At 42.9% G+C, this 129,758-nt stretch overlaps 1 protein-coding gene across 6 annotated transcripts; it reads left to right on the top strand.

The window, feature by feature from the left end:
- The first annotated feature begins 4,399 nt into the window (after positions 1 to 4,399).
- KCTD1 (potassium channel tetramerization domain containing 1) lies at positions 4,400 to 105,081 on the top strand. 6 transcript variants are annotated; one of them, XM_086889814.1, is made up of 5 exons: positions 4,400 to 4,436; positions 72,271 to 72,449; positions 98,896 to 99,040; positions 101,340 to 101,645; positions 104,095 to 105,081. In XM_086889814.1, exons 2-5 carry the CDS (start codon positions 72,286 to 72,288, stop codon positions 104,251 to 104,253), a joined length of 774 nt encoding a protein of 257 aa, XP_086745940.1. In that variant the 5' UTR covers positions 4,400 to 4,436; positions 72,271 to 72,285; the 3' UTR covers positions 104,254 to 105,081. The 6 variants fall into 6 exon arrangements, with proteins under 6 accessions (XP_086745940.1, XP_086745917.1, XP_086745912.1 ...); XM_086889791.1 differs by lacking the exon at positions 4,400 to 4,436 and adding an exon at positions 37,627 to 37,756; XM_086889786.1 differs by lacking the exon at positions 4,400 to 4,436 and adding an exon at positions 38,397 to 40,329.
- The last annotated feature ends 24,677 nt before the right edge of the window (positions 105,082 to 129,758 follow it).

The raw sequence follows: 129,758 nt of genomic DNA on the forward strand, positions 1-129,758 counted from the left end.
TAGAAGTGCTGAAGGCTTCCGAAGACACTCACAGAACAGCCCTCAAAACCTGAAGAAAGGCTTTCTGTGAAACTACTCTGTGATCCCCTGATTACCCATCCAGGCTGTAAGATTATCCATAGCTTCATGGAGGCTCCCAGGAGAGTTTTGTACACTCTTTCTGTAACAATTTATGTTTCTGGAGAGCAGAGTTCACCCTGGGAGTTTTCATACCAGTGATAAAGTTACAGAAAATGAGCTTCATGTTCCATTTTAGTGGGACACCTTAAAACAGTGACTCAAAAAGTCTGGTGTTACTCTCCGAAGCAGACAATTGAAGGAGCTTGCAGTACAAGAGATTTTGGTGCTGGGTTGCAGGGAGAGACATCACCCCCTCTTTACAGTGACTGGCAGGCAGAACTATCATATCTGGCCACGGCATGGGGCCAGAGCTAAGGGATCCAAAAGGAAATCCACCACTCCTTCTGTTTCTGTATGGATTTGCATTGCCCAACACAGGGACAACCACATAATCAGGAAGTGGAGTGGGATGTAGAAGCAGTTTCGTTCAACCTCTTTTTTAAATAGCAGCAAAAGGACAAAAGTGCAAGCAGTACACAAGGACTATGTAGAAATAAAGCAGAAGCACTTGTTGCTGCTCAAGCTCAGCTCCCTTCCTACAGAGGATTTAATGCCCTATTATTCTCACAAATGAAGAAGGGATGATGTTGCTTAGGCTACTTCACTGTTCGGTAGAGTTCCCACAGTTCTATCCATTTCACAGCTAAATAACAAAATCTATTTCTTCAAATAATGCATCAAATTGTTGCTGGTAATAAAGAAAAAGATACATTCTTTTTAAGACTCCTTGGGGAAAACAAATCTGGAAAAACTATGTTTATAAATCTCCCCCATTCAAATGTAATGTAAAATCCTTCCTATTTTTCTCAAAGTTAAAAAAGAGCCACTGACAAAACATCTAGTGAAGGCAACTGTTGCTAGCTTTATATTTCCACATTAAGCTGCTCTTCTCGGTATTTTTGAAACAAAACTGCAGCACACATGAAGTCCATGGAGGGAACTTTTAAAAGAAGGTCAAGCTGACAAGAGGGCCTTCCTGAGAAGAGCCAATGTACTTGTTTCCAGACAGGATTATAGCTAAATCAGAAATAATGCCCTTTAGCAAGTGGACACATATGATCTGCAGCCGTTGGAAAACCTGCCTGTTCAAAAGCTGCAATTTTCCAAACTGTTAACATTGACAATGATATGGAAAAACTACTGTAGTTTTCCAGAGGCTAATTATGAACAGGTGATGATTTGAGGAAAAATTCAGAAGTCAAATATTGAGCTCAGTTTGAGCTCATTAAGGTTGCTATTCAGCATCAGTAAAATATTCATAATGCACAAACATGTTGTAGTTTATATAAACCTCTTTAAAAAAAGATAACTCCAAGTAAAATGGAACAGAATTTGTTTTAATGTGCTCTCCTTTGTATGCAAATTACCTCCCAGCAGTTAATAAAGGTAAACACTGCTATCTTATTTAGATACACATGGCAGCCTGTATGGGTTACATTAGCAGTGTCAAAATACATCCCTTGATCAGAGTTTGGCCTCATCAACAGTAAACTCAGGCCTGAGTTTAGACTCAGTGAAGGCTGAGGATACTGCAAACTGTGAGAAGAAAGATTAACCGGAGCCAGGGTCTCTCTCCTCTTCTGGGGACTTACTATGGAAATGTTTAATTTGCATGTGAAAAGAGATGCAGACAGTACTTCAGTGGAGCAGTTAATACCGACTTCTTTGAGTAAATCTCCATTTTATTCGTGTGCCTTTATATTTTGGATCCCCACGTAGAGGGAAGAACCAGGCTGCATCTTCATATGAGAGCGGCCAAACTGAGGCAGGAGTATCTACCCAAAAGGGCTTGCAGCTGCCCCTGTGGGCATTTAGCCTGTCCCACTTCAGCCCACGATTTTCTGTCTTGGAGAAGAAAGTTTTACCAAATGAGCCTCCTTAAGGTAAAAAATAATATGATTTTTTACTTCATGAGAAAATATACCTTTTCTTATCTAGTGCTGACATCATTTGATAAACTCTTTGCTGCAGGTAAAATAACTGTACAAGAATATTTTTCATATTTTTAAAGGATGCTATATTCCTATTTTTCTTCAGCTTTCACCAAAATAGCCATTTTCTAGCTTGAAATTAAAGTTTGTTCCTTTACTGATTATTTTTTCTCTGTGTTATGCAGGTCGCTAATGAGTGGCAGGCTGCTGGCATGGCTTTATTTATTTATTAGAAAGAGAAGAGCAGTGAAGCATTAAAAAGTCACATACACAGCCCACAACAATTTTTTTGTGTTGACACATTGCAATACAGAAATAAAGTTAGTTCATGACACAGGTGTACTGGACTTTGTGTAAGGTTTTATTTCATCTGGATGGAAAAGTGAAATTTTACTGTGAATTGACAAGCCATGAGAACCTTTAAATTGTTGAAGCAGCTTCAAGTACTTTAAAATGACTGTGCTCAAGCTGCATAACATTAGTAAGGGTTGCAATGATTCTGTTTCATACAAACCCAGTTGGGGAAGGCGGAAATGGCTGAGGGGAGTTTTTCCTCTTGTGTGCTCCTAGTTTTTGGAAGAATATTAAAAATAGAATTTGAAGATGAAGCCACGTTTCTTGGGGCAAGTAAGTGTGTGATTACTCTAGTTTTTCCCTTTAATTTTTGTCAGCCATTCCTGGTTAATTAACCTATTTGTTCTCGTTGAAACAGAATGACAAAGCATTCGCAAATGCTTCAAGATTCCCACATGAGAAGTCCTACCATGTTATTAGGCTTATCACTTAAAGAAAAGAGGAAAACCAAAAAGAATGCATTGGCTTGGGTGTGTTTTTAAGCAAGAGAATTAGTCATTCCTCAGGCTGCAGCAGCTGCCGTAGGAGAAAAGGCGGTTGTCATATTTTTCATTACTTTCTCTAAAATACTAGAAACATACCATAAAAAGCTAATTGCAGATATTCTCCGGACAAGTCTGGTTCTATTCAGGGGCTTTACTGGGCAGTTTTGGCCTCGTAGCCTGGTCTTTCTCCTAAGAAATGTCAGCAAAGTCCCTGAATTAATGGACTGTGAAGTGCTTAGAAACATACCGTTTCAGGAAAGTATACAGCGAGGATGTGACACTAATGGGAGGTGACCCGTGGGTTTGTGACAAAATAGTCCACTCTAACAAGAACAACAACAAATTAATACAGCTTCTACGCACAGTAGCTTTGAACAAAGCAGTATGAAGTGGAGTGGGAGGCGAAGAAAGGTAGAATAAGGGAAAAGTGACCAATAATAAGATTTGTAAATTATTTGTCTATTCACGGTTTCGTTATCTTCAGGAGAAGGCAGCTGCAAACTGCAGGGTAAAGAAAATTAAAAAGGCAAGGCTCCATTGTAATTGGGTAATTGGAGAAGGAAAGTTAGTAGCATTTGGAGAGATGTCACATGAACCTAAGTGGTAAATTCCTGGATTTACTTAGACGGATTTGTTTTCTTTTAATTTTGGTGCTTTAAAAAAGAAATATATAGATAGAAACATAAATAAAAATTTTAAAAATGCAGTGCAACTCCTTCAATCTTTTTGCAATTCTGCATGGTTGAACATTTGAAATGAGTTTGTGTATCACCCCCAGGCATTGATTCAGACTTGATTGGGGCAAAGCAGACTCCATGTGCTTATTTTTATACACGTCATTTGGGAAGTTATATAGCCAAGGGAACAGAAAATGTGTTGCTCCACTGCCAAATTATCCCATATCCCTCGAACAAAACGGGAGGTGATCCTAATCAACAAGTTGTGCGACCTTAGCGCAATGGCAATGTCAGGTCAACTCGGGAAAGTGAAGAGACAGATCTAAATACAAATAAAAAGAAAGAGGGAGACAGAAAGAAAGAAAGAAACAACCAACAATCCTTATAATTATCATCATCTGCTGCTTTTCCCTCTTCTGGCAAAGAAACACTCCATCCATTTGCAGAAATCGCCCGCGGAAACGTTACATCAAAACTAATCACAACGATTAAAATCAGCTTTTCTGTGCAAGAGGAGAGTAAAAAGCAAGTTGTAGGCTGGAATGAGACTGTTTTTTCCATCAAAAAAATCCGAAAAAAATACACGCGATATATATATATATATATCTTTCTATATGCACGTTTTGAAGGAGATCAATTTTATGCCCGTGTGATCAGTTAATTTAATTTAACTTTTATTTCGGAGATTGATTCAGACTGGAGGTAGAGACATGAGCTAATTGTATCCTGATCCTTGCCTTGAGGGGTTTCAAAGCCCTGGAGCAACTATTCTCTGTATTTTGCTCTGTCTACCTTAGCCAAGCTATTGCATTTCTCTCTGGTGTAGCGAGGAGAGCAGACCGCTGCCGGGAGAGAGAAATATCGGAAGTGTGAGTTGGGGAGGGGGGGAGGGGGGGGGGGGGAGAAAGGGGAGAAAAAAAGGGGGGACGAAGGAAAAAAAAAAAAAAAAAGAAAAAAAAAAAAAAAAAAGAGAGAGAGAAGGGGTGGGGGGTTAAAAAAAAAAAAAAAAAAAAAAAAAAAAAAAAAAAAAACAGGGAGACTTTGGCGGCTCCGGCGTTCCAGGTAAGGGCTCTGCCCGGGATTGTTGTTGTTTGCAGCGGAGGGTGCGGAGGGACTCGGGCGCCTCTCGCTTCCACGCATGTGCCGGGCGCTCGCAGCCCGCGCGCGGCCGCCCGGCCCGCCGCGCTCCCCCGCGCAACCCGCGCAGCGCCGCGGGGAGGCGGGCGGGGAGCGGCGAGCGGGGGAAGGAAGGAGGGAAGGAGGGAAGGAAGGAGGGAAGGAGGGAAGGAAGGAGGGAAGGAAGGAAGGAAGGAGGGAAGGAAGGAGGGAAGGAGGGAAGGAAGGAGGGAAGGAAGGAAGGAAGGAGGGAAGGAAGGAGGGAAGGAGGGAGGGGGCCGCGCGGCGGGCGCCTCCTTTCCCCGCCGCCGCGATGGGGGGACTCGGGCGGCGGCGTGTGCGGGGCGGGCGGGGGGGGATGTGTTCAATTTAAACGCGTTTCCGCGCTGGGGGTGCGCGCCCGGCATTGTTCTCCGGCGGGCTGCAGGAGGGGGCCGCCATTGTGTGCGTGTCCGTGCGAGAGCGGGAGGCACCTTCCCCCATGCCCGCGCCCCCTCCGGAGCGCCCCGCGGCGCCCTTTGTTGCCGGGGCGGCGAAGGGAAGCGCGGCCCCGCCGTTCTCCCCCCGCGCCGGGACCGCGGGTGCCCCCCGGCACCGGCCTCCGACGCCGGCCCGGATGAGGGAGCCGGGTCCGCCGGCTGAAAAAAAAAAAAAAAAAGAAAAATTAAAAATTTAAAAAAAAAAAAATTAAGAAAAAAAAAAAAAGGTAAAGAAAAAGGAAGAAGAAAGCAAGCCGCCCGCCGCCTGTTTCCAATCAGCGCGGTACAAGTTTATGTGAGCGTGCCCCGCGGGCACCGAGCGTGCTCGGACTGCTCGGGAGAATTAAAGATGGGCGAAGCGCTTCCCTCTCCTGAGCGGCGGGGGCTGCGGGGAGCGCGGCTCCTCCCCGGCCGGCGGGGAGCGGAGCGGAGCGGAGCGGAGCGGAGGGGCAGCAGCGCCCGGTGCCCGCAGGCAGCGCCCGGTGCCCGCAGGCAGCGCCCGGTGCCCGCAGGCAGCGCCCGGTGCCCGCAGGCAGCGCCCGGTGCCCGCAGGCAGCGCCCGGTGCGCGGGGGGAGCCGTGCGGCTGCTGCCTCCCGCAATTGTTGTTCCCGGTCACGAGCCCGGAGGAAAGGCTGCGCCTGGAACGCAACTTTCCAGCTTCAGCTGCCCCCGGGCGCCGGGGGCCGTGGAAGGGGTCTGGGCACTGCGGGCTTGGGGACTGGAGAAACTCCGGGGTGACCTGGGGAAGTTGGTTCCTTGCGCACGCCGAGTCCGGCGGGTTAAAAAAAACCAAAAAAACCAAAAAAATACCAAAAACAAGCCAACAAAAAGACAAGAAAAGAAAGAGAAAAACAAAACGAAAAGGAGAAAAAAAGTGTTCAGGTTAATCGTTGCGGGTGGGGCTCGGCAGCGCCCGCGAAGGATGCTCGGCCCGCGGAAGGATGCTCGGCCCGCGGAAGGATGCAGGCCCCGCGGGTCGGAGGCGCTTGGCGAAACTTCCCTTTGCCTATTCAAAATGACTGCGGTGATTTTGGTGTATTAATTGCGCCCGAAGCACGACACAAAATGTTCTAGCACACGCTAGAGGTCCCTCTCAGAGCTGTCAGACGTCAGGGTGTTTTCAGGTTGGGTTGCTCTTCGTTATTTATTTTTCCCCGCTTTAACTCTTTGAACAAAACCGGCTGTCCCTTCAAATGCCAGCGCAGCGTGCGCTGTTCAAATAAGGGTGAAGAAAGATTTGTGGCTTTGCGGTTTGTGCCCTGGCTCTTTGGGCATCACTTAATAAACTGCGCTCTTAAAAAAAAAAAAAAAAAAAAAAAAAGAATGTAAACTGTATTAATTTCATGCAGTGATTTATGAGTTTTATTTGAAATAGCCTCACCGTTTGTTGTTGGGGCCAATTCCAAATTTTGTGCTCGGTTTTCTCATGTGAATCTTGCCGTGGAAGTAAACAGCGTAAAACTTGAATAAGGATACCAGGCTATGGCTTGTGGTTTTTAAAAGAGAAACATGCAAGCAAGCAAAAAGCCAAGTATTAACGTTATAAAGAGTCAATAAAGATGATGGAGGTGACTAAAAATCATTGATCCTGAGAAATTTCCATATCCAGACCGTGTTAGAGCACTAATTATTCCCCCCAATCTTCATGTATTACAACAATATTATCACCATTTTACGGATGGAGAAACTGAGAAATAAAAAGAAGGTCACTGACTTGCCTGAAGCCATATAGCAAATAAAAGATAGATCTGGAATCAGCTAGGACAGATTTAGATCTCTTGCTGATTTGCACTTCTGTAACCATTGATTTCAGTGGAATTCTTCTGGATTTAAGTCAAGTTTGGATCTTATGTGTTCCTCTGCCCCTTAGAAACACTACTTCATGTAAATTCTATTTTGACCATGAGTGAATTAGATGCAAGACTTTAGGGGGAGTATTGGTGTACGTCCACTTTTTGAAAGACAGATTACTGTGAAACTTTAGGACTCAGTTGGCTTTTGATTATTCTTATTTTTTTCCCCATTACAATTTAATTTGTCACCTCAGCGTAGTTCCTTAGTTGGGTTTTGATATTGTGAGGGTTTTTTTTCCATGATTTCCTCATGTCTAGTGCAGGTTTTTTTTTTACTGGATTCTGAGAAGCGTTTCTTACTAGATATCTCTGATTGGAACCTTTGGTTTTATGTTGGCACACCCTTAGAGCACCCTAAGATTTTGCATGAGGAAAACTTCCATGCATTGCAGATCTCACTCGGGCAGAAATGAAAAATTGCATGAACATCATATGCAAAATCTGCCAGGCTTTCCCCTGTGTAGCAGAAAAGCTGCATGTAGAAGACTTGCTCACATAGGCACTTTATTGGATTATGGTAAGTTTATGTATGGAGGAAATGCGATGTGAAAGGAAATATTCAGTGATCATAACAAATGTTTGTACATTATTCAAAGTGGGGTCTCTCACAATTAACAAAATACCAAATCTGCCAGTCATAGTCAGATAGCATTTCACATGAGCCTAGCTGGGAAGGAGTGATATTTTCTGCTTTCTGTATTCCAACTACTTTAGAAATATTTTCAGGATACCATAAAGCAGACACAGACGTACAGATTGTGGTTGTGGTGCTTTACTCTTCATTTATTAATGTGTGCTGGTATATACAAACTGCCACCACTAAAGCACAATATAAAGTTCCTGCTTTCATGTCATCAGGTGAATTTAGTAAGATGCTGGCACTTCAGGGAGCTGATAGTCCCTTAGTGTTGCTGACATCGCTGCAGTAGGGTCTGACCTGACATCCTCATGCGTGGGGAAGCAGGCGTAGAATCCGGGTGTAATTAAGACTATTCCACTCCCTTCCCTCCCCCCCTCCAATTTGAGCTTATGTGTCTGAAATAAGAAGCATTTAGTTGGGAATTAGCTCCACAGAGTGCATGTGGTTTGTTAAAACCCTTGTGCTGGTTCCTGGCTGAGCAGAGTTTTCAATGCCAGAGCTTTAGCCTCCTTTCTCATGTTCTGTGCAGTAAACTACTGTGCCTCACTTCAGTATGTGTTCAACTCTTCTCTTGTACCAGAGGAGAAATAATGTTGATCAGAAGCAAATTTTAATGGAGATGCCTGCTGTTACTTATTTTGGATCCTTTTACGCTGTTGCAGCGGAGCCAAGTTGGATCTCCTTCCAGGAAATAAATTTAGTTAGTTGTTGGGTTTTTTTCTGACAGAAACATAATTCTTACTCTAAATGGAATCTTTTCTGTTGTTCTGTGTTGCATTTATGTTTTCTTTTTACAGCCTGGGTAAAATTCATATCTGGTATAATGCCATTGACTTCTGTGTTGTTTCACAAAGCATTAATTTGTTTTTCTGTGTTAAAAAACAGTTTTCTGTTGTCCTGCTTTCCAAAGAATACTTTTTTTTTTTTAAGAAAGAAGTTTGATTTTAGAAGGAGACAAAAATAAAATGTACATCTTCATTTTTATTTTGCCACCTTTACTACTTGTGCAGGCAGATACTTCTTCTCTTCTTTCTCTACTTCTTTGGTAAATTAAGTTGAATATGTATGTTTAGGGAAAGTCTATAGGCAGGAGAAGGGAGTAGCTACTATCTTCCTAGCTGATAACACCTTAAAAAAAAATGTCTTGAAGTGAAAGCATTAGCACTTTCCATATTGATGATGTATGCTGTAGCTTTAATAATCTTGGGTTCTCTAATGTATATTTCAATCATGCTTTTAATCCAGAAATCAGATGAACAACATCCCATATCCAAATGAGCCAAAGCTGATGCTGTAGAAAGTTCAGCTGTAATCCCGTGTTTATGAAGGGAATGGCTCACCTGATAACCTCTCCCTGATAGCTGCTCATCTGGCTGCTGGCCCCACTGGCGATGGAAGTCGGGGTTTGATGTGGTTGGCAGGTTTGTGCAGACGCGGCTGTGCAGGTGGTTTGTACAGGGCTGAAGTCTGCGGTGAGGGATACAAAGTTTAGGAGTGCTTGCTTGGGCAAAGGACAGCTCATCCTGACAAATTATTTAATGGCTTTTACTCAACTAGTCTTCCTTGCCCAGTGCACTCATGGATAAGGAACAGCCTTTTAAAAAAATCCCCAAAACTAAAAAAAGCACCTCTGAACAGCAGGGTTGCTCGAAGATGATAGGAAAAAAGAGTTGTCTCACACAGGTTAATGGCTCTTTCTGCTTCTCATTCTCAAACTAGACCTTTACTGTGGTTGTTCCCCCTCAGCCAGCATTTATGACTCAGTTCTGCCTCAAACCTCAGGTTCAGTGTAGGCATCTATGGGATTTTCCTTATTTCCCCTAGTGTAATTCAGGATGATTTGCAAGACAGAGTCACAGGCATGTGCATCTCACTTTGACTCTGTGATTGTGGTTGCCTCTATCTAACAGGCTGCTGGAGAGGGAACAAAACTTTCTCCTACTGCTGTAGTAGGCTTTGTCAGACCTCATCTGCCTGCCTTTAGTTCTCACAGATGTTATCAGAAGCCACATCGTGATTGGATCAGACAGAAATGATGAGGTTGTCTGAGGCAAAATATCTCCAGAAGACATGAGGAAATGTTAATATTTCTGCGTAAGTCATGGGTGAAACTTAATCTGTAGCATGGTGTGCATCTCTGAGCATTCATCTTTGAGGAAGGTGAGCTTCAGCTGGAACCACAGCTAGAATGAAGACTGGGAAATGGACAGTCTGTCTTTTGAAAGGAGATTAGAAGAGGCTTCAGCAATGTGTGTGCTCTGCAAAGTGATATGAGAATTCCCTATGAAGTCACACAGGTAGTGAGTGAATCCCAGAAAGGAGAGAAGTAGCTATTCAAGCTAAATGACAATAAATGTGGATGTAAACTGGGCCTGTTTAGGCAGTAGTTTCCCAGAACACTTTTGAATACAGCATTGAAAGTGAGACCTTAGATTTGGTAATACTCTGTTTTGTGCATGCCTTTAAAACCTGGGCTACTTGGAGAATATTTCCAAAAAGGTATCTCAGTGACCTTAGTTGTGGCCAATAGGCTATGATTGACTAAGTTTTTTTCATGCACATTTCTGTCAGTGGACAAAATAGTTAGATTTTCTAAAGAACATACACATTTATACATGTGTGTGTGTGTGTGTGTGTGTGCATATATATGCATATATGTATCAACAATCAATTTCCAAAAAACACTATTTATTTTGAATGTTCCTTAGACAGAAATTTGAAAAACACCAACTTACATAAACATTTTTAAAACCACTGAATTTTTCACAGAAAAAAGGATCAATATCTGTTTTTATAATCAGTGAAAATTTTGCATAAGTTTTGTCAATGGGAGGAATTCATGATTTGCTCTTCACATAGGATCCTTAGTTTATTTTCATCCCAGCTGCAAAACTATTTTTCTGTAGTTCTTCAGTTTTTCCAAGCTAGACCTTTAATGTTTGCAGTTTTCTTGTGGTTTATTTAGTGGCATTCACTTTATTTTCAACACATTCTATAAGGAGAGGGGAGATTTAGCAAAGAAACATAAGGAAAAAGCAAAAAGCCCTTTTTTATTTTCCTTTTTCTTATTTTTCCTTTTTTTATTTTCCTTTTTTTCTTTTCCTTTTCCTCACTTTCTTACAAAAAAACTTAAAAACATCCTCTCGATCATCCAGTCACCCAGACAACTTTCACCGCACTGATTTGCTTGCATGCCCGGTCTATAAATCCTGGTGGGGCAGGATTATCTCCCCTCCTTCAGCAGAGCAGTGCAGGTATCCAACAATTAATAATACCTCCTGCTATCAGGTATCCAACAATTAATAATATCTCCTGCTATCAGGTATCCAACAATTAATAATACCTCCTGCTCTCAGTGTTGCCAGGAGAGAAGAGAGGAGAGGAGCGGCTGGCATTGAGTATAACTCCGAGTAACTGATGGAAACCAAAGAGTCCAGGGGCTGCCGAAGAAGCTGTAAGTTTACTTCCTAAAGAGCATTTTGCCTTAAAAGAGGTTTATTTCCCTCTCTGAGGTGACCCTGGCAGCGGCATTAGGTGGAAGAGATGCTTAGCGCAGCTTACAGAGGGAGTACAGGTCCAGCAGCATGATCTCAGAGCTGTCAGGGGAAGCAGGGAGCAGCGCCCACTTCTCCAGGATCTAGGGAATGGAATGAAATGGGGGTCTCTAGCTAAAATACCGATGCAGGTCTCACCGAGATGTACTGCTTTCTAAACAAGACAAGACTCACCTAGAGGTTTAGTTAAGTTGCCCTAAGAGAGATTGATGGGCCATCCATTCAGCACAGGGACCGGTGCTGAATAATTCACAGATCGTTATCATTTCTGTAGCCCATTATGTACCCATTACACCAAATCTTTTCTAAACACTAAGGAGAGATAACCCATGAGCTAAGGACCACTGACACAAGATAAACAGACACTCCTGGCTTGCCGGTAACAGGCAGGTTTGACACCATTTATCTGTAGCAGCTGTTCTGCTCTAAGTGGGATGGCAGGAAAGGGGTTTGACAGGCTTAACATCTGTATGGGAGAGGGCCTGTAGTGATGTCAGGGCGGCTGTCCCGGCTGGTGGCTGGCTGTAGGTGAAGGCATGAAGACCATTATGGGGAAAAAATGAGAAAAAGGCTGACTAAATCGTCAGAGGACAATTTACACCCTGATTATCAAACTCTGGGGGCTCACAGATGCAGGGAAGTTGGGGAGAGCCTTGAAGACTGGTGAAAGTCCAATGGAGGAATTCAAAGAGAGTCAAAAGGGAGAGCTGGGGCAGGTAGGACTCCATTCTGTATGAACAAGCAAAAGGCCAATGGGTTTATTCTAGGCATTCAAGAGATGGTCACTGATGAGATCCAGGTGGAATTACATGGATCTGCAGCTTGGCTCTGGAGAAGGGGGAGAAGCAGTGGAGTTCAAGATGGCTGCAGATATGAGCTAAGAGACAAAATGAGAAAGTGCAACCTTCCATATCCTCCAGCTTTTCCTTACAGTGGCCTCTGTGGTACAAAAATAGCCTGGGATTCCTGGAGGCAAAATGAGGACATGATTTTTGCTATTAGCAGAAAACTGAATTTCTAGGGCTGGTAATGCTGTTTCAAGGAAGAGACTTCCTGAGAAACCAGTAGTCAGGAGCATTCCTGTTTGGGAAGAACTCTGGTCAGGAATAAAACAGTTAGTTTTTTCTCAGGAAGAGAGGTGGTTCTTTCAGGGAAAACAGTGGCTTTGAAGAAGCGTTTTCTTTAACTCAAAAATCTGTATTTATTACTGGCTGCGTACAGTTTTCCTTTTTTTCCTTAGTCTTCCTCAAGTATTTACATCAATGTCCTGCAACTGAGAGTACCACAGGTTGCTGAGAGATAAGCTGTAGAGTGATATCCTTATTCATTTATAAGCTAATGCCTTTTTAAATTCCATTAGGTGCCCTCCTGTTTTATGAAGGGCATCTGATTTCTCCTTCACACCATTCCTTATTTTACATACCTCAATTCCATCATCTTTTACTGTTTTCCTTTCTAAATGAAATAGTTCTGGTTTTAATCTTTTTGTTTAGAAATACCCCCACATGTCTCTAATCTTTTTTGTTGCCTTTGGCTATCTAGTGCAGCTATCTATCACTCCCATCTTGCTTCTCACTGGATCTTTTAAAGCTAGTTCCAAAGTCATCAGCGTGAAAGAGACTGAAGGATGGTCTTGTGGTTAAAGTATATTACTGAGACTCTAAAGTTCTTCTTCCAGATCTCCTGCCCTATGACCTCAGACTAATCACTTGGCTGCAGAGTTTCACAGTTTCCTTTTCAGTTCCAGGAAATACAATGGGGAAATCTCAAGCAAAATATATTAAGTGTTTCTCCATGTCTAGATGGAAATTATTCTAGATGCATAGCCATATTAAATGTAGTGGTTTTGATTGTTTTTCCACAAGGCATGTGTGTTGAAATTTGTAACTTCTCCCTAACTCTTTGATTGTATGGTGCTTGACTGTTTCTTATTTGTTACAGTCCTCTGATATTAGGTTCCAAACATATTCAATTAAGTAATTTCTTTTTTGTTATTTTATGGTGAGCTTCATATGGAAAGTATGAGTTACTAACAATTTGGACCAAACAGACATCTGCCTTTCATGTATCCTTGGGGATTTGGAAAGTCAGCTCAGTCCTGATGGCAGTGAAAAACAGGATAAAATTCTGACATTTTACGTGTTGGACACAGCCTGTTCCTGGGAGACACAAGGTACCCCTAACTCCCACTCATACTTCCCACGTGTGGGATCTAGACCAAGGTATTGCTGGCTTTCCTCCAGTCTACACAAACTAATTATCCACAACCTGTCAAGGCTCTTGCAAGGAGCATAAGACTGGCCCATCTGGTTCCCTCCTCTGACGTTTTCAGCAGAGCCTGGCTGTTACATATTTCTAGCACCTCTATCAGTCTCCAAAAGCCCACGTCAGGTCTGGGGCACCTTACTGCCTGGGTGTGTCATTTGGTGCCTCATTTCTGGCACACAGGAGCCAAGAGTACTCTGGAAGAGTGTACACTGCTGTCACAGCCCCACACTCCAAGGAATCTCCCAAGCACACACCTTCCCAAGTGCCATCACTTGCTGCAAAAAGGTCATGTGTCAGGCAGTGGGAGGAGAGATCTATGAGGTGTCTGAACTATAAACCCTTTCTTTTTAAATCTTCTTGTGCCACGAAAGATGCTGGAAAAATGCACTTTGATAGGATGCTATTCCAGCTGAATGACAAAAGCAAGCTGCTTAGATATTTGTAGCATAAAACTAAGGAAAACTACTTTAAACTGTACTTTACTTGTACTTTAAACTGGCTTGTTTTTTGTTTTGGGGTTTTTTTCTGCTTGTTTTCCCCCTAGCCCCACAGCTCGTTTTTTGGGGTTTTTTTTTTTGCCTTGATGTCTCTCTTTCCCTTTGTAAATAGATAGTCAGATCCTGCTTTCATGAATCTTCCAGACGGCATTGTCTGCTCCTTCCACTGGAGCTCAAATCTCTGTACATATTCCTGTGCAAGCCCCAGGAAATTTGGTGCTCTTCTGGTCCCTGTGAAAAGAGGCCAGTCCTGGCAGACTCCAGATAACCCCATTCAGGTCAATAGGCTTGTTTGTTTGATTAAGGATAACACACAAGGATGCTCAGGGGTGTTGGGACATCAAGAATGTTTGCAGCTTTAAAAAAGAAAAAGGGTAGTTTGGATTTTGGTGGGGTTTGGAGTGCTTTGTCTCACTTATGCCTTATAGCTGGCATTTTGTCATAGCCTTCTGCTCACTAGCATTCCCACGACACATGAACATGCTCAAAGAAATTTCCTGTGAGAAGTCAGTGGACCTCATTACATTTTCAAAATTTAGAGCTGTGATCCTCTTTGCCCCTCTACATGGGCAGCTGGCCCTGCCAGATTCTGATTGCTTATGTGAACATTTGATAAATCTCACGGTGGACTACATTTGCTCTTTCACCCAAGCAGTCATCACACACATTTTCCTAACACTTTAAAATTACGCCTGCCAAACATTTTCTGATGTAAAGTTAAAAGCCATCTATTACTGAAGTGATTTTTCAGCCCTTGTGGGCATGTTTTTCTTTCTTTTTTTCTTTTTTCTTTTCTTTTTTTTTCTTGTGTAGTTCAGATAGTTTCAAGCTCTTTTAAACAGGCTGCCAAGGGTCAGTTTAAAAAAAAAAAAAAAATTATTCTTTTATTTTTTCCTAAAAAGTACAGTGGCTATTATTTTCTTTTATACAACACCTTTCAAAGCTGAATTCCAGTGAATGTAACGTTGCCTTACTGCCATGGCCATAGAGAACTTCATATGAAGCTGGGGATTGCTGCTTCCTCTCTGTAAAGGTGGCAGTCCTGCACTTCGATCAGGAAGGAGACTTTTCCCATTGATTTCAGGTAGCCACAGCCAAACAGGCCCCACCCCACTGTGCTGAAGTCGATGATGCTCTCTCTGGAGTGGCCTCCACCGTGTGCCTTGGCATTTATGCCCTGCTGAGACACCCAAACTGGCCATGTGGCTTGAAGGGTGCACAGCTCCCTCCTGGCTGCCATGCTCACTCACAAGGAAGGGAACTGGGATGGAACTGGATCAGTCATCCAGACTTGGAACACTCCCAGGTCCCTCAGTCTAAGCTGGACCTGTGTGGATTTGGTGGCATCTTTGCAGTCCAGTGATCTGGTGTCATTCATAGCCAGGCTCTGCATGCAAACCATTTGTTCATCTTCAGAGCTTTGCTTGACCCTTCCCTAATTTTTACTTCCTGTACAGATCATATTCCTCCTGTCAGTGTGTGAGCAGAAGGCAAAATCTCATTTTTTTTTCCTCCCTGATCCTCTTTCCTCCCCTTCTCAGTGCTCTGGGCATTTTCCTTTAAATGCCTCTATTTTTCCTCTGGGTTCCAGAGCTGTGCATGGCTTTTGAAACTGATTAAAGCAGTTTGTCCTACCATGGCAGAGAGATGCTAAAACAAAGCATGTGTGTCTCTTGGTCTTATACCAGGATTTTATTTTATTTTTTTTTTTTTACTCTTTTTTTCCCAGTTTCTTGTTTAGCAAATATGGTTAAACAGGATCATGGTATAAAAAAACCCAAAGCAGCTCTTACCTTTCTGGAGAGAACCAGCCTGATAAGAAGCCCAGCTTTTTTCCAAAGCCCTGCTACTACCCTTAAACTCACTGAAGCCTGCTCCAGCATCAAATGGTCTGACCAATATGAATTTATCATTTCCTTTCAAAGTGCCTTGGCAGGACCTTTATTTGAAATTGTATTTGTTGCTTGTTTGTGTCACAACCACACTTCATGCAGTTTTCTAGAAGAGTAGAGGCTTGGGTCTGGGCCAGTCCTAAATAAAGAAGCTAATACACAATTACCTTCCCACCCTGGTGAAACACAAGAAATACAAAACATCATATAAAGACTCCTGGGGTGTAGATAGAGGCGTGATAACAATGTAACACTTAAACTGCTCTGCAATTAAAATATATCCTTTAAATTTCTTGTTTTTGGAGGGAGGAGAGGGTTGGAAAGGAGTGCGGAGAACGAGTCAGAAGTGAAGGCATTACAGTCTTTACCCTCAACATGGAACTACTTAAGCATACCATAATTGCATCACAGAAGGTATGCATACCCCGAAACCAAAAAGGAAGCAGGAAGGCTAGAAAAAACAAACACAGCATGATGAACCAAACAGGTAACCTTCAGGAAAAGGAAATGTAGCCCTGGCTAACCCAAAAGACAGGAACGTAAACTGGCAAGAGAAAATGAAAGACAAAGAGGATATTTCAAATGCAAAGAGACACATTTCTACAAACAAATGAGAAATTTAAATATCTAAAACAGAATTAGTGAATTTGCTGGATCAAAGGGGCAGTTAAAAATGACAAGATACAATTATAGAGGCTACATAATATCCTCCCATCAGTCTTTACCAATTGAAAATACAGTCAGTCTCTAGATATTCTATTTAATTACTGTAGATGGGTGCCTGTCAAACACTGAGGTATCAGAAGAGAAACTGCAGGATTGACATGCTAAAGTAACAAACCTCCCAGAGCAGATGGCATCAATCAAGACTGATAGCTGTTAACAAAATCATGCAAGTTTCCCTTAAAAATAGGCTATTCTGCTATACCAAAGCAATGGAACGTTGCATGTATTTTATTTTAAAATCAAGATCATCTCAACCAAATGGAAATGAAAGAAATGTTGAAATATAACTTAGCAAACTAAAAAAATATGCTTAATGCTAAGCATGGCTGATCCAGCAACAGTGAAACTTGCCTTTTATAACTTCCTAAAAAAATCTTGGAGATCTCAGTGATTAGGCAGAACCATTTAATATAAATTTTTAAGGAAATTTCAGAAAGTCTTTGATAATTTATCTCAGAAGATGTTGTTAAGAAAATCTAGTAATCATGAAGTGAGATGAGAAATTCTGCCCTAGATTTGTTTTACAAAACAAAACAGGTGTTGCAGGAATGAAGAATGAGAGGTCGGCAAGGAAGGCAGTAGAATCCTTTGATGAATTATCACAACAATAAGGTGGGACATATAAACGTGACAACATTGGGGAAATTCTCTGACCCCTTGGTCACCCAGGGCAAGACAATTCTGAAAAACTTGGGGACCCAAATAAACTGAGATGAGGAGGACGGTGACATTAATTTTATTGCTTTGCCAACACGGAAAATGCCAAATACGAGAGGAAATATTTTGTGTTCTCTGAAAACACTCTCAGGTTATGAAAAACCTTTTAAACCCTCTTATTTTCTTTGCCATGTAAGAGCAGAGCAGCAGTGGAAGGGGCAGACTGTGGTGCTCGGTTGCCTGAAGGCAAAACTGGAGATGCTTCAGGCAGCACCAGAACCTGGAGGGCAGTGAGAGGGGGCTCCCCTAAGGCAGCCAGACTCCCCATCAGACTGAACTGGTCTGGTCACCCTGTTGAACAAGGGTTAAACACAGAACAGACCCAAAATGCACCAAAAGAGCTGGTCTGTTAAGAGAGGAGACAGAGCATATCATAAAAGTAAATTATATAATTAATACAACTGGGAAAATAAATCAGTCTTTCATTTTGCTCTGCCATAATATTAGGATTTTTCTGTGTGTGTGTAGCAGTGTTAGTTTGTAAAAAAACTGGTTTTCTAAATTATTTTCTAAATTTTTGGTAAGAACTGGCTGCAGCGTCATTCCTGCCTATTTCCATGTTTATTTCCCTGCCTTTGCATACTGAACCAGCCTGGGAAATGATCTCACAAAGATCAGAAATGCAAAAGGAAACATAAAGCCAGAAAGTCTAAAGCTGATAAAAGGAATTATATTTGGATACTAAATGGAAACTCCCTGGTGCAGGTTGAACTAGATGACCTTTAATGGTCCCTTCCAACCCAAACTATTCTATTATTATTTGAAGATTCTATAACTGACAGCAAATATCATTCAGCTCAGCATGGGCTGGTACAGTGAAGTTCACCTGGGATTAGTCTTTGGGAGTGAGACAGAAGAATGTACAAAAATGGGACTTAGTGCCTTACAACAAAGCTGTGGTCCAGTCTTAAGGAGAACTGTACTGGAGACTTCATGGTTTTTTTCTATAAAAATGACCAAATTTTGTAATCCAAAGGTTCCTTTCACTGCTCTTGTGCATTTTCCTTCTCTTGCTCCTGCAATGATCATGTTCCACTGCAAAAAGTGTTCAGTTTGTTATGAGTTATTTGAAATTTTGTCAGTCTTGGAGTGGGCAAGAAAGAAATGGAGAGATGCTTGAATAAAGAGAAATCCTCTTTTACAGAAATGAATAAGATATGATTAAAGCAGTGAATAACTTCCTTTCATCTCACACCAAATACAGTATTTGTGGGATGTCAGGATTATGAATTTCTTGTGAATGACTGAAGTTCAAAATACTCCTATCTGTAATTTTGCAGCTAGTGGCACTTCAGGGTCCAGGAGTCACCAGAGGAAATTACAGAGAAGAAAATAATTTAGAAAAGAAACTTAAAGTTTATTATGACACAAATCACAGCAGAGAAACGGAGGATGAATTTAGTTCCAACATACAGTACATGCTTTAGTCTGCAAGCTAAGAAATAATCATATGAAACCTCTCTGCCTAACCTGATTTACAAATAAAATCCATTTAATTCCTCCACCTTTCCCTGACAAAGAGTAACATTACAGGTAAAATGGTAGATACCTTCAGGGTGATATCACCAACACTGAATTTTTTATTATCTAAAACAAAACAAAACAAAACAAAACAAAACAAAACAAAACAAAACAAAACAAAAAAAAGGAGATTGCATTTTGTTCTTCTTAATCAGTGTCCCCAGTGGATGCTTCTGATCTTCTCTAACAGTATTTTAGAAAAAACTTCATTTGAAAGCCCAGGATCTGACTTTTGTCTTTTTATAACAGGACTGATAATCTTAGGTGCAAAATTGCTAAGCTCTGAGAGTGCTGAGATTCCAGGCTTTAGAGGCCACCAGAAAATACAAAGCATTCAATATCCAATGCCTTCCCACAAACTCTCTTACAGAGACTCCTAGGCTTACACCTCTTGCTGTGTGTACATGACAAGGGGAAGGAGGAAAGAGAAAAGCCCCATCTCACAGTTTTCCATTCACAAGCACAGACTGTGTAACCTCCATAGCTCAGTGCACATCTTAAAATATATTCTGGGATTAATGAATGTGGCATTCATATCTGCCAGTCACAAAATAGCAATTTGCAAGCTGCTTCGAGCATCACTGCCTGTGCCAGTGTTTTGTGCAGGGGTTCAGAACCTCACAGGATTAGGCACGCTGGACAAAAATGACTGTATTTAGCTGTGCATAGGGAGTTTCCCTGTTTGCTTATCTAGGACATTTGCAAATAGATGTTCTACTGAAGGCATTTTCAAGTGTTATCAATAACTTCTTCAGTCCATAAACTGATTACAGAGCAGGGTAAAAGTGATTGCTAAATAGAAAGCACAACCCAGTGCAGACTGGCAAAGAGAACAGCAGGAGTCACTGTTCTGAGGCAAAGAAATGAACACCAAGATCTGTCCCGAAGTTAAAACAGAGCTGGTGGAACATTCCCTAGTCACTCACAGGGAAGGACACGGCTGCTCGGTGCATTTGTGAATGGTGGGGAGATTATGAGCAGGCAGTTAAACAAGGAGAAGTATTCTGTGCTTTGTTCTGAGTGAAATGAGAGAAACGAGTTCCCAAAAGACACAAAGAGTCAGCCATAGAAGTTGTGGGTTTGTTTTCACTGCGCTCAGATCCTTTATTTCTCTATGAGCAGATGACAGCAAAGGTTAATTTAAAATTATGATTATTTGAATAGAATAACCACAACTTAATATAATGGTATTGTAATTATATTTGCCACCTATCCTGTTGCATTTTTTATCAGATTTCAAGGTATATAAAAAAGAGGTGTTTTACTTTGGATGCATTTTCCAGAGAGGGGAACTGCTGCACAGAAGATGGAGTGACCTATCCAAATTCAGCCAGGAGGCAATTGGCTGAGTCAGGAATTGAAACCAGAGTGCCAGCCCAATGAGGAAGGCATACTAAAACAAATGGAACCAAGTAGAAATGGGAGCAATGTTGCCACATTTCAGCAGTGAGAAGTGCCTTATTTACCATTTCTTTAGAATATTAGCACACACTTTTTTCTTTTTTTTTTAGTTTTTTTAAAAAATGAGTATTTAATTAATTACTGAACTGGCTCTGCCATTCCTCTACAGGATGAAAACAAACATTTAAACAAGTCTCTCCTGCCAACCCCACCCAACACCTACTCAGTTACAACAGATGGATGAGTGCCACAGACCAGATGTCAAAATGATCCCAAATTTGACACTGCACAAGAAACTGTAGCATGCTGCAGAAAAGAACGGCTCCCACAGTAATATTATTTAAATGCCAGGTTGCACTGATCCCTGTTAGAAGTGATGTGCACAGAACCCAGACAGCAAAGGCTGTAGTTGCTGCCACAGGCTCCTGAAATCTTTCCGTCTCTTTTAGTAGTCTTGCCTAAATTTTGTTGTCTTCTAAAAGTGGGAGGGTTTGCTGGAAAAGGATATAGAAATAGCTGGCTGTAGTCCAAGAGGGATGAGACGAGTATCTTCTCTCCTTGGAACAGCTTTGGTTACACCTGCTTTTGTAGTGCCTAGTAAATAGGGCTGCTTCAGATGCTCCTTGCTGTCCTTGGACGTCAGACTTGAAGGATAGGCGATCTCTCTTCTTAGACACTGTCTTCTCCCAAAGATGGAGAGATTCAGATGTGCTGTGGACAGGGATGTATGTACATGAAGGAGGTATAAAGCTTTGACATTTACATAGGTGCCAGCTTCCTTCAAATGGTTTATGGAATGTTGTGTCCATTGACTACTTTAAGCCTGAAGCAGTGTAGCCTTCTGGGCAAACCTGAGGGCCTTGAGGTTGGATGGATGGCCCAGAGTTACTGAGCTTACCAAGGAAATAGGTTACCCTCCATGTCTGTAGCATGGTATGATGACTTGAGCCAGGAGAGCTCCCCTGGAACTGTGGAGCATCTGTAGTTGGTACAGAAGAGTTCAGATGAACTTCAGACATGCCTTTGCAAGCCTAGTTTGACTTCTCCCAGGGCAACAGCTCTTGCAAACAAAAACTTGTACAGTGGGACTGGCATACTCATCCCAGTCCTGCCATAGTCTCAGCAGTTCAGACAGGAAATGTATACAAAACAGTTGTCCAACAAGAAAAGGTCTCTCAAAAATGAAGCTTTTTTTTTGCTGGAATTTTTTCAATTTTGATTATTAAATCGTGAAGGTCAAAGCCTTCTTGGTTAAACTGAGTAGACAAATGATCTAGAAGGACCAAAAGTGTGCTGATTTGAGCAACTACATAGGAGAGCTGTAACACCTGGAACCTGTATGAGACAGAGGTCCACCCTTCAGACCTGAGAATGGTTTTCCTTTTGTCCTAATGGGGATTTGAAACTTCAAAACTACCATTTCCCAGATATGTACTTGTTACTGTCATACTGGAAGAAGTATTTTGGATACAGGAAAGGGAGTCTGTCACTAAAGGACACAAAATGATTCACACCGCCACTCTCAGCGTCAGAACGAAAACCAGTGACTTTATTTTCTATAAATTTTCTATAAATACTAAAATACTCCAGTATTTATAGATTCTTGTCAATGACCAAGGATTAGATAATTAATATACCACCTTCCCAAGCACACTGGTCATAAGAAACATCCATCAAAAGATGTTTCTTAGAAGGAATGTAATAAACAACTTATGTTTACAGGACTTTCATGAGAAAGTAACTAAAATTATGAAAACATTATCAGAAGGCTAAATTTTCAGGGCAACAGTCCAGGGAGATAATGGATGACACTGTTTTACTAGTTTTAATCTTGAATCTTTGAGTGCCTCTTTTTCAGAGTATTTAGCATTTTGCAGCATTCTGCCCCAGTTGCATGTAATGAGCACTTAGCTCTTTCACAAATGAGATCTCAAGTCATTGCAGTCAGACACCCACAGCAAGAAAAAAAGAGGGTTTTTGTGCCCACTCTGTTTGGTTTAAGTGACTAGTCCAGTACCCTATCACAGAAACTTTGCAGCAGAGCCAGGGATATAATCAAAGGATGTATCTTCAGCTCCAGGCAAATCTGAGACAAACTGTCGGACTACAGATGCCTATTCAATGAGTCGCATCCATCCTGGGCACTGAATGAGGCAAGGCCCTGTAGAAAAAGGAGAATGTGATTAGATCATTAAGTGCAAAAGAAAATGTAGGAGAAGCAACATAGCTATGCGGCTTTAAGCTAATTAGTGGGGGAACAGATTTATTTTAGCTGTGGCTGTATGGAGGTCTCTAGTGTTGGGTAACTTGAATTAATGTCACACTTACACTTTTCTGAGCAAACTTACCATATTCTCTTTGGTGCCCACAAACTCTCAGCAACATAAGAGAATCAGGATCCCTTTTCAGATCAAAGCTTAATCATGTTTCTGCTGCCTTATCACGTTCTCTTTATTTTCAGCACATGCGTGGGATCACACAAGGCAGGCATGGCCTGAAATACCAAGGTACTACATGTAAAATGATGGCTGATTCTTGGCAGCAGTCAGGAATTCAACATGTTTTTAATATTCTCTGAGACCTTTGCTTTCCAACACTATGTAATCTTAAAAAATAGAATCTATTCCAAAATTCTCCCAGTGTCTCTGTGTATCCCTATGTTTTTGAGAAACCCTGATATGTCCATGAGGCACAAGGAGTTAATCCATGTTAATCATTAACTGACTCCAGAACAATAACATATGAGTGCAAGTTCTTTGTGGATATTTGACCTCATTGCAGTGTTCCTATTGGAGCAGTGACCTCACCATTTTTGCTTGTGTCACATCAACACCATCTAGCACTGTAGCACTGGAGCTACCAGAGGGCTACTGAAGAGGGTAATACCAGAGGGTATACATGGTTATTTAATTCTGTGTGCTTTAGTAGGGGTTTGTTATGCCACATAATTTTGCAAGACGAAATTTTGCAGCTCTGATTCCCAAGATGGAAAGCAGTCTCCGTGATCTATCCAAGACTAAAGAGGTGATGCCCACTTGTATCCTCACATCAATGCAACTGTGCTAACAGTGATGAGACTCTATGAGTACAATTGTTGGGCAAAATAAAATTAAAATTTCCCCATTAATAAGTCACATTAGTAAAATTGTCAGCAGACAAGTCCTGATATAGTAAAGGAAGCCTAGTAATAGAGGACAAGAAGGGACATGGGAGATCTTTTAGAGTTCTGTAGTGATTATTCTGTACTAGTTGGTTAGCAGATCACTGAAACTTCTTGGAATAAATATTTTCTTTGCGACAATTATGTTTGATAAAGTGTTGGAGAGAACAAGGAAGAGTAAAGAAGAGCACCACATATCAACTCTCTAGGTAATGATGATACAAGATGAAAGAGGAGTCAGAGAGGAAAAGATGGTCTGAAAAAGAAAGGAGGAAGAAAAGACAATGGGAATGTGAGGCATAAGAGAGCAATTGAGAGAGTGACTTGACAGCTGAGAAGTGCCAAATATGTGTCTCTGCGCTGCTCTGAAGCCCCAGGTAAGGGTGCAAATCAGAGTTTGAAATGTTTTCCATCAATGCACTTTCCCACCCCATAGTCGGTCGCCAGAGCCGGTTATCTACCCATAATCATCCAACAGCCCTTCAGGAGCCCTGCTAAAGGCAAAGGGAAGGAGCATCTGAGGCCATGGGTTCTGTGGCTCAGAAGACTGTTTTCCCTTCATTTAAGGATTAATGTTTTTCACAGTTCCAAGGATGACTGCTCAAATGTTCTTAATTGTGTGTGTGCTTGCCTGATGGGAAATGTGCAAGAGCATTTGGGGACTGTGGCATTGGTACATGGCAAATGGCAATTAACAGAACAAACTCTGCCTCTGGCAGATTAACCTTGCCCAGAATTCTAGAGGGGTTTTTGTATTGGTGGTGGTGTTAGGGGGTTTATTTTGAAGTGAATTTATTTGATGAAATAAGGGAAATTTAGTTTATAATTTCAAAAGTTTTGTGAGGATAGAGTCCTTCTTCCCTGACACGTGCACTTATTTTTCAGTTCTGCTTTCCCACTTCTGTTTGCCTAGGCATTGGCCTGCATCCTTTCATGTGTATTGCCTCTGATGTCTGACTCATTATGGCAACAGAAATGTTGATGCCAGACCCAGAAGCAGTACTTAAAAACCTGCTATTCTCTCTCTTTCAAGCTCAAAGCTAACCCAGTTTGTGGCAAATGAATGAAATGCAACCATTTGGCACCTTGTCCACGCATCAGTTTGGAAACATAGGACCTTTCTCCTCTGCTTTTCTGTGTCTTTTTCTATTTGACCAGGCTGCCATAAAGACCAGTAACTCTAGGGTGTGGAGTTTAACGATTGGAAAAGAAATAACTGGTTTATTGCATTCTCTCTTGCATTGCCAAGCCTCTCCTCTCACCTCTTAGTATGTTTCCCATTGTCTCACATCCAGGATTAAAGAGATTCCTGGATTTAAAAGGAGAAAACCAATCATCCTTATCCTTTATGTTTGGGATGGAGGATACTTAGCCTTTATGTTTGAAGTGGAGGATAAACGGATAAGGCAGTAAGAGTAGGGAAAGGTAGAACAGGACATGAAAATTATTGCAGTCTGAAAACTCAAACACAGAAGTTAAGTGTCTACTCCCAAATACACTGTTTAAAAAATAATCCAGGCTTCATCTCTTTCTTCATGCTTTGTTTTGGAACATCATGTGGTCATGAATACTAGAGATTAGCAAGTGCTGGGCACTGTTTCACCCAAACACCAGCAAGGACACGTGGCTGAAAGCACAGAGATTCCCCCACACATGGCTAGGGACAACAGTCCTGGCAGGACTGCAGTGCTTGGTGCCACCTTGAGTAGAGCATCACAATGGTTGGGCACCATGTGCCAAAGTGAGGAGCTGGAACCTCCTGAAGAGGCAGGCAGGGTTATAGGAAAATGAAGAAACTTGGAAAAAGAGGGGTAGAATCACCCTGTCTTTCCCACAGCTATTAGTGCTGTTTGTTCAGCTGTTTGTGTGGCCCCATAGGAACAAGAAAGCAGCCAGGGATTCTCCCAAAGAAGTGTGGGAAGTCGTCTATCATGAGATGTTATCACAGCTCAGAGAGGAAGGGGTTTTTCTTTTCTCCTGCTTTGAAGCTGACAGCCATGAAGTTTGTTTTTTTTTTCTCCTGGTTTCCTCCTGGTTTCCACAGGATTGTGAAGAAGAGATAAAGCAGAAGGAGGAGATTGTAGAAGGCATGTTCAGTGTAGCTTCACATACCAGTTCAGTGTATTTTCTGCACCCCTTTTCCCTGTCTTTCATCTTCCCAATCTCTCCTAGCAGAAACGTAGGAAACAGTTAAAGCAGATGGGTGTGTAATTCTGTCTGTTCCCAAAGGAAAAACAGGTGGTGAAGGGACATGGGAGAAAGCAGATGATTTGGAGAGAGTGGAGGATGAATCAGGAAGGGAAGCACTGTCCAAGCTGGGACTGATGTGTAGCATTTCAGTTACCTGGGTGTGATGCATAAGGAAGAGGGGAAAAACTGAGGAGTTCATCTTAGAAGAATAAGAAAGAAGAGTCCCAGGCCAAGAATAATTATCATCTAGATTTACCAGTTTAAGGCTGGACTGTTGACAGTGGCATCAAAATTATATTTCTAGTTTCTTCCAACTGGAGTGAGCAAAGAGAAACTATCATATTTTGAGAATTGTGAAAATGGCAAATGAGAGAACTCTTGGTGTGCCTTAAAATGCCACTTTTTGCTCCCTTTCAGTCGCCTTTGGGGTGAAGTGGTCCTGTCTGATGAAGGTAACTGCAAGATATGTGCTGCTTGGCACCACTGTCTGGACTCTTTACCAGGTGTCCCAGGAGAAAACTCCTCTTGCACAGCAAATTTACTTAGGATTTGCCTGTGACTGCGGAAGTTTTTGTTGAGAGAAGGTTGTTGGAGGTTTTGAACAGAGCTGACCTCAGGCTCTAGCAGCACAGAATCTGCTGAGGGCAGCAGATTGCCTTGAGGAACAAATCGTCTCTGGTCCCAAGTCTACGTCATCTGTGCCAGAGCCCTAGAGAATGAGACTTGCTCCTGCTGCTGCCTTCACCAAGGCAGAGTCACTGCTGGGAGGGAAAAGAGGCAAATCCCACCTCTTGTCAGCTGTGGGATGAAGGAAATCTAGTTCTACAGCATCCTTTTATGTCTCCTTTAGATCTGTCCCCTGTCTTTTCTGTGTCAAATGTGCTCCTGCCCTAAATCCTGTCCACCACTGCCTTCCACTAGGACAACAGAGTTCAAATTTAGTTGTGCTGCTGGGAATAATTCACCTGTTTTGGACATAGAGCTCATGAATATGCCTGCATATGCCGAAGGAACATAAATGGATCAGGGCTACAGGAATGCTCCTACAGTGACTCTTTCTATCCACTGTGTCTGCTGATGGGAAAAACTGCAGGCTACCAGACCACATCTTCCTCTGTGAAATGCTCCTCTAAGCAAAATTTAGAATTGTAGACAGTTTGACAATAGGATAGCTTTAGGGCTCTAAAGGTTTGGCTAATTGCCCACAAACTTAGAGGGCACATAGGGATTGTTAGAGGAAAGTACAACCTGAGTGGGAGTAATTTCAGAACTATTTCATATCCTTTTGTAGTACAACTCCATCCCCCCACCTTTTCCTGTTGTTCACTGTTGCTCCATCTTATGTGGCTTGGTTAACTCAGCCCAGCCTTGCTATCCCAGTATCAAATCCTCACTGATACAGCAGTGGCAGTGGTTCAAAAGGAGCAAGACAGGATGCTAATGGAGGAGAAAGCCATCTGTTTGGTTTGGATTCATCTAGGGTTTGGTTGGGGTTTTTTGGCGGGGTGGGGGAGGTCTTTACACAAGAGGAATGTCCATGGTAAAATTTTACTTCTCTCTGTTATGACTTTGCAAGTTACCATGGGTCAGACTAGCTGTCATGAATCCAAGAAGAGCTCCTCTCAACACTGCTAATTTTGCTGATGTGATTTTCTAGAGCTCCTGCTCCCTCCTAGAAAATCTCCATGACCCTGAGCTCTGTATCAACATTAAGGTCTCACATGTGTCATTAGGGTACAGCAGCACTCTTGGCATCCTTGCAGTCTACTGAGAATGTCCTTTAAAAATATAATAGTTAGTTGAATGATGGCTGATTTCAGTGAGCAAGTGGACTTTCTGTATCTTCCATGAGGAAATGAAGCCAAATATGTGATTCAGATTATTCTACCGGAAAGTTTTTAGCTCTTGTGCCCAGATTACTAATATTTTCCCCCAAGGTGTATGCATTTTGCAGTGAGCACAAACAGAGTGGCATGGATCACCAGAAGCTCTCAGATGACTGCAAACAGCTGAGGCTGAATTCTCCTTTCCCCTGTCTCTTTGATAAGCCTTATTCTGTTGGCAGATTCAACAGAGTCAACCCAGGCAGTGTCAGCCCAGAACAGAAGGATGTTCTTCATGGCTGGATGCAAAAGGACAGGTGCAACTAGTGGTCTTAGATTCTCTTTTCTTGATTTTGGAGTGTTTCTTGAAGTACTTTGCGGGATTAGGTAATAGGTGTTTTATAGTAATAGGTAATTTCCACATGATAAAAGTTTTTTTATCATGTTTTTAACATGATAAAGGTCTTCATTATCCAGCCAAGTGTCTTCAAACTGGTTATGCCAATGCAATAAAATCCTTTCCCACTTCTGTGTACTATTTTGTGATTTGGCAACATTTTACACACACTTAAGAGATATACTCTTTTAGCACTGTGTCAAACAATTGTGTGATCAAAGCCAGAAGTTTTATTAACTGTTTTTGATTGTTTCCTTATTTACATTAGTCGGTTTTCAGCTGAAGTGGTTTTTTTGCTTCGGTTTATTTTTTTATTCCAGCTGAAGTTGTAGAACATTCACAACATTTTCTGTTTGTTTCATGTCCTTTCTGCAAAGCAGAAGAAATTGAGAGGAACGATTTTCTCTCTGAGGTTAAAATGAAGGATAAATCTTTCATACAAGCAAGTGATAGCTTGCCTACTGCCTATTAAAATAATCATTTATGCATAGGACTTTGAGAAACTACTACTGTAGGGCCAATATTTGCCACCTTTCATTAAAAAATGTATTATTACTGACATTGTATTATACTGTGTGGAGGAGACTTGCCTAATACAAGTACCACAGTGCTTATGTTCAAATTATGCTGGAAAATGTTGCTTTATTTTTCTGAAGCTTTCAAATAGTGAAAACATTTCTTATTTCTTTATTTCAAAATTGTTCTATTGACCGGCAGGTAAAATGCTAAAAGCTTTCAGATATTGCTCCACTAATTTACCCAAAAATACTGAAAAAGCGTTGGACTTAAGTACATTTGTTGTCTTATCAGCAGTCACCCAGCTCTAGGGAAAGCTTAAGAGATGGAGCAGTCCTTCAGAGAGCATGAACAAAGCCAGAATTCAGCAGCCTACACCTCAGGTGGGCTTTTGAGCAGCACAGAGAAGGGAGGTAGTGGCATTTGCCCATGGCACAAGGATGAAGCTTCATGGAAGCTCAGTTTGTGGGCAGAAAGTATAAAGAAATGAAGGCCTGGAAAAAATCCCCAACATGGAAGTGGTTTGGAGCTTCTGTGTGTTTCTGGTAGTCCTGCAGTGGGCTGGAATTCTCAACATGACTTCCTAGAATAGTACCAGGCTTCTTTGACTTCACAGAGCTTAAGAGCCAGGCAGACAGGTACCCCTGCAAGGGTCAAACTTGTTCTGTTGAGCCAAAAGGCCTCTGGGTTTGTATCCTCCACACAACAAAATTTCAGCAAGCCCAGTAAGTGAGAATGATTATAAAAGTCCTGGGTGGACAGGCTAGCCCATGAGCAGCCCACCATGTGGTTCTGGCATGATACAGCATCAGAATAATTTCCCTGTATGATTTTGGATGCAATCAAAGCCAGGAAGCAAAGTAGGCAGGTTCAAAGAGATTTCCTGTCTGTGGATGCTAATTCGTGCTGGTGACCTCAGTAGGACATCAGGATTGTTCTAGTTTATTCAGCTGCGTGTGGGGTTCTCTCTACCCTTCCCTAATTAGCCCAGGCACTAGTGGCCAAACTGGAATTCAGTAGCCAAAAGCCTGTCCCTCACTATTTGGGATCTGACAAACTCATTTGAAGCAATGGGTTAACAAAATGAATCCACGACTTCCTTCAAAATACAGTGCCTGTCCCAAAAAAACGTTGAAAATTTTTCCAGATTCTTTGATCCATTTAGCTTTAAAAACAAAGCTCCTATAATTCTGCCTCTACACTTTAGACATGACTGACATTTCTAAGTACTTAAACTCCACTACTTTCTGATTGAATTAAACTAGTTCTCAGAGACTACTGTGAAACATTTTAGTGTAAGCCAAGCCCAATAGATCGTGCTGGACCAAAGAAAAGCTTAAAAATTTGGGAACTCCAGTGAAAATAGAAGAACTAATATGATTAAAAGCTCTGTCTGGAGTTGTGGAGAACAATCCAAGGGTAACTGCTGAAAATACAGTGAAATAGTAGGAGATTTTGGTAAAGACCCAGAAAATCACATCTAGCTAGTCTTAGGGAAAAGAAAAATGTGGTACAGAAAACGTAAACCATAGAAAGAATGTATTTCCCTTCACTCTACTACCAGTGTGCCAGAAAGACCAAAGGTCAGCTGTTCAGAGGAACACTGTGTTCACTAACTCTAATTTAATTATCTACATAAGCAGACATGTTTGTAAATGGCTAAGGATCAAGCAGCTCCCATGGAAACTGTATCAGGTGCAAGCCTGTTTAAAAAGTACAGCTGGCTTAAATACCTATACAAACATTTTTGAGTGCAGAGACGTCCTGATAATCAGAACAGAAAGGTTATTGGTTCTGAGAACTCAAAGAAATCTGGGTATGAATTTCTTGAAGTAGTTCTTTGTGATTCTTTGACTCCTCTAAACATATTGCCAAAGAGGTAGCAAAAATGGCTTGTGTAGGATTTGGATGGTGATTTTTTGATTAAGAAATACATGAGGCAAAAAAGTCAGTAACTTAGAGACTTATCCAGAAAACCAATTCAAGTCATCAGTTCAGTTCTCAGAGGCAATTTTATCTGGGAAATCCCAGGAGTTCCAACCACCAGCATTCAGAATAAAATCTTAATCATATCATACAGTGATTTCTTCTTCCTAAAATTACAAAACTGTGGCTCGCCACCTGATTTCCAAGTATTTACAGAGCAGAAATTCAAGGTTTCAAAGTTGTCTGCCAAAGACTAATTTTAAACCTCTCGGTTCCAGCATATGGAGGAGGAAACTCCAACCAAGTATCATGAAGCTCTGAGATTTGGCAACCCTGTTATCAAGATGCTACTGTCGAGGCCAAATCAATAGGAATGGCCTTGAAAGAAAAACCCTATTATCTCTCACCAGCTCTTCAAACTATCCATCCCCTAAGAAACTCTGAATTGGAATAGGATGCTGGGCTGTTTGGAAAGAGATTAAATTGTTCACAGCTGCTTGGGAATTAACAAATTTCCTCCTCTTTACGGTGGAACACAGCGTATTTCTGAGCCAGGTGGAGGATACCGTGTAAGGTTCTTGTAGGACCTGGAGTTGGCACAAAAAGCAACATTTTCAAGTCTGCACATATATCTGAGTTACCAGGGCTCAATAATAATTTTCTGGCAGATTAGTCCTGCCCTACAGCAGGTTTCTATGATCACTAAAGCCAAAATGAAAGCAATGGGTCTGGATTTCACAGTTTATATCCTTCCACACTGAAGCTTTGATTTTAAACACTTGCTTTATTTTTTTTTTTTTCCTTTTGACACCGATCAGCAAGAACAAGTATGACAACTCACAGGTAAACACAGAGTAAACTGAAGGAACAGCTCCATAATAGACCAAGTGACACACTCACAACTTGAAGGAAATTATTCAGAATAACTCGATAAACCTTTGCCAAGATTGCTAATGGAGAGATCAAGCACTACAAATTGCAAATGTGACCTTGTTTTGTCCAAGGCAAAGGAAGACTTTGTAATTTTTCTCTTGCTTGTTTTAACAATGCTCATTTCTACTAAAAGCAGGGTCTTAACTGGCAAATAGCTACCTGCTTGTAGTTGTATAATTCAGTTCATGAATGTGCAAAATCTTTGCTCTAGGATTTTTTAGATTATTTTAATTTATTTGATGATACCTTTTGTTCTGTAAAAAGAAATTGAGTTTTAGCCTTGATCTTCAAATAAGAAAACTTTGATTCAAGCCCAGCTTAACCTTTCATGCATAGAAAAAGCAAGGCTATTCAAAGCACAGTACAATTCAGAGATGGACAAAAAAGCTTTGCAGTTAAGCATTCTCAATAATTGCAGAAGTGGTTTGTTGGGTTTTTTTAATGCCAAACTCTTAAAAAATATTAATGCTTACCAGACGCTAGAAGGTATTTTTCATCTGTTTTATTATCTGATGCTGAAGAAAGAGAGGTATATCCAATACATCCAGTCTTTTTCACTAACTTTATCAATTTCCTTTATATTTTCTCTGAATCATTTCAGGTTTTCTGCTTTTCCAGGCTTTACTTTCTATAACTTAAAATACAGCAAAATGCAGGTGCAAACTGCAAAGAGAGCTGAAAGGTCCTTTTTGGCCTCTGGCTTTAAACCTCAAATGAAAGGCCTGACAGTATCCTGAGGCTTTTACCCCAGTTTCACCTGAAGACAGATACAGTGGGAACATTTAGTTAATGCAAGTGGTTTTACATAAGGGACTTTGCTTACTTTTTAATATTCTGCCACGTGTTCTACCATTTTTTTCTTGGTATTAGTTAAATTACACTGATAAAGGAGGTGATGGAGTCTGGCAGTAAACATTGCTATACTTCTTTTATCCCAGTACTCTTTTTTCATATGACCTATGAATTTATTCTCTTCTACTCGAATGCTGCTTTACAAGTTAGTGTAACTTAAAATTCAACAGCAGCAGAAAGGTGGGTCTGGGTGACAGCATGAGCAGGGCTCTGACACTGTTTAACAGTGTGTTTACACCCTCTGTGGGCTTCCTTTGAACTCACACAATTCTAGAGTTGCTTAAATTGGGTTTGTGTCAACCCAGCTGAGATAACTCAATTGAGAAAAGAAAATCCAAGAAGACAGACCATTGGTACTGGGGTTTTTGCTACATAAATACCTGAAAGGGAATTTCCAAATTCACGATGACACAGACATAATACTGGTGGAAAAGGGGAATAATCAGTTTATTTCAGTCACTAAATCAAAACAAAAGTATATTGGCAGTGAATTCATGGTATAAAGAGGCTTTACAGCCACTAGTCGGCGGTCAAAAGAAGATTCCCTTTTCCATGCTGGGCTGGAGGCCAGCTGTGGTCTTGTCCCTTGAGGACCCCATGCTCTGAGAAAAGCCTGGTATGAATAAGTTGCATGAGGTGTAAAGCTCTACCTCTTGCCCTGCGTGGGATTCAGTGCTTAGCACACCTCACGGCAACACAGAAACTTTGGGTCGTGCAATGGGGATGGTAAAAGGAACCGAGATAAAATCCATATAAGATAATCCATATGAAAAAAGGAACCGAGATAATACCCATAACCAGAAACAGGTTGGAAAGTGCACTTCTTCATGATATTACATTCTTGTTTGGATTCAGTTTTTTGGGTTTTTTTTTTTCCTTGTTTCTTAAAGAAATGTTCAAGGAGTTTTCTTACCCAGACCTTGTTATCATATAACCAGTTGTCCCTCCCTGCATTTCTAGACCTCATCCAGCCTAGTGTGACTTCCAGCCTGAACTCGTAGTTCAAAATAAACTTTTACTGGAAGATTATGATCAGAAAATAGGATTTCAAGAGCTCCATATCCAATACAGCATAAAGTTATGCTCTATTACATAGTACTTAAAACAGAGTATGAAGTGAAATCTTGTACTTAGACCTATACCACCTATAAGCTTTGGGGTTTCACAGGGACCTCTCTCTTTGGAGCTCCCTTTCTTGAGTTACTGGCTTGGTCCTTCTAAATTTCCCTCACCTTCATGTAGTATGTATGGAGTCAGTTGAGAAGAAATAGAACCTAACCAATTTCCAGCCTGGATAGAAAGAGCTCTTTCTCCCTCTATGGAGAGTAAACTTTGTGCCACTAACACACCGGGCTGCTCATTGTCAGTGGTTCACAGAAATGAACAGACAACCACTAGAGCAACTTTAACCAGGTACCGCTGTGCCGCACAGACCGGCCAATTTGTTCTGAGTGCCCTCAACACCAGAGAAGCAAAGATAAACACAAACTGAAATGCAGCTAAATAAAAGCATTAATATATCTCCTGGCAACTTACCTGCAGCACATTTTAAAAGACCCTTAAAACCTTTATGCAGCACAATGCAATTTATTACCTGCCTCTCTCCAAGCTGTCTGACAACATAGCTCTTCTATATTTTTGGAAGCAAAAATGCTCCAGCTGCTTGACACTGAAAATAAAGGTGATTTGCAAAGTCTTGCCTTTTAATTTGCCAAGCACTGGATGTGTTCTTTCTTACAAAGCTGATGACTCGCGTTTTCTCTGGTTTATTTTGAAAACAAAGCAATCAGGAAACAAATCATGGCCTCAGCAACAAAAATATTGCTTTAGAAAAAAAAAAAAAAAAGCAAAAAAAAGCAGAAAAAAAAAAAAAAGCAAGCAGTGAGTAACAGAAAAATATACCTGTGGGGAAAAAAAAGAAATAAAATAGAAGCATACTGGGAAAACAGGCTTTTGGTTGGCACCAGGGAGCTTCGCAAGGGGGCTGGCTTGATTCTTCCTTCACGTTTCACAAGGTTTGGGTGGTAGCTGGTGCTTTGATATGTGCAAGTATTACTAACATTTCATAATATGACAATCTAAGAGGTGAAATAGCTTTTGTATTTTAAAATCCATTAAGAACAGCTGCAACTTAGTGCTGATGGATACATCCTCACTTTACTAAATCAATGTCTCCTTTGTTGAGTTATATGTAGCTGTTTCATTGCCACGCAGATGGGAGATGCTAAAAAAATAAAATAAAAAGAAAAAAGAATTGAAATAAAGGCGATTTAAAATCTGTGATAGCACACTACATGTTAGCATTAGCTGTCCCTAGTATGAAAAAGTAATGAAACAAGTAGAAATACCATATACAAAAATAACACAGTAAAATAAAAACAGAATTAGCATTTGAAGTGACAGTTCTGAAATGCTAAAAAAGCTTATCTCAAAACTGCATGTTTCTGGGTGGGAGAAGGATTTCTAGGACATGCTTTTTCCCTAAGTGAATTTTCCAAGAGTCCCAAGTGTTATTTGCCTTCTAGTTCTGTAGTGTCAATATGGATTTCTCATACCGATTTCCACATAGCCTGCCTCTACAGTGAAAACATCTTGTGTTTAGAAAACATATTAAGACATTAAAAAAAAAAAAAATGTTTATTGTATTTAAACTAACAGTAAAAGTGTACATGGAGGGAAAGTTATTTCACTTGAAATAATGCCAGGTGGCCAGCATTAGGGTTGACCCACAACTTTGTTTGAAGTGCTGTGTTTTAAATAACCTTTTCTAGATGCCTAGACAGGATCCTAAGAAGCAAAGAGACCCAATGTTTTTTCTTTGCCTCTTGTTTTTTGGGGGTATTACAGTTTAGTTCCTCGTGAAGCCTCGTGATGAAACACCTATCAAGGCTCACCAAAGCATGAAGGTTTAGGTGGCTGTAAATGAAATAACCACTTACAGCAGCTACGGAAGAAGTAGATTGTATTAGTCTGAAGGAGAATTGGGCTGTGGAAAGCTTTAGCACAATACCTGATTGTCAAAGAACACAGCTCTAGCAAGCTCTCTGCTTGCCAGAAGCAAGGCCAGGGGCAAGAGTAGCTTAAAAAAGAAGTGAAGAAAGACCTGAAACTATTTGCCAATGTCGTAACAAGCACTACCTTTATTGTAAACCACCTGACTCATGGAGAAGGTTGTTTTGGTTTTTAAACTGGCATGCTCATTCTGTGGCGTATGAACTGATCTCCAAGTATTCATAAGGATAATCCTCAGTGAGGCCAGTCCATTATTAGTGTTCTGTGGGTATCACGTCTTCTTTACTGACAGCAGCAATAAAATGTGTTCTCCAAGTACGGACAGGACATATTTGAGAATCAGCCTCAAACCTTGAGTCCTAGGGGAGAATGCAGAATGCTGTCTATGCCTGCACAGAGCTCTCAGCAGGATAAACCTCTGATTAGTGATGTGGAGGGTGGAGTGGATGTAAGTTTAATGTTATATGCCAGCTCACATTAGACAACCTTGTGCAACTCTGTCAGTTTTGGAATGCAGTTCGATTACCTTATCTAACTGGAGAGCTTGAACAATAGGATTTAAACTTCTGGAATACAAATGACTTAAGGTTAATGCTATTTTTAGGAACATAGACAAATAGTAAGTTAACATACATGTATATGATTAACTTTCCTATATGCATATCGGCTATACAGGTATATAACTTATGCATGTGTCTTCCCAGTTATGGGCACCTGCAGCACTCTGAACACCTCACTTGCTACTCTCTGAATTCCCCCTGGCTGCTGAGGTGCTTCCACTTGATATGTGTAATATGGATGCTCCGTATACATTTTTCCCCTCCAACCTCACTGCAAGTTCTTTATGTCCTTTATACTTACTATTCGTATACTGGGCTGCATATTCATCTGCAAGTCTGTCAACATAGTTCACCTCCTGTAATCAGAAAATGGTGATTAAATGAACATCCAAGTACAGAAGCTGTCAACCTGGTGTTCATCTTTTTTTTAAAGTTAAAAAAAAAAAATATATTCAATTACCTTTTGCACTCATATGGCTCTGAAAAGGTCTTTTTAAAAAAGTGGCTTCAACGATCTTAAGACAGACTCAAAGGTCAATGCCTATCATGTAATTTTCAGCATTTACGGGAACAATAAAGAAAAATAATCTCTGTAAAAAAAGTTCATGCTGCAAGCCCTGCAGTTCTCTGTCTTCTAGAGTGGGTTGTAATAGCTCTTAAAAGGAGTTTGTCTGGGACATTTAGCTTTTAACCACAACAAGGTATTGTTTCTTTTAGCTATCTGTTTCAGCACCTGGTCCCTCTCATGGGAAGGTCTTTGAGACTTTGTTTCAGGATTAGGTTACAGATAAAGTACCACAGGGGAAAGAAAACCCTTATTTATGTACTCTTACGTGCATAGGGAAAAAAAAAAACAACAGAATTTTATATATGTGCCATCGACCTAAGAGGGAACATAATCCGCTCTCAAACTACAGTGAGCACAACTTCTGTAGTGCGTGCAACAACTTTGACCTTCGTGTAATTACTCCAGGCTTACATCAATATAACAGTGCCGGGTTTCTCTTCAATTATTTCCCGGGAGTGGCAGCCTCTCTTCCCGCAGTGCTTATTTATTTCGAATTGGCCTAATTTGCTCAACAATTTGCACATCCCTTCTTTGGCATCCCACGTTTTCCCGGACGGCCAGAGCTGGAGCTGTCCGGGCCGCCCCGTCCGTGGTCGTCGGTCTCTGCCCCACGGGAGCGGCCACGGGGCTCGGCACTGCCCAGCACCGGCGGGCACCGAGCCCCCCCAGAGGGAAGCACCACGGCTGGGGCCCGGCGCTGAGCAATTCTTACGGATGAGTAAGCGGCAAATGTGGTAAACTCAGGCCAAGAGCTCTGCAATTAGGGCTATAATTTCAGGTGTAGCCAGCAGTCGTAATGAATATTTATTTCATCGTACCGAATAAAAGAAATGGCCCGGCCAAATAGCACGAGGAGCGAGTTCTGTGGGGCAGTTTGGTTTGGACAGTGGGTCCGGCAGGGTACCCACCTCATCCCCTCCCGTCCCGAGTGGGACAGGCTCCCTCTCCCCGCGGTGCGCGGCCGTGGGCTTATGCCCTCGCTCCTGCCCGAGCCCAGCCCGGCCAAGGAGCCGTCCCGGGCAGGCAGGGTAAGGAAGGCAGCGTGCAGCCAGCCGCCTTCCCGGGGCAGCGCCGGGCGGGGACGGAGCGCCCCGCGGGCGCGCACGGGGCGGGGGGCGCGGGCCGGCGGGGGCAGGGCTGAGCCGGGGCTCCGCGCCCCCCGCCCGCGCTGCGCCGCTCCGGGGCTCCCCTCTGCCAATAGGGCAAAGCGGCCTTGTAGGGTCCGGCGGCTCCGCACCCCGGCTGCGGGAGTCCCCTCGGGTTTTTGCTCCGTCGCTGAGGAGGGCGGCGGAGGAAGAACGCGGGCGCGATGGGAGGCAGCGGCGGCACGGGGGGGCCGAGGCCCCTCCGGCTGCCCTGAGGTCTGCAGCCCCAGCGAGCAAGAGGGCGGCCCGGAGCGCCCGTCAGCCCCCGAGTCCTTATTGCTCCCTCTCCGCAGCCAGCCTCGCCGGGGCTCCCGCAAGCCGAGCGAGCGCCGCGGCTTCCAAGTGGCTGTTCCCGGGCGGACTCCGAGCCGCACGGATGCAATGCCCCGAGCGCCCGTCTCCTCCCGAGCCCCTCGACCGAAATCCGGGCTCCCGACTAAAGGTGCGGGGTCGGCGGCGGGCGATGTCGCGGCAGTACGGCAGGAGGGGAACGGGGCCGGCTCCTCCGCCCGCTTCCCGGCAGCATCCTATCGAGGTCTGAGCCGTGCTGCGGACAAGCACGGGCTGCTGAGTCTTTTGTGTGCGTGTGTTTGGGTTTTGTTTGGGTTTTTTTTTTGTTTGGTTTTTCTTTTCTTTTCTTCGCTTTGCGGTTTTTTTTTTTTCCTTTCCTTTCTGATCTGTGTTTAAGTTACTGTGGAACGAGGAGGTGCGAGGCGTCGTAGCAGCTCGGTGGCGGTCCTTCCCTACCGAAAGAGCCGCTCCATACGCGGAGCGCTTTCTTTTTCGGATATGGGGAGGTGGGACGGGCTCCGGGGGTGGCGGGGGAATCCTCCGGGCCGGGGCGCACCTGCCCGGCGGTTCCCCCCCGCGCCCGGCGCCCTTCAGCGCTGCTCGACGGGACGGGCCCGAGGTGAGCGGCGGGCGCGGTAAGTACGGCTCCTTTTCCCCGCGGTGCCCCCTCGGCGCGACTCAGCCTCCTCCCCATCCATCCGAACCTCTCCCGCCCCTTCCCCGCCGCCGCCAGTGGGAGCGCGGCCCCTTTAAGAGCCCGGCTTTGCCTCCCGGTAGCTGAAGGTCATTAAAACACAAAAGCGCTCCAGCGCTGCGGTCCAATATAGCGCATGCGCCCTGCCCGAGGACTGGCAGGGAGACGGCAATATGGCGAGAATGCCTGGCAGCGGCGGCGGCGGCGGAGAGTGGAGCGGCGGCGGCGGAGGGGGCGGCGGACGCGGCGGAGGCGGCGGGAACAATGCGGGGGACCGGCCGTCCGGCCGCGGCGTCGCCCCCCGCCCGCACCGCTACTGCAGCGCCGGCGAGGAGGAGGAGGGCGAGGAGGAGGATGAGATCCAGGAGGTGCAGATAACGGGGGACGAGGAGGAGGAGGACGGAGCCGATGGGGGGCTGCTGCTGGACGAGGAGGAGGAGGAAGAGGAGATGGGTCTGGAGTGGGACGGCGAGGAGGAGCCGGAGCCGCTGCCGCCCGCCCCGGGCCGTACGCCGGGCGGCGGCAGCGGCGGCGTCGGGGCTGCCCCGGGGGGCGCCGCGGCGGCTGCCCCGGGGGGCGGCGGCGGCGGCGGCCCCGGGGGGGCGGCGGAGGACGCGGAGCTGGAGGCGGCCCTGCTGCTGCAGCGGCCGGAGCGGGCGCGGCTGAGCGAGAACACGCGGCTGGCCACCCGCTACGCCGTGCGCATCTTCCGCGAGTACCTGAGCGAGAAGGCGCAGAGCCCCGACTTCGAGACCATGGACAAGGGGGCGCTCTGCCGGGTCCTGCGCTCCTTCTACGCCGAGGCGCGCTCCAAGAGCGGGCAGCTCTACTCCAAGTCCTCCCTCATCAGCATCCGCAGCTCCCTCAACCGCTACCTCAACGAGCCGCCCTACTGCCGCACCCTCGACCTCACCAAGGACCCCGAGCTCCGCGCCGCCAACCTCACCCTGGCCGCCGTCATCCGCAAGCTGGAGGAGCAGGGCGCCGGGCCGGTGGTGCAGAAGCAGGCCATCACCCGCGCCGACCTCCGCAAGCTCTACACTTGCAGCGTCTTCAGCACCCAGAGCCCCTTCGGGCTCCTCAACAAGGTCTGGTTTGAGACCTGCATGTACTTCTGCACCCGGGGCCGGGAGAACCAGCGGGAGCTGGAGGAGGACTCCTTTGGGCTGGCCGTGGATGAGGACGGACGCAAGTTCGTCTACTTCAAGGCACTGGGGCCCTACCACAAGTCGCGCTCGTCCTCCTGGAGCAAGAAGCGGGCGGAGAGCAGTGACGAGGAGAACCTGCCTCGCATGTATGAGACTGGCACAGAGTTCTGCCCCTACGCCAGCTTTGTCAAGTACCTCTCCAAGCGCAACCCCCTCTGCAAGGCCTTCTTCCAGCGCCCGCGGGACCACTGCAGCGAGGGTGACATCACCTGGTACGAGAACAAGGCCATCGGGAAGAACCTCCTGGGTACCCGCATGCAGATGCTCTCCAAGGCGGCCAAGCTCTCCAAGACCTACACCAACCACTGCATTGGTGCCGTCTCCATTGCCACCCTCAACAGTATCGCTGGCATTGGCACCAAGCTGGGAGGACTGCAGCCACCCCACCACCACCACCACCACCCCCCTCCCCACCACCACCACCTCCTCCACCACCCCGCTGGCGGGGGCTGCTACACCCCTGCCGCCCTCAATGGTGGGCCTCGGCCGCGGCCACCCGCTGCCAACCCCTATGTGCTGCCCAAAGACGGTGACGCCGCGCCAGTGAAAGCAGAAGCGGCCGCGGTGGCCCCGGCCAAGCGGGCGCTCTACGAGGCAGTGTTCCCAGCAGGGGCTGCGGCCGGCGGCGATGCCTGTGGGCCCTCTGCCTCCCCCAAAAGACTCTGCCGCCGCCCCGCCGAGCCCCTGGATGCCGCTGCGCCAGCCGTGGTGGTGGTCTCAGTGAAACATGACCCCTTGCCTCACCTCCTCCCCGAAGCAAATGGGCACAGAAGCACCACCTCACCCACAGTAGTTTCACCTGCTATTGTTTCCCCCACACAGGTAACCGGAAAAAGAAAAAGGAAAAAAAAAAAAAAAACAAAAAAAAAGTGGCAACCCCTCACCCTGCCCCACATAGTCTGCACTGCCCCCCTCCTTTCTTCCCCCAAGGCTGGGCACTGAGGCACACTGCCAGCATTGGGGTGGCTCTTGGGGTCACGCTCACTCTTCAGGCACCCAAAGAGCCCAGACGCGAGTTATCCAACTTACTTGTCCCCACAATCTCTTCGTTCCTTGCCACTGGTCCGGTGGCCACTCACTGTGTGCCTGGGTGTTGGATTTGAATGGTGCCTGTGTTCTGCCACGTTCCCCCTTGGCAGCACCGACAGCTCAGCCCTATGGGCTCCCCTTTTCCTCCTTTTTATTTATTTCCCCCCTCTTTTATTTCTCTTTTTGCAGGAGATGTGACTTATGAAAGTCGGGCCAGAATAGTAGATAGGGGCATCAGGTATCATTAGTATGTGTGGTGTTCTTGATGTGCTAATGAACTATTTGAATAACCTCAAATGCAGGAAACAGCCGGGAGAATACTCAATTACACACTAGTAATGAGGGTGTAATTTTAAACTTCAGAAGTTAACAAGAGGGTTAATATGGCAATTGCATTCATCTTGTATTTGTTTATTTAAAATAGCTCTGTTTCCTGGCAGTCATCCTTTTTTTTTTTTTTTTTTTTTTTAAGGCAAATTGTCTTTAGTTGCATTAGTTACCATAGTGGTGAAATATACAGTAAGAGCACAATTAAACGGGTTTAGGTGCAGCTTAGCTGTGGAATGAGCCCAAACTCATTAGATGTGTTTCTTTAAGGTAAAACGGTGTTGTCGAAAACGCTGCTGAGCTGTGCCTTAATGTGTGCCTTGCGGAGCCCCCTCTGCTGTGTGCCAGCACGTGCTGCTGCCTGCTCCCCATCCCCTCCAACAGCACTTTCCTCTCGGGTGTTTGAGCGCCGGAGCTAAATTACTTCAATTAAACACTCACTGCACCTCTGCAATTGGCTGGAAGTTTGGAAGTCGTTCTAACTAAATCTGTAAAGCGCATGCAGTTACGTTGTGCCCCATAAAATACCGCGTTTCAGGCAAGAACTTTTACTGCTGGCTGCCCTACATGATTACAAAACCCCTCTGACATTCTTGTGTCAAGTAATAACAGGGATCGCAGCCGTCTGCCAGAGAGCGCGGCGCTGGGCGAGCACAGGTATATGACATGCCTGAGCTGTTTCCCGAGTGGAAATACCAGTTCTGGACAGACTGACCCTTTCAAACAGTTTGCCAACTAATCAAGCAGCCTGAAGGCTAATTGGGGTGGGGAGGGGGAGGGCAGGGCTCCCGGTGAATGCCTGCATAAGCATCTATGTTCTTTAAGATACCTGTGACTTCTCCTTTCTTCCAGGGAGGCTTTTTTTTGACCACTTGAGTGGAGTACTGTAGCTTGATCTCCTGCTGTGTGTATCTGGTGTCTCTGAATGGCTTAGAGGCTTGATTATGTGCAGATAATGTTTTTGTTCTAGCTCATTATTTCAGGTAAAAGCTAATGCTCCTCGCTGTATTTAACCCTAGATTCTTCCCCTTGCTTTTAATGATCTTGAAAGTAATTTTGAAACTTCGGATATAGTTTAGTTTTTTAGAAGGAGCACCGCACTGTGTGTCTGGTAAGGGGAAGAGGGAACTGGGCAGAGCAGTCAGTGGTCACAGGGCGTGTGTGTCTTTAACCTGTTAAATGAGGTGTCCTGGTACTTTCAGTTGTCAGACTAGAGAACTCGGATCTCTACCCTGGCCCACAAATCCCTTCACACTTGCATAAAGCTTAGGCGAGGAGAAATCCAGCTGCTGTCGTGTTTGTTGTAAAGCCGTGCTTCCTACAGGAAGCCTTTGGAGCTGTAATTCTCATTAACAGCAGGCTGTGGGGAGAAAGGGAGAAATAGCTGAAATAGAGTACACAGGCATCTGCTGTTTTTCTAAGTGTATCAAGAAAGAAGATGAGCAATCAGCAAGAGTACCAAAACTAGAGAGTGTGGGGTTTTGTCAGTGATTATATGGAAATGTTTACCTCCATTCACAATTTCATGAGTTAAACAAGGTGTCCAGTAACTTTTGTACCTGAATCTTGTCTTTGCTGCAAACTTCATTCATTTAAGTCTTTAACAGAAAAAAAAAAAAAAAAAAAAAAAAATAATTCTCCCTTTTTTATCACCAATTTTTCTTGTGTCAGTTTTAAGTTATGCACTTCTGGGATGTGACAAAATGAAAAAATACTGGCTGTGGAATGGATTTCCTTGGGAGAATGTTAATGCTAAACTTTTTCTCTCTAGCTACCTTTTATGATACTTACACTAATCGAGGTCCAGAGCATTTCCTGGGGAAATTAATGACTGGATGAGGTTAATGGCCCAAGGCATTGCCTTAAGCCATTGACTCTCCCAACCGGTCATTAATCTTCAGGAAATGCCCTGACCCTCAATCGTTATTGCTTAATTATAAACAAAGAGTTTCTAGGCCTTTTTACTGAATATATCTCATCAAGTACCATGACACTAAATTCCACTGTTGACAAATATTTCTGATTCCTTGAAAACATGAAGGTCATAAGTTTGTGGTTTATTGGTTGTCTTTGTAATTAGTCTTCCAGGGGTCTGCTGAACTCATGGATTTGTGCAATACTCCAGTGAAAAAGTGGTGGCATAATGTGTGGGTTTCTTAGCATCTTTATACTGTGCTTTTTTTTTTTTTTTTTTTAATAGTATTAAGTAAAGTGTGGAAGATGAAAGTACTAAATGGGGTGTCTTCAATTTGCATTGACTATCTGAGCAAGAATGTTAATTTTATGCTTTTGTGTTGTAGCTCCCATTTTTTGTTTTAGCCTCAAGTTGTCTTTTCAACACAGGCTTTATAGGAGCCTTTTCCAGAGCTCAGGAATGGTACATTAATGTTTGTCTTGATCCAACTATTGCTTTAGGTTTTAGCCTTAAGAGCAGCATTTATAGGGTATTTTAAGCATACAGCACTGCCATCATGGCACAACTTTCTTTTCAGTCCTTATTTGCTCTGAAGTGTAGCAATTTTCCTGCCACTGACAGCAGTACTTCAGTTCAAGTTGATGACAGAGAGATGTAATTTGGCTGTTGTTCATCTCCCATGTTGCTGAAAGATGAACAATAGCGAAAGCTTAAACTTTTGATTCTACAATGTGGTGGTAGCTTTTTGGTTTTATAGACTGGGTACATGCTGAACTTGCTACAGTAGTAATAGCCAAAAATAGGTGTAGGAAGACAGTTTGGCCTCTGCCATGGGGGAGGAGGGTTGCCTGTCACTTGCAAATGCTTTGGTTATGTTTGTTCTGTAACTCTGTTGGGTTTCTCTGGGCTGTTTGTGAAGAATTTATTAGCTATTAAGATATCTACCAAAAGCTTGGTCGTTAAAACCTGAGTCATGTGCATTTGTCATAGCTGTTTTGGGGAATCCTGAAATGCCATTTTTGTTCTTGGTTTTTGCCCTTCTGCTTTAAATTCAGAGTTTTTTTGCTGTCTTTTGATCCGGCACATGTTTTTTCATTGCTTTACGTTCTCTTTGAAAGAGTTACTTTGGCCCAAACCAGAAATCTACTTCTGGCTGCAGGTTTTGCAAAAGAAGGCAGAGCAATAGCACGTGAGGAATACAAGTAGGCAGTAGGCACAACCGAGAGCAAATCAAAGGTAGCTAACAAGTCTAGTCCTTTTTAGTCTTGGATTTTGGAGGAGGTGGATAAGAATCTGTCTGCTTGATCTTTGATCTGGGAACATCCTGCACGTTCCTTAAATGGCCACAAAAAAAACTTGTGTTTTGTACAAGTATCTCTAGTACTCTGACCAGAATGGTTGCTAGGTGCTTTCCCAGTAAGCAGGGCAGGAGAACTCATCAGGCAGCTTCAGAGAATGATGCTTAGGATAGTGGTGTAAAGATGCTAGGCTTTATTTCTACCAGGGTAATAGATGGAGCAATATCCCTATCTTAAGGGCCTGAAGTACAGTGGCTATTAAGACTGATGACTGCTAAATACCTTGTTAGTTCTTGTGACAGTGCTACTGTTGTTCAGGTTTCAGAGGTTAGTGCTGGCTGCCCTACTGCATAGTTAGTGCTCTTTTCTTTGACTGCTGGATTATCCCAGGTTGCAAGAAAATCCACAATTTGCTAAGTGTCTTTTTTAAGAGAAGCACTGAGGTTAAAATCGTAGAAGGTAAGGGTTAAAGGAACTTTAATCTATAGTTTAAGAAACAGTATCTACTGTAGAGGCTACTGTTTGTTACTTTGTTACTTATGGAATTTTAAATGATGAAGCTGTTTCCTCATCAAAATTGCCCTCAAATCCTTGGAGGGCAGGGGGGATAAGGTAGTAATGGTGTCAAGTATGGACCCCAAAGCTTTCTTACCTATGTCCATAATGAAATGCAGGAATCCTGGCTATTGCTCTTTTGGGTGGAAATCAGTGTCGTTTGTAACTGAGTGCTTCTAAAGATTGCTGAAGAGAGATAGGGTTTTTCTTTTTAAGAAAGTAGGGTATCCCAGGCTACATTCCTTATAATGAACATGAAGCTTGGTAGACGTGTGAGGGTTTCCCAAGATGAGTACGAGAAGCAGAATAGAGATTAGGCTTAGTGATCTCATATACAGCTTTGGGGGCAGTGCATGCACTGAAAGGAGTGAACTGGTTTTTCTTTCCTAGACTGAGGTTGGTCCATGTTGAATCAGCTGTTAGGGAGGGAGTTGATTTAAGGTGACTTGGGAGAGTATTTCAGAGCAGATCCAAGAGTGGTGTTTTGATACATGCATTTAGAATGGTGGCTATGGAGCAAAAGGTCCAATACTGTCTTTGTAGGTCCTCTTGGTTGCATTGGCATGATGTGTTGGAAATATTAAAATGTGGAACTATTTCAGCTGGTGATTTATACTATCACCTAATTATTAAATATATTTTTCCTTTTTAGAAGTCAAACTCATTTTATTTAATTGCGTCACATGAGCTACTGAGAGAACTTGCTGTGTCCAGCCTTCAGTGATGGCAAAGAATGCAAGAGGTGACCAGTTCCTTGTAGCTCAAATGAATATGACCTTTGTAATACAATCAGGAGAAAAAAACATCACTGAAGTGCTGCTGTATTTTGACACTCTTACATCCTATAGAATCAGAAATGACTGTGTTAGTACTCTATGCACATCAAAGATAAAATGCACGAGCTTAAAGGCAGCAGAGAGCTGTTTCTTTTTTTTTAATAAAAAAAGTATTCTGTGATTATCCTGTAAAAGATTTCCCATTGCCCACTGCTCTGTTTCTAGAGAGCAAGAGATCAGAAACTGCTCAGTCTAATTGGTGATACTGTATGACAGAGAGCTGCCTTATTTCATGTGTGGTGTAGAAATAAATGAGTGCTTAAACCCTTTGAAACACACCACTACTGCAAAAGCCATAGGCTGTAATTAAATTGAATGTGGGGTTGTATTGTCTTGTGCCCATGGCTATAAACTTGATAACAGGCCACGGTACCCCCACTATTGTGTTCGAAGCTGGAACCTAATTAGAGATGTTGTAGATTTTCAGTCACTTTCGAAGCCTTTCTGTTCATCTTTTTCTCTGTGTCCTTTCTTATTATTTTGCTTTTCTGTTTCTGAAGCAACAAATGCACCCTTCTTTTCAGAAGGAAATTGTTAAGGGCATGTAGCCAAATATGTATGTGCAAGATAAATTTTTTATCATATTTTGGATTCAAGGGACAAGTGTTGGTAACTGCATTTTATCTGATGTGGAAGAGATTTATTAGTGTTGAGACAGTAAAAATATATAATCATGTTTCCAGGGAACGCTTTCATACTCTTCCAGGCATTAGAATGGGAAATAAGGAAGGGATTGGAACTTCTCATAATACCTTGATCTAAAAGTAACATTGGAAGATGTATAATTGTATTCTGTTCTGGTTGTTTTTTGGGGATTATCAACAAGGAAAAATGGCTTTTCTGGGCTTTTAGAAATTTACATGCTTTGCACTCATCCAGTTTTAGTTGATCTGAAAACCTTCAAACTTGCTAAGGACTTAATCCCCCATGAGAACAAGTACCTTTGATGTGTTCTTAATGCAACTTTTAGTTTCAAAAGGAATCAAAATTGTAGTGCACAAATGTATTATAAATATTTCCAATAAATTCTTGGTTATTTGATAAGCTTACCTATTGTATGCACCTGTACACTTCTGTAGCTAGGACAGATGATTTTAATGAAATAGAAATTGAATGGCATTTTAAAGCCCCATTCACTTTACCAATGTATGGATTTTTATTTTTAATTTTTTTCACTGTATGTTTAGGACACATCTGCTCCATATAGCACAGTTCTGAGCTAGCACCTCCTTGGGACTTATGATTTACTTCAAACCCTAGCCTGAGTGTTCTGATGTGGTTTGCATGTTCTTGTTCATGTAGTCTGTATATAATGCATTATTGTGTGGCTTCTGGAAAGAGGCAATCACTTCTCTTCAAACAGTGTCACCAGCTGCAGGAAGCCAATCCTTCCCCAAGGTTAGGGGTAGGAGATGAGGACTGAGTGGAGCTTTCTAGTGGAGGTAGCTCGTGGTGAAAGGAAGGTTGTTTGGTAAATGCTGTTCATGTAACACAGGCTGGAGCATTTGTCTGTGTAAAGGGAAGAGAGCAGAAAACTTCACAAAAGGCAAGGTGTGAAGCTGAATTTTGGCTTTCTTTTCCAAAGGAGTTTTGGCTTTCCTTTTCTTGTTTTCTCATCAAAAAAGTCTTTTGGAGTTGCTTGGCTGATTTCTGAGCTGAACTTACCTCTTCCACAGTGCTTTACTTCCCACACTCCTCTGAAAAGTGCCCAGGGAGCAGATCTGGTGATGCTGTTGTTTGTTTTAGTTTGATTTTTAATATCAGGAGTGAGAGGAAGAGGAGCCTGTGTAGTTGAGACTCTTGTGCTTGGTAGCTCTAATGAAGTAGCCACAGCTCTCAGGCTCCCCTGCAAATTGGCACCTGTGTACTCTGTTACTACTTCTGTGTCAGCCTGTCAGAAATGTAATGCATAAATGAAGGACTTCTCTAAAACACCTTTATTTTAAGCCTTTTGTGTGTGTGTGTGTCTGCTTATGTTTATTCAAAATTAAAGATTTCTGGAAAAATTTCAAGAGTGATTTCTCAACACCTTTAGCTGAATCCTGAGCTTTCACTCACCACAGTGATATTTTTAGCTGCTTCTTTTGCTGCTGTTGATTTTTCTCTGTGTGGTTCTATTTGGCTCCAGAAGTGGAGAGGGAAGCTGGTCTGCAGTAAGGGCAGCATACTGTGTCTGATGCCTTGGCTTTGAGTCATTCAAGTCCAGTGTAGTCATACTGAGCTCTTACTCTGATGTAGGGTGAGCTTGATCCCACCTTGCTGGTGTGAGCTCTTGTTTCATGGGTGAGGTGTCTGCAGTGCACATGAAGGGACAGCATTGAAACTCTTGGGCTCAGTAGCACCAGTGGTTAATTACTGAGCATGCTCTGGCTGGAAGCTCCCCTGGAGAAATAGCAGCAGAAACGTGTGGTGTGTCTGGCCAGTGTGGAGGGTGGGAACATGGGTGTGTGGGTTTAGCATGAAAGAGAAAGAGAGGGGAAATCTGCTCACATTGCCCTTCTCACTTCATTTCTACTTGGGGTGGCTTGAGATTCTTTTTGACCTTTTGCCTGAAATGTAGGGAAGAGGAGAAGCAAGGAAGGTGAAGTGGACTTAAATTCCTTCCTTTCCTTCCTTTCCTTCCTTTCCTTCCTTTCCTTCCTTTCCTTCCTTTCCTTCCTTTCCTTCCTTTCCTTCCTTTCCTTCCTTTCCTTCCTTTCCTTCCTTTCCTTCCTTTCCTTCCTTTCCTTCCTTTCCTTCCTTTCCTTCCTTTCCTTCCTTTCCTTCCTTTCCTTCCTTTCCTTCCTTTCCTTCCTTTCCTTCCTTTCCTTCCTTTCCTTCCTTTCCTTCCTTTCCTTCCTTTCCTTCCTTTCCTTCCTTTCCTTCCTTTCCTTCCTTTCCTTCCTTTCCTTCCTTTCCTTCCTTTCCTTCCTTTCCTTCCTTTCCTTCCTTTCCTTCCTTTCCTTCCTTTCCTTCCTTTCCTTCCTTTCCTTCCTTTCCTTCCTTTCCTTCCTTTCCTTCCTTTCCTTCCTTTCCTTGTCATCTGAAGTGCTGTAATTAACCCATCTAATTTTGATGCCAAATTGGGAGGACCTAGCTGAGAGCTGGGTTGACAAGTTGGAAAGTGTAAATGGGAGCACAGATGTCCGAACAGAATCCTATGGCTGTAGTACAAACTGTGTTTGAAATTCAGATAAAGATGGAGCTTGCTTCAACTGATTGCCTTTTTGAGGGTTTCCCTGTGTTTCAAATGATTTTATAACTAGCAGCACTGGCTAGTCACAAAAAAAGCTTGCTTGCTATTCCTCCTTATCTCAGATAAAACACTGATACTGGCTGTTTGTGGTGATGCTTTTCATAGGCTTTTATCAAGTTGATCAGTACTAGTTTCCATCTTGGGTTTAGAAAATGTTGTGCCTTTCTTCTTGTCATGATACAGTAGTTTCTGGAAGCTCTCCCTGGACTGTTGCAAGACCAGGTTCACATTTTGCTCAAGTTTTTAAAATGCTTTTCAAGGGCTGGGGGAAATAATAAGATGCTCTAAGCTTGTGCAGTTTGGCTAATCAGGTGCAGTTCAGAAAGAACTGTTGAGGTTTTCAGTTTATTTTCTCTTGTCCCTTAATTTAGTAATGCTGAAGTATGTATCTTGCTGATTATCTCTCTGAAACTACAGTTTCTTGAGAAAAAAAACCAAAAACACTTTCTCTGAAAACACACACTGATCAGTGACTGACAGACATGGGAATGGAAAAATAATTGTTCTTCAAGGAAGAACAGATAAGGCAAAGCTATGTGGTCCATGAAACCATGTGAGGAAAAACTTACCTAGAACTGACTGTTTGTGGGATTTTCCTCAGCACAAACACTTGAAAAAGTTGTATTCCTTAACAAGGATGGCAATGCAAAATTCCTCAGCCTTTGAATCTGCTTTTTCCCCCCCCAAGTACCATTTGAAAATAAAATTGGCAGAATAGGACTAATGTTTCTGTGTCAGCCCCAAACTTCTGCAAAATTGCCTTTCTGAAGCTGCTGCCAATCCAAAGCAGTATGTGTAACACAATTACCATTTGATTTTTGAAAAGCAGAAACAACTTTAATGTCCTTTAAAAACTTTGTAGTTTTGCCTTCATTTTTGGGGTATTTAACACTCTTCCAAAGCAACCTTATTACTGGTTTTATCTCTTAAAAGTCTTTGTATGTTACCTTTTTTTCAGGAGACTTAGTTGTTACTTTTGAGATGCACTTGAATACAATTTTTGATTTTTGTTTCCAGTGAATGTACTCTAGATACAAACTGTTCTGCTCAGGTTTAGGACTTGGAAAGTATCAAAAGTAAGGAATTAAAAATAAAAAGCCAAGGAAAATGAGGTTTATTCTAACTAAGAAGTACAGTTGTGTCTAAATGGGCATTGCATGTAGGATGTACAATGGTTCAGTACTAAATATAATATTAGTTGAGTTGTATGGATGTGTGGAAGTAGCACTACACTACTGTGTAACTGGCAAAATTATCCCTATGGTACAGAGGAGGATAACTCAAGACTTCAGAGTTTACTGTGGTAATTCATGAAGGAAAGATCTTTCCTTCTTTTGCTAAGGTAGAATTTTAACCACTCAGTTTTTCTCTGTACATTATATTCACTTCCTAACTGCTGGTGGATATAATCGGGTTCATGAATGTAATAGTAGGCTAGATTTGCAGTACAGGATAATGATATGGTAGTAACTGTGATTGTCATGTAAAACATTCTGAAGCTTGTGTATGTTGTTTTAATTGTGGAGAGATACAAAGGCATCAGGTCAAATCTGTGTCTTTCCAGGAAAAAAATATAATATACGAGAATTTTTATTTTTTTTTAATATAGATTTCATAAGGCCCATGTCCAAATTTTTGCTAAAACAGTAAAACATACTCCTTCTCCTCCTGCTTGGAAACTCAGCTAATTATTCTAATTTATTAAGGCATTTTTATTTCTGTAAAGTCCTGGACTGGTTTGACCGGACACATCTTTTGCTACAGGGTTATGATGTTACCAGAGTTAGTTGCTGTGCAATGCTCCGGTGTTGTGGTGTTCTGGCATTGTTCTGCGTGGGTTACCAGCAGCAGAGCTGCCAGAGCTACCCGGCTACCCTGACCCTCACAGCAGCTGCCCCTTACCTGGCACAGGGAGGTGGCAGTGCCCTCTCTGGCCCCATCCCTCCTGCAGGATGGGCTCTAGCCACAGGAGCAGTGGCCATGCAGCCCTGCCTGCGCCTCAGGGTTCTCAGGCTCTCCTCCCAAAAAGGGAGATAATGCAATAAGGAAAAATTAAGGCATCTTCCCCTCCACCCCAATCTTCATGAAATCAAAAAGCTCCAGAAAAGCCCCACCCTGAAAAGCTTTCATTGACTTTAGCATTAATGACAGTGGTCTGAAATAGATGTTACTTACTTTATCTGGGACTGGATTTTTAGGAGAGCAAAGAAGCAGATGTGAGCTTTCCAACTATCTAGAGGCCAAAAAGGGTTAGATAACTGAGTTAGCAGGATTTTGAAGGTAGAGCATGATTATTTTGTGAGAAGAAAGAGATGGAAGTATTAAGTTGAAACGGAAAATAAGAAGCAGGGTGAGAATACCTTACCAACTATCTTGTTGCAGCATATCAGTTCAGGAACTAGATTAATTTCTGTATACCAGTGTGCTTCTGCTGGATGAGCTTGATGGAGTCAAGAATCAAAGAATAATGTCTTGGAGAGGGGCTAAAATTGGAGGAAGAAATTAGAGGGGGCAATTCTTCTTTCCTAATGCTAAATAACAAACCTAGTAGGTGCACTGAAACAAAATCAGATCAAGAAAAAGATAAACCCAGAGGGATGGCAAAGAAGGACTATGCATTTTTTCTTTAAAACAGAAAAATTATAGGAAAATATAAAACAGTTAAGGGGCAGGGAGTAAAGTCTGGGTTGCCTTTGACTTTAGAGTGTGTTAAAAATAAAAGTGAGTGGGACTTAAATGAAATGCATTGTATTATTTCCTCTTAGGGGAACTAAAATCTAAAGGGTTTTCTTCCTTAACCTTCAAAAATGTGAAATTTAAAACAGTGGTTTCCTGTAGAGTTTTGTGTTGGAGTAAGCATTGGTTCTTGGGTATGTATTCTGAAAGAAATCTGCTGTCAGCATGGTGGTAAAATGGCCTGTAAGCATTGTGTTTGGTTTTATGCCTAATGGACAATAAAGTAGTTTCCTAAAGCTACTTGAAGTACTCCTTGTAAACTGAAGTGTCCGGATCAATTTCTCATTCTCATCTTATTAATGCTCACTGAGGAAGTTGGGAAAACATGTTTTTGATCAGAGAGCTGTAGAGGCTAGTCATGCACTCTCTTAATCCTTAAACTACTTCATAAAATTCCTAAGAACCCTGGTGGGTTCCTGCTTTCAAAGACAGCTTCATCCCACCTGGATGCCAAACAGAGAGAGCAGCTCCGCTGTACGGTGGGAGGGCACGCAGGAAGTGTACGAGGTCGAGAGGAGACAGTCGGAGTGTCTTGTTTTTCCCATGTTTATCTGACTCACAGTTTCCTAGTGGAATACTGGGATTGTTGAATTATTTGCATGAATAGCTGTCTGCATCCAAAATGACTTGTGCATGCTAGTCTATTCTGTGTATGTTAATGCCTGAGTTTCTCTTGTGTAGTCAGTTCATGTTACGTGACAACCTTAAATGCCTCGGTGGTGTGCTTGATCAAAACACTTTTTTTTGTTTTTCCCCTAAGGAAACACATGGTGTCACAGCTCTGAGAAGTCAGGAATTTCTTGTTGGTAGGTAGATGGCTGGGTGCTAGCTTTCAGCAACCCATTCTTGAGAAGAAGTCAAGCTGCTATCGTACTGTATTCCACATTTTTCATAAATGTATTTTAAACTTTTATGGTCTCTTCTATCAAGTTTCTGGCTATGCATCTGCGTGAGTAGGAGGCTCAAATCAATATTTACAGGGTCTGCTTTCATGCTTTATATATGCAGCTATATCAAAATACATGGTTATGCATTTTATAAGAAACTTACTCAAGAGAAGTGTTCCTCTGATCAGCAATATCTGCTTTTTTAACAGTGATAGAAGGATGTTTTTAAGCATGGTTGTATAAGGGATGTGCTTTGGAGAAACTGTCAAATATGCTGGCCTTTGTTGTGACTTGAAAATTGTGTTTAACTGTGGAGGAAAGTGGCCACCACAACATCAAGCTTCCCTGGAGCAACAAGTGTGCTGCCTGCGTGCCAGTGGGACAGTGCCACCAAAGTTGTGTTTCGAGATGTAGGAGATGACAATGTTGGAGATGCTGTACCAGTTAATGGAAGGCTGTAAGCAGGATACAGGATACATGGCAGAGATGTTATTCTAGCTGCACTAGTGAAAGACTCAAAAAAAAAAAAACAGGGTGGGGAAAAAGGTCCCCATCTGTAAAAATGGAAAGCGTGTTAGCTGTTCCTAAAGTACATTTTTTGGTGACTTGTGAGAAAATTAGCAGTCTCAGTCTGGGCCTTAGTGGGCAAGTATCCTTGCAGTGGAGGCTACTGAACTCATGCTGGTTGTCCCTGCTGTTGGCAGCCTGGATGGTGAAGAGCTGCTCTTGCCCCAGAGGTGAGCTCCTGACCAGCAGGACAGGGTGACAGCCACAAGAGAAAGCTTGCTCTGCCAGTGGCACACTTGCTGCCTGGATGGTCTGCTAGGCTGTTGATGTGATGTTACCTCAAAGCAGCAGACTCCTGTACCAATTTAAGTGGAAAAACAAGACTAATGGCCAAATTTCTGCACTCTGTGTCTTGTACTAATCATGAAAAATAGCAGTTTGCAGTTTGCTTCTCCATCCTCCTGGCTTCCCCATTTTTTTCATATAACTCACTGACTTTCACTTATGGCTTCTTGTCTCTAATAATTTCTTAATGAAGCAGACAATTATATTTTATTTTATTTTATTTTATCCTGTGTGAGCTGCTATTCATCATTTATTCTTGTTTGCCTCCACTCCATTTCCACTCCAGGCAAAAATTATTTCCAGTGAAGAAGGGCTGGATGTGTGTCATTCCAGCACTACTGTAAATGACCCTACAGATTTGCCTGCATACCCCATTTTCTCACCTAAAATGCATGCAAGGAAGGTCATATGGGGCCTGTCCCCATCCCCACATCATTTTCCAAGAGTGGATGCGTGTAGAAAAGAACAGAAATGGACAGATAGATCATGCTTTTCGTGTGGGTGTTATAAAGATGCTTGCCACTTCTCTCTCTGAGGTTTGACATGTCAGAAGCAAATTAATCATTAAAAAGCAGATGTTAACAGTCACATTGGGCCTGTGGGATGTATGGACCCCCTTATATTTCCCTCTCAAACTGTTTTGATGGGAACGTTGATTACAGACAAGGTAAACTTGTTTGTACTTCATTCATTAATAACAAACTATAAACTGCCCTGCCTCCCCTCCCCACAGGCAAGGCACTTGAGGAGATGCCAGGCAATTAAAGTACTTAAGACAGTAATTACAGTCAAATATACAACAAAAATAAAATCACTGCACATGATTTTTTTTATGCTTGGTTTTGTTCTGCGCTTTTATTAAACCGCAATTCTTGCCTCACGATTGAAGAGGAATCTCTCAACTGGTAATACCAAAGTGTTTGACAAGCTTTCTTTGGTTCATCTGGGTATTTAGTAAACTCTTTGATGGTCTTTGGAATTCCTACTGAATTCATCACAGCTCAGATTCCTGCTTTTTAGATGTATCTTGCTATATAGAGCTGGTGTACCTCTGAGCCTCAGCACTGATCGGTAGGGAGGTGATACCAATGCTATCTTGAAGTTCTTCCTTTCTTACTTTTCTTGCTGGTTTTCTTACTCTACAAGGAGTAGCATCTCTAATTATCGTGATTATCGGGAAGACTGAATTAGGCTGATGTGTCCTGTTGGCTTCAGATATTTGAATTGAACCTAATGCATTTTAAACTCCAGAAATTAGTGTCCACAAGTTTGATTTATTGAGTTAGCATCCTGCAGTAGAAAGCTGTGTGTATGTCAGCTCAGTATTTTTAAGTGAAATTCTAAGGGACTTCAATATTCCAGATAAAGTACATTTTAAAAAGACAGAAACTTAGCTGTAATGAGATCCAGCTGGTGTGCATAAACCTTTCACATTGCATTACATAGTTAAGTTGGTAAGTAATGTATGGGGAAAAGTTCTGGTGGCTTACTCTTTTGTACTGGAGTTTTACGAGGCTGTATAAATGCTGTAAGTATTTAATGGGGGAAATGCAGGATTAAAAGCAAGCAGCTGATGATGGATGGTACAGAAATGTCATAGAGCAAATGTGTAGTGGTATCCTTTCAATAAATATTAAATGACTGAACCTTGACGGTGTTCACCTACGTTAAAATAGCTCCCATAAGAACAGTTTCCAATTGATTGGTTTGATTATTGTGACTATTTCAGAAGTAGGTTGTTTTATGCTGGATGACATCAGGGTGTAGATTCTCTCTGAGTAATGTTTTGACTGGTCTTTTTATTTGGTAAAATCTACATCGCTGTGGTGTTCAAAGCAGAGGACAGGCTCATGGGCTCCTTACCATAACTTAACAACCTGTTCTCCTTTTAACAAACTGTAATTACAGAAACATAAACTACATCTTCATTTACTTCAACAGTAAGAGCATGGGAGAAGAATGTGGGAAGGCATTCTTTGTGCCGCCATCAATTTACTTGCCTACCCTGCAGTTGTTTCATAAACATCCTAGAAAGCTCCTGAAAATACCGAATGTGGAATGTGCCAAAAGTGGTTAAAATGCAAAACTTTGTCCTCTGAGAGACAAGCCCTGGCAAATCTTAGCTTGGTATTACTGCCCTCGGCTGCCCTCCTCCTTTGTGGAAGGCTTTTGCTCCCTTGTGGAGTCAGCAAAAGGAACCATGTGCCTGCTCTTTTACAGCTGCAACAAACCTTGGTCAAGGGATCAGTATTTTTTGGGTGCTGTCATTGTCACAGGTAAATTGAGTTGCCACATTTAGTCTGTGAACTAGAACAGAGGAGTTAGGGGCATGTTTTGCCAGCTCTCCTATGGGGGTGGCAGCCCTGGGGAGAGGAGTGGTTAAAAAAGAGTTGTCCGAAATTGCACAGCTATTTGCTGCATGATGATGTCTGAGCCCTCAGCTATCCTCATTTAAAGGGAATGGCCAGGGAGGTATCATAACATATTTAAAGCTTAGGTAGCTGCTCTTACGAAGAGTATAATTTACAATAATTGCCACTTTTAATAATGAACTGATCTATTTGAGATGGCTCAATGCCCACTAAACAGTTAAAATGACAACCTAATTTTAAGTTGCTGTTACCAATGTAGGTATATTGACCTCGAGCTGTTCAGAGGGATATTGTGGGGTGATTTTTCCATAGCAAAGATATATTATGCTTAGGCACCCTTCTACAAAAGGAAAGCTGAATTTCGAACTAGAAATAAATCTCCACTTTCTCAAGACTTATTCAATGAAAGGTGAAAGGAACATTTAGAGCATGAGTGAATAATAAAAATCTTCTGGTTATGTGGTTTTGTAAGTTCTCATAAATCAGTCAGCAAGTTCCCAGTCACGACAACCACGTCCCATACTCTGACATTGCAGCCACCGCAAAACTCAAGAGAGGGATGTAATCAACCCCTAATAAAAGTGGTGAGCCAAACGAGCAGCATTAAAAAAACCAAGGTGCTGTCTTGCAGATTTCTCACTTAATTTTTTGCAGGCTATCAGTACGCCGACAGACTCTTTAAAATCTTCCTCCCTTTCTTCTGTGGGTCTCTACCTTGCCTCTTTCTGCTTGGTAAAGAAGCAAGCAAAAATCAAGTATGGGACTTTGTGCAGGGAAAATGGGCTGAAGACCTTTAATAGCTTATACATAAGGATTTGACATGGCTTAGTGTTTTATGATCCTTGTTTTTAAGGAATTGCTCATGTAAAATATGGAAAAGAAATAGGTTAAAAGTCAAAGCAGTGATAATGAGTGCCCCTCTGTTTTTCTCACTGCTCTGGGGGCTGAGGTCCCCACTGCTCCTGCTGAAGCCAGCATGAGGAATGGGGCTGCACTGATGGGCATCAGCCCTGACTCAGGATTTCCAGCAAGTGTGAGCTCTAGGCAGGCTGCACCATGTCACCCAAATGTCCTGGGTTAAAAAATGAGGATAAGAAGCATTGCTGCTCAGCAGCCATGGATCAGTTGGCGGGGCTGTGCTTCTTGCCAGCTTCTCACTTGTGTGCAGGACCTGTCAATAGCCAGTGGACCTGCCAAAGCATTGGGAGCAGTGGCTGAAGGTGCTGCTAGGGATGACCGAGTACCCAACACCTTGTGTGCTTCTCCTGTGTGACTTGGCCTCACTGGAAGTGAGACGTGAGCTTGCTTCAACCTCAGAATGGCTGATTCCAGTGCTCTGCCAGCCTCTAGCCAAAAGCTGGCCTGAACCGACCCTGCTTGGCTTGAGATCTGGTGGGATCACAGTGCTGTGGGAATAAGAGGCACTTTGTTCTCCATCACAGATACACTGTGATTAAACTTGGTGGTCAGGAGGCCAGATTTACTGCTGTGCTCTCCCCATTTTGTGTTGCACAACAGCACAAGCACCCAGAGAGCGAGCAAATTTGATCCGTGTTTCCTAAGGATTGTGAAATTCTCCTTCTGTACAAATTTGCTAGCTAAATTTAAAGCATGATTTATTAAAAGTGTCTTTCCTCTTAGAGTAAATGTGATTGCCCTTTCTGTAGGGCTGCAAGATAAATGTTCTTAGTCTTCAAGGGAACTTTTTTGGCTTGCTATCCTTAACACGGTTTTGGCTCATCTTCCCTGCTGCACGCTTTACTAACTTAAAGCTATTTAACTGAGATGCAAAAGGAAAATATTGTTTCTTCAGCATTTGGACTTGATGATGGTATACAAGAAATGCAGAGTAAGGGAGACATTTGTTTTGCACTGTTCAGAGGCTTTTTAAAATCCTCCAAAGTCTGCTGTGGTTCTTAATTTTGGTCAGTTTAGTCTGACTGCCATTGCAAGTAGACTTTCTCTTGCTAATCTGCTGCCTGAAACACTCTTTGTTCAGGAAAGCAAGTCTCTTTCTGTTGTAATCAGGGCTAGGAATTCAGCTGCAGGGTCACTCTTTGTGCTGTAGAGTTCACTGACCATGTTTTGCTTCTGGCAGTCCTAGCTTTGGCCCCTTTACACAGATCAATGCCAGGCTAACCCCATTTATTGCTACTACTGAATCAAAACTCTGCTTCTCCTATTTAATTTAGCTCAAAATAGATGTAATGCAAACAAGCGTCAGCATGGAAAAAGAGCCAGAAGAAGGGGGAGAATAAAAAGCCATACTCAGGGTTTTTTTAAATTAAATATACACTAAATGGTGCCAGGCTGCAGGTGGGAAGAATTATTTGGCATTGTATCGTTAGACCCTTTATAAAAATCAATCATCGTCATTGATTCTAATTTGCATATGAGTGTTAGAGTTTGTGCGCTTGTCTTCTGTTCCTTTTTTGTGTTTAAAACCATTTTTAATGTAACTACTAGTGCTTAAGCTCAGCCATGCATTCACGTTTCTCCTGGGCTTCTTGGTCCTCGATGAACCCTCTGGCTTGCTTCACTGTGCCCTTACGAGGTGAACCTCCATCCTTATTACTGGATTCCACAGTGTCAGCATCCTAGAAACTTCCAGACGTGCTTCTGGTCAAGCGAGGCTGCTGTTGGCAGGAGTGTGATTCTCGGTGAAGCTACTTGATGCTGAGCACTTTGTAAGACTCATCACTGTGAGATGGCTTAAGAGGCTTTGTTGAAGCAAGCATGTGGCAGGCAAGACTCCTGTGGCTATGGAACCCTCTGAGTCTAATAGAATTTTTTTTCTGTGTCTGTGGCACACCTCAGTGTGAGAAAGTGTTGGGCACCTCAGGACTTACTTGAATTTTAGATGACAAGGCCTCCATAGCACGGTTGACATCCAGCTATCTTTCCTGGCCAGGGCTGGAGTTAGGAATTCCACTTGCCACACCTCATTCCATGCTGCTTTTCAAACATGTGGAATAAGGCACACACATACCCTCACCCACTGTTGATTTCTGGATTGAAGTTCTGTTCGTTGTGCAAGGCAGTGTGGGTGGAAATCATGAGGTCTGTTTTTCCTGCTGAAAAACAAAATCTATCCATTCATCCTTCCACTGCCTCATTTCCCCACAGATAAACCTCTCCCCAAAGCTATTCCCTTTTTGTTATTTAAGAGGGTGTTCATCAAAAATCGAGTGTTTAACTGACTGTATTTGTAATGGGATGGAAGATAGCTGAGACAATCTACAACTTTTGGATTGTTACTGAAGTTAAGTTCTCTTATGCTTTACTGGGTGATCACTGCAAGACTCCTGAAACCCCTCCTGTTTGTTTCAATTGCTCCTTTATTTCTGACATTACAAATCCTCTGTTCTTGAAGCCAGGCTTCTGAAGTATTTTTTTGGGGGGAAAAGACCTATCAACTGAAATGTTTGACATTTTGGGGGAATTTATGTTTGGTTTTGTTTTTTCCCCCTGCTCTTAGCAATTTAATGCTGTGTCCTTCTTCTATCTGCTCTTTCCTTTTTCTTGCAAGGGTTTGTTGTTTCCAAAGGCGATAGTTTGGTTTTCCACTCCTGACATGCGCTCCTGTCTTTGTTGCACCCTGTCCTTGCCCTTTTCAGGAATGCTAGTGCTTCAGCCTCTGCTTTCCTCTTTTCCCACACCAGGGAGAGGGCTGATAGTTTCTTCCACTGCTCCTGAGTGGGAGGCAAGCATGAAGTGAGACTCAAGCTGTAAGGCCTTCCTGATGTTTCTCTCAAATCTACCTGGTTCTGGATAAAATCCTTTGCAGTTATCTCCCATGCTTTATCTGAGGTTGGTTTTTTAAAGGCTCTGGATGGGTTGCCATATACAATTGTCCCTTTACTTGTCAACTTTTCCTCTTGTGAATGTTTCCTCCATTTTTCAGTTCCCTATTGAATGTGGTGGGTTTCTTACATATGGTTTAAAAAATTTATTTCATCATTGTTGATGGTTTTCTGCACCTGACACCTTCTCATGCCTTTGATACTCAAAACTGTTCTTTCAATGATTTTTTTTAAAATTTTTTTTTGTCCCCAATCTTGTAGTCTTTATCCTTTTTTAAAGTTGTTTTTTCTGTATTGCAGAAGATAGGTTCAAAACTTTGGGCCTAGAGAGGCCCCTGAGCAGCATGGTCTTATTGGTTATTACCACACAAGATATCCCCTGAGTTTCTTTCCTCTAGCTTTGGTTAAATGAAGTCTTCCCCTGATTCCTTACAAAACCAGCAAAAGATTTCTTCAGGTATTTTTCTGAATGAGGGTAAGTTCATCTAAAGCTTACTGCCTCAATAGAAGTTCAAGTGAGCTGAGCTGAGCCTTCTGGCCACTGCCGGCTTCTCCAAGAGCCCCGTTACAGAGCAGCCTGACAGAAGAGACATTTATTTCATAGCTAAATGCCTGCTACCCCTTGGTGGCTGGTCCAGCTGTGGCAAGTGACAGTCCAGGGTTGTCTCATTTAACTTCTGTGTGTCTTGCAAATAATGTACCTTTATTATGTTTATCTTTTGTTTTCTTGATGAAGCTGCTGTTTGCTGGTTTAAGTTTCAGCTATCCCTTGGATATGATTCTTCTCTGTGCAGTGACATTGATATGTTGACTATTGGTTTGCTATGTCAAATGATAGTCAATATGATATGACTATTATCATATTGATATGATAAACTATTGGTTTATGCCAATGTGTTTTTATTTTCAATTTTGTTGAAATGTGTTGTACGTTAAAGGCAATAAAAGGTAGTAGCTAGAGAAAGTGAGATAGGCATTTATCTTTGACAGGCATAGATTTTTCTGCTTCTTTAAACATATTCGGGTCCTTTTGTTATCCAGCCACTGGTGTTTAGTGTTTTAGCAATGACCAGAGAAGTATTACCACAGGCTATGCCATCCAAAGAAGTGCATATTTTATATACTGTAGATTTCATCCACTCTTAAAAAGTTGCATGCATGGTCTGATTTGGTGTTGGATCAAGTACAAGCCTTTTAATATAAAATTAGGAGTTTGCTGAGCAATTTAGCAGAGACTGCTAGTCCACAACTAAATAGTGGATTGCTGCTTCATGAGGTTGGCAGAGACAAGGATGGCTGCTGTTAGCATATAGCACAGGGTTATATAGATTCAGGTTAATCACCCCTGTGGGTAAAAAAGGCTAAAATTAGCTGCCAAATAGATGTTTTTATCATATGAGCTACAAGGACTACTTGGAGAAATCCCTACAGGTCTGAAAACAATAACCAAAATTGTACTTCTTAGCCATGGATCTTAGAGCATCTTTTACATATAATGGAATCAAATGAACCAAATCTAAAATATGCTTTGTTCATGTGCCATATGGTCGTTGTCTTGCCAAGCACTCTTTTTGCCTGCCAGAGCAGACTCCTGTGTTCTCCTTTCCTTGAATCCTGCCCTTTGCTCTAACAAAACGGAATTGCTGCTTGACCTGCATAGGGAATGGTGGGCATATGATTCTGTTCATCCCTGAATGTACTTCCAGCACTTAAGAAAACTCCAAATACCAGAAAAGAGGCCAAGTGAAGTAAAAAGCCTTCATGCACTACTGCATTGAAGGAGCCTTTTGAATTTAGTCACAGCTGTATTTAGCTCAGTTTGGGACTTCAGCCTCTTCCTACCAGCCACCCAAAAACATACCTGCTTCTCTAAGGGATTTAAAATCCAAAGTTGGGCAGATTTTGGCGTGGGGCAGGGGTAGGGAGATATCTGGGGCACCAATGGGTTTGAGTGCAGGTTGCAAGTGCCACATGCATAGCCCAGTCCCAGAGCTCTGGGCAGAGGCCCCCATTGCTGTGTGCTGCCTCACACCTTTTTTCAGCAGGGGGCTGTTTCCTGTCCCCACACAGTGACACCTTTGTGATGTTATGCTGCCTGTCCCAAGGTATTAAGTAACCCACAGGCATTTTGAAATAGTTAATCATAATACGATTTCTCTCGTGATAATGTTTGGGTTTTTTCATTCTTCTGCTTGTTATGAAATATGTAGGCTGATAATTTTAATGAGAGTTACGAGAGGAAAAAGTCTCAGCTAGCCCTGGAAATGCATGGGTTCGTGGTAGAGGCGGGTAAATGCTCCCTGTTGCAGCCCATTTTGACAAGAACTTCCAAAAAGCCCGTCATCTCAGTAAGTCCAGCTCTTACTCTTTCCTCTCAGTGTTCTCCCTCTTGGCAGTCTCTGTCCCTCTAGTGGGGTCTTGATAGATTTATCATTTTGGTGAGACTGGGACGTTGCTTTGCTAAGTTCAGCTTCAGAGGTTTGTTGGAAGTGGAATAGATGAGAAAGAAAAAAAACCCACAAAACCTGAGTTTTAGGACACAGGGGTCCTAAAGGCCAGGGGTTTTTGCTCATGGTGCTTGATACTGGAGTGAGGAATGTATAATTTCATATCACAACTTCACACCCTATTTCTAATTCTCTACAAGACTGCGCTGCGACTTTCAAAATTGTGGTTCTGTTTACATCTTTATCATAAATTAGATAATTACAAATGTGTGGCTTCAAAGCACTTTCATGCCTTTTTCCTGCACTCAGGTTATAGATGAAGCTGTCTGTTTTACTGGCTACTGCCATAATTACCAAGTGGACTCAATGCCTTCAAAATTGTGATTCCAGCTGAGAATATTTTATTACTGGTTGCTTCAAGAGACATCTGGAGAGTGCTTAGAGCTCTTGTGTCTTTACAACATTTCAAAGACGTGGTTTTATCAGATTCTTGTATTTTGTCCCTTACCTTTTTCCTCTTCATATGGCCAGGAGACCTAATAAAAGACTTTCTTGTATTTTTCTTAAGCACGGTAAAGGTGAGTCTAGATACAGAATTCTTCAGACAGTCCACAAGTGGGAGTGTTTTTTTGGTGGTTTTTTTTGTTTTGTTTTTATGTTTGGTCTGAAGTAGATATCTTCTCTAGATGGGTCAGTGTTATTTCTTTCTGCTCCTAGGCAAATTAATAAACCAAATTTAAAAGTGCAAAGGAAAGCAGGCGGCTGGCTGATTCAAAGGGAGAGGCTATGTTTTTCATCACCACCCTTTCAAAGCCTCTCTGAATCAAAAGAACCATTGGATTGCGAAGGCAAGACCTATGCCACACCAGAAGCTCCCAGTTCAGCAATTTTCCCAGGGTAAAATTATAACTCATGTTTCCTCAGCACAGGCTGTAACTGGCAGCGTTCCTTCTACTTCTAAGGGTGAAATTGCTGGGGGGAGAACAGACATCTAATGTGCCTCTGGAAGTTTTACAATGGGTGTTAGCCTCCCTTTGTGGAAAGGTAGATGATCTTCTGGAACATACCCAAAGGCAGGTGCTATTCAAACTGGAGTGTAAACTGACTTCAAATAAGGCAGTACAGGCTTATTTTTGTTCACTTTGTGAGTCAAATCTAAAGAAGAAAAACCCATTTCTCAAATTCTGACAATTTATGACGATCTTCAGTTATCCCACTGAAGTCTACATTTTTAGGGGTCTTTAAAATTTTTAGATACAACTGCAGTTCAAGACATTAATCTTTATTCATGTACTACTGATAGGATCTTACCTTGCAAACAAAGCAGATTTTAACAATGCTTGTTTTTTAGTGTTACTTCTCACTAGAAGGTTATTGGACAGATTGCAGATTTGGTCCAAGAAGAATGTAACCAGTTGGTTTCTCTCCCACTCAGATCATGACACCATTTGTAAGGGTTTGTTTGACTTTGCATTCAAATATACCAGCATGGTTCTGGCAGAGAGAAGTCCTTCCCTTCTAAACCCAGGAGGGAGTGTTTGTTGTTGTTTTTCTCTTATCCTTATGTGAAGACTGTTGCAAAATATGTGTAGAGTGCCTGCTAGAAGTGGATAAAAGGCAACAGCACTTGAGTGAAAAGTCTGACTAAAAATTGCATTATTAATAAATCTCAACCTACAAGTAGTCTACTCAGGAACAGTTGAAAGATGGATTCCAGTGTTCAGAGATCCCCTGTTCCTTCCCATAGCTGCTCCTGGCCCAGATCCCATGTACATGTGGTGAAGGTGGCTGTCACATTCCTGCCTTCACTGGTGCAGCAGACGAGCGGGCAGATGCTGCATCCCTCACACAGGCAGTGGGAGCTGTTGACTGCTCTGTGCTGGGCTGTTCACTGGGGCTGGGGAGGGCTGACTGAGTGGCTGGCTGTTTCAGGGAGGAGATGTAGGCTCTGAATGGAGCCCCACAGTGTTTAGGTATGCTAGGTGCAAAGTAGCTGGCATGCCAAACCTCTTGCAGCAGGGATGAAGTGGTCCAAGATATTTGGATCAATGCTTCTCACTGAAATGAGTGAAGTGTGGTGGGGAAATAGTCTGTCATCTCTGCCCTTTGCAAAAGGTGAAACTCCCTTTGTGTGTGCTTGCTTTCCTATGAAGCACAAGTAAATTCACATTGTCTTTGCTACCTGAGGTTTGATAGAGGCACGAGAAGAAAAGCGACCTATTTTCCAGTTTTAAAGGAAAGTAAATGAAACTGTCCTCAGGGCAGCAGAAGCAAAGACTTTTGTATCAAGCTGTAGTGTTGTGGGCAGGGCTGCCAGGCTGCTAAAGGCTCTTTAGACCTGGAAGCCTTTCCCAGGGACTGCTCATCTTTTAATAGCGTTTCCTCTTTTTTTTTTTTTTTTTTTTTTTTTTTTTTTTTTTTTTTTCTCTTCTCCACAATTACTGCAGTTGTTCCCTGTTCAGACCAAGGAATTACTTGACCTCTCTTGCAAGTGAAAATAAAGAAGTTTGAGTGAAGGTGACTGAAGCACTGCATTGTGTACCTCATGAAATATTTTGAACTGCTCATGTCCAGCTCAGGCTGGGGAGTTACACTTTGGTTTGGTTACTCCTAACTCACTTTCACTGCTAATTTGAGTAGATGCTGGTGCAGAACAGACAAGCCCTTGGTGGAGCAAAAGGCCTGAAATGCTGGCTGTCCAGTCTGCCCCTATCATAGGACATCCTCAGCGGCATTATGGCAAGTCAGTTACCTTTGGTCCAATGTCCTCCTGTGTCTAAACACTGTGTCCTCCAGCATGGTTAAGGGATGTTTTTGCCTGCTGCATCCTGGGGTGAACACCCCATGATTACAGTGTCAGTTGGGCAGTGGTGTGCTGTGTGCTAATTGAGAGCAGCTTTCAAATCTGGTTTTGCTTGTAAATTAAATGGAGGCTTTTGCTGATTGAGAATTGGATCAGTACCTCTAAAGGCTGTAGAAATTCTCCTTCCATCATGAAAGCCAAAGTGTTTGTGCTTAGGGGTAGTGAATCTGGGCTGGACCCCCAAGTTTGGTTTGGGGTTTTTTATGATACAGTGGGTTTGGATGTATTCCAAAGATCCTGATTGTGTTAGGAGCTTCCTTCAGTCAGATTCTGTGCTGGCCATGTTTGTCACTTGCTTGACCCAAGCACAGCAAGTGTGCACATCAGCCACCTCCATCAGAAGGCTTGTGCTTGACCCAAGGAAGAAATGGGTAGGCAGCACAGAAGAACAGGGATGTAATAAATTACAACATTTGGGCTGACCTCAGCACTACTCACCCAAACAAGCAAGGGGCTGAGCTAATCTTTCATAAAGAGTGCAAACTTATAAAATATTTTGAGGGAGGGATTAAACTTTTGTCTGCAGTTTCGAGGCTTAGGGAGGTTTTCAGAGAATTTTATAAGCACTTCAGAAGATACATCCTGTCTCTGTAAACTTTGCCAGGTTTTTGGACTCGTCTTTACTGCTGTACTGGTGTAAGCACAGGCCCTCATTTGACTTCTGTTATTATCCATTAATTCTTTTTCTCCACTTAAAAATTTTTCTTAAGGGCTCAGTGACAAGTTTGATGAAAGTGTGGTTAGAGCTGTTCTGTTTAAGCTAGTTGTGTGCTATAGACTTGGCTCCTGGGCTCTGGAATTATCAAGGTGCCTCCAAGCTCTTGTCCAAGGGTGGTTTTTAACTGTCCTGTGTCTCCAGATAGGCTGCTTTCTCCACTCCACCCAGCACAAACAAATACCTCACTTCCTTCAGCCCCTTGCCTTGCATTTGGTTCTCTGCACCTGTGTCATTTATTCTAGGTCCTGGTCATCTCTGAAATCCCAGCAAGGCTCATTTTACCAAGGAAATGCCACCACATCTCCCCAGCGCTTGCAGCACCTAGCGTGTGTGTATGCTCAGCAGTGCCAGCACCTCAAGGAGGACAAGGCTGTAAGCAGCCAGCATTTGGGATGTGCTGCAAGGGACCCCCGTCTTGAGGGGCCAGATCAGCACTCCACTCCGGGGCCGGTGACTCTGGGACAAGGAGAATGTACCACTTAAATCTGTCCCATCAGGTAAGTGCTCCTGTCACCACTGCTGTAGCCACTCTGCTGCGACCAGAGGTGCATCTATCACCTTTGTAGGCTTGATCTGCATTTGGACTATTTCAGGGTACAGAGAGAACAGCCTAATACTGTTCCTGAAACCTTCAGGAAAGAGTTTTGGCCAAGGTTTTTGTTTCATGATGAACTATACCCTACACCCTGGCTATGAGGGACCCTTCTGTCCCCTCTCTCAGGTGGTCTTCTGACACCCACCTTTCTAAAATGCATTTCTGCATGTGTTTCTGTAAATAATACAAGCATGGCCCTTTGGGGTGAGGAGTGAGCAGCTGCTTGGCACAGTAGATCTGCAGTTGGGTGGCTCAGCATATCCAGAAAACCTTCCTGGTTCTCAAGCTCTCCATTGTATTTGACAGTCTTGCATAGGATAATTTGACCTTCTGTTGTATGTTGACAGAGATTCAGGATTTAAAATGGAGCTTTAGAGGTTTAGAATAATAAATCTAGTTGAGTTTCAGTGGACCTCGTGTCTTAGCTTACTGTGGCATTGAATTGCAGCTGATTGTGTTTTGGGCCCATTTCTCGTGTGACACTCGAACACAATTGTTCTGGAGTTTTGCCTTATAAACATAATTCCTAATGTTCAGAGTCAGCAATCCTAAACCTTGCAGCTGTGAGAGAAAGGGCAGCTGGATTATATTGATGAAAGGCAAAACATGACAGTGCAATCAGCATATTTTTTCAGGGGAAAACAATGGGCTATTTCTTTGTTTTGCAGACCCAGTGGCAGCAGTAGAGCCCAACCATGTCCTCAGGGAGCTACCGACCATTGGTGTCAGGGTGAAGAAGCAGAAGAAAAGGATGTGCTTACATGTAAAGACTTTTTGACAAAGATCTGAGCAATTTCTTTGTGCTTCTGGGCTCTTCAGAGTGAAGGTGAAGAGAAAGCACCATGATGGCATGCACACCTTGAGATTAAAATGCTGTTTGCATGCTCTGTGTGGTGCACATGGTCATCTTTGACCACCTTGCAGGGCTCTGTCTGAGGGGCCAGCACAGTTTGGTATTATCTGTGGATGCTGAGTACCAGAGCCACAGCCAGAGAGTTTGGTGTGAGGACATCACCAGCCCACAGAGGTACCCAGGGTGGGATTTTCCCCTTCCAGCAGGATAAACTCTTGGGTTTCTTGGACACGTAGCCCTGTATATCTGCCTGCTTGCTAGACCTTCCAGAAGTGCTGTTTGTACTATACTGATATTGTTTATGTTGAATAAATGCTTTCTCTAGCCTCTTTGTTGTGGCAACTCTTTTTGCTGAATTCAAAAAAGTTGGGGGCTACTTGTTTAAGCATTGTGGTGAGACATGATCATGATTATTTTTTTAATCTTTAATGAAATGTTTGTTTTGAAAAAGTGCATCTTCAAAATGGGGACACTTGTGCAGGAGCCAAATCCAAGAGCAGTCATAATGTTCCTGGTTTGGATGAAGTTCTTGAGCTGCACTTTCCCCCATCCCACAAGCACCCCGGAGCATCAGTCTGCTGTTTATTTCAGAGTCCAGGCACACAGATGTCCCTGACACTTGAGTGATTTCTGCTCTTACTGGAGGAAAAGGGATTTGACAGCAGCTTCTGAAGTTTGTTTGCTGTTTGGCTTCACTCCCCATACAGTGGGATGGATACATGTGTTCAGACTCTTCTGCTGGAGGTGGCTGATGTGGATGTGTTAACTGCTGGTTCCAGTTGTTCCTGGGCACCGAGCTTTTGTGAGGAGAAGCACTGCCTCATGTTGTGAAAAAAGGATGATGAACACAGACTGATTTGTTACTTTAGAATAAACTACTGCATGATTATTCATTCTAATGTCTAGAACAGATAAGACAAGCTTTCCCTGATGTCCCCCGTAAAAATCCAGGGGAGTTAGAAATTTGAGTTTCTCAGCAGTAATAATTGCTGGGGCTTTGACAAGGAGTATGTATGCTGCTGAGTAGCATATACACTTCTGCTTGAGCTGGGCTGCCTTACAGGGAAGACATTGGCTAAAATAATTCCAGCCAGCAGTGCCTTGACCTGCAAACTAAAAGGATCCTCAGAGTCCAGTGAGTCAAGCAGACAGTTTGTAGTTGAATGCCGGTCCTTCTGTACCTGAGCTTGGGCTGTCTTGTAGTGGCATGGTTTTTGTCAAGGTTTCTGTCTTAAGAAGGGAACCACGATGACTTTACTCAAGACCACAGAGTGTAAATAACATTTAGGACACCGGTGCTAATATTTTGAGGGGAGGAGTAAGCCTCCCATCTCTTTGATTTTTGTACACTTAGCACATTGTAATGACTCATATTCTTCAGATATCTCCTATTCCCTCCACTTGCTACCAGAACATTGACATGGTTCCTGTTGTTGTCGTTTGGTAGACCAGTTGCATGAGTGCACATCTCAGCCCTGCAGCTGCTGTGGTCTTTTTCAACCCAGGTGTTGAGGCTTATTCTTTAACAATGTGTTTGAGTGGAGTTGGGGAGAACATGATATAGAAAAAAAGGCTGGGAGAGAAAGGAAAGCTCTTCTTCATGATCCTTGCCCCCCTTTGGTAAGGAAGACTTCTAAATTATAGGGATTTTTGTAAATCCCAGGAGGAGTAGTTAAGGCAGAGCTGCTTTTGCTTTTGTTGAGCTTGCAGGAGGGCTTGCCTAGAGCAGAAAATGTGAAGTAGATTCAGATATACTCCAAAGACCTGTGCCTATGAGCTGCTTGTTGTGGAAAGACTCCTTCAAATATCAGCAAGGAAGGAGGAGCCCCAAACTACTCTAAGAGCAGTGCTTTTGTGTGCTGAACTAAAACTGGAAAGTTTTAGACAACCTAAATGCCTTTAGCCTGCCTAGCACACAGATTTTGGCACTTTTGATTGCATAGTTTCAGTCATACACGTATTCTGAGTGAAAGTGGGAATCAAATTTTATGAAAAGTTGTTGGGGTGGGGGGAATCATCTGTATATCAATGATGTTAAGTGTTTCATTTATTTATTTATTGAAATACCCTGAAGTATTTTGGGTACATGGAACTGTCATAAAACTGTCTTTTCTGTTCTTATTTAGTTTTTTTGGAGGATAAATAATAAAATGTTGGAGAAGGAAAGCTATGAAGGGTCAGACTGTTGACAGGTCAGGAGCATCACTGCCCATCCAGCCAGTGCAGGTGGTGGCCACGCTTTGTGCCCCATTCACAAACAAAGCTGATGCTTTCCCAAGGCAGACAGCAACCTCTGTGATCTCCCATGTGAGAACAACCCTATGTGGCTGAGCTCTGAACCCGTTCCTGGTTTCATGTCTCACCTGCCTGACACCAGGAAAGGCTTCTGAAGAGCTTTTTGATTCTTTTTGTTGTCAGCTGTTCCAGATAGTTTGATGGAGCCCATTGAGTTTAGCTTCTCTGACTCCCTTCTCTCCACCTGTAATTCTTGCTAAGAAATTGTATTTGTAATCACATTAGGTGGTAGAAGCTTAACTTACCAGCAGTGCCTTGTTTTAACTACTTTTTACCAGAGCTTGTTCACTTCCATGTTTGCAATAATCCAACACAAGCCATGAATTTCTCCAGAGACTGTTTGCCCCTGCATTATCCTTTCCATAGCTGAACAGTACGGTGATTTAACTGATGCAATTATATAACTGATCTGTTAAATTCTGTACCCATTGGATGGTGATCTTCTGTGCTCTGACAGTGCTATTGAGTTGTGCCACATTAAAAAAAATGGTATTTTTTTAAAGCACCTGCTTCTCTGAATCCCATTTCTGCTTTAGTTTCTCTGGGGCAACTGCAGTAGGAATACAATTTCCTAATTTCAAAATGTTTCCAAAATGGTACTGAACTGTTTTTATACAGGGAAATGTGTTTTATGGGCCAAGACTGGAGCAAGGTTAGCATTACTGTGCTTAATATCAGCTATTGAAAAGAAGAACTTTGTTTCATGAGACACAATAAATACAGGTTACTTGAAGAGGAAGTGTTGAAAAGGAGGAGGATGAGATAAAAGAGCAAAAGGTTTTACTATAAAGCATTTTTTATTTCTTGCGAGTTTTAGTAGGTAAACTGTGTAAACAGCAGCTTCATTATGACTTGGGTTTGGAAACTGGTTCCCTTTTCTTAGGTTTTGTGGGTTCTTTTGCCTTTTAAAATGCCCACGGTCCTCCAACCTATCTCCCATCCTGGCAGTGATGTTTATACTACACATTCTTCTACTGTTTTGTGCAGCCAGTGCTGTCACAGCTACACTGAATGAGGTTCCACCCTAACTACAATATTAACCCTGCAAATCTGTTCATTTTCTCTCAAAGCAGCCCCAGGCAGGGTATACAGGAGAATGTGTCCAATTGAAAAGCTATGACAGACTTGGTGGTGCTGCACTGTGCTAAATTGCAAGAGAGCTATGTTTTCTCTGCCAGAGTGAATCCTGTGAAGGGACATGCTGGTGTCCATCTCATACAAGTTACAGAATTTGGTTTTCGTTTTAGTCTCAACTTTCATTGATAATTTTATTGATATGGATTTATAGAAAAATTCATTGATAATTTTATCTTTCTGCTGTTTGTCTGCTTTTAAGCACTGAAATGTGTTCCTCAGACCTGCTGCTTTCCTCCTGCTAATCGTCCAACTCATGCTCCCCCCACCCCCAGTTTGTATCAGTCCTTTCACCTTTGTAGTCGTTGTTTTTAATTTTTTTCTTCATTATTTTACTAAATACCGCTCTGCAGATCAGTAGCATCTTGGGTGGTGGTTGTACCACATAGCATTTGTAGCAGACATTAGTTTTGCATAGCGTGTGTACCTTATTTTGTCTGGACTTGTCTTCTTTGTGCTGCAGGCACCTCCTCCAGCAATTGTAGTGATTAAGCCCGGTATTTCTGCAGATTTATATTAACTTCTGCTTATAAAGAAAGAGAAGAAACCCAACCCTTCCTCCCCCCCTCCACTCCCTGACATCTAAACTAGATGTTTTTCTTCATTCCCTTAGTTTTTATCGGTTAGACCTAAGCTAGCTTTTGTGTATGAAAGAAAATTAGTTAAGCACCTTGTGGTTTATAGATGCCTTTTGTTACATATTACTCGGATTTATTGTGCAACGTTGGCCCGTAAATCATTTCATCCAGACGATTACCTGGCTCACGTTGCCTTTATGTTTTTTTAAGTCTTTTAAGAGGCATGAAGAATGGAGAAGTGGTGTTTTTGGCGGCGGCGGGCTTTGCTAGCCCCGATGTCCCGCAACTCTGTCGGATGGCCGCGCTCCGCTTTGCTGGGCTTTGCCGAGGAGATGTTTACAAGGAATCCATTACTTTGTGCAGCTGAAAGACAGTGCTGAAAGAACAAAGGGAGTTTCGTGATGAAGCGTATCTGACTTCTCGCTGCTTTGCTTACCTTTTAAATGTAAAACTCAGTCATTTGCAAGGGCTTTTAGTTCTCAGGGCATCCCTATAAGATTCCACCCCGTGCGGAGCTGTCCTTCAGTCGAAAGCGGGGTTGTCTCAGAACCGCTCTCGGACGCATTTCTATTTTAATCCCCAACTTTGCCTGCCGCCTGCCTTCCTGGCTCCAGCTCATCGCCCTGCCCTGCCCTGCCCTGCCCTGCCCCACCCGCAGCGCGCAGGCGGCCGCGCTCCCTCTGCGACCAAAAGTTGGCTCCATCCGCAAAGCGCCGCTCCCGCTCCCGCTCCCGCTCCCGCTCCCGCCCCGCGCTCGCCGGCCCCGGGACGCGCTCGGACCCGCAGCCTACCCGCGGCACACGGGGGCAGCTGTCGCCATACGTATAACTTTTAAATGGAAAATGTCTTTCTCAAAGGCTGTCGATGTCCAGTGGTCCGCAGTCCATGAGCAGTTGACTAGTCCAGGTGTTTCTGCTTCTGTTCCTGTGCTATGTGAATTGGGAATTCGAGAGAAGAGTGTGCAGGATGGAGGAGTTGAGGGTTTGTATTTCTGTTCTGGTGGTACGGCAGTGACGGAGGGTTTGGGAAGGAATGGAAACTCTTCCTGGGGTCGTCTTAATTAAGGAAAATATTGTTCTCAGTCTTTTTGTCTGTATCTCTTTCTGTCAGTGCTTTCATCAGTTCTTAAAAATGAGAATGACCCTTTTTGTTGGTATGGATTGACTGTCGCGAGTAGTATTCAGGAAAAACTTGTTTTATTGGACGTGATTTCTTCTTCGTGGGTTTTATCAGTGCGTTTTGCCCCACTCATTTAAAACATAGCCGTTTCAAACCCTTAGAGCTGGATTCATTTTTGAAACTGCCGAGTACTTGTCTGTGCTTTACTAAGATAAAAGTCATAATCAGAGACTGTGAGACAGTCCTATTGATTCAAGACTGGGGGTTTCTGTAAGGTTTTAAAGAGGATCATTAACCCAGGTCTATCTTTTCACAGGACAGTCGGCCCAATATGTCAAGACCTCTGATCACTAGATCCCCTGCATCTCCATTGAACAATCAAGGCATCCCCACTCCAGCACAGCTCACAAAATCCAACGCACCAGTTCACATTGATGTGGGTGGGCACATGTATACCAGCAGCTTGGCCACGCTTACAAAATATCCTGATTCCAGGTAACTTTAAAAAGCTTCTTCTGCATGTCTTTGGCAAACTCCTTTTCTTCCTTTTCGTGCTTGGACGTCCTGGGGCTGTCTCACAATGATGAATTTAGCTCCTTTTGTTTCAAAATTAAATTAGCTTTCTTTGTTAGTAGGCAGTTAGAGACTTACTTTTCTTTCTCTGCTCCGCTGTGTTTCTGACAAATGGCACTTCTGCAAATCCTGATGTGTGTGTACTAAAACAAAGCAGCTAGTAAAGAGCACTTACTTTCTTCTACCTAGGATTCTGGGTTTATGCCAGGGCACCCATGCTGTGGTTTGTTACATTCAAAAACTGTAGTGATACTGCATTTAAGCCCAAAGGTGGGGGTGTTGGAGTATTTGTTTTGTTTCTTTTGGAACAGTAACCACTCTCCTGTACTGTCAACACGCCATCTCGGATGTGTCACTTGAGGCAAAGACAAGGTTGAATGAAATAAACTATAGGACAGTATTAACTGAATACTTTTTACAGAATCCTAGGACTTTTCAAATAATTAGGCTCTTAACTCTCACATACCTTTTGAATGAAGTATTTGTGACACTGGTAGCTCACTGGTAATAAGCAGTCAGAAAACTGCTGCATGTGTGAGCAAATGGTGCCTGTAGAGTAGATAAAACAAGAGTGCATCTCTAAGAAATTAAGAGTGTGTTTAACAGTGTGTGTGGGCATTACCTGGTGGTGCTGGCAGGCAAAGTGTAGTGCTGTAACTCTAAGGGTTGGTTATGAGCCAGCAGGAATTCATTGTGTCCACTGTATAAATCTATATATCTTGCCCTTCACTGCCCAGTCCTGCTCTAGAGGAAAGGCAGTGTTCCCATTGTGTTCTCTCCAGTCAGAGGGGGGAGATTTTCAGTTTCTTGATCCCACAGCTCTGACCTGCCTTTTCAAAGGGCACAAAGCACACACACTTCATGGGATGTGACTTGGTTCAAAGCCTGGAATTTCACCTGATACTACTGCCTCTGCATCATCAGCTCATAGTGTTAGGTGGACTGAAACAGTGCTCCTGGCAGGCCTGGAGGAAGAGAACTGTACACACAGCAAGGCATGTGGGCTTTCTTATGACAGCCTCCTCAAGGAAGGCCCGGCAGAGGGGAGCAAAAGGAGCCATGCCAAAACCTGGGTCTGCCAGGAGAGATTGAAGTAATGTCTGGGAAAACTTGAAATCTTCTTCGAAAACCAAATCTGTTCTTTTGGGGGTTTTCTTAGAAGCTCCTAGTAGTTGTGATTACTTAGTGGGTTTTTTTGGTAGTTGGAGCACTGATGGTGTCTGACACTGTTGTGTATGCAGAATGAGAGGCTGCTGCTTCTGTTTTCATGTCAAATTCACAGAGAGAGTATATTACTTCAAGTGGAGAAACACTAAAATGTCATTCAAAAATGTGTATGGTGGCAGTGAGTTTAAGCTTAATGTATTCTGCGCTCAATTTAGCCATTGTAGCACTTGAAAGTGAGAGCTATGCCTGTAGTATCAAAGCCAGTTTAATAAATTAAACATTTTAAAACCTCTTCAAACATAATTTAAAGAAAACCCAAACTCTGAGTTACAGTCATTCTGTTTCAAGTCATTCTGACATGTGTTTGTGTTTCAGTTCTGACAGTGTCTTTTGAACCTCTTGATGAGTGAATATTTCCAGCGTAGCTGTTAGAACCTGGAATTCCCAGCCACTTCCAGAACCTGAGAGACTTTTTTTTAACATATAGCAGCTTCAAAAGAACAATTATTAAACTCATTTGCATGTCAAGACAATGGCATGAAGCAATAGGACAGTAATCTTGATATAGTTGTTTGGGTTTTGTCTGAGATTTTGCCATCAGGTTTTTTTCCAGTGGAGGGTTGGGATGTATATATATGTGTGTGTATATATATATATATACAAATATGCATATTTGTATAGAGCAAGTGCTAGCTAAAAATTATCCAGTAACATTTGGACATTAATACAAATTGTTTCTTGGAACCTGACCTGGTCAGTTTATATCTAGGTAGACTCTTTGTTACCCAACTTTAGCACAAGGTTTTTGTCAACATTGCTTATATGTTTCCTTTTCTGCCAATATCACATGTGTGAATGTTATCAGAACTAAGGATGGTCTCATAGATATTTTTGGGCCAGTTGAAACCTCCTGAGACTTACTGTTATATGAAGTATTGTCTATGAAAAATAACTTCTTGATTATCTTGCCTGAAAGAGCAGTGCTCCAGGGATGAGTCAAGGCATCGGTTGCAGGCTCCAGCACGTAACAGGTTGAGACACGAAAGTCATTAGGTTTCTGACTCGTATTACATGTAGTCTAAGGGCCAGAAGCCTAAAATGAACCTTTCATCTGTGGGCCAGGTACCAGAGTCATCTTTCTTTGTGAGATTGAGAGGGTGATATTCAAACCAGCAGCTTTGGAGTCACTCTGACTTGCTGGTGTGAGGGAGACCTGTTCTGATAGAGCAGTCTTTGCTTTGGAGAAAGTGTACTCTTCCTTCTCCTTTTGGGGTCAATAGCATCTCACCTTGTACCTCACTGTTTTCTTCTTCCTGGACAGCAGAGTATGAATTGGAAAGAGTACTTTAAAGAAGAGTTCCTTAAATAATATCAGGTAAAGACTTGTAGCTTGAAGGGATCATTTTCCATAGTTCTTCTGTTAGGTTCCCCAACCTGGTTTGTGCCTTGACATGTAAAATGCCTGCTGACAGGTATCTATTCATTCCTCCAAAGAAACCTTGGTGTGACTGTAAAGGTGTCTTGCTACCGTTGCTGGATCCCTGCTCTTTGCTTTGGAAAGGCCATTGTGGATTTCCCTCAAATGCTCTTGTGCTCGAAGAAGCCAAAGAATCAGTGTTTTGGGAAAAAGCTGACTCAGTGAAGCAATCTGACAGACAAGCATCTTATCTAATAGATGGTTTGAATTGAGTAATCCTAGAATTATAAATTCTGAAGCTAAAATAATGCTTTAAAGAGCCCTCAAAATTAATTTTAAAATCTAGTAGCATAAAATTTTAAAGAGTCTAGTTATAATCCAGACTAGGGAGAATCTGTTGTTTTCACAAGGAAAATCCCCTATGAATACTTTAGCTTATCAACAGGCTTCAGATTCTCCCAAGAAACCAGAGAGACCATGCCTCAAACATGGTTTATGAAGCCCAATAGTACAGTTTGCCAGACTTAGGCTTCAGCAAGAGGCAGTTTGAATCAACCTGTCTACCAAGAAAACCTAATGTAAGATCCCTCTGATGAAATAAATAACAATTTTCTTTTAAAGTCTGGGGAGGGAGCAGATGTCCTTTTAGCGCATTCACCCCTGCACAAATTGTACAAACAGATTGTTTACTTGAAGTTACCAAATCTTCAGGTTGGTATCTGGCAACAGAGACCTACCTGTTAAAGGCTTGGGTGTACAAATTTTTTAATTGCTTGGTTTTTGCAAATGAAGATTTTTTTTAAAAAAATTGTTTTCTTGGGGAAAAAAAATTATTCCAGGAAAGGTGGATCCAAGATGAGGGTCTGCTAAAGGAGCCTTTCTCCCCCGAGAGCTCAGGCACATTCAGTGCCATTGTTCTCCATGGTCACCAGAAAGTCTGAGGAGGACAGGTTGAGGTGTTAGGACTTATGATTGTGAGGAGAGGAAGCACTGGCTGGTTCAGTCTGATACTTTACCCAAGCAGCCTACTCTCCTTCCAGTGCATTGTCATCTTGCAGTAGGATTGAACCCTTTGCTTGGTGTCAGCATTCCTACATCTCTCAGCCTTAATACTGTCTGCACACCATCTACCAAAAGTTATTGTGTACCAGGCTAAGACAACCTCAACTGAATTTCAGAACTAAATGGGAAGATGTTTAACTTTGATCATACAAGCATCAGCTGTCTGATATCTCTGATATCAGCAATATCAGCAATGTTGTCTATCTCATATGTTCAAAGCATCTGAACTTCTAATTAGTTCTGTTCAAGTCATCTGGTACAGATATTTGCATAACACCGTGGCATTGGATTGCCGCATTCTATATTCCCACCACAAAATGGGAAAAATTCACTTAAAACCTTGTATATAGCTTTGTAGAACCTTTTGGAGTATCTGTTTGTGTTGCTACATCTCCCATCTTGAGTTACTCCCTGCATATGAAGGTGGATTCTTCTTATACAGTATTTCACAATCCTTCCAAATTTCTGCCCAGGGCTATTTCAGGTTTTCATATGAACCAATCCATTCGTGTCCCAGTTTTCTTACCCAATCTTCACTCTCAGCCCTCAGGGAAATTAAATTTCACACACTTGGATCCAGTTAGGACACTGGCATTTTTTATTTTTTTTTTATTTTTATTTTTTTTATTGGTAAGGGTTTCTTTTGCATCAAGAGCACGGAATTACTTAGGAGAATGCCCAGACTGTCCTTGGCCTTTTTTGACAGTTTGAAAGAAAGACTTATCCTTCACAAGTTGTGTAGGTAGACTGCCAAGGACGTGCTGTGAATTAGGCAGCACTGCTTGCCTGTTTCAGAGCTCTGGCAGTTTCTGTTATCAGTCCCCAGGTCCAAAACAAACTGACATGGCCCTTAGTTCAAACTTCTGCAAATTGCAGCACCATGCTGGAGACTTCTGTCTTGGTAGGAGACCTGCTGAGGTGAGGGTGGTCTGCACTTTGCATAGGCCTCCCTCTGTAACACCTCCCTGAAAGCAGCCCTGACACAACTTTCCTACTCAACTTGGAAAGTACCTCTCAAACTGCTCTGTTATGCTAAACTTGAAGGAATACAAAATTTTCTAATTAATGAGCTTTTGGTGATTTGGGTTTTTTAAGGAAATATTGAGAGAGTGGGTGTTTCTGCATCATTGTTTCCACCCTCCTTATTTGGATTTATCTTCCTGAGAGGTACATCTCTGTCTGTATCTTTCTAGAACAGCAACATCAAGAGCAAGCTTCTGTGAAAGTTTTCAGTATTGCTATAACCAGCTTTGTCTGCTGTATTAGCATGAACGGTCCAGGTCACAGCTTTTTAATATTTTGTAACATTCCTGGCAGGAGGGAAATAGGCAGAAGAAGTTGGCAGAGGGTCGGTACAATCTTTGTCTTACCTATCCTGTCTTACTCATCTCTTTATTCACCTTTTGTATTTCATCATTTGATTGCTGCATGGTCTTGTGGCAAGGAAAGGTGAGGGCTTGGGATAGGGAAATACATTGACTCTCACTGACCTGTTCTGTGACCCAAGATAACAGATTTAACTTTGGGCTTCGCTTGCTTCCTACCAAGGTTAACAAAAAAGTAATTTGTAGAGTGCTTTGGGATGACAATTGAAAGTGTAAAAGATTACTATCTCTAAGCATAAATATTTATAGATCCAGTAACTGAGATAGAGGTTGATGATGTTGGTATCATCAGTAATATGTATTAATAAAAAATTAACTGTTCATTCACAAGGACCAGACTCAGCACAGTCAGGCAGTACAGTTGTGTTGGTTAGTGTAACCACATATACAGACTTGGAAAGAAAATAGAAACAGAACTGTGAATAATGCTATACTTTATGCCTTTTTAAAGAATTTCAGAGAATTTGCACAACTGATATTTTAAAGAGAACTCTTGCAACACACATCTGTCAATAAAGAGCTCTGAGGGGTATTTTCTGGTCCTGGCTGAACCAAGATTAATTGTAGCTCTAGGTATGTGTATTGAATTTAGGGTATATATTGACCTCATTTTGCCTCAATTAATGATCATCACAGGTCAGTCATCACTGTTGCCTCAGTAGAAGTAAATATTTTTCAAATTGTAGTCCTGTAATATGTCTAACTTGCAAGGTCAGCAAGTTGCTGCTGTTGCTTGTGGCTGGTGACTGGTGAAAGAAATAGCAGCATCAGATTAGCAGGTTCTCACATCATGTGGCCAGTAACTGGTGGTGAGTCATCCCTGAAAGGGGCCACAAAATTGATGTCTGTCTTCCTGTTCTAAATGTCAGTAAAAGTGAGCTCACGTGTATTTACTCGGAGGGTAAAAAGCATTGTCTTTGTTCAATGCTTTTTTTTTTTTGTTCAATGCTTCTGCACTCAATTGTGTAAAATGACTGTAAAATCAAGACAGTGGATTGTTGGAAAGCTCTTTGCACATGTGCAGAGCCAGAAAAGGTAGATGTGCAGACTTGATGCTACAGGGGTTCATGCTGAGCTTGTCTCTGGCTGCCTGACTATGACAGTGTATAAGGACATATGTTCAGAGGAAGAAGTGCCTACATTCAGGAGTGTTAGAAAGCTAAAGGCTTCAGCTCCTGATTTCTGAGGCTACTAATCCTCAGAAGTAACAGTCATTTTTCTTGAGAGGAAAGAAGAAAATCCATAGCGGGATCATCAGTGTAGAGATTCCTTTGCCAGCTGGCTCATGTGGGTTTGTAGGGGTTGGATCAACCTGTAAGTCCAGCAGAGGGAAGGTTGTCAATAACTAGTTTAAGGGTCTGTGCTTTGAGAAATCATTTGATTGCAAAGGCTGCTTGAAATCCTCTGTAGATGGAAATTTAAAATTTGGAGGGAACCTTACAATTCTTGTATTTTTTCTGCCCAACAGCATGGTTTAATAAGATAGACTGAAGGCATCCAAGAAGTATTTTTCACTCTGCCTGACCAATACCTGGGAAGATAAAAAAATATTCTGAGTCTCTGGGTCTTGCTGACCTAATAAGAAGAATCCCATTAGAGACTGAGGTGGTGCTGAAGTATTCTGCTTATTGGTCACTTCTGATAGGGCCCAGGTTTGAACCATAGTTGTGAGGTTCAGTGGTTTGTTTTGCTTTTTGCTGTACCTACAGAGGTTCCTGACGGCAAGGAGTATGTTAGCACAAGGTTCTCATTCTGCTCCCACATAAACTGTTTGTACTTCGTTGGTCTTTCATAAATTGCAACGTAGTTGCTAAGCAAATTGGCATCTTGTACATACATAATTGCAGAAGCAAACATTTGGCTTCCAGTTTTGCCGTCAACACCCGGCCACCTCTTGGGTGTGTTTGAAGCTTTAGGATACAGATTCCAGCTTCTGGCTTACTTCTTTCTGGTGATGATCAACCTTCTGGCTGGGTTTCATGTATACAAGTATGACTGTCATTTGGGGATGTATTTGCAGAGGTTGCATAGGAAATGGTGGAAACTGCTCAGGATTCAGTGGTTATCTGCAGTCATTTTAATGCAAAAAAGGCACAAATGCTGTGTTGTCAAGGGAATGTCACCAGTTCCTGTTATGTGAACTTTTCCTCTAACTTAACCAGTCTGCAGTTTATTCAAATATCGTAACCAGACAAGTGTCATCTGGCAATCTTTATTCTCCTTTTGTCTTTTGTTCTCAACCTTTTTTTTTGCCTTTGTCTGCACCATACAAGATGTTGATGCCTCTTTGACTCTTGCCTTTCAGTATCTTTTTTTTTCTGTCCCTGTTCTGCTCTGAGCATTGACCCTACTTCTGTCAGCTGAAGCCCCTCATTGCTTTGTCTTCATTTCTTTGTTGTACACACTTTTCTATCTCCGTTGGAAGGAGTCAGAGCTCACAGTGGTCACAAATGATCTTTACCTGACCAGATCAAAGCACATTGCTTGCTTGCTTGTGCTTTTCCCCCCACACATGTATGGTTTTCTGGCTCTTGTTAATAGTGAGCTGTCTTAGAGTAGGTAAGCAGCCAGCATATTTTATAGATATCTTAGATCATGCTTTTGCTTTTAGTGACATCAGTTCAGGGATACTCTGAGACTCATTCACATTGATCTCTTTCATTGAGTCTTTAAATCAGTAATTGAATAAATTGTTTCTAGCCCTGCTGTGTACATTAGCTAGAATCTATGTGACTCTTCCAGCACAGTTGTCTCTGCAGCTCATGTGGGCACTTTTCTAGGCACTTTCAAGGCACTTTCTGCCTGCTTCAGACAAACAACGGGCTTCTGCAACCGTTTGAAAGCGTTTAAGCTGAGCTTGTAGCTTCTACTTGTGGATTGCTTTGTAGGAAGATGCCTTTAGGAAAGCAGTGGGCTCACAGTCACTTTCCTATCCAGTCCCTCCACTGTGCAGCACCATGTGCGTTGACACTTGGGTAGCTCAGGTGCTCAAAGCAATATAGAGCGACGCTCCACCTGGACTCGTTTTTCCTGCTTCCAGCAAACTCAGCTGTGCCACGTCTGGTACCCAAGCTAATTACTGGAGACCTATCTTTCCTATTTCTTCACACTGCTGCGTTTTGCAGAACACTAGCAACAGTAGCAATACAGCTTCTGTGAATCAAAAACTTTCTGTTTGCAAAGGATTAGAAGAGGTAAAGAGGGAGAGCAATAGAAAGATCCAAGGGTTTTGTTCAGAATATGAGATTGTTGTGCAAAGCAGTGTTAAATGCAATGGGGTACGCTTCAGCAGTTCTGCAATTTATAAAGATAAATTCTACCTTCTAGAATGCAATGGGGTTTTTATGATAAAATGTGAGAAGCTTGTCAATCAAATGGTAGACATAATTGTTCTTTAAGTGACCTATTAACATGCCATTCCTTTTAATTAAAAATTGTATTTACATTCTCGTTCAGGCCATATTTGAGCTGTAAAAACTCTTTCCATATGAGGCATGTTGCAGGTGAAAGGCTGTCACAAGCTGTGTGACACGGGTAGAACAGGAGTGATTGAAGTCCCAGTGCAGCAACATGTGGCTTGCCTTCGGCTCCCTGCTGACACAGAGGGAGATGGAGGGATAAGCAGCATCTCCCAGAACCACACCCAAACCCTTTGCATTCCTTGCCTAAGAAATTGCTTGTAGGTGCTTATGGTGGCATAGAAAGTTATAGTATACAGCATTTGCCATAAGTGTGTCACTGCAGACCAAATGATGGATTATGTCCTTCCACACCCCAAAAGTTGTTCTTTGTTCTGTAATTAAAAAATAAATGTTGCAATGTTGAATTGGAAATATTTTGTGCCGTACAATGAATTTGTTTTGTTAGGTTGCCTGGTTGTAATTGCAGCAATGTCTCTGCAGTAAACCCGTGTCATGGGGTAATGGTTTCCTGCTGATACACCAGTGCCAAGCACTGCTCTGCTTAGCAGCTCTATTGCTGTTTATCTCCGTCAGCCCCTGTGATTATTTTGCTTCTGTGAAACTTTTTTTCCTATTTTGTTCCTTGCATACTATAAATTATAGTTCTGCTCGAGTGCTAACCATAAATCCCAAACAGTGGGAAGCGCTGCCGTGCCAGAGAGTGGCTCAGCTGGGAGCTGGTTTTAGGTTCGCCCGAACTTGTCGGTGATAGGAGGGAAGAAGGCGCTCCAAACCGTGACGGGTCTGCTGGGCCCCTTCTACCCATCTGAAAATTGATCCTTCTTAAACAGTTTAGAGGGCCCTCGGGGTCTTGCAGCTTACATAAAAAATGAAAGCCCTTCCTGTCTTAGAGCAGTGCAAGCAGTCAATACAAAAGAGAAAAATGATCTTTTAAGTGTATCCCATTGAATCCATTATCTCGAGGGCCCGTGCTTGATGCTTCATCAAAACATCATCGTCTCGGTGATACATGGGGGAGAGGGCGAGGGGGCATTCGGGGGATTTCAGAGAAAATGCAGCAGTATTCTCAGTGCCACAGGACAGGCTAAATATGATACAAGCCAGAAAATGAGAGCTGCAGAAAAACTGATATATTCCTCCTTACAACTTACTGAATTTTGCATATTTGAAACAAGCAAATATTTCAGGAAAAGTTTTGAATTTTTTCTTTTTTTTTTTTTTTTTTTCTTTTTTTTTTGTGGTATGTAAGTCCTGTTGGGCAGCTTGTACAGTGATTTCTTTGCTTTCAATGAGAATGTAAATTTGTAATTTTTTTTCATTACCATGATAAAGAAAGTAAAGGAGCAAATAAAAATCAGTGTTTGTATCATCAATACATTATACCCTTGCTATGGGAGTTAGTGATAGGGTTGAACTGCTCTATCATTATCTGAATTGGTGTTGAATTTCTGGTTCTTGTGAGCAAGTGTCAGGATTGTTAGTTTTTAAGTGCTGAAGTTTTAAAAATCTTTTGCATGCCTGTACTAATGATTCATATGTTTTTCTTAGACTAGCATGAAAGGAAAATCATTGATTTTTTTGTTGTTCTGAGTTTGAAGTATTTACAATGGCACAGTGGAGTTTTCTACCAGATTACAGGGATAGGAGCTGATATTTTGCCATCAGTGTTTTCTTACTGGAAATAGTAAGAATGTTCTCTTTTGGTAGATTATAAGCAGTAAAACTGGAGAACTGGGATTTGTTTTCAATAACCAGTAGCATAAGTAATTCAGAAATACTATAGAAGAAAAGATGTATTTTTGGAAGACAGAACAGCGAAGCAGCACTATTTCTGAATGTAACTGAGCTGTCAAACACACATCCTTTGGGATGTCCTCCATTTCCTTTGGTAAAGGCCTGGTTTAAATAAACTGAGCAGTAGGCAGTGGGTGTGTGCCTTTGCACAACAACATACACCCAGGTGCTTTGTTGGCCAGGGTGATCCCAAAGGCAGAGCGCTGTCAACATTCCTAATTGGTTATTACCCAATAACACACACCCTCCAGTGTCTTGGGACTACAAAACACTTTTTACCTAGTCTTCCTACATGAATAATGAAGCACTTCAAATATTCATCCAATTATAGTCAGCCTCTCTCTTGGCTAACGATTGCCAAATGCAATTGGACATACTTCTGACATAGAATTTCAGGCTATATCTATGTTGGAAGGGTTTAGTCATAATTCTTGACTTCTGGGGAGAGATTAGATAACACCATGATGGTAATTTCTCCAGCCTCAAAAGCTATTGTTTATTCACTTTTGCTGTGAAATTCTAGTTTACTAGCGGTATAATGTGGGAGTTTTAGGAATGTTTTTTTCATTTTATACTTGGAGCTTGTCACATGAAACTGCTCATGTTTGTTTGAAACAATGAGATGTTTTGCTTTTTCTCCAAGTGCTGTGGCTACAGCTGCACGTGCCATAAAGCAGGTGAAAAGCAGTTAATGTGTACTTTTCAAACATGTATGCTATGTTTATATTCATCTTATATTTTTTCTGTCTTGCTGTCCAGCACGATTGACTCCTGTTGTGCTAGTGGCTTTTAAATATTTTTCTAATGCCTTGCTAACATTTTCAGAAACAATGAAATTGTTATCCTTTGCAGAATATTAAGGTTTAAATTTGCTTTACTAGCTTCTCCTGTGTATAAGCTCCCCTGAGTGATAATCTTCCCTCTGGCCTTTCAAAACCTGAGGAGGGTGGTGTTTGATACCCCTGCTCACAGCAGCTTCCAGCTCTGCTGCAGTAATGCCATAGGGAACCACACTGGCTCCTTTGTGCTGCCACAGACAAAAGCCCAATGTCCATCCTTGTGGTGCAAAGGAGATGCCTGAGTAGGGAAGTGGTGTCAAATGTTGTTTAGGGAGATACAAGTTGGCAAAACAGTGGCAGGTAGAATACCTGCCTGCTTATTTCCCCTTTGGAAGACCTTATGGGAAAGGGAAAGGAAAAAAACTGCTGGTTTTCTGTAGCTAAAGTGTATTTGGAGGCTCCACTTTTCATCAGACATTCTCATTTTCCCAGTTTCTAATATTGCTGTCTCATAAAGCTGGGCCTTGGGCCATGCCTCTCATACTGGCCTTCCCTTGCTTAGTAGCTAACCTCGATAAACTCATCAGCAGAGCTACAATTTTACTTTCCCACTTCCACTTTGGATTAATGGTGTAGCTCTCCAAAACTGAATGGATGCTGCTCTCCAGACCACAGAGGTCTGATTCTAGGTGAGCATTTAATTCCCCTCTTGGGAAGTAGAAATAAAAGCCCTAATCAGGTATGTTTCATGCTTCTCTCTTGGGTAGGCTCAACAAAATGAAAGATGAGAAAGATGCTATTGGAAGTTGCTGCCTTCTGCTATCATTACAAGGCATAAAGCACTGGTTTGAAAATAGAAACAGCTGGTGTGGGTGCAACTTTCAATTGTGTTTAGCTTCCACATGGGTCAGTTAATTTTTTCCTATTAAAATGCAAAGTAGCTCAATCAGAGGCATAAGTCCTTCTTCCTTTTGTTTATTAATGCAATTCTGGAAACACGATAAACATGAATGGCCCTGGGAGTGATGAGGAACATATAGCAGGTTTGGTACCATGTAGAAAATGTAAAGCTGGCAGTACAGTTCTTATTCAGAGTAGAAGAATGAGTCATGTTGTTCTGCAAACCTGAACCTGAGTGTGCAGAAACTCTGCTGGGCTGTGCCAGGCTGTTTCACATTGGGACAGCTCATCTGCAGCTCTTCTGGGAGTATTTCTTCCAAGAACCCTTTCTGCTGCTGTGAAGGACCCCAGAAAGGGCTCTGTCCCTTGATCTTGTATGCCAGAATATTTTTCTTTGCGGTGCGTTTCCACTGGGAGAGGTGATAAAAGCTTTATCAGTTGGAAATTGCAGAGGCTGTAGACAGAACAAAATAAATGGGGTGACGTACAAAAAAAAGCAGTCAGTGAAATCTAGTCCTGATAAAGGTCAAGTTTGTTGTAGCACATTGCTGACTAAATGCACATCCATCATAACAGAGAGTTTATTTTCCTCACTGCTGTCCTAATATTATTCTACTGTAGTAACAAAATATTGGCAATGGTAGGGCAGGTAGTGTGAAGGGAGCTGATGCCCTTCCTCAGAAGTGACTCCACATGCTTCAGACAGCAAGAATGTGTTCCTGCCAGCTTTCCCTGTTTCAGAGTTGAAATGAAGCTCCTTCTATGTCTTGTCTGAATGTCTATTTATAATAAATAAAAAGCCAGGGATGTGCTCTCAAAATTAGCTGTGGAATTTAATTTTGCCTGTGTTCACAGACTGAGTAGCAAACATGCTTTGTCTGATTTTGATCCTATGAAGTAGTCTGAGCTTCTGTCCACAGTCATGCTGGCTGTTTCTGTGCCCCCCAGTATTTGTTTAGCAGAGGATTTTCCTCAAAGATCAGCCAGCCCTTGAAGCAGAGTGGAGAAATACCCCTTCCTTTTGTCATCTGTTGTGAGGCTCAGTTCTTGGTAAACACGTCTCAGGGATCCTGCAAAGCTGTTGCTGCCTTTGTGTTACCAGTGTGAATATGGCAGACTCATTCTTTACTGCAGTGTAAATCCCTGGGGCAGATCTCTGCCAGAGGTCTTCTCATATCAAAGCACATAGATAGTGGTTGGTGGCAATTAGAGGCAGCAAAAATGGCTTATGTGCCTGCACCCACTGTGGCTGGAGCTCTGGCTGGGCTGCAGGATTTGGGATGCTGCTGGGCTTGGGGAAAGCGTCTGATCTGAGGGGCAGCTGCAAGCAAACGAGACCTGTGGTCTTGGTCTCTTGTTGACTGCACTGCTGCAGTATCAGTGGTGATACAACAGAGCCAGGTGCTTTCTCCCTCCTGTTAAAACCCATCATGGTGCTCAGCACAGGTTCTGCCTTCTGCTGGACATCTGGGCAGCCCAGGTCCATTTCTCCTCCTGTCATTATTTGTGGGTCGCTGTCTTGTGGTGCGCACTGAGGAAAGAAAAGCTGTGTGAAAGTGAGGGGCCAAGAACTGCACTATTGGTTTCCATCTCAGGACTGTGAGGTTAAAACAAATAGATGCAGACTCTTGTGCATATGGTGGTTAGCAATATATGATTTGATGGTCTGACTTCCTAGTCAAAGTTGTTCGTTTTAACACATAATCTTTCTCCAGACTTCTTCCTTTCATGGTGCTAATTGGCTTCTGCCTGCCATGAAAAGAGGAGGATTTTAGGAAGGTAATGGAAAATAATCAAAATCAAACTGTAGCCCCAAACTGTTTGTTGCAACACCAGTGGCTTCTGGAGAGATGGGGCTTTGATGAAACAGTGAAGCTCTTGATTACCCTAAACTATTTTCAGTCTTCTGCACCTTCCGATAACGTGGTTCTGTAGATTTCCTGTAAAGATAGCAGAAAACAATTTATATCTATGCCTTGGGGTGATGAAAGAAAAAAAATAATAAATCAGAAATCTACCAAGACACCTGTATTTCTGCTAAATTAAAATTTTATTGCATTCACAAATAGAGCAAAAAGCATTGGTATTAACTAAGTACATAAGTGGAGGGAATAATGCAAGGTAGTTGTAATGTGTTTTATTTTCAACAGAGAGGAGGAGTTTGAAACAGTTTTCTGTCCCCAAAAATGTCTGTATCAGAACTTGCATTGTTCTAAAAAACTGTAAGTTTCAAATTCAGTATTTTTCTCAGGAAATTCTTAGCTAAATTCTTTTTCTTGTTTTTCTTAAAGGAATCCTTATCTTTCAGCATATATCCCTGTATTGGTTCTTGATCAGGTTTTTTTTCAGTATTAGTGCAAGCTGCAACTTAATTTATCAATATGAGGATTGTGTGATGTTACCAGCATCTGGGGAAAAGGGCAGATGCAGTATGGAGAGACCTTTAGGATATGGTGCTTTTTTGCCTAATGTTGTTCCTAGTGTAGTTATAATTTGCTCTTTTACAGAAAAGCTTCACAGTTAAGTGGATGAAATAACGAAAACCTACAAACTGAAGCAGTAGTCTGCTTCATCAGCAGTGTATTTCTGCTAGGTTAAATGTAGTGCTCAGCTTAATAGGCATCTTCTTGTTTACTAGCAGCCTGGAACCAGCTCAGGAAGATTTTCACTGTTGTGCTGGTTTACACCAGGAAGATTACAACGGATGTAAGACATATATCCTCACCCTTGTAAATCCTCCAGACTGATGGAGTTGTGCTTGTTTGAGTGTTCCTCAACAGAATCATCTCCCACCTGTCTGCCTGCATCCAGCATTTGTCAGTTGCTACATGACAGAGCAGCTGCAATCTTTGGGGTGCACGATCGCTGCTGCAGTGGCGCACAAGGTGTGCATGGAATGAGATCCAGCCCGTGTGGATGGGGGGGCTGCCCTCCACAGGAGTCTGTGTCTGTCCATGTAGCTCGATTCTAGAGTCAGCTCACTTCAACACCCTGCTAAAATACTTGAGGCTGACCGCCTGTATTTAGGAAGCAGGGCTCCTAACACACTTTGCAGTGTAAAATGAGTTTGGATGTCACTCTTCTGTATTTCCTGTAGTGAAGCTGTCTCTCAGGAAGAAGCTAGGACCAGTCAGCTCCTTTGTATGAGAGTAACCTGAGCTGCCGGGTAAAAGAGCTCTTAAATTAAAAATATTACAAATTCCTATACAATTTAGGAGCACTACGAACTTTTGCTCTGAATTTAATGTCATATAAATATGTAATTTTTTATTTAATAGAGCCTGACTTTTTAAAATTTGAAATGAGTGTCTAGGAAGAATATTAGATTTTGTTTAGTATCTGAATTTGGTGCAGTTAGTTTCTGGTCATTTTTGTGGGTGGGATACACTCACCTTGACAAGGGAAGTTAATGCCTGTGCACAGTCCCTGCTCAGACTCTGTGGCTGCACCAGCAGGGTACAAGCCTGCAGTAGTGTCCCTGTGGCATCACCCAGCACTTTGGGATGCCCTGGAGTACCTCAAGGGGCAACAGGCAGCTGAATCACATCCTGGATGTTGTTTATTAAAGGAAGCATGCTGTAACATTTACTTATGTCATGTGGTATTTTTTCAGATTTTGCTTTCTACAATTATCTGTTACAGGCATCTGTTTTCACATCCATGGATTAATTATTCCTTGCACCACCAGTTTATGGGGCTGTATTGCTTCTGTGCTGTCTCGGTTCTCTTCCTTTCTCCTCTCTCTACCTCCTCCACAGGATTGCATTTGACCTGCTGTTGGTTTTGGTATGGCTGCAGGGATGATTACACCATGGCAGCATCTAATTTAATAAACAATAAAGCCACTGTTTTGTATATGTAAAGTTTGTCAATGGAAATAATGTTATCTGTGTGTTTTTTTTATCACCCCACCACCAGCAAAATGTTCAGGTGTGGCTTTGGCATTTCTAACCTCTGCAATAAGCATTATTTATTGCTCAGAGCCACTGTCTAAGATGTTTTAGGTGGACTTTCCTGTCCTCTTAACTTAGAAGCACAGGTTTTGTATGAACTGATTTGGTTAATGGTGTGATTTTTCTAGTTACTGGAGTGCATAAATCATTTCCACCTCGAGCATGGAAGCGATTAAACATGTAAATGTATGAGCATGAGTTATGCGGGTATAAACACGTTTCTCTATGTTTCACTTGTGTATGTCCACACTAGGAATCACAGCAATGCAGTTGTACTGTATTGTATGTGAGTTAATCAGAAAAAGTGCACGGTCCCGTGTTTCTCATACTAAATTCTGTGCTTATAACACCCACCTCTTCCTTGCCTCTGTTGTGAATGCTTTTATGTTATATGGATTGCCCTTCCAGAAGAATTTGTAATCTAGGGTGTTAGTCTGAATGTACTGCTTTCAGTCTAGCTAGAGGAATCTCTAAGCAGGTGGGCTAAGAAAGAGGAAAACACTAATATTTGAAGTACAGTAAAAGTGCTATTGGGTAGCTGGCCTTGCAGCTTCTCTCATTGCAGTTAAAGTAAGCTTTATAGGAAAAGAACATTATTTGGGCAGCCAGGGTGACTTTTGTAGTTTTCATAGTACATGTGTGATAATACTGTCTCCAATACATTTGCCTGCCTCTGTTCAGAGAGATGTGTTGCTTATTTACTAAACATGTCATCAGCGTCTCCTGTTCCTCCTCAGTTCAGCTGTGTCCCTTGGGCTGTATTTCCTGCATATTATTTGAGTCCTCTTCTGAAAAGTCATTCTTGCTTGTTTTCTTTACAACATTCCTTATTCTGGTACCTTCTTGCTTCACTCAAAGGAGCTAAAAAGATTAAGGCAGGTGTGCTTAGTGGTAGCATCAGAGAGGAAATCTGGCACATGCTTGGACAGAGTTCATTTTTCAAGGTCAGCCCGTATCTACCTTACCTATTTTCCCTTCCTGCTGTCCCTTCCTCATCCATTAGAGCTCCAGCAGATGAAGCAGGGGTCCTGTGGACAACAGCCTGCTGTACAGCCCTGGCTTATCCCTGGCTTAGGTGCCAAGTTCAGGGTGCTGTGAGAAAAGAGTGGATCATTAAAAACATAATCTAAAATCTTTCACATAGAGGGAGGTTTGCAAATGTAACTTACAGAAGTGTCTCTAATATCTGGTTTTTCTTAACTTGTGAAGCTTGTTTTGACTACCTTAATAATGTTCTTTGGACATGTATTTTTTTCTCCTTTTTCTATTAGTGTAGGGATTTTAAAAAGCAGAATGAACATCTTTTTAACCTTCCCTGGCAAATTTATCTTCTGACAGTCCAAGCCCGAGTTCAGCAGCAGGGTTGAGACCTGGTAATCTGTTTTACAGGCTACTGCTGCACAAGCTAACAGCAGAAAATTGTTGTCCTCTATGTGAACTGCAGTTAAGAAGGATGTTACAAAGTTTGTATGTGACTTTCATGGGTATTTATTGAAAGCAGAAGAGCAAGGATGTTTGGGAATACTTCATTCTGGGCTCTGAAGGGTAATGTTTTCTGGGGACACATGCATAGACATAGTTAACAACTAAAAGTTTTAGAAGTGCTTTGTCTCTTTGAATTTTATTCATTAATAGGAAGCTTTTATTTAGGCTTTAGTACAGTAGTGGCCTCTTTCTCAGGAAGCAGTTCCTGTAGAATCCTCCACATAGCACACAGAGGCTAATTGTGCACTCTCCTGCCTTTATGGGCTGCAATGCAGGAGGAACTTGTGCAACTCTTGCAAAGGGAAAGGCAAGTGTGTTCTTGTCCTGTCTATGGAAACATGTTGTCCTTTCTCTTAGAGAAGGCAGCAGTTAACAAAACAACATAGATGTGATTTCTGGCTAAGTAGTCAAAGTTGTGAAGTTCTTGGAAAGCTTAATTCATTACGGTTTCATTGCCATGTTTGTCATTTATAGAGAAAGAGGTTCCAGGCATGTGAAGTGGGATGCCAGGTTCTCAAAGTAACATTCTGGAGAGGGGCAGAATTAGCAATGGATTCTACAAAGCATATGCATGCTGTAGTGGGGTCTCTATTGGGTTTGGATGTATAGCTTGTTTTGCCACTACTGTTCTAAGGCATTTTATAGAGAATCTCCAGAGTGTTTCCTGATTTCCAGTGTGGAAATTTTGTATGTAGAATTTTGATGCTGAGTCTTCTCAAGGATACAGAGGAAAAACTGAGAGCTAATAGTGGTTTGAATAAAATTCATGAAAGCTGAGGGGCAAACTTAATGTACAAAGGAATACATCAAAAGATTTCCCCTATTCTGAGAAGGTTTTTTTTGTTGGTTGTTTGGTTTTTCTTGAACATCGTGAGTTTTGAAAGGGAAATGGCTCTGGTGGTTTTTTCCAAGCTGCTTTAACGGTGTCCTCTCTTTGTGGAATCTGCATGAACAGGTTTATCAACAGAGATTTGAAGACAGATATTGGTAACAATCTTTTTATTAAAAAAAAGTTAACAGGCTCAAAGGAGGCTGAGTTGAAACAGATATATTTTTGTTTTTTACTTAAATGTGATCCTAAGACACAAGTTCCTCTTTTTTGCACTGCTGCCTGTGAAGGAGTTCAGTGTTCTGAATATATAGATTATCATGGCCTTTGGGATGTTGTGCATCCACCGGTTTACCTACTTTCTGGCTTTTGGTATTGAATGATAAACACTCCTGTTCTGCTCCTATCCTCCATTATCTGTACTCACAGCCAACCTGACCATCTTAAACATGATTAAAATATAATTCAAAAGTTATTAGCTAATTATGACGCAAAGTACTTAATTTGCCATTGCACCCTAATAACTTAAAGGTACTCCTGATAGCTCAGTAATAACCATATCATAAGCAAAAGGACACGGTTGCTACTAACTTAATAGGCAGCTTCCCTCAAGATAAAACAAATAACATACCTCAATGAAATCGGATTCAAGCTTAGTAAAATCATCTTGGCAAGCAAAGAGAGTATTTGTTAATTTTTCTGTGAAATGTTATCATTGCCAAGAAAACTTGGTTACAAAAAGCAGAGATGGCAAAAGTATTTGCATGAATAATTGATTTAACATTTCATTGGTTTAAGTGATTTTAGGAAAAGTGTTTTTGATATGCTCTGGAAAACTTGAAAGTTTTTAAGGAGTTATTTGCAAGATACCAAACGCTGTAGGAGATGTGGGGCTTAAAGGCTTGTAGACTGTTCTTCAGTATATCCAGTGCATGCACAAGCCTGAAAAGAAAGAAGAGATGGCATTTTAAAAGACTAAAATCCTGGTGGTCAAGCTGTGGCTATGGACCTGTGGGTGTTCAGGGAAGGCCGTATGTGTAGCTCCTTATTGCCTGATGTCCTCACAAATACCTGGAGCAAATTGCCTGCTGTGATGAGGGGGATGATGGCAGGAATCTGCAGCCTCATGCCCTGCTCTGAGTCTCCATGATTTGGCAGGTGGGTCACTCAGGGTGCTGACTGGTCCCAGAGGTGTCTCAAAACCCTAGAGGAAGAGAGGGGCTGTGGCATCGGTCTGTAGACAGTGGTTTGGCTAAGAAACACCTATTTGGTGACTGCAAGGCTTAAATTTTCTGGAGATGTATCTGTATGGTAGCAAAAGGGCTAGAGAGTGTATTTGACAAGACAAGAAAAACTGAGGGTCAAGGATGTATTCAGTCAAAGAACATACTGAGTTGGAAGGGATCCACAAGGATCATCGAGTCCAGCTCTTAAGTGAATGGTCCATACATGTCTTGGGAAGTGTCAGCGACTCCAGTGTCTGTCAGATGGAGGAATCTCACTTTCTGAAAAGTGATGGGGTTTGTGGGGTAAAGATCCTGTTTTGGGGTGGGAGAAAAACTGGTGAGCAGAGGATAGATCCCTCTCAGCCACATCTGAAGCCTGTAATGCAACCTAAAGATTCTGGAGATTTGGCTGACATGGTATTGAAATTGCTTTTAAAACACTTACCTGCCCAGCCTTGTGTGAAAAAATGCAGATTAGGGTTTCAGCCTGTTCCTCTTATCAGTCTGCATCTCACAGGTACACCAGAGCAAAGAGAGAAGGAATATGGTAAACAGAAACTCCCTGGCCCTTCCATGGTCTGGGGCAGTGCTGTCCTGGCCTCACCCTTGTTGCCATCTTGCAATGTGGGAGATGGTTTCCATCTACCTGCAAATACTGTTCTCTGGTCATGAGTCAACAGCTCTCAACATCCCATCCCAACTATGTATTCCTTTCTATTCTGTCAGCATTTCTACAAGTGCCAACTGTGTCTGGGTAGATGATGGTCCTGAGTTTGGGAATGGGGGTTTGAACATCTCGAGGGAAGGCTGACAGAGACTACATTTTTGGACTGGCTTTTGTTGAACCTTTGGGTTCAGGCAGTATGTTCTGTACACCAGGGGAGTTGCTGTATTACCTCTGTTTCATGGTGTAATCACTAGTTCTGGTTTGAAACTTCTAGGTCACCTCTTTAGCAGGTTTTATTTTATTTTGGAAAAACTTCCTTTTTGGGCAAACAGAGGTTAAGGTGCACCTACTGACTTGTGGAGCCTTGGCCATCCATTTTTTAATTTACCCCTGTGCTTCCTGTGACCCATGTACCCACGTTTGTTCAGCTGTCACTTCAATACATGTCTCTCATTCTCCACACCCATCTGTGGCGTAGAAAGACGTAGTTTGCTCTCATGTCAGTAACATTCCTGCAACATGACTACACCATGTTGTGCCATTTATACTTTTCCAGTTAATATGTCAGTTTGTCCATCTGGATTAGATCCAACGACTATTAGTTCGTTTTGTAATATGTCTGATTTTCTTTCATCTCTGCTCCTGATGCTGCCTCTGATCAGGCAGGTTGTAGCAAATCCCATGTTTCTCTCTTTTTTTCTGTTTGGTTTTTTTGGGGTTTTTTGTTTTGGTTTTTTTTTTGTTTTGTTTTTTTGATCTCTGGTGCATTCCCTGATGATACCATGTCACTCATCGTTTCAGATCCTTCCCATCTGCTCTTCACATGCTTTGCTCTGCCTTTAAGATTATTCACCACTTTTTGTCTATCTCACTTCCTTCTAAATGCTTTATGAGCCCTCTGAGCTTGCCCCTACCTTTTCTTTTACTGTCATGCTGAAGTAACAATCTTAAGATGCTTGAAATCTCCTCCATGTAAATGATTCAGTTCCTTAATCTTTAGCAAATATTTCCACAAAGGTTTGACATCGTTTTACTCAGTATTTGGCATTTATCTGTTCTTTAAAATGTAACTTTTTTTTTTTTAAATCTTGTAAGAACCGGTGCTTTAATACCTACCTCTTCCTGTACATTCTTCTTCTCTGTCATTTTGGCTCCTGTATAAATGCTTTCTCTATAGAAGGTTTCATGAGATTTTAGGTTTTAATACATTTTCCCCTGTTACCTTTGCTTTATAATTATTTGTATTCATGCATCTTCTCATAATGTAGGAACTGTATATGCCAAGGAATTCCTGAGACTCGTGGACACAAAACCTTAAATTAAATGTAAGAAGAAAAAGATAAGAACAAATTATAATAGCACTGAGAGCAAGAGATTACAACAGGGTATTTGGTTAAAATGCAGTTTTTGTAATATAGGTTCCTGAAAATTGCAAATGTATTCTGTTACGTTTATGAGCCAACTTTTGTTGTGCAGAGTTATAAAGGTTGCTATGTTTTCAGTCTCTATGGATCCAAATGATGTGAGTTATTAAAAAAAGAAAAGCAGGTTGATACTGTCAAAGTGGTGCTCAAAAGGAAAAAAAAAAATAGAAACCTCATCATTCTCCACTTGGGTAGGATAACATTTCTCACTGGCATAGACACCTCTTCAACTGTATTAGCTGCTAGGGAACAGTGCAAAATTATATAATTTAGACATACGAGGAAGTAAAATTAAATAGCCATGAGATGAGCATACCATTAAGCAGATCTAATTTATAATGGACTTTTATGCAAATTGCCTTTGAGCCTTCAGTAAAAGAAAATGAAAAGAAATTAATAAGGACAGCTTGGACTAAAAAGTTGCAGAGAAAAAAAAAAAACCTGAAAGCCTTTTTGAGTTCCAGCTCACTCTCCACACACTCCAGAGTGTTAAATAAGCGTTCCCATTAGCCACATAAATATAATGATGTGATAATAAAACTTGCACTTAACTTTTAAGGACCAAATTCCTAATCACTTTGCTGCAGTGGCTCCAACCAGATGAGTAAGATTTCAAATAAAATACATTTACTTTGTCTTGTGATTCATTATGGGAGGGAGAGAAATGTGCTTTCATGAGTATTTTGCTCTGCTGAATATCCACCCTCGGTGAAATCCAGGCAGCTATTTGCCTTGCCACAGTGTAGAATTGCAGGTCCCAGGGCATCACTGATGCTCCTCCTGCTGCACAGCCCCCTCAGGGGGGTTAAAAAAAGGACTTCTCACCACTTTTCCTCCCTTTTTTGTTGTTCTGTGAAAGACATGTGGGAGCAGGGAACCCTGACAGCTCAGAACTGTTGAAAGTAGTTTATTGCAGAAGATTTTCAGTTGGTTTGGAGTTTGTTGTGTCCTCTGATAAAGATGTTAATATGAGAAGTGATATACTGAATATATTCAGTTATAAGAAACCTGTGTTTTCTCAGAGAAGAAAAATGTTTATTTCTACCTTAGTTTGAAAGTGAGGTAATATCCTGCATGTCTGCAAACATCAAGGCTTGCAGCTTTTCCATGTACCCTGTATCCTTTTGATTACAGAAAGGAAGAATTTCAGCTCTCTCCAGTGAAGCCATTAAAACAATCTGCAGAACTTTGTCATTTTTCTTGGCATTAAGAGAGTTTTGCAATAGTTGACTTGTTTAATTAGTACTGGCCATCTTGTTCCTAATTATTGCTGCTTTCCCACATTTCCAGCTGAGGCAGAATATACTGAAGTGCAGTCTTTTCTCTTTATGTGTATAATAATAATATATTTAAATATTTATACAACAAGAGAGCAAGGCTATAAACACACTGTGTATGCAGTTTTGCTGCAGACAGTATGTTTTTATATTTGACAAGCAGGACTTTTTTTCTGAAGAATTTGAGAAATCCTGCAAGCAATGTCATCCTCATGTGCTAGCTTTTTGCAATAGAAATGCTGTTACGGGAATGCTGATCTGTGGGAAGAAAGATCCATCCCTGTAGTATTTTATGGAATTAAAACAATGATCTTTTCCATTCCCTGTTGTTTTTTCTCCAGTAAACAAGGGCTTGTAGCTATACCTAGTTTGTGTCCTTTAAGTAAAACCAAATTCTCTGATGGAAACAGGGTTTTCTGCTGGTTATATTTTCAACCCTTGAAGCATTCGATTTCTGACAGTGGAATATGATACTTAAAGCCACAGACATTAATTATTACCCATTGGAGGTCGCACTTTCAACCCATGGGACATTAATTTTTCTGATATATGGAAAATTCCAGCCTGTTAGTTTTAATTAAATATTTCAGAAGCACATTTTCTTGTAAATGGACTGCAGTTTCTTATCCTTTACCCTTGATATTTGGCTAATTCTGCATATAATTATCATCTTATTTTGCAAGCCTATTTCAGAGCGCTTTCCTGTCTCAAAACTCCATTCACCTGTTATGCATTCGTCATTTAAAAAAGAAAGATGTCTTTGCCAATCATTAGCCAACATTGTCAAGAAGGAGATGGAGAAAAATATCTTTCAGGTTTTCTTGGGAAGTGAAATTATAATGATTTACCAGTCCCTTCTTGTGCCAGCAAACTGGTGTCTCCTAAGCATGAGTAATCCCACTGTGAGACCAAGCAGGAGTGCCAGCAAAGCTATGGGTGGCAGGGAGGATGGTTATCAAATGGTATTGTACAGAGGGGGTGACAAGTGAGGCATGAGAAAGTGCTTCCCACTGTACCCCCAGGAACCCAAGAGTTCCTGGTGTGGCTGGAAGGTGAGGATGCTGGTTGTTCCCCAGATCCTGGCATAGCCCAATCTCCTCTCCTGACGGGTATAGCAAATGCAGATTAGGAGCAGAACTATGTCACCAGATTTGGATCCCACAGTATCTAAAGTTTTTCCCTGAAGGACATATGAAGGAAGCTGGAATCTACATTTTTTCCATCTGGAAAGGAAAAAAGTGTTTATTTTTTTACAGAAATTAATCAATTTTCTTTACAGAAGTTTCTCTGCTGGGGGTCTAGCCTTCCAATGCTGTTTTAATATGTGAAAGTGCAGTTGTGTATTGCAGAGTGATCCTGGGAGGGGAGTCAGGAGGGAGTTGTGACTTTGCAGTTCCTGGGATTTTTTTGCTGCTGCTGCTGCTGCTTCTGCTGCAGAATAGCAGAGCACTAAGGCAGCACTTTCTGTTAACACTTCCTGCCCATTCCCAAAGCCATTCAGGTCCCAGGTAGCACACCCTGTGGCTGAGCGCTCTCCTCAGCACTATGGCTTTGTCAGAAGACTCCATCCTCTGATACTATCTTGCTCTTCTCTAAACAATTAATAAAATGGAGACAAAAAGCCTAGAGGTTTAAAATATGTAATTATATAAGTAATTTAGAACTAGGAAAATGCTGCAGAAACCAATTACAATTATACATTTCAGTAATGACTGACTTGGCCAAATACATGTTTTGTGTGTGAATTCCGTGATAAATTTGAAGATGACATGCTTGAGTATAAGGGAAAATTAATTCTAAATGCTGAGTGCTTCCATATTAGACATAAAATGTGGCTCATACACCAAGTGAAGAGGAGCCTGTGTTCTATGGGCTGTCACAGCTTAAATTTTGAGCAGCAGGGCAGGCAGTAACAAGTCTTTGAGGAAGAAAGCTTGAATAGTTCAAGGGATGGCTTTGAAAGAAAAAAGTGTTCTGTACCTGCTCATGATGCAAAATACATTTAATTCCTTATATGTTACAGATTTCATGCAACTTGAATTGATTCAGACGTTTATTAGGGAATTGTAAATGGCCAGCTGGGGTTAATGGAGTTTTATTTCTTTCCTGGTCTCCTCCCAGCTGGTGAGAAACTATAGATGAGATTTGTATTCTGTTCACAACTTATCTATATATATATATATATATATATACCTGCTCCAGGCACAGACATCATTCCAAACTCAATTTGGGCTGCCTGTGCCATTTCCAAAGGGAAGATACTTGGCTGTTGATACAACACAGTGTATGGTCACCTGGAGCCCTGCCCCTCTGCAGTTCCCTGAGACCCTGCTGCAAGCCCTGCTGCCTCCCACCTCTTGAACGCCTTCCTGACATCCCCTTCGGCTGGCCAGTGGATGGGGCATCTCTCAGCCTGGGGTGCTTTCTACAGCCAGGAGGGCTGACCATCTCTGAGTATTTGGTGGCTTTTTTTTTTTTTTATTGCTGGTAGTGGGAGTTCATTGTTTATTCATTGTTTTTAAAACAAAACGAAAATAGTGTGCCATGACTGTTTGTTGTCAGAAAGTACTTCCACACTGCACTACAGACATATGAACAGGCACACAAAATCAGACCTGCCAGTCACTCCTGCTCATTTCATTGGGAAACCACCAGTGACTCAGGAGTGTTTTGCAAATGCCCCAGTGCAGAAACAAAACATTTATTTGGTGTTACTCTCTGAGGGTTTTGTTTGGCATTTTCAGCTCTTCCTATTGCTCTAACTAAAGCTGGTTTGGGATACTCACACCCAGAAATGTATGTGCACCCACCTGGCTGATGTTGCAGGACCTGTTGCCAAGCAGAGGCTGTCCAGGTGGTTGTGTGGTTCTGGTGGTCAGTGGGTGGTATCTAAAAGCTGAGACTTTTTTCTGTGTTATTTGAGTGTTCTGGTTGATACCTGCCACAAGCACTTAACTTTTACACTAAAGCATTACCTCACATTGAAATGTTATCAACTCTGTACCCCCATCTTTATATTTACCCCAGTGTGCTGCCCCTCACCTCAGCTGTGCCTGCCCTAGTGTTGGTTGCAGTAAATGGCATCTAAAAAGTAACCTGGGTTTAAAAAACAAGTGAGAACCAAGCAAAGAACCAAACCAAACTATTCCCCAGATACAGTTTCCTAACTAAATCAAGTTCCCTATGCAGTGCTCTGGAAAGCAGAATGAGTCAGTCCAGGGCGTTGGAGCATCTAGAGGGGATGGGCTGTGCTGAAGGGGACTATCAAAAGAGGTGTCCAAAACAATTGAGAGGTTGTCATCTTATGAGATCCAGATTGGGGCAGTGAAGTGGGTAGGAGAGGCTGCTGGCCTGGCTCCTTCCCTTTCACCTCCCCAGCTGTGCTGCTTGGAGCATGAGGCCACGCTGGAAAATATGTGGCTTACACAGTGGTTTGAAAACAGCCCTTTTCTAATGAAACAAAGCCACAGAGTTGCTTCAGTGAAGTTTGCATGGGAGGGTTTCGTAGTGCTGGGCTGCTTGAGCATTTCTTGAGCTGAGCTTGGTCTGACTCTGCTCCTTGTGTCTTGTTTCCTCTCCAGAATCGGCCGGCTTTTCGATGGCACAGAGCCCATTGTCCTCGACAGTCTCAAGCAGCATTATTTCATTGACAGAGATGGGCAGATGTTCAGATATATCTTGAATTTCTTAAGGACATCAAAACTCCTCATTCCTGATGATTTCAAGGTGAGATTTCAAGGGACTTGGTTGTTTTGCTTGTACCTTGGTAAAGCAAGCATCTGGTGCTTGTCAGTCAAAACAGAGCCCTGGATAGGGATGGGGAACTTGCAGGGTATGGTGTTTGATTTCAGGTACATGGCAGAAGTAAGAATGGAGTTGCTAAAGTGGTGTCTTCCCTTTCTAGAGTGGCATCAATATTAAACTTACCCCTCCTGGCTATTGTGGTAATACAGCAACCTTGCCAGATTTGACCTAGGGAAATTAAATGTTGTACCATACTCATGGAAACAGATGTGATGTTACAATCTGCACCTGACTGCTCATGAGCTTTCCTGATTGCTTGTCCTCTCATCCATTTTTATGCTTCCCTAGTGATTGCAGCAGCTCCAGTTTCCACTCCCACACTGAAATTCAGAAAATGGTGTGTGAATCACAATATTGACAAAATAAACTGCACACATGGTAATATTTGGGCATTAAGTCATAGAATCTTTTCTCCTTCAGATTCTTGAATGCATACTGCAAGTTTAATTTTGGAATTCTAGAGAAGTCAGGAATTAATAGTTCTATGCTCTATGTCTAATAGTTCATTTAGACTTTTTATTAAAGAGCCTGCTTTTTTTTCTCTTTAGCTTTTAGTAACAAGTTGAATTAGTGATAGTTCATTGTCAGACAGAGCCTGCAAAGGTAGAGCTTTAGAGCCCATGTGATCGGCTAGTAGGTATGAGGGTGTATATGTGATGTCTTCAGTCAGAGCAAATCCTTATCCTAATGATCACACATCAGTGCACCTGGTTCACTGTAGGAAATGCAGCAACTGAGATTGAACAAGAGAGGTGATGGGTGATGAGGCAGGGATGGAGCAGTTCACCCTGGTTTGCAGTCCTTTTCCTCTCATAGCTGAGACAGTTTTTCAGGTGTTTGGGCATAATAGAGTGTGAGACTGAGTTCAAGAGCTCTATTTCAGCAACCTTTGAATCATCTGCTGTAGACACATCCTTGCTGCTCCCAAATGTGACAAGGGTAGATCCCCCTGAATAATGTGGGAGTTTGGAGCTAACAGCTAAGCATCATTTCCTTCTTTTGAAGCCTTAGCATGACTTTGTGCTGCTCTTGGCACTTCTCCTGCAGGTAATCAGAAATAGGAAAAAGGAAAATAGGAAAAAGGAAAATAGGAAAAAGGAAAAGCCACCTTTCATGCAATATTAAGAAATTACATATGTAGAGCCTTTTAAACACATAAATGTACTGTAGCTGTGCTGAAATTAAAAATGTAACTCCTGGCAAGTTCACCCAACTGTGATGTTCAAAGGGGTGTCCTCCCCAGTTAGCTTTAAGGTGTACAAAAAAACAGTGATTAAAATGAACAGTTTCTTGTTTCTTAGAAACATACAATTACATTACTTTTTTGTTACACAATAAATGTAAGCAGTATTTTTGCCATGATTTAGGTGTCCTCATCAAGTATTTGGCATCTAGTTCACATTCAGGACCATGTTGACTGTTAGCAGGCTTCTCTTGTCATTTTGTTTCACTGTTCCCTAATTCTCATGTATCTATTTTCTCTGTATAAATATTTTCCAAATGGTTTTATGCTCTTACACCTAGAAAAACAAGATTTTTTAAAAAAATGTTTTTTAAATTTAAAAAATGGCAGTAGGCAGACTCCACATCATTAGTTCTAAATTACTTCTGCAGTGGCTATGCCTAGAAATGCATTCCCTCTGCTCCAGCATTTGAGATGATGTAGTAAACAATACTAGTGGCAAAATAGGGAAGTATTAAAAAATACTTAATTTTTAAAATGCACTAATATGTGCAAACATTATGCAAATATCTGAATCATTTTACACTAACAACTATTGCAGGCTCCCTCATTTACATTCTTATACCTGTCACAATGCCTGCTAGTATTGCTGTAAGACACAATGGATCCTAGTGATGAATTTTCTGAATCCTGATTGAATTCTGTTCCATCTGTTCAATGAGATCATTATTATATGACATCACTGTGGAGATGAATTATGGGGAAAAGTTGGATTTTTTTTTTTTTTGCAGAAGGGAGTTGAGCAGGCATAGCCTTTCCCAGCTCTTACAAATGCTGCTACATTCATTGTGTTTCAAATGGCTGATGGTTATTTTTTGCTTGCACTGTTACTTTATTACACCTTCCTACACAGTAATTAGGAGCTCTGTCTGAAGGGTTCCAGACCTGGAGCAGCGTTGGCCTGAATAACCATACACCTTAAGCACCACATTAGCAATGTCTCTTTTAATTGTGCACAGTAATGTATGTGTCTTTCAGGACTACAGCTTGTTATATGAAGAAGCAAAATATTTCCAGCTTCAGCCCATGCTAGGAGAGATGGAACGGTGGAAACAGGACCGGGAGAGTGGCCGCTTCTCAAAGTCTTGCGAGTGCCTGGTGGTGCGAGTTGCCCCAGATCTCGGCGAGAGGATTACACTGAGTGGAGATAAGTCATTGATAGAGGAGGTGTTCCCAGAGATCGGTGATGTGATGTGTAATTCTGTCAACGCCGGCTGGAACCACGACTCTACACACGTCATCCGATTTCCACTGAACGGATACTGTCACCTCAACTCAGTTCAGGTAGGAAGTCACATGTGCATTTTTTGAGGGAGTTGCTGGTCAGGAACCAGCAGGCCGACCCTGTTCCATGTCACTGGAGCTTTTTGGTGAGCAGAATCAGCTGGAGGCTTTAAGCAAGTTATTTACGTCTGTGTGTCGAGTTGTCTTTCCCCATTTAATTCGCGTATCACCAAATCTCTTTGCAAACAAACTACAGTAGTGTTAGAATTTTCTGTGGTCATAGGGAAAACCCTTCACTTGCAGTGTTTGTTCCTGGTTTTTTACAGTGTAGTAGAGGCCTGTTGCAATTGATAGGACAAGGGGTAATGATTTAAACTAAAATAGGGTAGATTTTTACTAGATAAAAGGAGGAAAATTTTGTAGTGAGGGTGGTGAAACACTGGAACAGGTTGCCCAGAGAGGTGGTGGATGCCTCATCCTTGGAAATATTCAAGGGCCAGGCTGGACAGGGCTCTGAGCAGCCTGATTTAGTTAATGTCCCTGCTCATTGCAGAGGGGTTGAACTGGATCATCTTTAAAGGTGCCTTTCAACCCAAAGTATTCTATGATGCAATATAGCAATGTCTAATATCTGTAGATGTTACCAAATGGATAAGAAAAAATCTGGGAGACAAATTCAGGTAATTCCTGGAATAATTATAATCAACTTCAGTGTTAGTGTTATGTTTTTATCCTTTGTTGGGTAAAAGCAACTAGCCTCAGACACCTGCCTGCACCTAGTTAGGACATCCTGCATAGCCAGTGCTTCCCATGTGGGATCATCAACAGCAAATTGATGCTGTTTGGTTTAAACACACCTCCTAAATGCTGCAAGGCTCATGAGTGAATTCTTGTACAGAACAGGCTTGCAAGCTGAGCTTGGCATCTTTTCACCTGCCAGGTCCCACTGTCCATGTAGAGAATCACAGAGTCATTAAGACTGGAAAAGATCTCCAAGATCAACAAGTTCAGCCTTTGATCAAACACCACCACGTCAACTAAACCACAGCACTAAGTGCCACATCCAGTCATTTATTGAGTGTTTCCAGGGATATGACTTCACCAATGCCCTGGATAGTCCATTCCAATGCTTAATCACCCTCATAGTGAAGAAATTGTTCTGATGTCCAACCCAGCCTGAATGTCCCCTGCTGCATCTTGAGGCCATTTCCTCTTCACCTGTTGCTGGCTTCCTGGTAGAAGAGCCCAACATCCACAATAAGAATTACAAAGCATATTTACTGATGTGAAAAACCGGAGTCACAGTGGCAAAATATGTACAGGCCTCAAGAGAGGTAATGGTCCCACACTGATAACAGGAACATGTAAGCACCACCCGGTACTAATAGAAATGGGAGACAGGACAAGGACTACCAGTAAACCTGAAGAGTGAGGTACAGGCCAAATGGATTGTCCATGGCTGAGCTAGTTTCCAGAGTTGCTTCCACCACATTTTTTCTCAGGACCCAAGTTTTCCTGCTCTGTTTTTCAGTGGCTTGCACCAACATTTTTGGGCAGGGGTGGGAGATTTTGGCATATAATGTTAAAAGTTAAAGATCACATGTGTTTTGATCGCTGTTTCCAAGTCTCTTTTCCTACCCCTTCCTTTTTGATATGACTGCTGGTCAATTAGCCATGCTTAAGTACTTTGGAAAGACATTTGCCAAGCTGAAGCATTTTATGTAAAGACATGGCATGTCTTCTTTGAAGCACTTTTAAACCTCAGTTTGCTTCTTCCCCTGCACTAGTCCTTTGCAGCCTTCTGCCATTCTGCTTGCCATTCTGCAGCACACATACAAGCCAATTTGGCAACTGGTGAGACAGCTGAGAAAGCTGTGGTAGGCATCTGATTCCAGCACAACCCTTCTGAGGTCTGGTCATGCTGAACAGAGGATCCCACATCCTCTGAGGTCCAGGAACATCAGCCCCTTCCTTGGGGCTGGTGGCTGTCAGGCTAACCCTGGTAAATCCCAGGAAATCTCTTTCACAGGTGAAGGCAGAGGAACCCCAGAACAGGTGAAGATGATGATAAAAGTAACAAAGAGTTAGTTTTTAAGTCTCTAGTAAATATCATGGTAGGTTTTCTGAAATTATGACCGTGTTATCTACACTGTCACCATGTCGTTGAGGTGTTTGCTCAGCATCTGCTGTGCAATCATGTATTTGCCCTTTTGTGTTGTAAATTCTGTGAAGCGAGAATGTGTTTTTCTAGTCATGTTTCTGTGACCAGAAGAAGACTGGATTTGTTGGCAGTACTAAAAAATGAAATAAATTTTTCTTATTTTTTTCTTTTTCACTGCTCAGTGGCCATAGTCATCAGAAATCAATCCAGTACTATTAAGTTAAGCTATGTAACCACTCTTTTTTTTCCCTGGCTGAATCCATTTAAAAACAGAAGTTATTATTGTTGGACAGCAAATAGTCTGTTTATTCACTTATAAATTGCTGTTTGTTTCCTCTTTTTTTGCAGGTACTCGAGAGGTTACAGCAAAGAGGGTTTGAGATTGTTGGCTCATGTGGAGGTGGGGTGGACTCTTCCCAATTCAGTGAATACGTACTAAGACGAGAACTCAGAAGGACATCTCGTGCACCCTCTGTCATTCGAATAAAGCAAGAGCCTCTGGACTAAAATGGACATGCTTCTTTATGCAAAAAAAAAAAAAAAAAAAAAAAAAAAGGAAAACAAAGAGGAAAAAAAAAAGGGGGACATTTCATGTGCAGTTTGGACTCCAACCAAGTCCTGGAACTAAAATTGAATAAAAGACACATTTATATCAAATATAGAGACCACACCTGAATTCATATGGGAACACTTGGAATAGTAGTGATAATAATAATAATAATAAGCTCAAGGTATAAAAGAAAACACACACACACACATAAAAAATATGTATGTATATGTATGTCTGTACATATATATATGTATGTATATGTCAAAGGGTAGGAAATGCAATGACAAAATGTGGTAGATGAGGTTGGTGCTGTGATGGCCATTAAGTGTCCTAGGCCCTTCCCAGGCCCACTTAAGGGTGTACAAGCCATTTCCAGGGGGGGATTCATAGACTACTCTTCACCCATTTTCATTGCCAAACAGCCATCCACTTTTTAATGTGTATACACCTTGACTCAACTTTATTTGCATATGGAGGTTTATGTCTGTCTTTTTTAGAGGTGGATGGGCAGGTGTTCAGGAGACAACCATCCATTGCATTGGAAAGCTGAAATTTTAAATGTAGTTTGTACAGAAGTCGCACACTTTTTGTCTGCCCTCACAGATGTGAAAGGTTAACTTTTCTTTTGAATGAGGTTTTTTTGTTGTTTTGTTTTGTGTTTTTCAAAGGGGGCCAGAATAATTAATATTTGGTAGAGATGCTCTGGTTTGAATCTGCTGCTTTCCTACAATTTTTTCAAATTTTATAATGTATTAAATACAATAAACTCCTGTTTAAAATAACAAGGGTCTGGTTTAAGCCAACAGAAGCAGAGAGGTGGGATTTCACTGCACTCCAGCATGTAGAGGGGCAAGGCAGTGAGCAGACAGTGCTGCCTGCACAGGGTGGAGTGAGTTAAAGGCAGCAGAGGCTGTTGAGGGATCTTCTGGTGTGGTGCACATGGCTGCTGTTCCTTCAGCACTGTCTCTTTTAAGCTTTGTCCTAGTCGGAAGAGAGGCTGTTGGTCAGACCTGAAAATAACACTGGCTCAGCCCAGGGAAACCCATCAAAAAATGACACCTGGTTCTGTAACCTTCTGTGTGACAGTGAATCCTTGCATCATTCCCCCTTGATTAAGGAGTTGGCAGCTTTGACTCTCCAAGCCCTCGCCTTGCTGAGTGTTAGTCAGCCTGTCTGGTTTTCAAGTTGCTCATTTCCCTCGTTTCAAGCCATTGTTCTTCTGCCTAGAGAGTGACATGGCCAGCCCCTTGAGTTACCCATCGGCTGCCTGTCCCTTGGTAGCAGGCAGTAAATCCACATCCTGCATTAGATGTCCTGTGAGCTGCTCTCTTGCAGAGTCTCACTGAGGCCACCTCTGCAGGCACCAGCTCCAGGCCTGTGAGATTTTGCAGAGGAGCCACATCCTGATGCCACTGCATGGACCGCTCATGGGTTGATGCACCAGCAACCACCACCTTTCCTCCAAAGCCTCTTTTTATGCACTGTTACAGAATATGACTGTGTGTTCATCCTAGTATGGAAATTTTTATCAACAATGGTGCTGGCGTTCCATTCATTTTGGTGACACTTTGGTATTTATTTAAGAAAAGAAAAAAGAAACTGTTAGATACATGTAACAACATTTTTAATATTGTCTGATAACTAAAAAAAAAAAAAAAACAAGTTACATTTTTTCTGGTTTTTATTAAAGATGTCTGAGGACATCTTTAACTGGCAGCACATATCAATGGTTTGGAATTACTGAAATGTGAAAATGGGTGAGGGAGGGGGCTCTAAAAATTAAGGTTCATTAGCAGGCTATTAGATCTTCAATGTGATGCTGATCTGTCTATTCACAGTACTGAAACAGCTGCCTCATTGAAAATGCTTGTTTTCAATCAGCAGCAAGAAGTCCTCTTACAAAATAAACAAATGCTTGCTCTTACTGCCCACAATTTGGTTGTTAGTCTGCATAGAAGTTGGAAAGCTAAAACCCAGGGAAATAAATATTTTTAACAGATCTTCAAACCGTTGGAAGTGATGAAATTTGTGATGTCGAAAAGGATGCCGGTCCCCGTGGGTTTGAGAGTACACAAGTACCAGTGCAAGGTGATGTGATTCTTCAGAGACTGCTGCGCAGATCCTCTCATGCATGCTGGTGGAGCTGCACTTTCTGGGGCCTCCACAGTGTCCCAGGGGATGTGTTTACACTCTCTGTTCAGCCCAAAGGTATTCCCACATCCGGACCTGCCCTGCTGGCCCCCATCTGTGCATATGGGCTTATGCTCCAGTGCAGGCTGGAGCTGGGGGGAGTGCAGCTCCTTTCTCTGCTCTTTGGCGAGCAGGCACCACAAGCCTGCCTGGCCAGGAGCATCAGCAGCCCCAAAAGTATCCCTCCAGTACTGGCAGGGCCCACGCTGCCAGGCAGGGTGTGGAAAGCGAGGAGCTTTGCCTGTGATGCTTTCCAACATGTGGCTCCTAAAGCCAGCAGGTTGTGCTCTGCTGGTGGTTTTGCTTGCTCAGCATGTATCTGTCCAAGTCAATGACCTTGAAGATACCACTGTGCTCCTCCCAAATCTTCAGCTGACTGGTCACCCTCTCAGCAAGCCTGCTTTTGTTGTTGATGGAGTCAAAAATCACTCTCAGACCTGGATGTAAATGATTCTGCTGTTACAATGTGGTCATGGAGTAAGAGGTCATGAATATTCAAACTAATGGCTGATTAAAAATGTATGCAGGAATAAACTGGCTGTAGATTTTTAGAGAGCAAATGAAATTAGTCCAGTTTGCAACTGAGTTTTATAACCATGTTTTTAAAATGTTCTTTAGAAAAACTGATCAACAAACAAATGAGCAATTCCTCCAGGAAAGTGGGGGGAGTGGGAGAACCAAGAAGGACCAGATGACTGTCAGCTTGTTTCTGGAGGTTTGTAATTCTGGCATCTAAGTGTATGTATTTTTTTATGAGAAAGTGTTGACTCCATTTTATGCCATCAGTGGTGCTGTGTTTAATAACAAGAGGCAGAGCTGCAGTGAGCAGTAGCTGCCAACGTTGTACTTCAGCAAGTTGGTTAAGCAGCTGCCAGGAGAACTCTTGCAGTCGTGCAAAGATTGCAGATGGCACCAACTCCCCTTCCCACAGTGAGACACAGGCAGAGGAATTTGGTCCTCACCTTTTCTTTGGGTAATGCAAATGCTGGATTTCTGCAGTAACCATCAACCCAGGGTTTACTTCTTCCCCTGTCACCTCCTTAATGTACCAAACAGCTGTGTAATGTAAGTATGGATCCTGGCATGATTGGACAAACCTTAAAACTGAGTGTCCCGTTGAAGACTGAGCTAATTTACTCCATGCTACAGAAAGTGAAGTCCTGCTTTGTCCCTGGGTTGTTCTCTCTTTCCAGAAGCAGTACTGGTAAGTAGGTGCTGCTGATTTATTCTGTCTTCAGGTACATACTAGCCAGGCAGTCTGGCCCAATGAATGTTTTCCCTCTCCATTGCCACATGTCTATAGAAGGAAGCAGATCATCTCAGTGCTTGACTGGCAACAAGCAAGTCGAGTTAACACATTGTTTTACGATGCCCGCTAAAATGCATAACGAAAACCAATGGAGAAAACTTAGTAAACTCTGAAAACATGAAAGTTGAGCCACCCATTCAATTATTTTCCTTTATGCTGAACAGGCACTGAATTCAATTTGAAGTCAAACATTTTGTTCATAAGCATAATTTTTTGCAGCAAGCTTTAAAAATTGATTTCTATACTAATTACAGGGTTTTTACTGCCACCCAAATGAGTTGTCAAGTGAATTTTTCTTTAATGTTTCCATTACATGACTTGGGGGAGGGGGGGGGAGGGTTGGATTTTGGGGGGTGAGAAAAGCATTTTTTTTTGACCAGTGGTCAGTTTTTCAGAGAAATAAAAACATTTATTTCCATCTGTCATTTCTTCTCTGAGGAATTCTATATTATGAATTATTTCTACGGACAACTGGTATTTGTATGTTGGCATTCAAGCTGCCTGAGGTTTATTTACAGTGGAAATGAAACCAAGACATCCTTAGGGCCTGTAGACCAGTTGCTTTTTCTCAGACTTCAGTTTGAGTGGTTTATTATTTCTTGAGGGTCTGGAGGGATCGCCACCACCAAAAATCAATATGTTGCACCAGGTCCCAGTGTTGGCTTTGGCTGCTACCCCATTGATCCATTTTTTTGAAGACCCCAGAACTCACTTAGCATATGGGATCCTCTGTTTGAGACTGAAACTACTAAAATTATAGCCCTAACTCCTCTTAAAAAGAAAAAATGCAGGCACACAGTACACAAGTTCATCCTCTTATAAGCTGAGCTAGCTCTGCTAGCTGATAACCAGGATGTTAACATTGATGCTGTGGGGAAACCATAGTGCTAGCCCACTGAAGCATCTTCTATTTGCATTAGTAAGAGTTCCAGAAATGGAAATGTCCTCTGACAAATGGAGAAAAACCCACTTCTCCTTGAATCAAGTTGATTTTTGGGGTTTTTTTGTTTGGTTGGTTGGGTTTTTTTTGGTTTTTTTTGTGTTCCACCCCCACCCCTGACATTTTTTGACTAGGGACCTAATAGGAGTCCCATGCCCCTAAAATAATAAGGGGGTTAATATTTCTATGGACCATAATCCATGGATTATGGACCAGATCCCTTCTTTTGCTCTCCATATTCATGGTGAATTTGCCTCACACTCCACTCAGAAGCCAAAATGATGCAGTGTAGTCATGGGCTATCAGTGTCATTGCATCCACAGCAATAATGTAATCTCTGTTGTTTCTAAAAATACAGTATTTTCCACTGCAGGTCAGAGGAAGCATAGGTTGATGAGACTCTTTTCTCTCAGCCTTATTAAAGCCCTATATGCATGAGTTCTCCTCTCTGGAGAGGCTGTCACTAGCATCAGCAGGCTGGATTTGTGCTTCTTGGAGTGCTGGTGCCCATTGATCCCTGTCTTCTGGTCCTTGGAGCACAGCTCTGGCTTGCTGGTCTGAGAAGAGATGGAGAGAGGGAGATTTGTCTTTGTGTTTTGGAGTTTGGACTGATAAATGATCTCATCTACAACCCGAAATGGTATTGTGGCTTCTGTTATGTAGCTTGTCAGTGTTGTTATTAATTTTCCTGAGGAAAATGTGAAGCATAGGATGGCTGGCCTTGCCTCCTTACCAATAGGATGCAGTCTAAAAGACAGTGTGACATTGACTTAAAACAAAAACTGCATGTGGTGAAGTCCCCTAAATTCATGTACTGCATTCATTCTGACTTCAGGTCAAACCAGAGCACTCAGTGAGGCTCACCAGTGGATGTTTGATACTTCATTTGATTAACTGCCAAGAAATTGCAAAAACAAAAGGCAAAACAAGCAGAACATGGATGCTTGTTCTGAAGATCTGGAGCTATGATGTCACTAATCCATGCTGCTTCTGAATAAATATTTCAGTTCTGAGTGGCTTACATTAAAACAAAAAGCAGCTGTGCATTTCTTTCCCTCGCTTTCTCCAGCTCAGGAAGCTTGTTTTTCTTCTGCTGGGGGCTGTGCCTGGGCAGCTCAAAAGTAATAACTTTGGCCCTAATGCAGTGCTTGGTCTCTTCAAAGTATTGTACAGACCTTCAATTAAGCACCTCTCTGCTTCTAAGGGAAGAAGGCAGCAGTAAACTCACCTGGCACCTGGGGAGGCTGAAGAAGCTTGACTGTCACCCACTTGAGTGTCAAACTGCACATCTGGAGTCCCACTTAGCTGTCCTTTTCCACAAGTCCTCTCGCAGTACATAAATAGGTAGAAATCAAGGAGGAGCTGTGATACATTTGTTTTTTTGAGAGTTAGAAGTTATTCAAGCACAAATTATTCAAAGCTTAAAATGTTAGCATTACAACCATGTTACACTTTACTCACCTTCTGATTTCTTTTCCTAATTCCTTCCAAAGTGAGAGAAAAATAAATTAAATTAAATTAAATTTCCTTTACCTTACATGTTTTAAGTGAAATCCACTGATGGCCTACTACATTTCCTTTTTCTGGCTCAGCTCTTTAGTAGGGACTATCATTTTCTGTTTATGTTTATGTTACTTAACACAGAACTCAGGCATTAAAATGGGAGAAGGGGAAAGCTCCAAGACAGTTTGCAAAAGAGCTTTGTTTGTTTGTACAGTGGTCACAACAAAATCCTGCTGCATGCCAGGATGGCAGGAATGTTTTTCAGGTGTGTTTGTTGAGATGGGGCAAGGCATGGCTGGCTCCCAGCTTCAAGTGCTCTACAATAAAAATTACTACATTGGGAAACTAAGGCTCAAACCCTCACGAATTATCTTCCTCCTTAAGCAGCTGCTCATCTTTCTCACAATTGTAGACTTTAGATGAGTAGTTTAAAAGCTGTGCTATCATCTTCGCTGAAACCAGTGCAGCTATTCCAGAAGAAAGCAGCTTGGCTCAGGGACAGCTGTTCTGCAGAAAAATTCTCTTCTGATGCATTATTGATAGATGTAAGTTAAAGCCATAAAGCTCGCAGCTTTATCGGGCAATATCTACTAAATCCTGGAAGCATGTAAGATAACCTAAATGTAATCTACTGCATACCAGCTTCTTCAGTGATGGATAGCACAACAAAAGCAGGACTAATGAAAAATTAATGAAAACAGTTACTTCCATAAGAAAAATGATCTGTTTTCTCCCACCTTTGTATTGATTTTAACTGGCCCTGTAATTGGAAGTGTATAATTTTTTCCTCAGGTAAAGAGGATTGAGGGTGAGGGAGAGTGAGTGTATAATTCTATTCATGTTTGTGACATACTTTCAGGCTACAAAAACAAAGCATTTTCCTTAGGATGTTGAAGCCGCCTGTGAATGCCGACTTCAAGCATATTTTCTCAGCTCAGGCAAACTGCCATGCTGGTTTGCCTGAAACCAGATATTGCATGCACAGAGCACTTGGCACGCTTTGAAGGCTAGCAAGGAAGTACAAAGAAACTATGTTTAAGGAAAACCAAATACAGTGCATGTAACTTGGTGGGTTTAACATGTTTCATGCATTTAAGTTCATTCCTAATTGATCTGCTCCTTGGTAAAAGGGAAAAATCCTCCATTGCGCTTTGGAGAGGGAAGGAATGTCAGTCACTGAGGAAGGACCTTCTCTGTGAGACCAAAACAACTGTACCATGATGTTCATGTGCCAGCTTGGCAGACAATTCACAGCCACAGTGAGTCTCAGCCTCTTCTCACTAACACACTTAAACACAATTGTCTTTTTCTCTAAATTTAATAGAGCATTTCTCTCTTTTTTCACAATCCTGCAGCAGAATTCAGTCAGCTCAGCTGCTGTAAACCCTATTTTAAATTATTCCTAAGTCTTTACCTGCTTAATGTTAATATATCCATTGAGCCCGAAGTGCAATGCTGACATAATAAATCAATCATAACAGTATATAGTTTGTTTTGCTAGGATAAAAAAGTGCACATTTTTAAAGTGTTTAGGAAATGCTGCTTTCCTGTTCCCTGTTGTATATGCTATGGGTCCTTTTCTAATCTCTTCCATCAAAGACATGATATGAGCTTGTAGTGTGATGAGAAACAGGATGTTTCTACATTTTTAGTAAATGTTACTCTTTATCTTTGGGGAATTTTTTTTAGCTAATATGTCTTCATGTAAAAACTTTTGGTTTTTTTTTTTCAACTTGAGAGATTTAACCATGTCTTTCATTATTGCTTTTATTCCTTGCTTTTCTTATTTTCCTGGTAACAGCTGCAATACAAGATCAACTGCCCCTTTCAATGCATGCCTTTAAAAATTAGGGCATTTACTTGTCCTCGTTGTTTGGATTGGCTTTATTTTTGTCTCAGCAGCCTGCTCTGGTCCAGCCTCAGCTGGTGCTCCACACAGCAGATGTAGTGACTGCTTAGCATCGGTGACCACTGAGCCTTTGTGATGGTGTTGTCAGCAGCTCATGGGGCGTTGCTGCGTGAGTGAGAGCTGCAAGAGCAGCGCCAGTGCTCCATAAACCACCCAAAAACTGTTACAGCTGTAACTGTGCAAGAGGGGGTGCAGCCCAGGGCAGTGCCTGTACTCACTGTTGGGGCTGGGTGAGGTGCTGCTGGCAGCAGGGGCTCCTGAGTGCCCAGCTCCCTGTTCCTCCATCAGGCAAATCCTCTGGGTCCCCTGGAGATCAAAAAGCATCTGGACAAAGTCCTGGGCAAAGGGCTCAAGGTGGCCCTGCTTGTGCCAGGCGGGAGTGAACAAGATGATCTCTAGAGGTCCCTTCCAATCTCAACCATTCTATGTTTTCTGTCATTCCCAAGAAGACTGGACCAACTGAGATGGGAAAGGTTCCTCAGGGCATGTGAAATGTGGCTCTACCTCTTTACTTGGTGCCATTGTCGTATTATCTGGAGTTTTAATTCTGTCCTCTCTTTCTTTTCAATCAAGAGAGATCTTTTACTTTTTTTTCAGTAGGGAGAAGAATGGAGATTCTGTCCTAATGGGACTTGAAAGCCATTGGGTGCAAGTGCTGGGCTTAATGTAATAAAATTATATATAAAGTATTGTTCACAGGAATTCTGTGAAAAGTGCAGCTGTATCTCATAATTGGATATCACTGTTGCAGAAGAGCAAACAAAGAACTTCAAGAAAGGCAGATGCAGATCTCCTTCACATCTTCCTTGTGGGGTCCTGATTTGGGGAGGCATTTCAGGGGGCCCTTAGCCTTTGGTACAGTAGAAGTTTGGTCTTCATTTCATGGGACACTTGAAATACTGAAATTGTGTTTATATTTCCATACCTCACCAAGTGGAGACACAGAGGGGCAAGAACACACCAGAGAAAGCTTCCCCCAAGTTCTTTCTTCCTGATTTCTTGTTTGTTTTACTTATTGTGGGGCTAAACATTGATTTTTCAGCTCTGAAAAACTGAAGACATAGCATCTTCTTTTGACATGTTCTCAATATGCTTAAAATGAAAAAAGCATTCTATGACCACACTTTTCCCCGACAAAAATGTGAGCAATTAGCACAGCAGGTTCTCAGCTCAATATGTATAATTTATTGTAAAACGTATATAGTTGATTTGGCAGACAGCAAAAGCACCAACACAAGCATAAACCTTTTTATGAATCCATATGTAATACTGGATGTTGATGGATTATTACTACAGCAAGATGTCATGTTAAATAACTGATGCAGATCTATAGCAGCAAATTAGTGGTTTTGCCATTTTCATTAAAAAAAGAAACAAACAGAAAAAAAATGCTTCACATCTTCATTATTTATTGAAGTTGGGGTTTTTTATGCACGCGCTGCTGGAGCATCTGGGTGTATTAAGCAGCTGAATTCAATATCACATTAAGCTAAATTGCCCACAATGGGCAGCTGCCTCATTTCACTCTTCTTAAAAGTCCAAAATGTGTTTTCTGAACCTGAGGCACTTGTCTTTTTGCCGAAATGGTGTGCTGGTTAGTATTTCACCAAAGGGAGAAGCAGCAGGGGACATGTCCTTCTGCTGCTAAGACCCTGCCCAAAATATTCTCAGAGCAGGAGGGAAGACAGGGATAGGAGGAAGGGTCAAAACAGTGCTCCCAGCTTTGTCTGTGTGGACCTGGTTCAAAACCTGGTAGGCAGGGAGCATCATGTGCTGTCACTGTGGGGCTGGGTTTGTGGGAAGAGCCACTGTCCTGGACAAGCTCAGAATCCTCCCAAGTCCTCTGGCTCCCAAACGTCTACACGCCATGTAGGGATGTAGAGCAGCACAAGCTGCAGCCCTTTGGCTTCCTGCTCAGGTCTTGGGTAGTCCTGCAGTGCTGGACCGTGGGCTGGGAGCAGCAGGGTGGTGCAAAGAGGGATGTGGGGGGGGTGTGTGTGTGTCTGGGCAGGGGGATGTGCTGGAGGAGCCACCTGGGTTTGCCTTGCTCACCGCTTGGACCACATCCCTGCCCTGGGCTTCTCAGTCCTGCAGGAAACCCTGAAGCCCCTCAGGAAAAAACAGGAGCTCCTGCAGCACCAGTCCAGGCTTGGTCTCTGGGGCACATCCAGCAAGGTGGGCCAGGCAAAGGACTCCCCTCCATTCCTGCCCTTCTCTATCTTCCTCTATGTCATTTTCCATAGAGACCACAAAGAGCTCAGACATTTTCCAGCCTCTCTGGATGTGTCCATACTCCTCTGGGTGTTTCTTCCTGTCACCCATGAGGCTCAGACCCAGATGTCAAAGCCCCACTCTGCACACAGAACTACCTGGGTTTCACACCAACCTTCCTACATCTTCTACATCTTCTTTGGCATCTCTCTCATCCCCAAGTGGATTTTCTAATTAATTTCCCACCTTTTATATCTTCCTCCTCCCTTAGCCCATTTTCCATCATCTCTTTCCCCTTGTCTATTTTCTTTCTTCTCCTATAATCCTGTACATTTGGATAATTTTCATTTGGACTGTTTAACATAACCACCGGATTTGTGTTTTAGCCTTGCTTAGCAGGTTGGAGGCTCCTTTTTCTATCTTATGTTCTGCATTTTCCTCTTAATATGTCAGCATTAACAGACTGGGATCCAGCTTCACTTCAGTGGGAAGTTTCACCAGTGATTTCCATAGAAGAGGGAGAACATTCAAAATGTGAGAGGCTAAACTCAAGTGTCTGGTTTTGTCTATTGCCAGATTTCCCAAGCTTCTTCATGCTTCCAGCATCTCCCAGCTCCAAAGGGACCTATAAGTAGAAAGAACAATGTTTCTGAAAAGCAGACCACATCTCCTTAAATTACAGAGATGGAGGCAGCATCCTACCAGGTTTGAGCCAATGTGTCAGAGCAGGAACCTTATCCCCAGTGTGTCTGTGCTAGGCATGGTGCCCAGTCCTTATGCCACATTTATACGTATTAGTAGTATGCTTGAAGTGAAGAAAGGAGAAACCTTTTTTTTCCCTTCCAGCTTCTTTCCAGGGGAAGCTTGTAGCAGTTAATATGTTCCAAACAAGATAGAAATCTCTGTCCCATCCCCCAGATTACGCAGTTACACATTATCTGGCTGTGGTGCTGCCCCACAGTAGTGTTCCAAGCATGTGTATCCTGCAGAGATGCCGTGGACATCCCTAAACAACAGCTGCAATGGGTGAAGTCACTCATTCACATAGATAATCCAACAAAACTGCTGGTGATGTACATTCACTGATATGCTAGAAAATACAGTTTTTCTGGCAGGATTATTCTCTGAGCCTGCTCTCTTCAGTGAGCTAAGAAGAGAGAGATGTGAGGGATGCCTGCAGGAAGCCTGCCCAACCTCTGTATAGCCTGGGATGGCTGTGCTGCCAAAGCACTGCTAATGCAGCCCTAGGAATAGGCAGCCCTGCTTGTTTTCAGCCTTGGTGTGTAGAATAATTCCCACATTGTACCCTGATCACATTCAGGTGGGTTTTATTCTGCAGTTGCAAAGCACCTCAGAAAAAAATCCAAACTGATCTCAGGTGTGAAAAAAAAAACGGAAGGGCAGCTGGTTTTGAGTGAGACTCCTTTATCAAACTGTGTCTGTTCCAACCTGTTCTGTTCAGGAATAGTCCCACAAGAAAAAGCCCCCCTTTCCAGCTTCTCCTTTCTGCAGCCGTCACTGTGCTGCTCTTTGTTTGTGAAGTTACAGGCACCTGTGTCTCCTGATGCATCTAGAGGCTCCCACTGTTTATTTCAATGTAAATATTTTTTTTGTTGAGAAACAAAAGGGGCTGGAAAAAGGGAGGTTATGGGAATATTCAGGATGAGATAAGGAATCTGAGGCAGAAAAGAACACACCAATTACCTCAGCTCACATGCTCATCTGCCAGATGAAACCAGTTTTACCGGCTGTTGCCCAAAGGCAAAACACCACAGGGCTTCTGATGTCACGTTGGCCTTTGGTTATGAGCCCGGGTAAATGGGTACCTGGCAAAAAGAGAAAAAGGGCTGTTCTGCTTAATGCCAGCTTCATCTGTTTATGTTCCTCTAGCATCAATTAAAAATACCTCTGTCTCATTCTGCCTGCCTGCTACTGTGGTATTTGTTTTCTTTCCATAGCACTGCAGATTGCCTTGCCTTACAGTTTACAACAGTGAGAGCTGGCACTTGCCTCTGGCAGGGCAGAGGATGAGAAACCATTTCACTTTTCTTCCACTCTGTCTTCATGTGGAGCCGCAAAGGTGTTTGATGGGCTGGTTGTTGTGAAGGGGTGATGTACAAGGCCAGGGCTGTTGTTAATTTGCAGTGCTTCAATAGGATTAGTTTTTGTCCTTAGGATTTAAATTGAATTGGTGGCATTGCTGGGACAATATAGCGCTGTAGATCTGAAGTGTGTTCTGTGTACTCATATGTCTTTTTTTCTTTATTATATTAATCTTCTTTTTCTTCCTCTTTTTTTTTTGCCTTTTTTTTATATCACCAAGACCCAGTGAAGCAGATTTTATGTTGCAATAATTCTGCGTGTTTTGGTTATAAATATCCCAAAGCAAAGTTAAGGGTTTTTTCATATAACTATCAAAGCAAGTGTCTGCTTCAGCCCAAATTGAAAGGGACATTTTACACATAAAAGTTCATCAGTGGGTGGTAAACAGCTTCTCTCCTAATACATATTGCAAATATTCTGCTGCGGCACAGACCAACAGCTTTGGTGAAACTGGTGGTATCTGACCTAGACACAGCAGTTCCCTGTGCTAGTTGCTGTCCCTGGAACTTAATCAGGGTCTGAGCATCCAAGAAATCCCAGGAAAATCAAGTCTTTCACCCATAGCAATATAAAACATGCTTCCAATCTCCAGTTTCTCCTTGCATTCCTAGCTGTCTCTTTGAGAGCAAATAATGCTGCAAAGTAATTTAAAAACAGAGGAGGTAAAAATCAGTAACTTCAGCAATAGCAGCACAGACAGTTTCTTCCATCACAATCTCCCATCTAGATTTTCCAAGCAGACTTGCAATTTCAGTGGTTGCCTTGGCAGGTGCCCAGCATGATATGCCTGAAAGCAGACAGGCTGTCTGAGAGTAAATGTGCAATGATTTTGAAAAATCAGGGTTCTTCAAGAGTTCTCAAATTGATCGTCAAAAACTACTAAATATTTCTCATTTTTCTTCTTCCTCAGTTGCACAGAGAGTTGCACATCCTCAGAATGGCAAATGCTTTGTGATCTGAAGCCAACACAATAGCACTGGTGTATCACTGACTTGCAACAACATCTGTTTGAAGGGATGTTTTAAAGCAGTCTGCAGTGCTGGAAGGCGGCTTTTTCTGTACTGCTTCTAGCTAGGATGTGCTGATCTGAGCACTCAGCAGCATAATTTATTTATTAGGACTTCATACCATTTTTTTTTCCCCCATTGACATGGGATTAAAATTAAACATCCCTAACTGCATAAGATGAAAGTATAGCTTAGCTCATTCAGGTATGTCTGCATTAGTTACGTGTGTAAGCGATTGCTCTCCGCTAGCTTGATCTTGCTTTTGTGCACAGGCAAAACTCCCCTGAGACGACCCGCCTGAGCTGGATGTTCAGCTGAACCCTGACTGTGCCCAGAGGTGGCAGTGATTGGAACAGACCAGAGCAAACCCTTTGATTCTCCAGACTCCATCAATAGCTGCCATTGATAGTAAGGGGGGCTGTCATTAGGGCTGAGATCCTTGGGAATGCATCGATTCCTCGGCCCCATCATTTCAACTGCCGAGCACAGAGCTGCACCCACGTGCAGTGAAGCTCAATAAGTCACCTCTTCACAAGCTTCTGGAGATACATTCCCAAGCCATGCAGCAGCCTGGCTGCTAAGCACTGGAGGCACAAGACAGCCACCATCAGCATGGCCTGCGGTCACTTGGGCTGACTTCATTTCACTTTAAGACTGCTCATACCAGTTACCAAGTCTGAGGCTAAGGGAAATGGTGGCACCTTGCAGTGGTCTTATCCCTTGATGCTGCCTCTCCTAGAGACAGCCCAGGCAGACAGAAAATGTCTGGCTTAGTGTCCTGTTGCCAATGCACAGCAAGATCTCACAGGGTGGCACTGTGGGGAGCCAAAATGCTAAGAGTAAGAGCAGCCGTCAGGACCCCCAGGACCCAGGAGAGGAAAAGCAAAAGCATCCCCCACCAAAGGTCCATTGTCAGGGAGGCAGCGCTGGCTGCGTGAGTGCTGGAAAAAGATCAGGTGCCTGCAAAAACCCACCTGACAGGGAAGGCATCAGATGCAGAATAAAAGGTCTCTCTGCATCCAGCCACTGCCATGGGGACCTGGTTGACCCAGGCCTGAAAAACCTTGCTGGGCAAGCAGGTTGAATCCTGCCTCTCTGTCAATAAAGTTTCTCCTGCTCCATCAAGCACTTTTATCCCAGTGACTGGGCTGACAGGCATGAATTTGGGGTTCCAACAGGACAGATGGGGAAAAAGTACTCTGGAAGATACCACCAGCTTTTCAGGGACATCTTCAGTACAGTTTTCCTATACATCTTCCCTTGGGGTCTCTGCTGCCTGGGAGAGGATGTTACCCACCCTGGCCATAGGGAAAGGGGCCTGCCAGTCCTTTGCTGATGGATGTGGTAAAGAGAAGTCCAAGTCAGGCAGCTGATTTGGTGGTTTGTGGCATACTAGAAGCATGCATGCTGCAGATTTGCTTGAACTGAGTGCAATGCAAAGGGTTTTTTCAGGAGAAAAGTGTTGCCTATGAGGGTCCCTAAGCTTTGCAAAGCATGGAAGTTTCACAGTGCTCTGAAAGGAGTGGGATGGACTGTGGTGGACTATTATGCCAGCACAGATGTGGGATTCCAGGGAAAACAACCCCTAGTGTTATCTAAAAGCTGAATGTTTCCCTGGAAATAGATCATGAAGGAGATCTCCAGATCATGAAGGAGAGATGAAATGTACCTGGAATAGCAATGCTGGAAATATCACTGAATGCAGAACTTGTTGCCTTTTACACCACCTACTCTGAAACACAACCTCATCCTGCAAGGTCTGCTCTGTCCTTCAGACACCCTCCTTTTGTGATAAGCAACACTTGTATTACTTTGTCCATTGCTCCCTGTGCATAGATTATGCAGTGACATATGATGTGGTGATGACACTGAAACCACCTGTTGATTGCCCAATATTTAAAAAGGTGGCCTGGAATGGAAACTGTTGTCACAAAAACCTTCACACATGGGTGGTTTGGTTGGTTGCTGGCTTGCTTGCTTGCTGATTACAGACCATGAAGGGATGAGCGAGTAGAGCCTGGGCAGTTTTGCTGCGAACACTGTGATCCAAAGTTATGCTGTAGATGTTGGGGTGTCCTCATTCATGGAGATTAAAGCGCTCCATAGAAGAAGCCACCATGTTACTAATGCTTGCAGAAGCATAACTTATATGAAAGTACTTCCAGTGCCTCCATCTCCCCAGAAGTAAACAGAAATTAAAATGTACTCCAAGTTTGCACACACAGAATCATTAACTTTGTATAGTTAGGGACTAAAGAGAGAGGGAGGGACGGGGGATTTTTGGTAGGATTTTTTTACTTTTTGCCCTGGGCAAAATTTTCAGCATTAACTAATTAATGTTTATAAAGCACTTTGCATATATAGTGCCTTTCATCAGGGGATCTCCAAGTATTAGATTATATTATCTTGAAGGCCCCAGGCCTGTGCATACTAGCCCTATAAAGTATTAGCCTTATAAACTTCAGTAATTCACTTCGGGTTTTTTCCTGGGTGTTTTTTTGGGGGGATTTTTTTGTTTGGCTCTTCTGGGGTTTTTTTGGGTTTGGGGTTTTGTTTGTTTGTTTGTTTTTGTTTGTTTTACTTTTTGGACTTTGTTTGTTCATTTGTTTTGGTTTTGTTTTGTTTTTTGGGGTTTTCTTCCTTGGGTTTTTAATCTTCCCTCTTCTGAAAATGTGCTGAGCATTTTGGCTGTGTATGTAAAAAGGTGGCAAAAAGTGTGGTGTCAGCCAGAATGACCATATGAAAACTTAGGGCTCTGTAATGAACTTAGCAAATCCTCTAATTGCCAGAGTTGGGGAGCAGCAACTGTGCCAAACTAAAATTCAACTAGAAACCCCACTCATCAAGTAGGGGTGAGGGGGAGGCATCATCACTGGTGAAGGAAGCATCTCTGACTTGCTGTGGTAATGACAATGAGAATAGGGAAAAAAGGGGAAGAAAGGGATACCCCTGATCTCCAGCAGCATCAGGAGAAAAACCCCTTGCTCCAGCTTGGGAGCAAGCTGGTGGCTCTTCTGTATTGCATTAGGTTTCTTTTACTGGTGGCTGGAGGCTCGGAAAGCAAGGATGGGCATGAAATGTCCCATCTGGAGTGCTCATTGCTGCCATCCTCTTGGGCAGAGGCAGGAGGTAGGGTACCCCAAAGCCAAGCCAACAGCAGTGAATCTCCCATGTGCTAAATCTGAAAAGCCTGCTTGGGTGTGGGCTCAGTGGATGACTCAAACAATTACTTAACAATAGCTGCTTGCGTGAGCTGGCAGGGATGAAGCCAGGTTCACAATGGAAAAAATGTGTGGGCATCTTGGCTTTAGTGAAACACACAGGGAGCAGACTTGCTGCTGCATGCAGGAACTACCAACAGAGAAAGCAAGGCCTTGGGGAGCAGAAACTTGACAGGGACAAGGCAAAGGATGTCTTTGCCCTTACTTGCACATCCTACAGGTGGAATTCCCCCAGCTGAATTTAGCTGGATAAGGGCTGCTACTCTGAGGGAAAGGCTGAGCAGCAAATCCGGTCTTTTCTTGAAGAGTCAGCGGTATTCAGAAATCCAGAATGGAGCCATCACTTCTGAGGCCATTTTGTCCACACTGGAGTGCTCTTTCATGGGTGAAAGTTCACAGCAAGGATGGGAAATCCCTCCCCTTTCAAAGGAGAGAAGAGTTCAGCAGAGTGATGGCACATGTAGCTACAACCAGACAGGTACTTCACCATAGGAACAACCTGATGGCTCTTCAGAGCCTGCACACACTGAAGAACTTTAGGGAGCTTGGAACAGGTAAAAGTGCTCACTTGCTGCTTGTGGAGTGACATTCCAAATCTCAAAATATGCACTCTGCATGCGACTCCCACGAGAGAGACAGCTGGGAGAAGTGTACAAGGGGGTTGTGGGGAATGGTTCTTCAGATAGGTTGTGGGCAGCATCTGGACATGGAAAAACATATTAGGAAACCTAGCAAGTAGGAATCACTTGACAGGCTTGCAATGTGGATAAGAGCTTGGTATGCTAAGCCTTTCACCCTGCACTGTGTACTCCTGGTCCCAAAGAAGAGTGGGAACTCCACAAAGATCTGGAGAGTGCACTCTGTGTGGACCTACAGCAGCATTCAGGTGGACATCCAACTGTAGCAGAGCTTTTGCTGGGAGGGAGCAGGCAGAGACACCTTTGTTGTACATGCTATATCCCTGGAGCCAGCGCTGTAGGAGAGCAGGAGGCTCACGTCTTGGCAGATGGCCTAGGAGGCACGGCCCACATAGGTTGCTCTGCTGCAAACCAGAGAGGGTTTTGAGGGGCAGCTGTACATTGAGAGTGAGAGAGCAAAGTTTGCTGCTCTGGAGATACCACAATGCAGAGGCTGGCCTGGGAGCAGCCAAAGGTCCCATCACTTTGCTCCAACTAACAGTGTGGGCTGATGTACTCTATGTGATTGCAGTGAGCATTGAAAGGGACTTCTCTGTTTTTTCTCTCCCCTTCAGGCAGCCATGGCTATAGAGAGACTGGGGGAAGAGGAATCAAAGCAAGAACTATGCTGGGATATGTCTGTGTGTGTTCTCCTGAGCTCCAACGGTGCTCTTCTCCTGGCATTGCCGTGTATGCTGGATGCATTTTGCTCTTCCAGCTTCTACAGCACTTTATGCACTGTGTTTGACCCCTGCTGGCAAGTGTGTATTTATATTGGCAAATGAGTCCATCTACCAGATAAAGGACCTCTAATGAGGCAAGCAGGCATAGTGACGAAGGGTCGAAGGGCTGCTGCCACGAGCTGTCCATGTACATGTTAATCTCGTGTCCTCTTTGATGCAGATGCTTCACTTATGGGTCAGATTAGTATGTCTGGACCTTCGGGCCGGGATACTCCCACACTTCATATGCAGCAGGAGGGAGTGCTTGGTGCTATTGGTATTACCTCCAACCTAGGGCAAGCATGGATTAATTCACTCATCAACAGGGAGCAAGGCACCTTTTCCCTTTCACTGAACTCAGGAAACAGAGGTTGCTGCACCAGGCCCTGGGGAGCCTGGAGCCAGGCATGACAACTCACAGGTAATCACAGATGGGCTGTGAGTCATTCCTGCCCTGGAAACTAACCAGCTTCTGCTCATCAGCTACCATTCCAAGAGCTGCAGCTCCTGTTAGATGTGAGTGGTTTTGCTGCCTGCTGGTTGCTGTCCATCCAGTTGGAAGTCACTGGTACTCCTCTCCCACAGGTGGGTGGTACAAATGCTTTGGAGCAAAATATGATACTTGGCTTTGAAGGAGAAAGGCTGTGAGGTTTACCTATTGCACAGCAGCAGCTCCACCCCTCACTGAAGCAGGTGCACTTCCAACTGCAGTCTTCAGCAGATCTGGGAGAACTGGGGCTCTTTGGTTGCTCTTCCCATTTGCATGCAATTCCCTCTAACTCCTGAAACTTCTCCCTGTGACAGGTAATTTGCCTAGCCAACAGGAGCTCAGGAAGAGCCATGCAGCCTGGGGTTTCCCCACATTTCACACCAATGAGTCCTGACTGGTATGAGTTGAGATGTAAGAGCAACAAGGAGGCAACACACAAGGATGAGAGTGGCTTTTGCTGAAACAGAAGAGATGTTGTTCCAGCACCGGGAAGCAACACTACCATGCTGGGCTTAGGTAGACCATCTCATGGTGCTGTGTAGCCAGTCACCTAGGGAGTCCTCTCCCATGGAGGTCTTGCTGCTCCTTCAGTGGGGACAGCTGTAGCTGAGCAGTTATAGCATGACCAAAGAGCTTGCAAGGACCAACATTGTGGCACATACAGTAACTGAGGGACTCTAGAGGGGAACAAGAAAAGACTTGCAGCAAAGCTGACTCTGCAAGGCCGAGTTGGGCAACTGCAGTTTAAATCAGTTATAGATCTAGAGGCCCTCAAGTGAGAAAGGAGACAGAGGAAGCTTCCCTCTCCTGCCAGCACATCCATATTTGGCGGTGTGGGTGAAGGCTGCTCCTTGCCTGGGGGTTCAGGCACCCAGTGAATTGGGCCACTTGGTCTAGTACTGAGGAAGTTTGCCACAGCACTCATCTTCTCAGGTTTTTGAGGGTTTTAGGTAACTTTGGGAAGTCTGTACCCCCAGATAAAAAAGTCTCAGCTTTGTCTTAAAGCATAGTATGGAAAAACAATTTATGTCCCTCCAGAACAGGTGTTACGGGCAACTCTCCCTACCTCAGGCAGTGCTGAGCTGGTTTTATGGCCCTGGCTAGGTACATCTTTGGACTATTCAAAGCTGCATCTCTCTCTTATTAAAGTTTTATATTTAATATAAAGGCGTCTTTAATAAAGACGCCTCTTCCTCACCACCTATCCACAGGGAGAAAGATAACACTGGTGCAAGCAGCTGTTGTTCCCCACTACGGCAAAGTGGGCACTGGGGCTTGGGTGTCCTTCCAGGCAGCTCATCAGGGATATGAGGGAGCAGCAGCAATGTCCCACTGCGGGGTAGAGCAGTGCAAACGAGGCAGGCTTGGTGGTTTGGAGGGCATAACAACTCCAGCACAGGGAGGATGTATTTATAAGCATGTGAAAGCCTCAACTCCAGCCCACCAACACTCTCTCCCCAAGGGAGGGCATACAGCTTCCCCCGGAGCATTGAAAACATGGAGGGAAATACCCTTCAGGAACTGCCCAGATTTCATACTTGGAATTCAGACCACCAGTCTTGTGATTCCTGGAGATCTGATTCATGCTTTTTGAACGTGTGGGTTTGGCAATCCTGTGCTTACACTTACAGTCATTTCCCAACCCCTTATTTTCCCCAGAGGTGTTCTTACTTTTCCCTTCTTTTACTCTTGTACACATGAAATAAACTGCTTGGGGGTTAGGGGGGTTGTTACTGATAGAAAAACTCATCTATTGAATTCACAGTGAGTTGCTCACTAAATAACACCAAAAAAAATCCCCCACAATTTTATAGTCTAAACCAACCACAGCATGTTGGAGCGACTCCTCACGGCTTTTGCTTTGCCTTGGGGCAGGATAGACTGGGAAAGGGTTTTTTTCCCCAAGGAGCAGCAGGAAAATGCTGCCCCCCCACTGCAGCCATGCTGGGGATGGCAGACAAGCCCGGTACTATCATGGTGGATGTGACCAATCTGTCCCCACATGTTTTGGAAAGGCGAGCTCCTGTCCCCCTCCAGCTGCTCTGGGGAGGGAGGTCTGGGTACATGCAGGCACATAAGCCCCTAGGAGAGCATCTAAGGGCCTTTCCTGGGGTCATGAAAATAGGATGGTTTTGTTCTGGGAGATTTAATGTGAGAGTTTTGGGCCCACATTAATTTAGACCAGCAAAAATTCAATTTTTTCCTTCCATATATTTATTTTGTGCAGTCATAGAAAGGACTGTATCTTTATCACTGTAGATAGCAACCAAAGGCATAAGTAATACTGTAGCTCAAAGAAACAGTATTAATTATCTGAACCCTGTGCTGAGAACCATTTGTATTCCCTCAGACAGGCTGCTGATGGCACAATGGAAGGCAAAACCATGAACCCATGGGAGTGGGGACTGTTTTCCATTTTCTCTGTCAGCTCTCTGCCCATTTGAAGACAGAGCAGAATCAGGAATCAAAAGGATGAGGAAGAAGGTTTGTGAAGTGCCACCCCCAGAGCAGCCCCACATGCTCAGAGGTGTTACAAGATGTGACCTTTCAGTCGGTTTAGGATTCACAGCTGATTTCAGGAAAAGGCTTTGTTGTGGTAAATCTTAGGAAGGTATAGTACAGTGCTGTCCTTGGTCTACATTGCCTCAAGCAACGGGCCATGGACATTCACAGAGGATGGCACATTGGGAAAGGGAACTACCAAAAAATAGATGGAGGGAAATCCCCAATGCAGAGTTTCAGCTGCTGAGAAGTGAGTGCTTCCTTCTCATGGCATTCTCTGTGATGCTGCAGAAGCCTAGCACCAGCAAGTTTTTATTGGCATCACAGCAAAGCCCAACTTGAACAAGACATCTGAAACAGCTTAATAGCCTAAAAGCACTGCAGCTGCCTGGGACAGCGTGTCTTCTTTCTGCAGGAGGTGCACAAGGAATCTAGGGAAGGAAAACTGCTCCACCCCAGCTGTTCTTCCCTGGGGAAAAGAGAACCTGCTCCTCTGACACTTTGGAAAGGCAGAAATGACAGCAGAGACTTTTGCAGCCAGTACTCCTCAAGGCTCTCAAGAAGTTACATTCAAGGTTTGTGAGATCTCAAGATTGCAAATACCTCAGGACTGACACTGCCTACTCATTAACAAAGATAATGGGAGAGAAAGTAACTGAGCCCTATTGTAGCCCTGTTCAAATTGATTTAATGTCTCAACATGCCCACATGGACCCCCAAGTGCTCACAATTCCTGCCTGGACAACAGATTTATGATAAAGCTTTGTGAGGTCTCAGCTCAGACAAGGGGCAGCTAAGGAGTTGCTTATGCAGGAGATGTCTCCTGTGGAAGGCAATCAAAGCAGCAAACCTGAAGAAGGCTGAGAAGCGATGGTAGTCATCCAAGGGAAATAAATTATTTGAGGGATGGGGAGGAGAATCAGAGCAGCCATGGAAGCTGAAGAGGAAGGTAGGCTTTCAGGCAGAGCAGAAATGCCCAACAGCTATGAAGGTGGAAGCACCTGGTCTGGGTGTTGCCAGTCCATGAACATTTCACTTGGGTTTCGCCTAAGCACAGAAGTTCAAGTCAGGCTGCAGGGTGCCTGCATGAAGCAGATAGTTCTCTCCCAGTTCAGAATTCACAGAATCAACATAGTGGAGTAGAGGGGCTGAATCACCTTCCTTGGTCTTTTGACCACACTGCTTTTGATGCAGCCCAGGACACAGCTGGTTTTCCAGGCTGCAAGTACATGTTGCCTGCTCATGTCTAGCCTCTCATCCACTGCACCCCCAAGTCCTTCTCAGCAGTACTGCTCTTAGTGAATTCTTCCCCCATCTGTACTCATGTCTGGGGTTGTCCTGACCCAGGTGCAGCACTTGCACTTGGTTTTGCTCAATCTCATGAGGTTTCCATGGGCCTACTTCTTCAGCTTGTCCAGGTCCCTCTGGATAGCGTCCTTCAGGTGTGTCATCTGCAAACTTGCTGAAGGTGTTCATTCCTTCTGTCTATGTCATTAAGGAGGATATTAAATAACAGCAGTCCCAATACTGACCCCTGAGGGATATCACTTGTCACAACCAATTTCTTATCCATCCAATGGTTCATCCATCAAACTGGATGGACTGTTTTCTAATTTAGAGAGAAAGATGTAGGATATTGTGTCAAAGGCTTTACAGATATTAGATGACATCTGTAGCCTTTCCTTTGTCCACTGATGTAGTCACTCCATCATAGAAGGCCACTGGGTTGGTCAGGCAGGATTTGCCCTTGGAGAAGCTGTGCTGGTTGTTCTGAATCATGTCCCTGTTCTTCATGTGCCTTAGCACAGCATCTGGGAGGATCTCTTCCATGATCTTCCCAGGCATGAAGCTGAGGCTAACAGGTTGGTAGTTCCCAGGGTCCTCCATTCTACTACGTCTAAAGGTGGGTACAATGTTTCACTTTTTCTAGTCACCTGGGTCTTCAGTTGAGTGCCATGACTTTTCAAATATCATGGAGAACGGTTTGACAACTACATCAGCCAATTCCCTCAGAACTCCAGGAGGCACTTCATCAAGTCCCAACGACTTAGGTACATCCAGGTTCCTCGGGTAGTCATGCTTACACCGTGGAAAACACTTTGCTCCCCAAATCCCCACCCTGCTGTCCATCCACTTGAGAGATGTGGAAGGGAGTTTGCCATTGAAGACAGAAGCCAAAAAATTGTTGAATACCTCAGCCTCATCTGCTGACACCACTATCCTAGCATTGTTTATTAATGGGGACACACCTTATACTTTCAAAACATCTTTCCCAGGGCTTAAAACACAGAAAGGGCAGTGGCTGGGGAGAACAGTAAGGGACAGCAGACAGTGCCACAGCAGGTTTATGCAAGGCATGAGCGGGGGAGAAAGATTCAAAACTAAGGCAGCTGTGGGGGTGAACAACTGGTGGGAAGGAGATCCAACACCACAGAAAACAGGTGGAGGGGATAAGAGTGGCAAAGAGGAGCGGGGCCACAGCATCTTGGTCAGACGTGCCTGGGGATGTTTGTTCCAAGAGCCAGGGAGCGTTTGTGCTGCACCCCGATGTGAGGAACTCGAGCCCCTTAGATATGGCTTACTGCCTGCAGTGCATGCAGAAGCCACTGGCTTCTCAAGGAGACCTCCTCAATGAGAGACATGCCTGAGGAGGCTGGTGCCATGTCGCATCAAGGAACACCCAGGGAATCATGGCTCAGTGGGGGCTCAAAGCCCCCCTACGCCAGGGCTCCCACCCGCCCCTTGGCCGAGAGCCGCAGGCCCCTGGCCCACCTTCCCCAGGGGCTGGGCCTTCCCCAGGGGCTGGGCTGGGCCGGGCAGGCCCGGCGGCCCTGGGGCAGCAGGGCGGTGCTGGCTCCTTGGGCCCAAAGCCAAGCCGGAGCTTTCTCAAGGCTGCCTCCGCCAGCGCAGCCTCTCCGCCCTTCCCGGGGCTGGGTCCCGAAGCAGGAGCTGCCGAAGGGTCAACACCAGCTCCCGCCATCCATCGCCCCTGTGCCACCCGCCCTGCCCCAAGCCTGTGCTGATCCGGCTTCTCCCTTGTGTCAGGTGCCGCCCAAGGCGGCTGACAGCTAAACAGGAATTTTAAATCTCTTCTTGATCCCTTCTTTAAATCATCCGTGTGTTTCTGAGGGAGGGGAAAGCATCACCTAAAGAGGCAGCAGCCTACCCCTTCCACTCTTCGAGGGCTGGGTGGCTCCTCCCGGGCTTTCGTCCTTGGGGGATGCTGCACCTGGGGTCAGCTCGGCTTCCCCGCTCCCAGACGTGGCTCAGGACTGCAGAAAGTTGAGCCTGTTGAGAAGAAAAAGTCTGAAAAGGCAGACGTCTAGCTCAGGAGGTGGAGCAGCCTCACCCAGGTACAGGGAGGTCTGGAAGAGTTGGGTCTCTGCAAAGTTTTCATCCCTACAAAGTTTTTACTTGATCAGGGCTACAGAGAAGAGAGAGAAAAAAAAAAAAAAAAAAAAAAAAAAAAAAATTAGGCTCCTGACTCATTCTCTTCCCAAGACTGCCCTAGCCCAGGGCATTTTCCCTGCCTTGGGAAGTGTTGCAAAATCTGAGCTTGCCCTGGAGGTATCTCTCACTAATTACTGGATATCCTGGTTTTGTGTAAGGACATAGGCAGGACCTTCCCACAGGTTCTTCTTTACCGCATGGGAAAAAAAAAAAAAAAACAAACTCGAAATGCTGATTTCTGTTTCAGCATCCCCAGCAGACTGCTGTGAAGGGCTGATTGCACACTTGAGGGGATCTTTTTCTGGAGCCATCCTCCCCAGCTCTGGGGCATCAATCACCAACAACTTCTAAGAAGTGTGGAATTTCAAAGGCAAAAACAGGCTTACTTTTAATATTTGCCCTCTGTGCCTGACGTTTGGGTCACTTTCAATTTTTTTTCCCCTGTAATAAAGAAGGGTAAAGCTTTCAAATTAGAAGCAAAGACTGAGAGCTGTGCGAGATGAGGCTTCTTTGAGTTTGCACCACCCGCCAGCCAGTCTGCAAAGGGCTAAGGAATAGGCTGGTGGAAGGCAGGGTGCAGAAAATTACAGACCTGGCCCTGACAAGAGGTAGCACAAGCCTGATTAACACCTCAGCTTGACACAAGGCAGATGCTCAAGCAGGCTATAAGGCTCCAACCATGGTTTAGTCACATGAGCAGAGGAAAACTGCTTCAGCTATGACATGCTGAGTATTCCATGCTGTATTTACACATCTCCTTACATGTCTGATGTCGCTACACATCTTCTGCTTACTCCAGCCTCTTCTTTCAGTGTCGGGCCACTGACTCCCATGGACAGCATGTGGCTCACAGCCCACAACAGCTCAGTTCTGTGCTGGTGATAGTACTTTCTACTCCTTCAAAGAGAGATAAGGTGATAACAGAGGGGGTTTCCAAACGTTAAGAGACAAGAAGATAAAAATAAAAATTGCATTGAGCAGGAAGCAACAATATAAGGATTTACTCCTCAGTAAGTCTGCTTCATTGAATACACAGCCTGCCTACATTCTCACCTGTTTCTAGAAATGTCCTTTTCTGTCTCTTCTCTAAAAGAAAGCCCCTGCCAGAATGCACGTATCACTGAAGCTCCTGAAGAGAGAAGTGAGCTCTGTTTTTGATAGTCTGTATGTATTCTCCTTTTCCTACCCTTCCTTCTTGAGACTTCCCACTGATCAGCTCTTCAAGGGA

This window comes from Cyanistes caeruleus, chromosome 1 (assembly GCF_971803275.1).
Source record: "Cyanistes caeruleus chromosome 1, bCyaCae1.hap1.1, whole genome shotgun sequence".
In the NCBI taxonomy this organism is placed as follows: domain Eukaryota; kingdom Metazoa; phylum Chordata; class Aves; order Passeriformes; family Paridae; genus Cyanistes; species Cyanistes caeruleus.

Bases quoted from the DNA above. Each gene is read 5' to 3' on its own strand.
- KCTD1 (XM_086889786.1), top strand. From the start codon at position 38,473: ATGGCGAGAATGCCTGGCAGCGGCGGCGGCGGCGGAGAGTGGAGCGGC. The intron at 40,330-72,270 runs GTAACCGGAAAA...ATCTTTTCACAG, and splicing joins CTATTGTTTCCCCCACACAG to GACAGTCGGCCCAATATGTC. The intron at 101,646-104,094 runs GTAGGAAGTCAC...CTTTTTTTGCAG, and splicing joins GTCACCTCAACTCAGTTCAG to GTACTCGAGAGGTTACAGCA.